We start from the raw sequence: 144179 nt of genomic DNA, 5'->3' as shown, positions 1-144179 counted from the left end.
AGAAATTGTCAATATGTTGTCCATCATACTCAATATTAGAATGTATATTTCCTATATATAGGGAACTTCTCCTATGTTGGGCTTCCTTGGAGGCTCTGATGGTAAAGAATCTACTTGCAATTCAGGAGACCTGGATTTGATCCCTGGTTCAGGAAGATACCTTGGAAAAGGGAATGGCAACTCACTCAGATATTCTTGACTGGAGAATTCCATGGACAGAGGAGCCTGACAGGCTACATTCCTCGGGGTCACAAAGAGTCGGACACGACTGAGCAACTATCAATATTCACTTTTTTTTTTCTCCTACATAATCGCAATAAGACCAACAAACATAAGAAATAAAAATGGCTACATTTCCACAGTATCATCCTCAGATACCATTCAAGTTCTGTCAGTTTTCCCAACAGCATTTTGTAACAAAATGACCCAGATCAAAACCATGCTTTAAAATTGGTTATGTCTTCTCAACCTTTCCCTGGCTTCATAACTTTGACACTTTTGAAGATTACAAGCCAGATGTTTTCTAGAATGTGCTTTCATTTAGGTTTTTCTGATGTTTTCATAGGATTTGATTCAGGTTACACATCTTTGAAGCAAATATCATGAAAGTGACAATGTGTTCTTTTCATTGCATCCTATCAAGTTTGATATGACTCGTTTCTCTGATGTTAACTTTGATTCCCTAATTAAAATAGCACCTGCCAGACTTTTCTGGAAAGTTACACATCCGTTTCACCAACATCACACTTGAGAATGAGACCGTCACTGTCGCCCTATTCTTTTTCTCGATTGTTGCTACCATGTTACCTAGAAACCAATCACCAGTTTTGTCTTCTCCCTTCTCCTGCTTCTTGCCATCCAATCATCAAACATTTAAATAAAGCAAGAACAGTTTCATTTGGGGGACATGATAGTCTCCTGTTCAGTTCTATTAGAGGCCCCAAATTGGAGCCATCAGGGTACAGGGTGATTATGGGGGGGCTGATGTTAGAAAATAGAGCTGGCCTGGGAGCCATTAGCATATAGATGGTAATAAAATGAAGAGAATGAGTGAAACCACTTGGGGGAAAATTATGGGATGAGGAGAGTGATGGGACAGGAGCAGAATCCTTAGAGACACTCGTATGGATGAGATTGTCAGATGACAGGCAATTCAAGAGCAAATAAAGACATTGCAAAGTTAATTGCAAAGTTTCAGAGAGAGCCACAGGAATGAGAAGGTAGGTGGAAGAAACAGTCTTTCAGAGCTTGATCAACAGCAGATGTAGCAGATGTACCCACAAAGCATTTAGTGGTGACTAGTCTTTGAAAGGAGTAAAAATAGAGATTTGACACATTTTTCTGGTTTTTTGGATTAAAATGTATATGTTTGCTTTGATAGAGAGGAACACACATTGGATACCTGATGTACATCAGTCATTAATGTCCTAGATGATCTGATCTTAAAATGGTCTTATTTAATAAACTCTCATGAGAAAAAAATATAAATAGGTATTATTATCCCATAATTTATAGTTCAAGCAATACTCAGTTGGGAAATGGTTTATTCAGACTGGAACTCAGGTACATATGAACCTCAGATCTATACTAGATCATGTATGCCAAGGAGATTTTAAAATAAATTGATTTATATATATACATGAGAAAACTGATATTAGATCAAGACAAGTGTTTCCGTTACCTTCTCTTCAGATGTTTACACAGCAAATTAAAATTTTATTTTCATGAGTTACAGTTGTTTTGCAAGACTTTCTGAAGGACAGGACCTTTCTGTACCTTATGTGCATGCATGGGTGCTCAGCTGCTCAGTCCTGTTCAACTCCTTTCCACCCCATGGACTGTAGGCCACCAGGTTCCTCTGTTAATGGAATTTTTCCAGGCAACAACACAGGAGCATGTTGCCATTTCCTACTCCAGGGGATCTTCCTGAGCCAGGGATCAAACCCACATCTGTTGTATCTCCTGCATTGGCAGGTGGATTTTTTTTACCACTTCTCCACCTAGTAAGCCCTTTATGTTGCTTATTAATGTAAAAATCTAACACAGACCACAGCAATGATTACTGGAAACAGCCACTTAAGAAAATGGATGTATCCAGCAGAAATACCACATTTAGTCAGCATATATTCAGTGAATGTCCAAATTGTTCCAAGCCCGCTTTTGGTGCTGCAAAGAGGACAATGAGCCCCATGTATACATTCTCTGATCTCACAGTTTTCCTTTACAGAGTGGATGATAGATAACACACAAGCAAACACAATGTGCTGAGGGATCCTGATCACTCAGGAGAAATACAGCAGGACAAAGAGATAAAGAGCACCCATGTGGGCAGAAGAGGATGGAGCGCAGCTCTTTTAGATAGAGAGGTGGTGGACGTCAACTCTCAGGTGACAGCTGAGCAGAGACCTGAAGTCTGTGAGCTAACCATGCGGCTGTAACAAGGAAGAGGTGATTAGGAAGGACAAAAGTGTTTCGTCAGATGAATAATAGCTGGCGGCTTATTCCAAGATAGATTGTTAGGAATCTGGAGAAAGATTGAGTAGGAACTAGTAATAATGATGGCAAAACACACACAAACAATATTCAAGAGTAAATGGTCTGTTTTGGACCAATTAGCCCATTTTCTCTGGGTACTATGTTTCTTTCTGCTTGATTTCCACCAGAAAGCATGGGCTCGTGCAGGTGTGCAAATTCCGTAAAGATCGTGTACTTAGAATGGAAGCAAACAGACTCATTAGCTCATGCCCTCCGTCCCTCTGGCAGAGCAGAGCAGAGGTTAAAGGGATCCTCAGTAATAATCTATGACTTCAATAAGCTAAACGCATATGGTTAATCATTCACAACCTCCCACTACGGTATGTCTACATTACATACCTATGTATGTCTGTGTTATAATTTCTGTTTTCAGGATGGAGAACTGGAGTTGGTAATGAAGCAGAAGTCTCCTGAGAAAGTTATTTTCAAGCCTAGTTTAAATTTTTGGCTCACTAATTTTGTGATGTATTATTAGACTGGAAAATCCCAAATCATCACTTGGAATAAATATGAAACCCACATGGCTTCTTCCACACAACAACGCTTCACAGCTTCTAAGTCCATGGAAGAGAGTTACTACCAGGACCCCTCTCCTGAGACTTTTCTATTCAACCAGACACACCTGGTTTTAAAGCAGAAAGGTCAGCCTCGTCACCTCACAAAGGCTGCAGTGGCGTTTCTACAAAACATGTCACTTTGAACACAAAGTCAGTGAGGTGCCTCTATTGGGATTACATTATTGGAATCAAGGAGAAGTATTTTCAAATGTCATGCTCCTATCATATAAATTTCTGCACCTGTTTTAAACATCATAAAGAAGAGTATTAGCCAGAAGCACTTAGATAAAAGTTCTTCTGTGACAAAAGAAATAAGGAAATAAAACCCTGGCAGGGTTTTGTCTGAGAGCAGCCATATTGTTAAGAATCTGAGCTGTTGTTCACAGATAAACGGCTGTGACTCTAATCCCAGCCTAGCAACCTGTGGCAAGAGTCTTCATCTTTCTAGGTTTAGGGACTTTTATTTTTAAAATGGGCAAAGTAATAATACTTATTTCATTGGGTTGCTGTGGGTGTTAGAGAAGATAATGCCTATAAATTATTAAGCACAATTCCTGGCATATAGTAAGCAGTTAATAAATAATAGCTATTGGAAAAATATTTAAATAATTATATTATTTTGTACATATAAGTATCACATTTATTAAATGTAATATGTTTTATTAATATTTAGTAAAATGCATAAAATTATTAGATTTATAATAGATTGGAAATTATTAGATTTATAATAAATTAGAAATTATTAGATTTATAATTAATTAGATTGCAATGAAATAAAATCTAATACTGTAAAATTTAATACATTTTATTAAATGTATTAGACTCAATTTCAAACTTATTTAAAACTCTAAGATCTATAAAGATTTCACACTTAATCTTTTAAAAAGATCAATAAAATCATTCAGTGTATTTTTTATGGTAAAAAATATATAGTGTCAGTTTTATACACACTAAAAGTATTTTTAGTGAAACTTCTTCCAAGGGGAATTCCTGGTTCTAAAAGTTGTCGATTATATCTGCACAATGCTGAATTATTTGCTTTCATCTAATGTTCAACCATAAAATATGCTTTTAAGAAATCTGATTAAGTAGTAAATGATTTTAACATTTAAAGCGATTTTTTTTTCTGTATGTCGTTTCAGCATTTTTCACCAGGAGGAGAAAAAGACATTCTGCCTAGTGAGAGAACATTGATATAACCACAGAAATATGTGTTATTAATATTTATGTAAGGTTATTTTGAACTGTGGTGTTGGAGAAGACTCTTGAGAGTCCCTTGGACTGCACCAACCAGTCCATTCTAAAGGAGATCAGCCCTGGGATTTCTTTGGAAGGAATGATGCTAAAGCTGAAACTCCAGTACTTTGGCCACCTCATGCGAAGAGTTAACTCATTGGAAAAGACTCTGATGCTGGGAGGGATTGGGGGCAGGAGGAGAAGGGACAGAGGATGAGATGGCTGGATGGCATCACTGACTCGATGGACGTGAATCTGAGTGAACTCCGGGAGTTGGTGATGGACAGGGAGGCCTGGCATGCTGCGATTCATGGGGTCGCAAAGAGTCGGACATGACTGAACGACTGAACTGAACTGAACTGAAGGTTATTTTAAATTCAAAATGGTTTCCTAAAAGATATACACCCTTCAAATAAAGGTAATTCTGTATTTCAAGCCAAAATAATCAGGTAGTAAATGAAAAAAGGGAACTTACCTAATCAGAAGAAAATATAAGAATTTCAGGATGAATTTGGCATTTCCTTTTTTGCAAAAATTAGAAGTTATGAGAAACACTTATGTGTGTATGTGTTAGTCACTCAGTTGTGTCTGATTCTTTGTGACCCCATGGACTGTAGCCAAGCAGGCTCCTCTACCCATAGAATTTTCCAGGCAAAAATACTGGAGTGGGTAGCCATTCCTTTTTCCAGGGAATCTTCCTGACCCAGGGATCAAACCCAGGTCTCCTGAGTCTCCTGGTTGGCAGGTGGATTCTTTTACTGCTGAGCTGTCAGGGAAGCCCTTCTCTCACTTTATCTACAGACAATTTCACTTGCCAAAAAATAAGGCGAGGGGCGTGTTTTAAAATGAGTCACCCTGAAGCCATGCTCTAGTCAGGGTGCTAGTGGTCGTGAATTAGTTGAGGGATTTCCCACATAAAAAAATTCTATTTGAGTCTGTTTGAGAGTCTGTCTTACTTTTTGCTTTATACTTTAGCTATAATCATCTTATAGAAACATGCTACTGAAAGGTGAAATGATCATTACCTGGGATAACAAGCTCATCTCCTGAATTAATTCTCAATAGATTATATACTGAGAGGTGAAATTTTAAGGCAAACCACAACTATCAAGATTCAGAACTCATTTGATTTTAAAAAACATATAGACTTGACCTAAAAACTAAGATCCATCATCTTTCTCAGAAGAAACCGTAGGATTTCCCTGCTAATGCAGGGGTTGGGACACTTTGCTTCCACTGCAGGGTCATGGGTTCGATCTCTAGGGATCTATGATCCCTCATGCCATGCAGCGAAGCCAAAACAGAGGAAAAAAATAAGGAAAATCAACTCTAGCCTTTTACAGCATTTCCTTGTGGTCTCAGGCGGGCTATGATGGAATCTATAGAATGAGTGCAGTGTTACTACTTGTGTTTAACACAGAAAATGTCAGAGAGATGCAAAGACGTCAACAGTAACAGAACTAACAGCAAGCAAGCGTGGTCTGAGGTCCCACTTGCTGCTTTTTCACAGTCTTCTGCGATCCTGTAGATATTTTAGGAGCCATTTATAAAGACTATTCTGCCCTTGGAAGTAGAAATGTAACTACTAAGGTCAACACAAATTGACATTTTTAGAAATATAAAACTAGACATAAATCCATACTAATGTGTATACATAAACTGCTCCTTTACTTGTGAAACAATCGTTATGTTTTCACAACAGATATTGATATTCTACTTAGCAAAAGAATGAGATTTTTTTATAAGAAATGTAAGCAAGTAATATTTTAAGACAGTTTCAGTAGAAAGCCAGGCTTTCTGTTGGTATAATGACTTCAAAAAAGAAGTCAAAGTATTGCTCATGAGGTAAAGAGCAGGATTTGCTTTCAGGCTTTCAAAGAAAAGATAGATAGTTATAAAGAAACATCAAAGTGAAAACAGGGATGCAGAGAAGATCCCAGGGAAAAGAGGACCCTGGTCATTCTCAAGAAAATCTCCATTTTGTGGCATCCCAAAAGACAAAACCACTGCTATGAATTTTTGAATGTGTATTGAGGTTCAACAATTTGAAACACTTCCTGGGATCTTTAATTGAAATGTACTTCATTATTTAGTAAATTCTTCCTTATTCACAATTGCTTTGTGTGAGTTGATCTTGGATGGGCTTCTCAGGTGGCTCAATGGTAAAGAATCTGCCTGCCAAGGCAGGAGGTTCAAGAGATGCAACTTCAACCCTTGGATTGGGAAGGTCCCTGGAGAAGGAAATGGTTCAGTTCAGTTCTGTACAGTCGCTCAGTCGTGTCCAACTCTTTGCGACCCCATGAATCGCAGCATTTCAGGCCTCCCTGTCCATCACCAACTTCGGGAGTTCACTCAGACTCATTTCCTTCGGGTCCGTGTTGCCATCCAGCTATCTCATCCTCGGTCGTCCCCTTCTCCTCCTGCCCCCAGTCCTTCCCAGCATGAGTCTTTTCCAATGAGTCAACTCTTCGCATGCCAAAGTACTGGAGTTTCAGCTTTAGCATCATTGCTTCCAAAGAAATTCGAGGGCTGATCTCCTTCAGAATGGACTCGTTGGATCCCCTTGCAGTCCAAGGGACTCTCAAGAGTCTTCTCCAACACCACAGTTCAAAAGCATTAATTATTCCGTGCTCAGCCTTCTTCACAGTCCAACTCTCACATCCATACATGACCACAGGAAAAACCATACCCTTGACTAGACGGCCCATAGTCGGCAAAGTAATGTCTCTGCTTTTGAATATACTATCTAGGTTGGTCATCACTTTTCTTCCAAGGAGGAAGCATCTTTTAATTTCATGGCTGCACGCACATCTGCAGTGATTTTGGAGCCCCAAAAAATAAAGTCTGACGCTGTTTCTACTGTTTCCCCATCTATTTCCCATGAAGTGATGGGACCAGATGCCATGATCTTCGTTTTCTGAATGTTGAGCTTTAAGCCAACATTTTCGCTCTCCTCTTTCACTTTCATCAAGAGGCTTTTTAGTTCCTCTTCACTTTCTGCCATAAGGGTGGTGTCATCTGCATATCTGAGGTTATTGATACTTCTCCTGGCAATCTTGATTCGAGCTTGTGTTTCTTCCAGTCCAGCGTTTCTCACGATGTACTCTGCATAGAAGTTAAATAAGCAGGGTGACAATATACAGCCTTGACATACTCCTTTTCCTATTTGGAACCAGTCTGTTGTTCTAAGTCAAGTTCTAACCATTGCGTCCTGACCTGCATACAGATTTCTCAAGAGGCAGGTGAGGTGGTCTGGTATTGCCATCTCTTTCAGAATTTTCCACAGCTTATTGTGATCCACACAGTCAAAGGCTTTGGCATAGTCAATAAAGCAGAAATAGATGTTTTTCTGGAACTCTCTTGCTTTTTCAATGATCCAGCGAATGTTGGCAATTTGATCTCTGGTTCCTCTGCCTTTTCTAAAACCAGTTTGAACATCAAGAACTTCATGGTTCACATATTGCTGAAGCCTGGCTTGGAGAATTTTGAGCATTACTTTACTAGCATGTGACATGAGTGCAATTGTGTGGTAATTTGAGCATTCTTTGGCATTGCCTTTCCTTGGGATTGGAATGAAAACTGACCTTTCCCAGTCCTGTGGCCACTGCTGAGTTTTCCAAATTTGTTGGCATATTGAGTGCAGCACTTTCACAGTATCATCTTTCAGGATTTGAAACAGCTCAACTGGAATTCCATCACCTCCACTAGCTTTGTTCGTAGTGATGCTTTCTAAGGCCCACTTGTCTTCACATTCCAGGATGTCTGGCTCTAGATTAGTGATCACATTATCATGATTATCTGGGTCGTGAAGATCTTTTTTGTACAGTTCTTCTGTGTATTCTTGCCACCTCTCCTTAATATCTTCTGCTTCTGTTAGGTCCAGAACATTTCTATCCTTAATCAAGCCCATCTTTGCATGAAATGTTCCCTTGGTATCTCTAATTTTCTTGAAGAGATCTCTAGTCTTTCCCATTCTGTTGTTTTCCTCTATTTCTTTGCATTGATTGCTGAAGAAGGCTTTCTTATCTCTTCTTGCTATTCTTTGGAACTCTACATTCAGATGCTTATATCTTTCCTTCTCTCCTTTGCTTTTTGCCTCTCTTCTTTTCACAGCTCTTTGTAAGGCCTCCCCAGACAGCCATTTTGCTTTTTTGAATTTCTTTTCCATGGAGATGGTCTTGATCCCTGTCTCCTGTACAATGTCACGAACCTCAGACCATAGTTCATCAGGCACTCTATCTGTCAGATCTAGGCCCTTAAATCTATTTCTCACTTCCACTGTATAATCATAAGGGATTTGATTTAGATCATACCTGAATGGTCTAGTGGTTTTCCCTACTTTCTTCAATTAAATCTGAATTTGGCAATAAGGAGTTCATGATCTGAGCCACAGTCAGCTCCTGGTCTTGTTTTTGTTGACTGTATAGAGTTTCTCCATCTTTGGCTGCAAAGAATATAATCAATCTGATTTTGGTGTTGACTATCTGGTGATGTCCATGTGTAGCGTCTTCTCTTGTGTTGTTGGAAGAGGGTGTTTGCTATGACCAGTGCATTGTCTTGGCAAAACTCTATTAGTCTTTGCCCTGCTTCATTCCACATTCTAAGGCCAAATTTGCCTGTTACTCCAGGTGTTTCTTGACTTCCTCCTTTTGCATTCCAGTCCCCTACAATGAGAAGGACATCTTTTTTGGGTGTTAATTCTAAAAGGTCTTGTAGGTCTTCATAAAACCATTCAACTTCAGCTTCTTCAGCGTTACTGGTTGGGGCATAGACTTGGATAACTGTGATATTGAATGGTTTGCCTTGGAAACGAACAGAGATCATTCTGTCATTTTTGAGATTGCATCCAAGTACTGCATTTTGAACTCTTTTGTTGACCATGATGGCTACTTCATTTCTTCTAAGGGATTCCTGCCCACAGTAGTAGATATAATGGTCATCTGAGTTAAATTCACCCATTCCAGTCCATTTTAGTTCGCTGATTCCTAGAATGTCGACATTCACCCTTGCTATCTCTTGCTTGACCACTTCCAATTTGCCTTGATTCATGGACCTGACATTCCAGGTTCCTATGCAATATTGCCCTTTGCAGCATCGGATCTTGCTTCTATCACCAGTCATATCCACAACTGAGTATTGTTTTTGCTTTGGCTCCAACCCCTCATTCTTTCTGGAGTTATTTCTCCACTGATCTCCAGTAGCATATTGGACAGCTAATGACCTGGGGAGTTCCCCTTTTGATATCCTATCTTTGCCTTTTCATACTGTTCATGGGGTTCTCAAGGCAAGAATACTGAAGTGGCTTGCCATTCCCTTCTCCAGTGGACCACATTCTGTCAGACTTCTCAACCACGACCTGCCTGTCTTGGGTTGCCCCGCAAGCATGGCTTGGTTTCATTGAGTTAAACAAGGCTGTGGTCCTAGTGTGATTAGATTGACTAGTTTTCTGTGAGTATGGTTTCAGTGTGTCTGCCCTCTGATGCCCTCTTGCAACACCTACCATCTTACTTGGGTTTCTCTTACCTTGGGTATGGGGCATCTCTTCATGGCTGTTCCAGCAAAGCACAGCCGCTGCTGCTTACCTTGGATGAGGGGTATCTCCTTACCGCTGCAGTTTCTGACCTTCAATGTAGGATAGCTCCTCTAGGCCCTCCTGTGCCTGCACAGCCACTGCTCCTTGGGTTGCTCCTCCTGGCCGCCTACCCTCACCTCAGGCGTGGGTGGCTCAGGAGAAGCCACCTCTTACCCGAGGCCAGGGGTGGTGACCCTGAGGAGCCACCCAGAGCCCGAGGCCAGGGGCTGCAGCTGGGAGGAAATGGTAACCCACTCCAATATTCTTGCTGGGAAAATTCCATGGACAGAAGAGCCTGGCAGGCCATAGTTCATGAGGATCACAAAAAATCAAACATGACTGAACACAAAGTATTGTATTATACACAATATTATATTCTACTGTGCTAAGAGAAAGGTGAGAGGCTGATTTTTTCATCTGTATTTTCATGACAATGTGCAAACTCATGATCACATGCAAGGAAAAGTGATCCATAACATATAAGACTTCTTTCTATTTAATTCACAAGAATATTCTAGGGAGATCTTGGGCACCATGGGGTTCAGGGTATGGATGAGTAGCTAATTTGCCAAACGGGGATCTGGTCTTTAGTCACAGTTGCAGCCCAGAGAGGAGCCTGGATGCAGGAGGCCACCTGTCTTGGACTCTGTCCACTTTTCTGCTCTGCTAAAAGACCCTAATGCGGGGAGGGATTGGGGGCAGGAGGAGAAGGGAACGACAGAGGATGAGATGGCTGGATGGCATCACTGACTTGATGGATATGCGTTTGAGTAAACTCTGGGAGATGTTGATGGACAGGGAGGCCTGGCGTGCTGCGATTCATGGGGTTGCAAAGAGACGACTGAGTGACTGAGCGACTGAACTGAACTGAACTCTTTTCATAGGAACTTTGTTCTTATGAAGGGGCTTCCCTGGTGGCTCAGACAGTAAAGAATCTGCCTGCAATACGAGAGACCTGGGTTTGATCCCTGAGTCGGGAAGATCCCTTGGAGAAGGGCATGGCTACCCACGCCAGTATTCTTGCCTGGAGAATGCCATGGACAGAGGAACCTGGCCAGCTAGAATCCACAGGGTCGCAAATAGTCAGACATAACTGAACAGCCATCACTTTCACTTTGCCCTTATGAAACCAAATTCATGCACCATGTACAGAATCCAAGTGGGAAGAGAAGGTAAACATTATGGGTCACCTGAGTTCTATTATTTAGGGTCAGAAACAATCCATTTGCAGAATTGTCATGCAAAGACTTCTATTGACACATCACCACCTTGAACTTGTTCACGGGGCCATGTCTGGCCAGGAAGGTGGATGTGAAGCTGGGCACATCACTGGGTGAAACAGGCCACACTTCAAAGGCTGAGGAACTCTAGATGGTTTGGGGACATCATTCTTCTCTTAAAAACCAATTCTTCAAGAGCCAAAAGAGTCATAGAACTGTGAATCTGTCACTCTCCTTGCAATTTTAACAGCCCTCTAAATGCACCCCCATTCCTATCATAGAGTTAATTAATGCAAATGGTAGTTTCCTGGAATAGACTCATTAGGTAAATCCCAAATGGATCTCAGGCTGTCAGTTAGGAATAAAAGGAAGTAGGCTTGTGTACAGATCCTGCATTAATTAGAACCCATCTGGTTTCATGAATGGACTCCAAACCCTCCACGAGCCAAAAGGATGTGTTTCATCTGCTGTGACAATAGCAACACCTAAGGCTCCATGTCGCCCCATCTGATAATCAGGACGGGCACCGGCCTGGCTGCAGGGTGCATTTTTGGCAGGGTCTCCCCAGGGTCCCCTTCCCCAGCCTGTGTCAAGAAATCACTGAATTCCATACTGTGGTGACTACAGAGACCTAATAGGTCATTTTCCTTGTTTAAAGAGACAGCATTTTCCCCTCTGAGATTTTTTTAGTATCGAATGGACGATGGTCTTGGAAATTGGAGTCTACTTTCAGATATGTTGGGATCTAGCTTGTTTCCTCCTGACATGGTTCTCCTCCTAGAAGGTGTGGGCGTTGTGTTGGCAGCACTCAACTGGCAAAGAGAAGAGCAAGACCCTATTCTCCGATCTGTTGGGAGACCTCAGGGAAGTCACTCAACCTCTCTGGTCCTCAGTTTGTCAACTATGGAGCCCATGGTTCACCCTAGATGCGTCTGAAACCTTTCAGCTTGCACTCTCTTTTCTCCTCCCTCGACAAGGCGAGACCTTGATGATCCATTCTTCCATGCGTCTTTTAAAAAGCTCACATGTGCGGTAGGTAGATCATTCGGTATTGTTTCCTTTACTTAGAGGGCAAAACACTGCTTCCCCATCGTTTTCTATCCTCATCATTTTTAAAGAAGATTGAGAAGTTAGTGAGAATATACCTACTATGTCAAAGCGTCTGCCTGCAATGTGGGAGACCTGGGTTCCATCCCTGGGTGGGGAAGAGCCCCTAGAGAAGGAAATGGCAACCCGCTCCAGTATTCTTGCCTGGAGAATCCCATGGACAGAGGAGCTTGGTGGGCTACAGTCCACGGGTCGCAAAGAGTCCGACACGACTGAGCGACTTCACTTTCACTTTCACTTTCACAGTCACTATAATTAATATTGTTAACAATTTAGTTATTTAGGGAAACTTTTTCATGTAACATTTTCATTCTGCTATTCCTTCTGAGCGGTACAGCTTCAAACCCCAAATTCCAAAAGGGATTAAAATCCCACACCATCTACCTCACTGTTGGGGAATTAACTCTTAAGACTGACAAACAAATACTCTTGAACACCCCCTCCCACACAGTAGTGCAGTTCAGGTGGGTTAATTGACTCTTTAAAGTCTATTCATACAAAATGCACACTAATTATTAATAAATGCAGAGTAGTGTTTGAAGAATAATATAGGGAATCATGACTAGAATACTTAGTAAAATGTTTTTTAGGACTAAAGTGAAGCAAGATTTCTCCCTCTTAACAAGTAATCATTCGCTCATAAATTCTATAGACACTTGTTGGACATTCTCTATATCAGATGTTTTGCTGGATTATAGTAAAAGTGTGGGCTTCCCCAATCATTCAGCAGTAAAGAATCCCCCTGCAATGTAGGAGATGAAGGAGACATGGGTTCAACCCCTGTGTCAGGAAGATCCCCGAGAGGAGGGCATGGCAACCCACTCTAGTATTCTTGCCTGGATAATTCCATGGACAGAGGAGCCTGGTGGGCTACAGTCCATAGGGCTGCAAAGAGTCAGACACAACTGAGCACACACACACATAGAGTGATAAAAATGTGAATAGGACCATGTGTGCTAGTTGCTCAGTCATGTCCAGTCTTTGCAACCCAATGGACTGTAGCCCACCAGGCTGTCCATGAGATCCTCCAGGCAAGAATACTGGAGTAGGTAGCCATTCCCTTCTCCAAGGCTCTTCCTGACCCAGGGATTGAATCCGGGTCTCCTGCATGCAGACTCTTTACCACCTGAGCCACCAGGGAAGCCCCTGAAATCCCTTGTCTCAAATTCAAATACAATGAGGAGAAATAACCAAGAAAATCCATCATTGCAAGAACAGACTATTGTATCTGAATTCAAGTCTATGGGAGCAAGGACTAGAGGGGCCACCACGCCAGACTGAGAAAGTCAGGTGTGTCCTGGAATACAAGAAAGACACTGAATCTCTTACAGGGTTGCCAAGAGGCAATCTGGAAGGAAAAGAGATAAGATGCTGCTGAAGCCCTCAGGTGAAAACAGAAGTTATTGTAATGCAGACTGGTTCTCCAAAATGCCAACTTGGCACCAAAGAAATACTCAGACCAGTGAAAGTGAAAGTTGCTCAGTTGTGCCTCACTCATGGAATTCTCCAGGCCAGAATACTGGAGTGGGTAGCCGTTCCCTTCTGCAGGGATCTTCCCAACCCAGGGATCAAACCCAAGTCTTCTTCTTTGCAGGTGGACTTTTTACCAGTTGAGCCACAAGGGAAGCCACTCAGAATAGAATTTCTTCATCAAAAGGAAGGTGACTTCATCTAGGATGTCAGCTTAGAAAATTTAGGTGTCTGGATGTCCAATGGTGATGGATGAGAAGTAATATATGTGGTGACTGAAAGAAAAAAGACCAGAGAAATGTCAAAGATACTTAAAGCAGAGCTTATTTTGTTGAAAGTTGAACAACAGCAGTCTGAACTTATGGAAGCCAAAAGAAACATCAGAAAACCCTAAAAGGTATCAACAACAAAAGATGAGCTTTAACTTTAACATGAACAGCATATGGGCAACTTAAAAATGGATCCAGAAAGCCACTCTGCAGAAAAAAGTGACAGAAATTTAGGTAATTTCCTGATTCAGAAGCCAAGATATTTAACTGACTCAGACTACCTAGGCTTCCGCTTTCTGCTCTCATGGGCATTTCTCTTACACCAGATTCCAAGTATCTGATTCTGATCTCCCTATGATCTTGCAATGGCTAATGAGAACACTCAATGACTTTCTTCTCCTCTGCTAGTGACTAAGTCTTTAAGAGTTGGAGAATCACTCTTATTGTTCATAACTGTCTCTCTTGAGTTCCGTCAGAGAGCTCAGCAAAAGTTGAACACCAAGAGTGAATGGTGATTGGTTATATTAATTTGTGTGTGTGCAAAAGTAGGAAGTCAAGAAACACCTGGAATAACAGGGAAATTTGGCCTTGGAATGTGGAATGAAGCAGGGCAAAGACTAATAGAGTTTTGCCAAGAAAATGCACTGGTCATAGAAAACACCCTCTTCCAGCAACACAAGAGAAGACTCTACACATGGACATCACCAGATGGTCAACACCAAAATCAGATTGATTATATTCTCTGCAGCCAAAGATGGAGAAGCTCTATACAGTCAACAAAAACAAGACCAGGAGCTGATTGTGGCTCAGATCATGAACTCCTTATTACCAAATTCAGACTGAAATTGAAGAAAGCAGGGAAAACTGCTAGACCATTCAGGTATGACCTAAATAAAATTCCTTATGATTATACAGTGGAAGTGAGAAATAGATTTAAGGGCCTAGATCTGATAGATAGAGTGCCTGATGAACTATGGACGGAGGTTCCTGACATTGTACAGGAGACAGGGATCAAGACCATCCCCATGGAAAAGAAATGCACAAGAGCAAAATGGCTGTCTGGGGAGGCCTTACAAAGAGCTGTGAAAAGAAGAGAGGCAAAACACCAAGGAGAAAAGGAAAGATATAAGCATCTGAATGCAGAGTTCCAAAGAATAGCAAAAAGAGATAAGAAAGTCTTCTTCAGCGATCAATGCAAAGAAATAGAGGAAAACAACAGAATGGGAAAGACTAGAGATCTCTTCAAGAAAATTAGAGATACCAAGGGAACATTTCATGCAAAGATGGGCTCGATAAAGGACAGAAATGGTATGGACCTAACAGAAGCAGAAGATATTAAGGAGAGGTGGCAAGAATACACAGAAGAACTGTACAAAAACGATCTTCACGACCCAGATAATCACGATGGTGTGATCACTAATCTAGAGCCAGACATCTTGGAATGTGAAGTCAAGTGGGCCTTAGAAAGCATCACTATGAACAAAGCTAGTGGAGGAGATGGATTTCCAGTTGAGCTATTTCAAATCCTGAAAGATGATGCTGTGAAAGTGCTGCACTCAATATGCCAACAAATTTGGAAAACTCAGCAGTGGCCACAGGACTGGAAAAGGTCAGTTTTCATTCCAATCCCAAAGAAAGGCAATGCTAAAGAATGCTCAAACTACCGCACAATTGCACTCATGTCACATGCTAGTAAAGTAATGCTCAAAACTCTCCAAGCCAGGCTTCAGCAATATGTGAACCGTGAACTTCCTGATGTCCAAGCTGGTTTCAGAAAATGCAGAGGAACCAGAGATCAAATTGCCAACATCCACTGGATCACTGAAAAAGCAAGAGAGTTCCAGAAAAACATCTATTTCTGCTTTATTGACTATGCCAAAGCCTTTGACTGTGTGGATCACAAGAAACTGTGGGAAATTCTGAAAGAGATGGGGATACCAGACCACCTGACCTGCCTCTTGAGAAATCTGTATGCAGGTCAGGAAGCAACAGTTAGAACTGGACATAGAACAACAGACTGGTTCCAAATAGGAAAAGGAGTGTCAAGGCTGTATATTGTCACCCTGCTTATTTAACTTCTATGCAGAGTACATCATGAGAAACGCTGGGCTGGAAGAAACACAAGCTGGAATCAAGATTACTGGGAAAAATATCAATAACCTCAGATATGCAGGATGACACCACCCTTATGGCAGAAAGTGAAGAGGAACTAAAAAGCCTCTTGATGAAAGTGAAAGAGGAGAGTGAAAAAGTTGGCTTAAAGCTCAGCATTCAGAAAATGAAGATCATGGCATCTGGTCCCATCACTTCATGGGAAATAGATGGGGAAAGAGTGGAAACAGTGTCAGACTTTATTTTCTGGGGCTCCAAAATCACTTTAGATGGTGACTGCAGCCATGAAATTAAAAGACACTTACTCCTTGGAAAAAAAGTGATGACCAACCTAGATAGTATATTCAAAAGCAGAGACATTAATTTGCCAACTAAGGTCCGTCTAGTCAAGGCTATGGTTTTTCCAGTAGTCATGTATGGATGTGAGAGTTGGACTGGGAAGAAGGCTGAGCACCGAAGAATTGATGCTTTTGAACTGTGGTGTTGGAGAAGACTCTTGAGAGTCCCTTGGACTGCAAGGAGATGCAACCAGTCCATTCTGAAGGAGATCAACCCTGGGATTTCTTTGGAAGGAATGATGCTGAAGCTGAAACTCCAGTACTTTGGCCACCTCATGCGAAGTGTTGACTCGTTGGAAAATACTTTGATGCTGGGAGGGATTAAGGGCAGGAGAAGAAGGGGACAACAGAGGATGAGATGGCTGGATGGCATCACTGACTTGATGGATGCAAGTCTGAGTGAACTCCAGGAGTTGGTGATGGACAGGGAGGCCTGGTGTGCTGCGATTCATGGGGTTGCAAAGAGTCGGACACGACTGAGCGACTGAACTGAACTGATGAGCGCTCAGTCATGTCTGACTCTTGGCGAACCTTTGGAATGAAGCTTGCCAGGCTTCTCCGTCCATGGGATTCTCAAGGCAAGAACTCTGGAGTGGTTAGCCATTCTCTTCTTCAGGAGATCTTCCCAACCTTGGGATTGAACCTGCGTCTCTTTGGTCTCTTGCATTGGCAGGTGGATTATTTACACTGCACCATCTGGGATTTACAAGAAGGTAAACTAGTAGTTCAGATGGTAAAAACTCTGCCTGAAATGCTGGAGACCTGGGTTCGATCCCTGGGTCAGGAAGATCCCCTGGAGAAGGGAATGGCTACCCACACCTGTCCATTCTTCCACGGACAGTGGAGCCTGCTGGGTTATAGTCCATGGATCACAAAGAGTTGGACACAACTGAGCGAATATCTCTTTTTTCAAACTGAGCAAGAAGCAATGTGGAAAATAGACAACCTGACCTCTAGTCACTGACTGGTCACGGCTCTTGGGCACAGCATCTGAAACACTTCCATTTTTCAGCCACTAACAGCAGCCCTCCTTCTTGAAAAAACCCTTGACCAGCCTCCTCCCCTGGAAAACTCCCAATTTTCCTTTGATGCCCAGCTTAAGAGTTATTTGAGTGGCTTCATGACCAGAAAAACTGCATTTGGTCCCTGCTTTGGCTGGAGAACAAGGTTGTCTCTGTGAGTTTGTAAGAAGGCAATATAACAACCAGAACCATATCAAAGATGTAGGAAATATCTTTCTAATTTTTTCAGGGCATTACCTGTTTTTGAGATACCCAATCTCCATTCATATTATACAAATATAAATATACCTTATATCTCTACATAGCTAAGTCTATGTCACTGCAATTATCTATTTACTTACCATCTTCACAAGAACATGGATGTTCATGTTTAAATTTCTAGGTCACAAATAGGTATCTGGCACAGAGCATGTACTTTACAAATATTAATTTAATGTATGAAGCCATGATTAAAATATTAAATGAACATGCAAATATTTTTTTTTAATTTAAAAATAGTAAAACTCACATAAGAACAATCAAATTACTTTATTGCATTATATATGTATAATATGTATATATATAATTGTACATACACTATAATTTTATAAGCTTTACCATGCATGTATAATATGTGCATATATAATTGCACATACCCTATGATACTTCAAATATTTATCGTATTTATTTTTTGTTGCTGCTAGTCAGAAGTCAAACTAATAAACACTTTCTTTTTACCAAGAATGTGAGAAGCAGTATAGCTGAGTCAAACTGTCATGAAACTATGAAATCTATGAGTATGGCATTACTTCAATTTGTTAACTAAAGTTTTATATTTTGTTTAAGTTTAGATTCACTTTAGAAGCAATCTGTCAAATTATTTCAGGTTGGCAGACAGTACAAACAGTCACTTTATTCTGCAACGTTTTGAAAGAATGTGGGCGAGAGATTTTTCTTCAAGAATGAAATTGGAAAGTTGATTTTCTTGCTGCCAGTAACTATGGTCTCATATGTTTCTAAATACCTTTCTTAAGAAGAAGGATCCAGGAAAAGACTGAAGGAATGACAGTGACCCATCAGATCTCTAGAGCTAAAAGAGGAAAAGCAAAGTCACTTCTTGATTTATATCAAATAGTGTAGGTTGAAAGAATATGCTGCCAGCGGGAAGATATGAAAATAGACTGAAACCCCAGGACCAGAAGTGGCAAACAAACCCCCAGCTTTCAATGCCAAAGGTAGTTGGTGAGAAGTAGGTGAGATATTAAAAATGCTAAAAGAAGATAGATTTCAGGAAACCAAAGTTACTGAGCAAAGCAATGAAACTGCTTGTTGTTGTTCAGTGACAAAATTGTGTCCAACTCTTTGCCAGCCCGTGGACTGCAGCCCAGTATGCTCCTGTGTCCTCCACTATCTCCCAGAGTTTTCTCAAATTCACATCCACTGAGTCGATGATGCTACCTAACCATCTCATCCTTTGCCATCCCCTTCCCCTTTTGTCTTCAATATTTCGCAGCACCAGGGTCTTTTTCAATGAGTCAACTCTTCGCATCAGGTGACCAAAGTATTGGAGTTTCAGCTTCAGCGCATGTCCTTCCAATGAATATTCAGAATTGATTTCCTTTAGGACTAGCTGGTTGGATCTCCTTGCAGTCCAAGGGACTCTCAAGAGTCTTCTCCAGCACTATAATTTGAAAGCATCAATTCTTTGATGTTCAGCCATTTTTTTGGTCCAACACTTTATTTATATCTATATTTTTCTGTATCATTTATGAATAATATAATATATATATTGAATAATATAATTCAGTATACATATATTGAATATATATATTGAATACATATTGAATATATATATAATATAATATATATTATATTAAATGTAATTATTCTATATATATAATTGAATAATATAATGAATATATATATATATATATATATATATACACACACACACACACACACATTGGTAGCCTGCTGTGTCCCTGAGGCAATGTTAGATACTATATGTATACAGAGAGGTAACAAAACACACAATAAATAGTGCTTGCCCTCAGTGGAATTTTCAGTCTACAGGGATGACTGTTTTCTAATTGTTGGCATATTGGAGTAACATTTTCTCAGTAGAGAAGTGGATCGAGGGACATGGGGGTGAGCACCACCCAACAGAAACACAAAGAATGTGCATACTGAGGACCAAAGACAAGTAACAGTGTTTTAGCCAAAATCCAGGTTAAAAAACAAGGGTAAACAGGAAGTATGGATCTTATAGAAGTTGCAAACACCGCCATGTAGGTTTCCTCTTGGACATTCATGTAGTTCATCACAGTCATGGTGATGATTGCAAAGGATTGAGCATTTCAAGTAAAAGAGGCAGAAGCTAGGTGTTTTTGCTATCATCTTAAGGGATATTCTTAATTGTAAATGTGCCATAGATACACTCTCCATAACACATTATTTGCCATATTATAGACCCAGTTCTTTTTCATGCTGTCTTTGGAAATACTATACTCAATTATGTTGCATTTTGAACACAAATCAGTATTCACTCATGTCTTCAAGACATTGTCTATAATCTGTTTCAGTCACAGGTAAGCAGCAAGGTATGTAACTGTTTGATTAGATTATTGAGTCAAATTACATATTTGTGTATACATTGATAGTAACTCCATTCAATAATAAATTTGCAACAGTATTATGGATAAAGATTACTTTATTCCTCAGAGACAGATAGAATAGGAATAAGTAACACCTGTAAAACAGAAAAGGCTGTTAATCTTTATTTAGTGGGTCCTGATAGATGGGCCTGAATCTCTTGATGGTAATTGCACTGAACATTTAATAGCAGGTTTTGTTTTCGAAGGCCTTCCTCTGCATGAATCTTTATGACAGCATTGGTGACAGTCCTATCATTTTGTATGTTTAGGTTTGTAGACTGCACAAAAGAAGGTGTTTTTTTTTTTTTTGGCATCATGTATAATTCAATATGCTGCCACTTGGTATATAGCAAGACCTCATCTTTTACCATTTATGATTTTTAAAAATCTAGGCTTTTTAAAGATATGCTTACCTGGAAGCGTTATTTTCGTTTTATGGCACTACATTACCTATTTAAAAATACATGAAATTTCTTATAAACTCAAGGGGTTCAAATGTTGTATATTCTCTATAAATGGTAGCCATTGTTGTTCAGTTGCCCAGTCATGTCCACCTCTTTGCGACCTCATGGACTGCACTACTCCAGGCCCCCCTGTCTGTCACCATCTCCCGGAGTTTGCCCAAGGTCATGTCCATGGCATCAGTGATGCCATTCAGCCATCACATTCCCTGATGCCCTCTTCTCCTTCTACCCTCACTCCTTCCCAGCATCAGGGTCTTTTCCAATGAGTAGGCTGTTTGCATCAGGTGACCAAAATAATGATAGCCATATTAATAATAAAAAATGAAATACATTCTCTAGAGAATAAACTTTAAAAACATAGTCAATATGTAATATGCCAATATCTTGTCAGCATACTCAAACCCTTGGTCTCATTCCTAGATGTCGATAAGAATATTGTTACTACTTCTATGAGGTCAAAATCCTTTTTGTAAAATCCTTTCACAATTTCCAAAATAATCTCCTGCCAAAGCCAGAACCAGTAGCTGATCACAAAAAGCAATTAGGGAAATTGTCTATTTTAGATACACAGGTTTCTTTGTATATGCTGACTACTTCTATGATGCTTTCTATTTTGTTCCTGCAGAGTTAACTGGGTTGAATTAAGCAAACTGGTTGGAATATATGGGGCTTTCCAGGTAGCGCTAGTGGTAAAGATCCTACCTGAAAATGTAGGAGAGGTAAGAGACACAGGTTCAATCCCTGGATCAGGAAGATCCCCTGGAGGAGGGCATGGCAACCCCAACCCACTCCAGCATTCTTGCCTGGAGAATCCCATGGACAGAAGAGCCTGATGGGCTACAGTCCATAGGGTTGCACAGAATTGGACATGGCTGAAGTAACTTAGCACAGATGCACAGTGAAATATATATATATATATAATTCGAAAAATTTCAAGAGTGTTCTTCCCAATGACCATTTCTATTCCATTCAGAAAAGAATCACTGCACCCCTACTATTGGCAGTACCACCATTGGAATTAAGCCGTAGGACAAATCTTCCACCTGTAATTAGTCTAGGTCAGGTCAGGAAAGCAGAATTTCCATGGTATTATAAGGCTCAGACAATAAAGAATCTGCTTGCAATGCAGGAGACCTGGGTCAGGGTTCGATCCCTGGGTCAGGAAGATCCCCTGGAGAAGAGAATGGCACCCCGCTCCAGTATTCTTGCCTGGAGAACCCCATGGACAGAGGAGCCTGGCGGGCTAGTCCATGGGGTCGCAGAATCGGACAGGACTGAGTGACTATCACCGTCACACACACCATAAGAATAAGGAGTTTAATACGAGAACTGGGGACTCCACGGATGTAAGAGGAGAAGGTTAACGCAGGGCTGAGAACTGCGGACACGTTCCGTGAAGACTTATGAGCGAAGCACAGGGGACAGAGAAGACAGAGCTCCGGAGCCGCCAGAGCCGCCATTTCTGGTCACCACAGCGGGGAACCGGAAGCTTGGAGACGTGGCCCCGGAGGTGCTGCGTCTGCCTCCCCGTGACTTCCTGAAAACGGCGTCCACCCCGTACCCCCTTCCAAGAGCTGTGTGAGGGCCTCTCTCACCAACACTACCCCTGAGTCAGAGAGGGAGGGAATACCGTGGAACCTAGTTTCCCATCCTACTACGTAGTGTTGGTGGTGCGTCATGAAAAACAGACAATCCAACTGAATTCCTGTAAAGAGAAACCAAACAAACAACTCACCATTGATGGGAAAATTAGTTTTCATAGAGATGAAGATGCATGCATATTGTTATTTTTTGTTTTGTTTTTCTTTCTAACCAGCCAAATAGTTTTAAATCCTTTCTTTGGTGTTAGTCATATAATGTCACTGAGCATCAATTCCCCAAGGAAAAGCATGGGGCTACTTACACCCATCTTATAATTGAGTTCCTGAGGATTGAGTTAGATAGTGCATATCAAACAACAGTACATCTCAGGAGCCTGATAAATGCAGTCATCATTTAGAATACGTTCACCAATGAGAAACCTAGATTAATCTCTGGGAGTCCCTGTATTTATTGGCTCTGTGAACTGGATAAATCAGTTGACATCTTTAAGACTCATCTTACTCACCTGTAAAATGGAGAACATAATAATATCTTCCTTCAGAATTAAAGGCAGGATACAATTAAACAAAATAATGTATGTTCAAGAATCACTTTATAATTAACCTTTAATGATTTCCCAGTAACTTGTCATTTTCAGTACAAATCTTCATGCTGACAGGAGAAAACTCATATCTATTGCTGAGAAGCCGAACCCTACTAATAGATGCATAAGTTGTTTGTCTTTGCTGAGACCAAGCTCTAGCTTCTGCCATAATCTGACTTGTGCGTGACCATCAGGTAAATCGAGAATACTCTAGGGAAAGCAATGAATTGAGTCTGATTACAAAATGGTTTTGTTTTTTTTTTTTTTGGTGTGTGATTGCATTTTTGCTTTTTGACAAGCACAATTTCCAAAATAATTTCTTGGATAGTCTTTAGATATATCCTTTCAGAGCTTTACAGGATTAAGCTGTCAATTTACAAAGAATTGCACCAAGAAATGTAATGGTATCTGAAAAAAAATGTAAGCATATCAAAGTAATCATTCTTGGTAAAACTTGAGGAGAATGTAAACCTCTAATCTTTTTTTTTTTTTTTGATCAAGTCCATCATGAATAGTTGAAAGATTTTTGTGATTAAAAAAAAGCTAATAGAAAAAAAAATTGTAAAATGTTTGCAGTTCTGCTAAGCCTGGCTTATGCCCAGCACACATTTTTTGAAAAATTTTACTTATGTATTTTTCTGCTCTTCACACTATGCTCTTTTGGCCCAATACGTTCTTCACACACTCACTCAAATTCAAATCAGAGGGACTTCCCTGGTGGTTAAGAGTTGGCCTTCCAGGGCAAGGGATGCAGGTTCGATCCCTGGTTGAGGAGGTAAGATCCCACATGCCTTGTGGCCAAAAAACCCAAAACATAAAACAGAAGCGACATTGTAGCAAATTCAATACAGACTTTAAAAATAGTACATAGCAGAAAAGTCTTTAAAAATTTGAATCTAATTTCATGTAGATACTTCTCTCAGCATAGATCACCCTAATATATACCCTCTTCTTGCTCATCTTGTTTCTCTTACCCTACTGGCATTAGCTTGCCCTGTGATTATTCCTCTTATTATGGAAAAGTTTTCCATTCAACCAGAAAGTGTTTATGGTGTGTCCAGCATATCTTCTGGGGTTACAAAAAAAAAAAACAACAAAAAACGAAAAGGATTTCTTCTTTCCCTCAGAAAGCTGGCACCCTGGTGGGAAGAAAAGATACAAACATAAGCAATTCAATTATTTATTTAACGAAATATGCTGGGCATCAACTTCTCCTCCCAGAGACCAAATATTGGTCTTCCCTCTCTACCAACCCACTGAATAGTGAATGACACAGGAAAAGATGATGACACCAAAACAAAATGACAAGCAGGGAATAATTCTGTCTGAAGAATTTAGAAAGTATCAATTAAGGAGAGGCTTTGTCAGTGATCAGCGCTCATGCAAGATCTGCGGCATGGAAGAGACTCCTCCAGGGCAAGGCACACACAGCTGGAGGCGGCTCCCCGACGTGCAGGCATGTTCTTGAGAGCTTGCCGCCTCACTCCGTTCTGTGGACTCCAACAGTTGTGCGTGGTTGTCCAGAGAATCTCGAGAATGACAGAATCCTGTAGGCATCAGAGCTCCTTTGGTGCTTTCAGCTGAGACCTTTGGTGCAACGTCTCTGAACCCTGCTCCTTCAGGCTTTCCCAAAACTTACTTAAAAGCCCTTTCTTCCTAGATGTGTCTCCCATGCCTTGACTATCGCAGGCGGTTTTGATTTTCCTGGTGGGTCCATGTCAGGAACTTCTATCCTCTTTCACCTGCACTGTTGATGCCCCAGTGGTTCCCAGTGGTTCTCAGGGACCTGGGTCCTTGCTCTTGCATGGGCTCTTCTCCAGGCAGCAACAGAAAGCACCAGGGAGAGCTGAGCCACATTCAGCCACTGCTCTGCTAAGACTCTGCAACGGCTTCCCAGCTCAGTCAGAATACAACCTGATTTTTACAGCGTGGCTTGACCATCCTTATCTGATGCCATCCCCAGCTGCTCCTCCCTTTATCTCTTGATGCTCACTCCCTCCCCATCCCTCCCACACTGTCTTCTCATTCCAAACTCCAGGTAATCTCTTCCCGCAGATATTCACATCTCCCTATTTTACTTGACTAAGACTTTGGTCAAGCATGACACTATCAGAAGTGCTCTTGTCTTTTCCTCATAGAGTAACAATTCTGCATCTCAACTCTCTCTATTCCTCCAGTATGCCTAATTGTTTGGTCAAGACACATTCATAAGATGACATGTGATTGTTATTGCTGCTGTTTATTCCCTTTTGTATGTTTCCTTTAACTAGATTGCATGACACAAAAGAGGGAATATTTTCATCTGCTTTATGACTAAAAAAGTCTGTGTACCTTTGCTATTTGGTGGCTCAGTTGAGTCCGACTCTTTGCGACCCTATGGACTGTAGCCCACCAGGCTCCTCTGTTCATGGGATTTTCCAGGCAAGAATACTGGAGTGGGTTGCCATTTCCTTCTCCAGGGGATCTTCCTGACACAGGGATCAAACCCTAGTTTCCTGCATACGCAGGCAGGTTCTTCACCAATTGCTTGCAATAAATATTTACTGATGAATTGCTATTGCTTGTGTTATATTTGTTGAATAAATTGGCAATGGCCCTGATAACCACCACCACAAGCCAAAGGAGCATACATTTGTAGCATTGAACTTTTTGGAATGTCAAAATGTCTAACTGTAGGAAATTCATGGATATAGAAAGAAGAGTCAGACTCTCAATTCAGACACACAAGAATCACATGTTACACAGGATCAAAATTCACCAATATGTTAAAGGATACAGGTCACCATGAATCTAAGTTAAAGCATGTGAAGTACAGTGGTGCAAACTCAACACTCTCAGTCCTTTATAGCTGCTGTGGGACCACCAGACACAATTTCAGCATAGGGTCCCTCTAAGTGGACTGTGTATGACTTCCCTTACTGAGAGAGACATTTCAGTGATGAAATATTGTCATTTACTACTTAGATAGCTGCATGCTGATTTGGACAGTTTTTAGCAGATTTTGTGCCATAAATCCATGAATTGTAATTTCATTTATCACAAGCAGTTTAGACAGGCCAGTGCATCACGCTATAACGAATCCACAGATGAAGATTCTCTACTATCTTGCTCCAGTGATTCCCATCAGGAATTCCTAAAGCATTCTTTCAAGGAGAATTGACTGTTATATCTGTCTTTTGTTCCTTGTCTCCATTGGCACTCATTAGATCAGAAAGAGTGGTTTTAAGTTAATGGCTAACATTTTCTTCCCCATTTTTTTTTTAAATTAAGAAACGGGTTATCAAAAGGCAGCAAAATTGTGCATGGTTAAGACTATAGATTCCATACCTAGACTTCCAAAATTAAGTCCAGGCCATACAATGTATTAGTTACAAGAGGTTGGGTATGTTATGGAACTTCTTTGAACTGCATTTTCAAGTCTGTAAAATACGCTAACAATAACTACCTTCTATGGTTGTTATGAGGATTGACTGGGAAATACCTGTAAAATATTTAGAACAGTGCTTCACAGAAGTTGAACCTTCAATCATGGTTCCTGACTAAATACTTTAATGCAGAGCTATTGTTTAGGGAGTCATCACACTTTTGAGATAAAACTCCTTTTTGTACCTTCAGAAATGGCTAAGTGGGCTACACTTACTAGGAAAACAGGAATACGTACAGGTGGGTGTTCTGGTAAAAATTCAAATTGAAGTACTATCAGGAATGTTTTTTGGGTGAAATGAATTTATCATAACAATCTATAGTTTCATCCAATTAAGCCAGGAAAATGGATATTCCCCTCTGTGTAATCACAAACTACAGGGAATCACAATTGAATAGACCCCAGACTGAGTCAAATTACTCAGTGCTTCTATCAGTCACATTTTGTTGTCTCCCTGTTCCCTTGAGATAAAAGTTTGATGGTGGTGGACTTTAGAAAGATTAAAATTCTTATCACTGGGTGATTAGATTTGAAGTCATTCCTTGTGAAAAATTGAAGTGATAAAATTTTAACTTTCTATGTTCCGTGGCTGATTAGTTAGAATTTAAGTTATTAACCCTCCTAGGAAATGCTCTAAAATGTCTAAGAGACCCGGGTAGAGTCTCCATGCTCTCCTGAAGACATTGACCAACCATTTTTAAAAAGGGAGTTTATTCCCTGAGAATAAAGGAAAAATTTAGAGATCCATAAGAACTGATTCTGGTCCTCATGAATGAATTAAGGAGAGCTGACTAGAGCTGTTTGTGTGCATGCTCAGTCATTTCAGTCATGTCCAAGTCTTTTGCGACCCCATGGACTGCAGTCCACTAGGCTTATTTGTCCATGATATGAACCAGGCAAAAACACTGGAGCGGGTTCCCATTTCCTCCTCCAGGGGATCTTCCCAACCCAGGAATCAAACCTCTATCTCCTGCATTGGCAGGCAGATTCTTTACCACTAGCACCACCCGGGAAGCCCCAGAGCTGTTTAGGTCAGGAATATAAATCAGAAAGAGAGCACGTGATGCTTTTTCATTTCAATGCCATTTTAATATAGACGATAGTCTCCTTTTTAAATCCCCATGAGAAGTGAGAGATATCCATGAAAGGGAGGGCTTCTCTGATGGCTCAGTGGTAAAGAATCTGCCTGCAATACAGGAGACACCAGTTCAATCCCTGGGTTGGGAAGATCCTCTGGAGAAGGAAATGCGACCCCATCCAGTATTCTTGCCTGGAGAATCCCACGGACAGAGGAGCCTGGTGGGCTACAGTCCATGGGGTGGCAAAGAGTCGGACATGCCTGAGGCACCAAACAAAACAACAGCACAAAAGGGAACACCCGCTCATTAGAAACATGCATTGTTCTCATATCTAATTTAATGTCTCAGGATTAAAGAACTAATAGCTCAGAAACAACTGAGTCAAATGCTTCATTCTTGTGTGAAATTTAATTAGGCAACATTGTCATAAGTTAAGCAAAACAATCTCAGGGAAGGATTTCGAAAATGCCCTTAGCAAGGGAAAACATTTCAGTTAAAATCCATCAACATCTTTGGGTCAGGAAAACAGAAAACATAGCAGATACATCAACAGAGAGACTGTGCTCAAGGCAATTCTGTTACTCAGGTTGGAAGGCAGGAAAAATGAAAAGGGGGTGGGGGGTCACAGGTATTAAGCCACACAAAGCCTGGCCAGCTCTGGGACTGAGGAAACAAGGAAATGAACCGAGGTTTTCAGAATATAGAATCCAGGAGTCCTTCAGAGGCAGGGCTGAGCGCTTTGAGGGAGACGCGTAGGCTGGTTCATCTGTCTCTGAGGGAGCGGTGAGCCTTGGTCCCCAGGTGCTGAAGGAGGCTGGGGGCTGCGCTGAGTCCAAGTGAATGCCAGACGGAATTCAATCCCTCGAAGGCCGACAGAAACAGAACAAAACCTAGACGTCCTCTGGGGCCTCATGTGCCACTCCACCTTCCTCTCCTCACCTCTGTGAGGAAGTCTGAGCAGGGATCAGCTGGCAAAGGAGATGGTTCATTTGCAGCGTGTCAGCCCTACCCATCTAGAGCAGAGTCGATTTGCAGGTGATACATAACACCTTACCAACAAGAACAGTCCTTCAAAAAATGATGCCTGCTTACAGATGGCTGAAGGACAACATAGGGCCAGAAAATATCTGTGTATCATAGAAAAATTTCAACAAAACTGGGAGAAGAAACTTGGCCTTAGAAAAGGGGTAAGGAGGGTGTGTGTTCTCACAAGAATATTTATAAAATCATAATTCTTTAACATTATCAATTAATAAGAGTTTGTTCATCTTTTCTTTTGACACATAAAGAATGTCCTTTCAGACAGTTGGGCAAGTGTATTATATGAAACTGTTTTGTAGTAGTATACATCCTTAACAATAATGATCTACTAGGAAGAGCTGCCTTTCAAAGAGTGGTTTTTTAAAAAGATACTTTTATTCATAAAGTTAGCATATGTAAGAATATAAAAATCTACAGAGACTTCTATTAAAAGCTAATAAGTAGTACTCCCTCAGGCTTACTTTGAATCTGGCTTAATTCTATAGTGTTTAGAAAAGTGAAAGTGTTATCGCTCAGTTGTGTCTGACTCTTTGTGACCCCATGGACTGTAGCCCACCAGGCTCCTCTGTTCATGGGTCTCCAGGCAAGAATTCTGGAGTGGGTAGCCATTCCCTTCTTCAGGGGATCTTTCCAACCCAGGAATCAAAACCAGGTCTCCCATATTCCAGGCAGATTCTTTCCCATCTGAGCCACCAGGGAAGGACCAGAGTTTCTAGAAGGAAGGGCTAATAAATAGAAGCCAAGTGACAAGCCAGGACAGTGCTTCTGTGCCAAGTAAAGAGATGATTAGTTTAAATGTAACTTTTGTACTCATCTGCTTATTCAAACAGAGTCATACTGACTGTGCACTTAACAGCTATTTTGAGGGATACCCAAATTGCCCATTTCCGATACCTACATTCAAATCCTTATGTTATAGAAATAACAATTCTCAATTACACATCATTAGGAGCACACCTGCTCCCCCAGCTACTCACCCCTACAGTCCTTCCATTTGGTCCTGTCCTAAGAAGCCCTCCCAAACTGATGAAAGGTGAGGTCTACTCCTGAGCTGTCTAAATCCCAGGTTGATCACAGTGCCGGAGAGCTCCTTCTTTGTCAGCAATGCCTGGTTCACAGGTGGATAAACATGGGCCTCAGAGTTGACATTTTCCCCACTCTGTGGGACAAACTGGTTAGACACACATGTGAAAACTAGAGCTCCCATACTGGTACCACCATTTTCACATTGTTTATTTATAGACAGTGTCATCTCTAATTTTTGTAGCAAATTTCTTCATTAGGTACAGACTTTGTATTTTACAGATAAAGAAGGTGAAGCTCAGAGAATTCCAACAACATAAGAGCTCATGAAAAATACGAAGTGAAGCTAATATTTGAATTTGAATTCATTCTGTTGAAAAGCTATTTTCATTGCATCATACCACATTTTTATACCATAATTTGGCCACCTGATGCAATAAGCCAACTCAGTGGAAAAGACCCTGGTGCTGGGAAAGATTGAAGGCAAGAGGAGAAGGGGGTGACAGAGGATGAGTTAATTGGATGGCATCACCGACTCAATGGACATGAGTTTGAGCAAACCCTGGGAGATGGTGGACAGGGAAGCCTGGTGTGCTGCAGTTCGTGGAGCTGCAAAGAGCTGGACATGACTTAGCGATTGAACAACAACAATAATGATTACGAGACCGCAGTTACCTATCTAGTTGGCTATATGCTTGCTTATCCTGCTCTCAAGCTATCAGGCAAATGTATACCAAACTATTGTCTGGGACTGAAAACCAGAGTTTTCTGTCAAGTGTTGGTGTTTCTGATTGTACTTGTTAAGCTCTGGAGCTCAATGTTGTTCAGTAAGATGATGCAATAATATAAACACTGGAGAAAATCTCATTTGGGTGAAATGAAAATTGGTGGGTTCCAGAAGTCATACATTTCACTGTGGACAAGAAGAGGCTGGGAGTTATTTTTCATACCTGCTCCATATAGATGATGCATTTGTTCCATGACTAGGAAATGAAGTTTACACATAATTTAGGAAAAGTGATTTATTTATAATGTATTATAGGGTATAAAAAGTATTTTCCAATGCATTGTCATTTGGTCCTCAAGAGCAATAGGATGGAGAAAAGTTACTATAATACATATTTTTACAGCTGAGAAAACACAAAAGCATGGGATTTTGTGATTAAGCATCAACTAATTTCAGTGAAACATACTATATTGAATATTAAAGGGTTGCATTCACATCAGTGAGGACTGATGGCTGATTCTGGAGTTAATCAGCTTGAGTTCAGACCTGGATATTTCATTCCTTATTGTATAATCCTAAAAAAGCCACCAAAACTCTCTGCAGTTTCTTCATATGTACAGTGGAATTTATGACAACAACAAGAACAACCATAACAAGTATTGTTAGTAGTAATCATAGAATTGCTAAAACAACTAAAGGAATAAACACATGGAAAGCTTTCAGAATGGGGCTTAGCATGTAACACTCAGTATCTTGACTAGTTACCCAACCATAATCTTAAAATAATAAAAAATGGCAGAAAACAAACCGAAAGTAAGACAGGTATTTCTAGGTATCTAACAATCCACCAGTTGTTCTTTTCAATATCTTGTTTCTGTACTCTTCTGATTTCCTCTATTTATTTCATTTTCATTCAGTTTCGGTAACACAGTGCTGTCAGAGGATTCTACTTCAAGGACAATTTTTCAGCCAAACTTTGCTGAGATATTGAAATCCTGAGAATGAAATGTGAAATCCCTTGGATGGCATTAGCTGCACTCAGAAATCAAGATGTAAATGCAATTTTGCTCTTCCAACTGTATTGACTATTATTCCTTTACTCTAATCCTCTGTTCCAGCCAACTCAAATCCATGACGTTGGGAGACTGTTCTCTTCTCTGATTTCTCTAGGTGGATATCTCCCTGATATACTGCTTGGCCACAGTCCTCAATCTTCAAGATCTGCTTAGAAAAGCAACTATTCATTAAACCTCTCTTCTCTCCTTGAGAATATATCCTACCTCCACATCTGTGCTAATAATGTCTTTATTATAAAACACTCTTTATATTGTATACTCCTGACAGTTGAATATATTTCATCTTCCATGCCAGATTAGCAGGAAGTAACTAATTAGCTTTTCTAATGGAAAGCTTAGCAAATAATTTTGAATTTCATTTTCCTTACTGACCTCCTCTAAAAACACTTTCCTCTATAAGCCTCCATAATTATGTTCCTTGTCAGCTCGCCACCTTTTATTGTCATCCCCAAAGCACTTAGGAAGAGTCCTGGCACACAGTTTAGACAGGCTCAAAAAACACTGGCTATGTTAAACTTAGCCCATGAGAAAATGAATGGAAAGCACAAATTTTATAATGTGATATAATAAGGAAATTTTTATTTTAAGTAATTTATATGTTGTGTTTTCTGGCCACTTTTACATTTTGTGTCTTGATCTGTGTCTATTAAGAGGAGGGCAATTTTTTTTTTAATTTTTCCAAAGAATGAGCCAATGTAAAATGACAATGCTTTAGAGTATGGAGAGGTGGTAGAAGCTGGGGATAAACAAGAACACTTGGCTGCACAACTGCGGATAAAAATAAATGGTTTAACTTAACAATCACGCTGGTGCAGTAATAAGAGCCTTCTGGGAACCAGCTCTCATAAGTTTGAAGTCTGAAGCAGGTTGAGTTTATTATTCTTACCGCTCTGATTAGGTTTATAGCCACACTTTAATTCTCTAATCAAATGGAATTTAATCATGACAAATCAAACATTACATATGATTATTCTCTAATATGATATGTAAAAATGGCATATGTATAAAATCAAGTGCAAAAACTTATATTTCCAAATCAGCACACTAGACTTGAATTAGGCAAGTAAAATGCATTTGGACGGAAGTAAAAAAACCTTCATTCAGGGTTTCAGAAAGTGAAAGTCAAGTCGCTCAGTCGTGTCCGACTCTTCGTGACCCCATGGACTTCAGCCTACGAGGCTCCTCCGTCCATGGGATTTTCCAGGCAAGAGTACTGGAGTGGGTTGCCATTGCCTTCTCCAAGGGTTTCAGAGGTGTTGCACATAACCATGATATGCCTTCCAGATTTTGAAAGTAAATTCAAACATAGAGAATTGAACCCAAAACAGCTATTTTCAAATGAGTGAATGTGGTGTGTAACTACGCTGTCAGAAAACATCTTATGGGATTAATAAAGCAGTCATGCAAGTAATATTTGAATTCACTTTATCAAAAATGTATCTTTATTAAAATAACTTGATTTGAAACATCTTGAAAGTCTCAAAATATCCCTTTCCTTATCTACATATGTCTCCCCATTTGAATTTAAATCAAAGGTTGATCTTCAGATGACATGGTCTGATATAGCCTATACGTATGCTGGTAAATTTTAATACTGACTTTTAAAGATCTTCCCTCAGGGGACTCTCAGGCATTGTGGAGCTGCCACACTCTCAGGATCCAGCATCTAGATTTACAGCAGGGACAACAGATGCCTCCAGCTCCCTTCCTCAGACTCATTACTACCTTCTCGAATGATCAGGCAATGCCCATACTTAGACATTTTTAGTGTTACCACTGGAGAGGCCTATCTTCATCTGAAATATTTTTGTTTTCCATAGAGCTGTTGTGTGTTAAATATACGTAAGCCATCTATCTTCATCATTATACCTAATGCAGTTGGATTTGTTTTTTAAGTTCTTGATTTATGGTGTAAATCTCCTTTCATCAGTGAACCAGCAGATTGGAAGCATCCTGCTCCTTTAGGAAGAACTAGAGAGAAAAGTCCTGTGGATATTTCAAGGGACAGTGAAAAGTAAGTGGTTCACATGTACATCATTCTTTTTGAGATTATTCATTCAACGTGTATAGGATCTTATGACAACTTCTAAATAGAGATTTTTAAATAGACTCAATGGGCATGAGTTTAAGCAAACTCCAGGAGATGGTGACGGACAGGGAGGCCTAGCATGCTGCGGTCCATGGGGTTGCAAAGAAGTCAGATATGACTTAGTGACTGAACAGCAACAGAGAGAATAATATAAAATATAGCCAATCACTTAAAAACAGATCTCTAGATGCATTAACTCTGAAATAAAAAGGTCATGAAAATAAGCATGACAATAAAAGAATTAGTCAAATCAAATTAAAAAAGACTAAATTTTAACATAATGTGGATAAAATCTGTAGCAAAACAATAAAAATAATCTTTCTTTATAATGTTCTACACAGCTTTTCTATTCACCAGTTTATCAAATTCATGAAGTGATTATTTCTGTGGACTGATATTTTTTAAAATACAGACTACTCAGAATTGCTATCATAATCAATTTTCTTTTTATAATTTTTTCTTTCCCATTTATTTGTTTCTCTAACACAGAATTCCCAACAGGGATGTATGTGAGTAAATTCATCTATTGAGTTTGTAGAGCTTGCTTGTGTTACCAGGTTGGAATTGTGATAGATTAGACAGCTTTGCCATTTGAAGGACAAAATTCTATAGAATTCAGCAGTTTTGGAAATGCTATTAAGCAGATTTATAGCAATCTGGTTTTTATAAATTATTTTCTAAGAATACACATTCAATATTTAAAATTACCCACTCACTAAATCAAACTTTATAGAATGTGTATATAATTCAAAAGCAATTAAATATATTATAATATTATTTTAATTTATATTAAAATCATAATTAGTAAGCTTTCAGGATTTATATATGTGACTGAGTATAAGGACAACTTAGAACTGTGTAATTTGGGTCATACAGGGCTTGTGATTTTAAAGTATTAAGGAAAAAAAAAAGTTTCTTTTCTAAAAGGGGACCATATTCCATAAAGTTTTCAAAGTCAAATTTGGAAGAAGTACGCCTTAATTCTTAAGGACTTCCTGTAGTCTAAAAGGTGGGAAGAATTGATATAAAGTGTGTACTTACGTAAGTCAGTTTTTATCACTCTAATAGAAGAAAGCATTTCTCTTAACTCAAGTTAGGAAATTATTATACATTTTTATATATCTTTATATAAAAAGTTATAAGAGCAAGCATGTGACACAGGAAATGGAAGAGTAACAGCAGTATTAGAGAATGCATGCTTTTTACAGTGTGTCTAATAAAAAGAACATTTTTCCAACTCAAATATCCAGTACTGACATGCAGGGTATTTTCTTAAACTGCCAATCAATCATATTGCTAAATGCTTAATCAAAAATCATTTCTATTAAAGGGTATGAATGGTAAAATACCTGACTTCAAAACTATTTCTGAAACTTGGAATCTTCCTTTGATTAAAAAAAAAAAGGAAATGGGAGTATATAGGAAAGACAAAAAAAAATTGAGATTTTTCTTATTGCAATCTAGTAATTTTACTTAGTACTTTTGGCTGCATTTAATGATATTACAACAACAGATGTTTATAGTCCATAAAACCTCTAGCTGGTGTTTCCATGGTCCATATTTTCACTTTTCACTGTAGCATGTTCAAAATCACTCAGGAACGCACTATTCTCAAGCAGTCTATATAATGAAAACAATGTACATGTAACACAAAGTTCATCCAAAATTGTGGGTTGTTGTTTTTTTTTTCACATATCACGCAATGTACAATTATCTAACAAAGACATAAAGCAACATAGAAACAAAGTGAAACTGACAGGAAAAATAAAGTTGGGATAGTCTCAATCAGGAACTAATTTCTTCTTCAAGTTTCCAGTAAATCTCAAAATGTATTTAAAAACTAAGGAGCACTTGGTGGCCTGCAACCAAATTATGAAATGAACATATCATTGTGCAGCGGGGAGGTCTTGCCGAAGTAATAACAAATGTCTGTAATTCTTAAGTTTGGATAAAGGCAGTGGAATGAATTTAGAAATATGTCCACTTTTCATAATTCACTATAGAATTTCCTTTTCACAGTCCCCATGTTTGTATAAATAGTTCTTCTCTGAAAATAAAACACAGTTAAAACATTTTCTCCCAATGAAATATGCACACAAATCCACCAATTTATCAAGGTAACATAGAGCATAGGAAAGCATTCACCTAATTCAAGAATAGTTGATAGGTTTGAAGAGCTTTAAAGAGATTAATTATAAGTAAATGTAATTGGAGACAAATTAGTCTAATAGAGACATAGACTCTTAAGTGCTAAAAATAAAGCCATTATGTTACCTGATAACAAAAATAGATGTACACATAGACAACTGATATTCATGGAAAGTTTTACATTATCAAGCATTCAAATTTTATATTATAAAATTTGACATAACATGCTGCATTTAATTTGGATGAAGTAAGCTACATATTCATGCAAAAATAAGAGTGCGCAAATTGTATCAGTACCACCAAATAGTGTATGCGTTTTGAGTAGATATTGCCAAATTAATACAATTATCGCCAGTTTTATATGTTGACTTCAGTTATATTGAGACAGTATTCAATTCTTTAACTATGAGAACCTTGGATTTCTTTTGGTATTCAAGAGTTCACCAATTTTTGTATCTTTACCTTAAAGCATAGAAAGCTTAATTTATTAACTTAACATCCTTTTAAATTACATTGTATTATAATGCTTGATGGTAAGAATATTAACATGTAAAGTTACGTCTAAGAATCATCCATCCATCAGCATTGAATCCAGTATGTTTCTAATCATGAAATGTTATGAAACACGTATCTCTGGAAATAATGAGTAGATAGCACATTCCCTTAAAAAACTGCAAGACGATTGCAACAGAACAAAACAGAATACAACAAGGTGGGAGAGGGAACCGAGGGCACTGGCTTACCTTGAATTTTCTTTTTAGACCCTAGTTGTGTTGTATTCAGATTCATGTTTGCTTAGAGACCCAATGAGGCAGAACCTGGAATGTTACGGCTATTTCATTCAACAAAGTAATATTTTCACACAAAAACAAATATGCACACAAGTATTTACTTAGAAGCATTCCTAAAAATTCATAAAAGTGTGGAAATAGATTTTTTTTTCCATCAGCATGCAAAAATAGCTAATCAACTAAAAATAGGTTTCTGAGGTTATATAATGAATTGAGGAAGTATGAACTTTTATACAACAAACTAAATGCTAGTAAACATGCAAAGCAAAACAAAATTAGATTGGATTTGGGGATTTAAAATCACTTCTTTTTTTCTAAGTTTAAATTTTCTTTCCTCAAGACTTTTATTAGTTTGGAGGATCATAATACAATATAGATAATTTTGTCTTCATATCAAAAGGAAAATGTTTTTACTAATTCTTGCCACAATTAAATATAAATGTTTAAGGTTTTGGCATACCATGCTATCAAACACAATTTATAATATAAGTATTATGTGGTATGTGGGAAAAAGTATTTTAATGTTCATACCAAAAATATAATGCATTATATTGCAAAATATGTTATTTTACATTAAAATTGTTCAGCAAGATGGGTTAACCACCTTGGTAAGGCAATGAATTCCAAATATCATCTCACATCTTAAAATATAGAAATATTGATGAGAGCAAACTTTATCACCACGTGGAAGAAAATTAGCTATATAAATCTGCAATATAAGTTAACATCAGATCTTTCATAGAAATAAATATTATATATGTATAGAAATAAACAAAATCTCTTTGGTCTGTGTAAGCACACCTATATGTACCTAAATGGGATTTAGGAAAAATATAGAAAGCAGGGCAACAAGGAAAAGAAGAGGCAAACTCTGAAATACTACGGTTTGTCATTAACGAAGGAGAGACTGAAATGGGAAGGCAAACTAGAACAGGGTATGCTGGAAGCATCTCAGTCTTCAGGTTATACTTGTCATCAAAAAATCTATAGATACTGACCGCTGGACGGCTTTCTCGTGGCGGGACAGCCTGTGACTCGTGGTGGGCACCTCCTCGATCTCGTCGATGTCACAGGCGTCGGCAGCCTCCTGGGAGTAGTTGTGTTTCATGACGAGGATGTTCCTTCTGTTCATGGGCGGGATGAGGGGTTTGACAGGCTGTGGGGGCATCTCGGTCAAGACAGAAGCATCTCTCGTGCTGAGGTTGCTGCGGCTGCCTTTCGCACTGGACAGTTGTGAACCACAGTGATGGTCGTGAATGCATTTGGAAGAGGACCTCCTCAGTTTATGGTAGTTTTCAAAGTCGTCGGCCACATCGGCAAAGTCAGCTGTGGTTCCTGTCCCTCTGAGGGTACACAGCTCATAGTGAGGAGGCTCAAACACCTCCTGGAAAACTGTCTGGTCAAAGTCCGATTTCCTTTGGACATATTTTTTACGAGGCTGTTTGATCTGCACAATGACAGAAATGATAATAAGGATGATCACAATGCAGGAAGTCACGCCAATGACCGTCCCACTGGTGTTGGTCAGCTGGTCCAGCAGCCCGGCCTTCCTCTTTTCTACAGGTCCAGGGAGCAAAAACAACAAACAAACAAAACAAGAAACAACCCACCACGCATTAATATGGCAGTCAAAGCGTACATCGAGAACTTCAAGATGAAGTAGGCTGAGCATAAAAATTTTCACTGTCTTAAATGTAAAACGAGTCTTTAAAAGACACAAAGAATTTCACAAAAGCCCTCTCTGCTAGCCTCAGAAACAGCCACCACCACCAACCCCGCCATTGCACAGCATCACTCACTTAAACGTAATATACTTTTTGGAGAAGGTCTCATAAAACCTTTAGGATGACATCTGCAAATCAGCTGGTCATGTTAAAAATAGTACCTTCTTCTTCTCGTTGGTGTAAGAAAATTCACACATGCCAGCAATGGGAACACGAACATACCTATATTGTTTTGTATTTATTCTTGATGTGGATAACTGAACTCACAGTTTTCTGATATCAAAAGATTATGATTACACTTTGAAGACAGACACTTCTGGAATGCTGGCATGAGGATTTCTGTGAGTCTTTTTCCCAATGCAACAGTTTTGGCAAAAATTTTAAAAGTAACATTTAAAGTTCCTGGAAATTGAGTGGCATACAGCAAACAGAGGTACATACGTTCAAGAAAATCTACTAAATTTGTTTAAGAACAGGGATAGCTTGTGGCCTTTGAGCTGCTCCACCCTCAGTTCGTCCTGATGGTTTCTCTCCCTATTGGCCCCAGTTTGGAGGTACAGCACCCCCCACCCTACCAGCAAGGGCAAGCCGCCAGCATTTCTCTACTCTCTTTCCACCCCTCAGATCCATCCTGCAGATTCTCCATTCCAGGGAGGAGACGGCGGCCAATGCTGGCCCCTCCTCTCCTCCCTCCAGGCCCCACTGGTAGGATAGAAGGTCTATACCTGGACAGCAGGTTGAGCACACTGGGCTCCAATCACATGTGTCCCAGCTCACTCATAGCGTGAAACTATCTGAAAGGGGTAAGCTGAGAAGACCAGAGGTCCTCATCCTCAGCCAGGGCCTGATTCATAAAGCGGGAGTGTTCCTCCCAGAGAAGTGGGCCGCTGTCCCTGCCTCCATCCCACTTCCCCCATCAACGCACAGAGAGTGGTGGTGCCCATGGAGAGAGGTGGGCCACAAGAACCATGGCCACAAATCCGCTTTAACTAAGTAAAGCCAATCTCTAACAGTGCTGTACGAGCTCCTTCACAAAACATTTAATTCCCCTTCCATTCCAAGGAGGTTCCTTGGACACAACACGGATCATTGCTCACAGTCTCTAAATAACTGTTGCCAGTTCTGCTTCTCTTGTTGATTCTGTGAGCAATAGGTACTGTGGTAATGCCTCTCTGCTTCAATATTTTAATAGAAGATATTGGACTTTAGGGCTGCTCTGGTGGCATAGTAGTAAAGAATCTGCCTCCCATTGCAGAAGATGCAAGAGATGCAGGTTCGATCCCTGGGTTGGGAAAATCCCTTGTGGAGGAAATGGCAACCTGTTCCAGTATTCTTGCCTGGGAAATGCCAAGGACAGAGGAGCTTGGTGGGCTACAGTCCCCGGGGTTGAAAAAGAGTCAGCCACAACAGCATACACACACACACACTGGACTTTAAGTATGGACAGTTATTTGCCCGTTTTTTTTTTTCCTTTGCAGATTGGTGAATATAAGATCTGAACAGAAGAGGGTATGTGGTACTTTGAACTTAACCAAAACCTGCATCATTCATAATCAAGTGAAGAGTTTTGTTATTCAGTTGCTAAGTTGTGTCTGACTCCAAGACTCCATGGACTGCAGCATCCCAGACTTCCCTGTCCTTCACCATCTCCCAGAGTTTGCTCAAATTCATGGCTATTGAGTCAGTGATGCCATCCAAACATCTCTTCCTCTGTCACCCCCTTCTCCTGCCTTCAGTTTTTCCCAGTATCAGGGTCTTTTCCAGTGAGTCAGCTCCTCACATCAGGTGGTGTACAGGCCAGAGAAGGAGGCTGGATCAAGGGAAGATATTCTCATTGGAAAGGAAACAAAGCATTTCAGTAGGAAAACTGAAGTCGAGGTAAGCAGCTTTAGGCACCTGAGGGCCCTAAGGTTCCTTGGATACAGTTGCACCTCTAGAGCATGTGCACAATGGCCCATGAAGACAGCCTGGGGTTGATGGAGAGGTGTAGCCACTGATGAGGGAGCTTCTGATAGGAAACCCAACTTGGCTTGAGAAGCTCCAGTGGCCAGTCCATGGTGCTGCAGCTCCAGAAGGGAGATGAGCCAATAAGCATCTCTGTCCATGGAAGTCTCCAGGCAAGAATACTGGAGAGGGTAGCCATTTCCTTCTCCAGGGGATCTTCCCTTCCCAGGGATCGAACCTGGGTCTCCCACATTGAAGGCAGATTCTTTATCATCTGCACCACCAGGGAAGCCCATTCAAGTGTAAAAGGCAGTTCATTGCGTGTTAAGGAATGCAAAAACAACAAGAATAAAAGCCAAGAAAAAGGCCTACAAATCAATTCTAAAACACATAGGAAGTTGGTAAAGCCAATATACAATCTATATTTAAGATCGTCTGATGCATAAAAACATTGGATAAGCTTCTTCCCACACTACAGATAGGTTTTGCCAAGTCCAGGGACTCATGATTACCTTTACAATGATTTTCATCCCAAGGGTACACACAGTTCTGGAGTCCATTGCATACCAACGTATTGTTAATACACATGTTACTGTGGCAGAAGAAAGTATTGCCTTCACAGGGAGCTAAAAGAGAAGAAAAAAATGAAGGAAACAGTTTTAACTGATGCTCAGTTGTAAATCACTCACATCACAAACCTAGAAACAAAAAAGATTAGTATGATAATTCACAGTCAGGTTGAGATAAATGATAAGACCGACATTCCATTCGCAGAAGTGTTGCCATAGCAGTAATTATTTCTTGTGCTACTAACCGAGCTGGCATTCTTCTAGATGTGTTCAGCTTATAAAACTGGCACAGGAGGTTTTCCATCATAAAAATGAAGCACTTTATCAATGCGAGTTCTTTTTTTTTCACTTTGTGCATTCATTTAGAGAAACTTCACTGATGACCACATGCATAACATTATGCTTTACACTGAAATTCTGTATGTATAAATTTAACTGTCCTGTTCAAAAAAGTTTTAGTTTAATGGAACCATTGAAATACTTTGGAAAGTGTATGCTTACAAAATACTAATGAAGAAACTATATACTAAACCAAACCCTATGATATTATTTAAGCATACGAAAGAAGCAAAGAATATCATGGAAATTCAGAACAAAGGAAAATTAATCTTGAACAACATAAGAAAAATACATATCATTCTCATTGACATTTAGCATGTAATATGGTAACGAAATTAGCCTCAGTTCAGTTCAGTTCAGTTCAGTCGCTCAGTCGTGTCCGACTCTTTGCGACCCCATGAATCGCAGCACGCCAGGTCTCCCTGTCCATCACCATCTCCAGGAGTTCACTCAGATTCATGTTCATCGAGTCAGTGATGCCATCCAGCCAACTCATCCTCTGTTGTCACCTCCTCCTGCCCCCAATCCCTCCCAGCATCAGAGTCTTTTCCAATGAGTCAACTCTTTGCATGAGGTGGCCAAAGTACTGGAGTTTCAGCTTTAGCATCAGTCCTTCCAAAGAAATCTCAGGGCTGATCTCCTTGCAGTCCAAGGGACTCTCAAGAGTCTTCTCCCTACTTGGCCTATATTTCACACAGTCTACTAACTTTAGGTACAATGGCCAATGATCTCTATATTATAATTCATGTTGGATAAGGTAAGAACTCTAAGAATTATGTAACTTGGTAATAAAAATATAAGAACTAGCGATGCGTCTAATTGAACAAATTCTAATGTTAGATATGACTTCAATATTACAAAAATACATTTCTTTCATTATAGAATAATTGGTTATTTATAACAAATCTCTAGAGTAATACTACACTATGAATTACAGACAGGGCTTTAAAGTAATTTTTGTTTTTGCCTTTTTAATCATCCACATCTCATAAAATGTAATTTTAGTGTTTATTTTTGTCAATAGTAGTTCCATAACCATTTTCAGGACAGGTATCCCCAGAAAAACCCATTAGATACCAAACACAAAATTTACAGTGGTTCATCAGTAAAGTTTTTATCAGTGATCAGTATTATCTAAACAGTGCAGTCATGTGATAATTTTCACCTTCAAAACCACATATTGTGGGGTGTTTTTTCTTTAAGGAAAGTTATCTTCTTTAAATGTATGTTCTATATTAATCAAAGTTGTTAGGAAAATGCTTTACATAAGGTAAGTTAAAATATTTTAATGTTCCCAGAGGAATACTTTCTTTAAATGATCAAGTCTTGAAAATCAAAAGCAACATAACTTGAACCAGGCATTCCTCTGACTCTCCAAGCCCTTCTCCCTGCTGTCCCCCTCATCCCAAACCCCAGGAGTTTCTTCTTCCTTCTGCTTGGTTTGCCTCTAAATCCCTTGTTAGATAATAAAAAAGATGTAATTGTCATTTCGAAAAACAGTATTAAAGAGTAGAAAAGATGCAGATGCAGTAGTCATTTTGAAAAGTATCAGACTTAACATTTTATTTGACCCCTGCTTTCAACATGGTGTAAAGCTTTTATAATGCAAAATGTAATGATGTAATCTATTACTGCAAAAGTCTGCTTTTCAGTATGGAACTAACTTTGAATTTCTGTAGTCAACCATTTTGCAGAACCAATATGGTCTGTTTAGCAGATAATGAATGTTGTCAAAATGTGTCCACAGAACGAAAAAGGAGTTTTCTGCAAATAGATTAGAACAGCTGCAAAATGGAAAAAACACTTACTACCTGATAAACTGCAGTGGTTTTGAAAGTACAACTAATCCATCAAGTAAAGAATACCTTTAAAAGATCATAAATATGCTTTGAAAGAGGAGGAAAAATTATTAGAATTACTATTAAATAGGATGAGTTTGCTTTTAAAATTTTAAATCTATAGGTAAAATGGCATCGCATTCTGTACCAGTGAGGTAGAACAGTAGCTTAGTAAAGGCACTAAAGATTTGGATTCCAAATTCTCCAAAAGTGATTTTGTTTCTGTTTCTGCTACTCAATAAGTCTCAAAAATGTCTTACAAAACACCAATGTGTCAGTCAGTTATCATTAAATATTGGTGGTTTGACTGGGAATGGAACAGGGCATCTAGGACTGTCAATAAATCATATTCCTGACACATTACATGAGATAATTATGCAAATATGCCAGTTAATTGAAACCATCCTCACTTGCAAAAAGATTACTATTCCACTCCTGTTTCATTTTTCCTTCCTCACCTTCGCTAACATTTATAGAACTGCCAGGCAAACAACAAACACAAGCAAATAAGCACACTGTGCAGTGGCTAAGAAACAAATGATCACAGCTCCTACTCCTTGAACAAAACTAAAGATTGTCTCATAGACACCAAAAACAAAATAGGATCAGATTCTGAACTGTCTTTATATTGTACGTCTGAACATTTCTCTGTTCTAAAATGTGAATGCACAGGAGTTCATTAAAGATTCTAATTTTTACCTCCTGCTAAAAAAAACTAAATGGCAGCTTCCTGCCTCCCAAATCAAGGTATGTTCTCACTGTTCCTTCAAGGATGTCTGAGGACATACACACATTCAGCCCATAAGCGCTTCCCATTGCTCCCCACACGCTCCTGAGACCTTGGGTTCATTGGCCACACTGTTCCCTCCCTTTCTCTGTGTCCTAGAAAAACTCCAGCTCTACTCTGCTATCCAAATCCTATCAGAATGAAATTATCTATAGAGTCTTGAAATATCATTCCAATCTATCAGAAAGTTATCTTTGCCTTAAATCCTATTCTACTTTTAATTTTTAAAAGGGTTTAACACTTAGTATAAGTTTTCCATCTTTCCCCATGAGTTCTTTAAGGCTATGAACATGCTTTTTTTTTCTTTAACAAAAAAAAGTATTTTTAATTTCTTAGTGGGTTAATATTTCTAGGGTTGTAGTAAAGAGTCAACAGATATTTTAATTAATTTAATATCAGCTAAACTTTTGAAAGTTTAGCTGGCCAATTTAGCTCTGAATATCCCAGAGAGAGATGATTCTTGCAAGTGTGTTTATTGGTGGAGAATTAACCCTCCAGGTCAACTCTTCAAATGCAATAGAAATTGTGATATTCTTAGCAACTAAATCTCATTCATTCATTTGGTTCTCTGACTACTGCTGAAAAAGCACATATTCTATCAATTTTTAGAGGACTTATTCTACTTGGAAATTCAATATACATTGTCAAAAGCGATTGTCTCTTTAAAAAACCAACCCCCTTATTTCCTAAAATTATCTTGAAGAAATCAAGGTTTACTTATGTTAGGTAGTTAGAATAGGAAAAGGGGGTCCAAAATGGTGGTGGCTAAAATACAAAGGAGGGAAAAGCCCGGGAAAATAGAACAAAGGAAGGTCCAGGGACCCGAGTGAGGACCTGGAGTAAAACAAACAGCCCTCCTGGCTAGCCCAGTTTACATACAGCAGGCTCAGGGGGAGGAGAAAAAATATTTAAAAAGAGGAGCCAAAATTGAGCCAGGGGCTTCTCATCGTATCTTTTGGGTCGGCCCACCCTCAAGGCCTGAGGATGTATTTTCAGTTGCTTTCTAAATAAAACTGAGCTGTAACACTGATCCATCCATTGCTTCAAATTTTTGCTGCAGTGAAACAGAACCAAGGAAATTACACACTCCCCTGACACCAGAAAGTGGCAGCTAATAAAGTAACCCTCAAAATTCAAAGTATTTCACACAGTTAGTGTCTACGATCAGAAATCTACTTATTTCCAAGGATCAAGCCAATGAAAACTGTGAGCACAGGTCAGGTATTCAGCAGATTTTCTGTCAGGTTATGAAGAGGATTCCTTGGCACGTTTTTCCCCACTGCTTTCTCCTCCTGTCCTTCAGCTCCTCTCTCCACCTATGCCACTGCTTACAAAGTATTGGGCAGGCCATCATCTTTCCATTTCTGAAAGTTGTGCCTGAAATCATTTAGCTAAGATTGGGACTCAAACCCTCGTGGCAGGGACTCTGTGCTATGCTTCGTCACTTAGTCATGTCTTACTGGGACTTCAGACTGGCCAAAAATCCATGGTGCCTGGCTTCAGGACCTAATGAAGCTCAGGCCCTTGATGCCTTATTGAAAAAAACTCAGTGAGAGACACAGCGATAGGTAAGATGTGGATTTGTTTGTATTCAGAGAGAAGCACATTCAGAGTGTGGGCCATCACAGAGGGGAGCGGCTGTGGAATGTGATGTGGTTAGTTTTTGTGGGCTGGGTGATTTCATATGCTAATGAGTGGGAGGATCATTCCAACAATTGGGGAACCACCCACTCCTCAGTCTTTTGATAGTGCCTTGGAACTGTGCTGGCGCCTCTGGGTGTGTCATTTAACTTGCAGATTGAGGATCAAGGTTTAGTTGAATTTGACTAGTCATCTTGGACCCATCTGATTTTAATCAGTTTATGTTATGCCCTTGGGCTTTGTCATTTTTTCGAAAGTTGGGCCCTGACCCCTTCCCTCCTGTTTCATGCTCTTTTCCTGAGCCCCTTCTGGGCTCACAATGTTGCCTTTCCTGTCCCTTTCTGCAGGGACAACCAGAAAATAGCTGGCCCTTGGGAGAGAAATACCATATAATATCCAATCTTTCTAGATATTCAGGCCTTTGTCCTCCATGCTTCTTACAACATGTGCATCAACAGCATTTCTCAGTGAACCCACTAGGGCAGATGACAGGCACACAATGCCTGCTAAAAGTCCATCTATTGGTGGTATCTCTTCAAGGGCAATTGGGCTTATAGGGATAATGTTTGCCATTTTGGGAGTTAGCCCTGCAGGTTGTTTGGACCCAAATCCTTACCACACTTCTCCTAAAGTTACATAGGAGACACACCCCTGGATCAAATCTCCACTCTACTTTTATGGAACATCTAGTTTGTTGCCTCTTATCAGTTTGTTCTTAAGCCACTTCCTAACTCCTACAACCAGGACTCTGCCCCCTTGTAGGCAACATTGCTCCACTCAGCCTATTATTAAAATACACTTAAGGCCCCTAACAGGACCAGATAACCCACTCCTTTGTCATTACTTCTGTTATTACCAAAAGTGGATCTATGGCAATAAAATGTTTACCATTGGAAACACCCTAAACTGCTCTTATGGAGGACTAGGGGAAGAAATCAGTGACTTACATTTCCTCAAAGCAATAAGAGGATAAGGCTTATGGCTGTTTTACCAGATTCCCAGTCTCGGCACAGGCTTGGATTGCTTTACATCATGGTATCTATTCCCATCCGCAGTGGACAAACCAGCATAGAGTTAAGATTACAACCCCTTACTCCTTCCCAGCACTGGTAGTACTAGAGACCTTCAAGATGCCCAACTCTAGCCTGGGGATCCCAGGAGGTCAACCTGCCTCGACCTGCCTAGGGATCTGACCCCTGGGAGGTTGACATGCCTCAGCCTGCTTGGGAATGCACCAGCCTGGGGTCCCAGAAGATCAACATGCCTCAACCTGCCCAGGGAATCAATTCTCTGGAGGCGAACATGCCTAAACCTGCTTGGGGATCTGCACCTTGACTTAGGATGCCCAGCTCTCAGGCTGCAGCAATACTGGGTAGGATAAGTGCCGGGAGCCAGCGTGAGGAATCCCGCCCGTGGCAATGGTCATGAGGAAGGAAGCCAGACAAAACGCAAAGGTGTGATCTAGCTTCAGGGGTTCCCCTGAGTTTTCCTGAACATCTACCCCCAAAAAACCAGAGTCTGCCTGCACACCACCACTATTCTCTGGCAAAAAGTTAATTCAGGGCTTCAGTCTCCTGCATCAGCTCAAACCCTTGATGGCTCTCTAACTTGCCTAACAGGTTTCCCCAGACATTTTACAATTTGTGAATTGCATACAGCCCCCCAACCTCGAGAGGCACAAAGCTTAAAGCATCTTAAAGATACAGAGCCTTTTCTAAAGAGCTAAAAATCATATTGGTGACAGGTTTTCACTGTTGACTCAATGACTGCTGCCAGGCCTCCATATTCTTTATCTTTTAGGCACCTGAAAGATATTAATCAATGTAATTGGGGTATAGAAACAGGAATATAGTAGTTTTGATATTAGCAACACTAGACTTTTGAGTTACTTACTTTTCTCTGTTATATATCACTGCACTCCTCTTGTGTCCTTGCTATGTAAGAATGTAACTTTATTTAGTGCTTTCTGAGAGTGGCACCAGACTTTGGGAAGAACAACATAAATAAGTCTTCTGGTTGACAAATCCTTATCAGAAAAGGGCCGTAAAATGTCAGTTGGCCCTCTGGCCAGAAGATGATGTAAATCACCTAAGACTTGTGTATACAACTAGGTCTACAGAAAGAAAGCCTGGTTTTGATAAGAGTCAGGGCTGCTGATGCTGCATAATTTTGTATTACCCATTGATCTCTATGTACAATCAAAAAGGTATAAAAGGCCTAAAAGACAATAAAGGCCGTGCCAGTCACTGGACTGGTTTCCCCCGTGTCTTCTCTTTACTCTAATTTCTGGCTGAGTTCCCATCTGGGGCGTGGAGGCTCGCCATGTCTACTTATTTGCCCTGGCTTCTAAGATCCGTAAGAGAAGGAGCCCAAGGCGGGGCACCCTCCGATATTCAAACAGACGCCGATGGCCTAACGTAGATGGTGCAAACTTCTTGTCTCGAAGTTTTATTGGCTTTCCACGTAAACCAAGTTATTCAGCCTCTTTTCTCCACTTAATTTTCCTACTACACTATTTCTTCCTAATCTAATCTTATATTTCTAATTAAATATATAAATAAGTTTTTCCTTGCCTACGCTGTTCACCCTTCAAATTACCCTGGATCCACCGGGGCTGGACCCCGGCAGATAAGCTTCAGAAAGACTCACCGCTAAGGAAGTCCACTTATGGAAATAGAAGAAGGCCTATTAGTTGGGACCATGCCTGGTCTCAGCGATAACTGAGGAGTCCAATGAGAACCCCATTGCTTTTCTGGAAAGTCTAGAAGAGGCCCTCCAAAAGTTTACCCATCTGGACTTAGACTCTTACAAGGGACAGGTGATTTTAAAGGACATATTCCTGTCCCTATGTGCATCAGGTATCAGGATAAAGTTACAACAGCTCCAGTAGCAGGACCCTGCTGCCTCTTCAGATGAGATGGTCCAGATAGCCACCAATACTTTTTATAACAGAGAACAGGAGAGAGAGGCCAAGCCCCAGAAGAGAGAGAGAAGGAAAGAGACAAGGCATGCCTAGATGCTGGCCACCCTCCAGGGAAGCCCTATGGCAAACCCGAGTCCTTGAAGGACAAGGCACAGGGCAAACACCTAATCTGTAGACAGGTGAGACATTGGGCCAAAGAGTATCAAAACCATGACAAGTCTCATAAAACGGCTTGCTACAAATGCCATTAATTGGGACACTGGGCGGCACTCTGGCCTCAGGACTCAAGACTCTCAAGGTCAAATGCCAAGCCTTCCCTCATGATGGTTCAAGAGGACTGAAGCAGCCCATTCCAGCCAGCCCACCTGTCACAGATAATCATCAACAGGGCTGGAACCAAAAGTGCAACTGGATGTGGCAGGTAGATCCAAGAATTTCTTGGTTGACACAGGGGCTACCTACTCTGTCCTGACCTCCATCTTCACAGCCTTCTCAGTGCAAACCTGTACCATTTTGAGTGCTACAGGAAAAAACAATTACAGAAAGATTTACCTGAGCACTTCTTTGTTGCTGGGATGGACAACTATTTTCCCATCAGTTTCTTGGTCCTTGAGTGTCTTACTCCCTTATTGGGAAGAGAGATTTCCTTGCCTTTGAAATCTTGCAGCAATTGCAGTCCTGATAGAAGATACTTTAAAATTCTCTTCTGGGGGCAAACTAACTATTTTTACCAGCCACCAAGTGAAACAACTCCTGAATGGCAGAGGCCATTTATGGATGTCTGATCAAAGGAGCCTCAGATATCAAGTACAGCTGATGGAAAATCCAGGTCTCACTATATCCACTTGTGAGGTTTTTAACCCAGCCACCCTCCTGCCTACTGCTGAGGGCTCTTTCCCCTTTCACTGTTGCCTAGAAACCTTGGGCCACTGGACAAAACCCCGAGAGGGATTGTCAGAAGATCCTCTGACCAATCCTGAGGAAATCTGGTACACTGATGGAAGCAGCTTTGTCTTAGATGGAAAAAGAAGAGCCAGGTATGCAGTAGTCTCTAATTTTGAGACCACAGAGGCTAAGCCTTTGCCCCAGGTACTTCAGCCCAATTAGCTGAGCTCATGGCCCTGACTTGAGCTTTAGAGCTGGGAAAAGGAAAAAGAGTAGCCATTTATACTGACTCCATGCATGCCTTTCTGGTGCTACATGCACATGAAGCTATTTGGAAAGAAAGAGGCCACTTGACCACCTAATTATCCCCAATCAAATATGGTGATCAAATCCTCAGGCTCTTAGAGGCAGTTCATCCACCCACTTAGGTTTCAGTCTCCCACTGTAAAGGACACCAAAAAGGGAGCATGGAAATGGCACGAGGGAACCAAGCAGCTGATCAGGCAGCTAGGAGAGCAGTATTACAGAACAATGACCTAATAGGGGTTGTCACCTTAGTTCCATAGACTAATTTACCAGAAACTCCATCATATACTGAAGGTGAGACTCTTAAAGCTAAGAGTGAGGGCCTTCAAGAGGATCATATGGGGTGGTTCCAAAAGGAAGGACTCCTTTTTCTGCCTGGACCCTCCAATAGAAGTTGGCTAACTCCTTACATGCCACCACTCATTTAGGGGAGAAGGCACTCCAAAGATTACCACAAAGGTCCTTCAGAGGAACAGGCCTCCAAACAACTATAAGGCAAGTGGTTTCTTCTTGTCCCACTTGCCAATGAAACAACCCCTGAGGAGCTCAAAAACCCCAGCTAGCCCAGCCCATCCAATGATGTGAGGCCTACCTAGGAGAGGGCTGGCTGATGGACTTCACCCAGATGCCAGTTTCTTAAGGGTATAAATACCTATTAGTCATGATAGATACATTCACAGGATGGATTGAAGGTTTTCCCACCTGGACTGAGAAGCCTGAGGAGGTGGTAAAGAAAAAAAAAATGCTCCATGAAATGATTACAAGATTTGGTCTGCCTGGGTCATTACAAAGTGACAATGGGACATCATTTAGTTCTAAGATCACCCAAGGGGTCTGTAAAGCATTGCTGCTGCTACTGCTGCTAAGTCGCTTCAGTCGTGTCCAACTCTGTGCGACCCCATAGACAACAGCCCACCAGGCTCCCTCGTCCCTAGGGTTCTCCAGGCAAGAGCACTGGAGTGGGTTGCCATTTCCTTCTCCAATGCATGAAAGTGAAAAGTGAAAGTGAAGTTGCTCAGTCATGTCCGACCCTCAGCGACCCCATGGACTGCAGCCTTCCAGGCTCCTCCATCCATAGGATTTTCCAGGCAAGAGTACTGGAGTGGGGTGCCATTGCTTTCTCCACTCTAAAGCATTGGGCATTACTTATTATTTCCATTTTGCCTGGAAGCCTCAGTATTCAGGAAAAGTAGAAAGAGCCAACCAGTTCTTAAAATAAGGGATAAAAAAGATAACTGGGGAGACCTCCCTGGGATGGAAGGAGGCTTTACTGATAGCTCTCTTCCACACCTGGATTGCCCCTAAGGAACAAGTTGGTCTTAGTCCTTATGAGATGCTACATGGGAGACCTTTTTTTATGCCAATGACTTCTTCTTAGATCCAGAGGCTCAGATCCTCTGGTCTTATACCATGGCCGTTGGACAATTCCAACAATTTATATGCTTGTGGGATGTCAACCAGCACCCTAAAGATTCTAAAGAGCCACCATTATATGCTCCAGGGACTCAAGTCCTAATTAAAATCTGGAAAGATGGGTCCCCAAAGGCTCCACTCCAGCCCACATGGAAGGGCCCCTACCCTATAATACTTTCTACCCTCACAGCAGTCAAGGTTCCAGGACACAACTCCTGGATTCACTACTCATGAGTCAAGCCATGGAGAAAAATGGAAGAGAGCTCTCAGTTTACCTGTGAGCCACTGGGAGATCTCAGATACCTATTCAGAATGACAAATGAGTGCCATTATAATGAACACCCCCAAAATTAAGCTTCTGGGGGTAAGATTTCTCAGGACAGCTCTAAAGGGCCAACACAGCTTGGCAGGGGTTGTACTCCATAATAGACAGGAGACAGATCTCCTGATCCCTGAAGAAGGAGGGACTTGAGCCATCTTGAATGAGATGTGTTGTTTCTGGGTAAATACCTCCAGTTAAGTTAAAGACAGTCTCACAGTCCTCAAGAAAAACATTCTAGATCCTACAGGACCTCAGAGAACAAGCTGGAGAGTTCTTGGGGGTGGCCACAGTCTCTTTTTTGGGGATCCTTCTCCTGGTGTGGAGGGAATTTGGAGTTGGTTAATGCCCCTACTAATCCTTGTTATCACCATATTGATGCTGCTTATGATTGCTCCATATATCATCAATTGTCTAACCCATTTTGTCTCTGTCCAGGCCAAAAGGCTACAACGCGCAGCACCAGTTTAACAAGGACATATAAAACTACAGCTGACCACAGAAAATATCACTCACCCTTAGATGGACACCACTATAAGGACTCTGGGGATTGAGACTAGCAAGAGGGAGAGGTCCAATGATGTTTGCCATCCAGTTCAGCAGGAAGTAGCCAGAGAGACCTTGATGCACCTATTCCCAAAGAATTGGGCCTCCTATCTCTTGAGGGGGGAATGTTAAGTAGTTAGAATAGGAAAAAGGAGTCCAAAATGGAACACAAATAAGGGAAAAGCCTGCAAAATAGAACAAAGGAAGGTCTGAGGACCAGAGTGAGGACCTCAGGTAGAACAAACAGCCCTCCTGGCTAGCCCAGTTTATACAGGTCAGGCTCAGAGGGAAGAGAAAAAGAGGAGCCAAAATTGAGCCAGGGGCTTTTCTTCGCATCTTTTGGGTCGGCCTGCCCTCATGGCCCGAGGATGTATTTTCCTTTGCTTTCTAAATAAAACTGAGCTGTAACACTGATTCACCTGTTGCTTCAAGTTTTTGCTGCAGTGAGACAGAATCGAGGAAATTACATACTCCCTCGACACATAATAATGCAGCTAATAAAGTAACCCTCAAAATTCAAAGTATTTCACAAAGGCAGTTCCTATGATCAGAAATATACTATTTCTGGGACTAGGTCTTCTGTCACTTTCAGAATAGCAAACATAGCCTCAAATTGGTGTTAAAACCCAAGTACCTAGAAGAAAGGATTTGCATTGCATCTGGTGTCTGAATTATTTAAAAGCATATTTAGACATAATGAGTGTAGCGATTGTGCTTCATCAGAAGGATTTATCAACATCACCATTTTATCATCCAATCTAACCCTAAGTATTTCTTTTGAGAAAAAACAGAAACTGAATATACTGAAATATTCCATGAGCCAAAAGATGCCTTCTGTGTAAGCACAGCAGTGCTCTGGATTTAATCACTCATAGAATGATATTTCTAGATATAGAAAGTGGATATTTTAATGCTGAGTCTTTCCAAACTGTTTTCTCTTCTCTCCTGCATGGACAGATAAAGACGTTTGTGTAAAGCACCCTTTTTGGACCAGGTTAATTGTCCATGAACTTGAAGCTTAGAGAGTGCTTCTTCGGGCACTTGGTCCTGGGATTGTAGAGTACTAAACACTACAGAGGAGAAGGCAATGGCACCCCGCTCCAGTACTCTTGCCTGGAAAATCCCATGGATGGAGGAGCCTGGTAGGCTGCAGTCCATGGGGTCGCCACGAGTTGGACACGACTGAGAGACTTCACTTTCCCTTTTCCCTTTCATGCATTGGAGAAGGAAATGGCAACCCACTCTGGTGTTCTTGCCTAGAGAATCCCAGGGACGGGGGAGCCTGGTGGGCTGCTGTCTATCGGGTCGCACAGAGTCGTCGGACACGATTGAAGCAACTCAGCAGCAGCAGCAAACACTACAGAGGGTAGAGCAGCAACTCAGACTTAAGGAGTGATAATCCCTAAGGAGAGATCGCTTTTTTCAACAATACTCACTCAGTTACCACATCTACAGAACAGGGAGGCAGGTGGTTGTTGTTTGGTCACTAAATTGTGTCTGACTCTTTTGCGATCTCATGGACTCTAGCCTGCCAGGCTCCTCTGTCCATGAGATTTCCCAGGCAAGAATATTGGAGTGGGTTGCCATTTCCTTCTCCAGGGGATCTTCTTGATCCAGGGGTCAAACAGCAGTCTCCTGCATTGGCAGGAGGATTTTCTACCACTGAGCTACCAAGGAAGCCCCATATATTCTGTTACCTGCAGACAACATGCTCCTTCTTGACGTTCAAGGCAAATGAAGCTATGTGACTGACTTACGGCCAGCTGCATGCTAGCTGCTGCTAGCTGCTGGTGGTGGCTGCATGTGAGACCCTGGTTTCGCTGGTTTTAAGATCCACCACAGCCCCATATGCCAAGATGACCTCCTAGCGTTACCCTGCTGAAAAAGTGTATGTTTAACTGTGTTTAATCCAACTATCTCCAATTTTATTTGTATACCTCTTAAGAGACAACACACACACACACAAACTCAAAAACAAAAGTTTGGCAAGTGTTGCTCCAATGTTCAAAAATCATTATAGTGGTAGGATTGTTAATTCTTAAGATGTCATGGAGTAGTAGGGAAACTACTGAGGTATAAAGTTGGGTGGAAAATAAGGATACAAATTGTTTTAAATTATAGTCTCACATGCAAATATATATATATATGAAAACCTTTACTGGAAATATTAAGCTAAAATGCTAGCAATGACTACCTCTAAGATATTTATAAATTATATTTGGATTTTGCTGGGAAACTTTTTCATATATACATATACACACAAATAATTACTTTTATGATTGAAAATCTGATGATTTTTCATGAAAAAAAGTCAAATGTTAATCCAAACAAGTCTATTTTATCTTTCAAATTTTAAGAAGTAAAAGAGTAGCTTTCAAATAATGTTAATATTTTATTATATTCAAAGATAATGAACTACATATTTCACTGAATTCGTTTCTTTCTTTTGGAAATTATTTTTTGTTGATATTTTAAAATCCTCTCATGTTCCCATTCTTACCATTAGGTGGCAAGCATTTACCATTTTTTGGTGAAATAGTGATTCAATCCTTCCAGATGCTTATATTATGAATGCATCTGAGACAAATAACCTTTACATCTATATACATGGCTGATTGTTAAGGAATAAAAACTTGATCAGGAGACAACAAAATGAATTTTTTGGCATATTTGAATTAGGTAAAAGAGGACAAGAGGAAGAAGGGTAGTCAAACACCCAAAATTAAACTTATTTAAAAATATGATAATCACAAAACATATATTTTATAGTGTTAATCATAGATCTATCATCATTTTTCAGTATCATGTCACATGCTTTGAGTACTGTTCCAATTCTGTAATTAGGTGCATGCTAAGTCACTTCAGTTGTTTCCAATTCTTTGAGACCCCATGGACTGTAGCCCACCAGACTCCTCTGTCCATGAGATTCTCCAGGCAAGAACACTGGAGTGGGTTGCCATTTGCTTCTCCAGGGCATCTTCCCAGATGCAGGGACTGAGCCCACATCTTTTATGCCTCCTGCATTGGCAGGCAGGTTCTTTACCACTAGCACAACCTGAAGATATTTAATTCATAACTGTTGGTTAATGCACCAACACTAAAGTTCAATCTATTCAGGTTATTTCTTTCTTCACCCACTACATTTCTTTTCAAGCCCAGAAATCCACTAAATACGACTCAGAGAATATTAAAACAAAATGGAAATAAAAACTGTCAGATACCTCTCTGAAACATTGATATTTCAAATACCTGTGCTTTCTGGTTAATAAACCTATCATTTGGTAGATCAGTTCAAAATCAAAATTACATTGTATTTCATCAAGAAAATTTGGAAATATAAGTGATGCTTGATCCTATTTTTCTTTAAAAATTATTTTTATCATCTGGGGTTTCCCTGGTGGCTCAGTGGTAAAGAATCCACCTGCCAGTGCAGGAGGTTCGGTCCCTGATCCAGGAAGATCCCACATGCAAGGAGCAATTAAGCTCACACGCCACAATTATCAAGCCTGTGCTGTTAGGCCTGTGCTTGCAGAAAGAGAAGTCACCGCAATGAGAAGCATGCAGACAAATGGTTTTGTTTTTTTTTTTTTGGTGGGGTGGATTTCCTCTAGTGGGAATATCTCTTCCCCTTTTTCCTGGTGGGAAAAACTGAAGTCGCCTCCCCCCACCAAAAAAAAATTTCCTATTCAGTGTGCCCTTTGCTACAACCTCCACGTTTCATTCCAGTGTCTCTGAGCTAAGTCATGGAATGCCGCTGGTAATGTAAATGACTATGAGAATGCAAATTGTGTCCTTAGAGGATGCAGAGAACCCACTCCAGTATTCTTGCCAGGAGAACCTCATGGACAGAGGATCCTAGAGGGTCTTTTGGGTCACAAAGAGTTGGACACGACTTGCGACTGAACAACCAGCCACAACTAGAGAAAAGCCACAGAGGTAACAAAGATCCTGCATAGCCAAAAATAAATAAATAACTTAAAAAAAAAAACTAACAAAAAAATCATTTTATCATCTAAAAACTGATTGGGGTTTATAGTCCCCCATTTTTGGATTATAGGAAACAGGTTCCATTCAGCCTCCAGGACCTTCCCTGAGTTCCCAGGAGCAGGTTTAAACAGATGCTAATTAGGGAAGAAAGGAACAGTCAGAAGAAACAATGGGGCAACCTAGGGGCAGAGTCCAGGTTCCCCCTCCTGGGATATACTTAGCAGTATCTCTGAGCTGTTTCCCAGATACTAAAACCCCCACCAGGTGGGAGAAATTAACAGCAGGATGCCCTGATGCCTACCAGCATGTCTACTCCAGACTGATTGGAACTGAAGGTTGATGATGCTGATATTCACTTAACTCCTCACCAGCCCATTAGAACAATGTTCATGAGCTAATCACACCCTTTTTGAATCAAACTCCTCATTTCCCTCTCCAGGTCAGGACACATTTTGAAGGCAGTAGCCTGCTGTGGCCCCCTTGCCTGGCAGAGCAGTAAAACTGCTCACCTACTTCACCCAAAGCTCTCTGTCTCCAAGACTTAAATGAGTATCTGGGTTTGGGTGTGTGTTAGTCACTCAGTCGTGTCTGACTCTTTGCGATCCCATGAACTATAGCCCACCAGGCTCCTCTGTCCATGAAATTTTCCAGGCAAGAATACTGCAGTGGGCTGCAATTTTCTTCTCCAAAGAGCCTGAATTTGCCTTCATTCTCAGGGGCTCATTCTTCTGACTTGTATTATTTTGTGCATCCAGACTCCAGGTAACTTCCCCACTTTGCATCTTAATTACCTTCTCAAATTGTACACGGCTGGATGAGCTCACAGAACACATTACCACCCCACTCCTGTTAATCACTCCCTGCCTCAATTCTGCCTTCACACACCCTGCTGACGTGAATAACGGCACCTCCTCAGCTCCAGGCTAAAGTTTTAGGGTCATATTTGGATCCTCTCTGCCCTGATGCCCTCAACAAACTGTCCTGTAGGTCTGCCAGCTCTCTCTCAGCTCCAGTAATGTCTCCACTGGTATGACGGAATCATCTTTCACTGATGGTCTCCTACATGGATCCATGGAGACAGCGAACAGAGAAGCCTTGGACATTTAAGTGTAAATCAGGTGGAGGTTCACTCCTTTTTCAGTTCAGTTCAGTTCAGTTGCTCAGTCATGTCCGACTATTTGAGACCCCATGGACTGCAGCACGCCAGGCTTCCCTGTCCATTACCAAATCCCAGAGCTTACTCAAACTCTTGTCCATAGAGTCAGTGATGCCATCCATCCTTCTCATCCTCTGTTGTCTCCTTCTCCTCCTGCTTTCAATCTTTCCCAGCATCAGAGTCTTTTCCAAGGAGTTGGTTCTTCCATGAGGTAGCAGTTTCAGCTTAAGCATCAGTCCTTCCAATGAATATTCAGGACTGATTTCCTTTAGGATGAACTGGATTATCTCTCTGCAGTCCAAGGAACTCTCAAGAGTCTTCTCCAACACCACAGTTCAAAAGCATCAGTTCTTCAGTGCTCAGCCTTCTTCACAGTCCAACTCTCACATCCATACATGACTACTGGAAAAACCATAGCTTTGACTAGACAGACCTTTGTTGGCAAAGTAATGTCTCTGCTTTTGAATATGCTGTCTAGGTAGGTTATAGTTTTTCTTCCAAGGATAAGTGTCTTTTAATTTCATGGCTGCAGTCACCATCTCCAGTGATTTTGGAACCCAAAACAATGAAGTCTGTTTCCATTGTTTTCCCATCTATTTGCCATGAAGTGATGGGACCAGATGCCATGATCTTTGTTTTGTGAATGTTGAGTTTAAAGCCAACTTGTTCACTCTCCTCTTTCATGTTCATTAAGAGGCTCTTTAGTTCTTCACTTTCTGCCATAAGGGTGGAGTCATCTGCATATCTGAGGTTATTGATATTTCTCCTGGCAATCTTGATTCCAGCCTGTGCTTCATCCAGCCTGGCATTTCTCATGATGTACTCTGCATATAAGTTAAATAAGCAGGGTGACAATATACAGCCTTGACGTACTCCTTTCCCAATTTGGAACCAGTCTGTTGTTCCATGTCCAGTTCTAACTGTTGCTTCTTGACCTGCATACAAATTTCTCAGGAGGCAGGTCAGGTGGCCTGGTATTCCCATCTCCTTCAGAATTTTCCACAGTTCGTTGTGATCCAGACAGTCAAAGGATTTGGCATAATCAATAAAGCAGAAGTAGATGTTTTTCTGGAACTCTCTGGCTTTTCTGATGATCCAGTGGATATCGGGAATTTGATTTCTGGTTCCTCTTCCTTTTCTAAATCCAGCTTGAACATCTGGAAGTTCATGGTTCACATACTGTTGAAGCCTGGCTTGGAGAATTTTCAGCATTACTTGGCTAGCGTGTGAGATGAGTGCAATTGTGCGGTAGTTTGAGCATTCTTTGGCATTACCTTTCTTTGGGATTGGAATGAAAACTGACCTTTTCCAGTCCTGTGGCCACTGCTGAGTTTTCCAGATTTGCTGGCATATTGAGTGCAGCATGTTCACAGCATCATTTTTTTAGGAGTTGAAATATCTCAACTTGAATTCTATCACCTCCACTAGCCACAGCATGAAAAAGCACAAAGGTTGACACTGAAAGATGAACTCCCCCAGTTCAGTAGGTGCCCAATATGATACTGGAGATCAGTGGAGAAATAACTCCAGAAAGAATGAAGAGATGGAGCCAAAGCAAAACAACACCCAGTTATGGATGTGATGTGTGATAGAAGTAAAGTCTGATGCTATAAAGAGCAATATTGCATAGGAACCTAGAATGTTATGTCCATGAATCAAGGCAAATTGGAGGTGGTCAAACAGGAGATGGCAAGAATGGACAATGACATTTCAGAAATCAGTGAACTAAAATGGACTGGAATGGGTGCATTTAACTCAGATGACCATTACATCTACTACTGTGGGCAAGAATCCCTTAGAAGAAATGGTGTAGCCATCATAGTAAACAAAAGAGTCCAAAATGTAATACTTGGATGCAATCTCAAAAATGACAGAATGATCTCTGTTTGTTTCCAAAGCTAACCATTTGATATCACAGTAATCTAAGTCTATGCCCCGATCAGTAATGCTGAAGAAGCTGAAGTTGAATGGTTTTATGAAAACCTACAAGACCTTCTAGAACTAACACCCCAAAAGATTACCTTCTCATCATAGGGGACTAGAATACAAAAGTAGGAAGTCAAGAGCTCCCTGGAGTAACAGGCAAATTTGGCCTTGGAATACAGAATGAAGCAGGGCAAAGGCTAACAGAGTTTTGCCAAGAGAACACACTGGTCAGAGCAAACACCCTCTTCCAACAACACAAGAGAAGACTCTACACATGGACATCACCAGATGGTCAATACCGAAATCAGACTGATTATATTCTTTGCAGCTAAAGATGGAGAAGCTCTATACAGTCAACAAAAACAAGACCAGAGCTGACTGTGGCTCAGATCATGAACTCCTGATTTCCAAATTCAGACTTAAATTGAAGAAAGTAAGGAAAACCACTAGACCATTCAGGTATGACGTAAATCAAATCCCTTATGATGATACAGTGGAAGTGAGAAATAGATTTAAGGGCCTAGATCTGATAGAGTGCCTGAAGAACTATGGACAGAGGTTCATGACACTGTACAGAAGGCAATGATCAAGACCATTCCCAAGAAAAGAAATGCAAAAAGGCAAAGTGGTTGTCTGACAAGACCTTAGAAACAGCTGAGTAAAAAAAGCTAAAGGCAAAGGAGAAAAGGAAAGATATAACCCTTTGAATGTAGAGTTTCAAAGACTAGCAAGGAGGATAAAGCCTTCCTCAGGGTTCAATGCAAAGAAATAGAGGAAAACAATAGAATGTGAAAGACTAGAGATCTCTTCAAGAAAATTAGAGATATCAAGGGAACATTTCTTACAAAGATGGGCACAATAAAGGACAGAAATGTTTTGGACCTAACAGAAGCAGAAGATATTAAGAAGAGGGGGCAAGAATACACAGAACTATACAAAAATGATCTTCATGACCCAGATAATCACGACGGTGTGATCACTCACCTAGAACCAGACATTCTGGAATGTGAAGTCAAGTGGGCCTTAGGAAGCATCACTCCCTTTTAAAACACTCCAAAACCTTCCCAGTAAAGTGAGATAAAATCCCAAACTCCTTAGCACCAACTGTGTGTTTTGGGGTTTCTTCCAGCACGCGGATGTGTGCTTAGTCTCTAAACTGTCTCTGACTCTTTGGTACCCCATGGATGGTAGCCCGCCAGGCTCCTCTGTCCATAGGATTTCTAGGCAAGAATACTGGAGTGGGTTGACACTTGCTCCTCTAGGGGATCTTCCCAACTGATGGACTGAACCTGTGTCTCCTGCATTGCCGGCAGATTCTTTCCTACCGAGCCAACGGGAAACTCCTTTTCCTTACCCCAGGTCTTACCCAGCTTCTTCCTAAGCTCCAGGGTTGCCCAAACCACCCAGGGCACTCATGTCCACATCATTCACAGGCACGTTACCTCATATTGTGTTTTTCCACAATTCTTAACAGGGTTTATCTTTTTAAATTAACTCACTCCACATCATTAGCTTCCTTTTATAAGAATGAGAAGCAAGGGACTTGTTCTCCTCACTGCCTTATCACTGGGGCTCAGAACAACAGGTTCTATATTGTAGGTCCTTAAATACTTGCTAACTAGATATCAGAGCAAAACTCCTTTAAGTAGTAAAATGGATATGAAGTGCCGTCTTCTCATTAAATTCTAACAATGCTTTTAATTTCTAAGGAATAGCTAAATTTTTCTTATGCATTTGATGGAAGAAAATGTCTAAAACATCAGAGATCCCAATTATGAGTAAGCAGCTGAGTCAGCGTTCAGGACTCGAAAACTATATTAAAAAATGTGTAACTTGCTGCTAAGTATGATTTTTAATGGTGAGATCAGAATTATAGAAAAAGAACAGGAATGCAAGCATACATACATACACACACATATATATAGCCATTAGAATTGCCTCCTAAAACAAACGTTTTGTTTTGCCCAAAATGAATGGAATAATTTCCCTGCCACCATACTTTAAACATGAAATGTATCTTGGGCTATGCCATTAGAGGAAATGCCATTTTACTTGAAAAATGCAGACTAGATTTGAGGCCAGAAATAGATTTGTGCATCTTCTCTTCATCTCTTTTATCATCTTCATATTTTTTTTTGAAAAATCAATATCTGCTTCCAAAACTCTATGTTCCAATGTGACTTAGTTATCAGTCAAGATATCCAGTATTTTTATTAAGCTATAGCTTAATCTTTTCTTTTCTAATACAAGAAGTTCTATCCACAATCTAATACCACTCACATTTATTAGATCCCCAAATGTTTCCTCTAAAAGTGCATATGCTATTACAAAAAGAGAAGCATCTTCATGAGAATATTATAATGCATGGATAGAGACCACTTCCTTCCTCACAGAGGGCACTGACCACTTCATGATTTATCCATTCGATTTGATGCCAAGAAATCATTACACAGTTTTATATGCGATTATGTCTGCATTGGGTCAAGCACCTGATGATTTATGCACTGTGTGCAATTAGATATCACTCTAGTTACAATAACTAGGATATTTTATTTCTCTGGGGTCTGCACTCGGATTATTATTAGGACTTGGGCGTAGGGACCAGGGCTTGTTTTCATAGGTGATGAACACATGTCTACAACAAAAGACATTAATGCATATTTGTTTTCATTATTGAACATACCAACTCCCCAAAGGAGGACTTTCAGTATTGTTGTTTAGTCACTCAGTCACAACCAACTCTTTGCCAATCTTTGGATGGTAGCCTGCCAGGCTCCCCCTGTCCATGGGATTTCCCAGGCAAGAATTGGAGAAGGTTGCCATTTCCTTCTCCAGGAGATCTTCCTGACTCAGGGATAGAACCCAAGTCTCCTGTGTCTCCTACACTGGCAAGCAGGTTTTTACCACTGAGCATCCAGGGAAGGCCAGAACTTGGAGTAAATAAGAATTAAAGCCAAGCATCAATGGAGACCATAGCCTCAGGCTTGCAATTCTGTTAATTTAAAGACCAACAAATTACTGGGTTATGTGTCTTAATCTTTTAAAAATACACAAACTCACCACAGTGATGAATGAAGATCTGTATCAGGACAACGTCAATTTACACTTTAGTCTACCTTCTAATTGGTCATTTGCTCCCTCTAGCACTTATAATTTTCTTTCCTTGATGAAATACATATAGACTATAATGCCGACAAAGGTCTGTCTAGTCAAAGCTATGGTTTTTCCAGTAGTGAACCATAAAGAAAGCTGAGTGCCAAAGAAATGATATTTTTGAATTGTGCTGTTGGAGAAGACTATTGAGAGTCCCCCTCAAACCAGTCCATCCTAAAGGAAACCAGTCCTGAATATTTATTGGAAGGACTGATGCTTAAGCTGAAACTCCAATACTTTGACCACCCGATACGAAGAACTGACTCATTGGAAAAGATCCTGATGCTGGGAAAGATTGAAGGCAGGAAGAGAAGGGGACAACAGAGGATGAGATGGTTGGATGGCATCACTGACTCTATGGACATGAGTTTGAACAAGCCCTGGGATTTGGTGCAGGACAGGGAAGCCTGGTGTGCTGTATGTAGTCCGTGGGGTCGCAAAGAGTCAAGACATGACTGAATGACTGTACGGAACTGAACTGATAATGATTTTTGATCTCAGCACATGACCCAAACTTGTAAATGTGTTTGGCCTAGACTTTCCTAGAGGGAAAATTAAATATTACAGTTTTGATTTGATTGCTATCAAAATTTTTTGGTGTATTTTTCCAGAGTGTTACTGAGCTCTGTGCACTTTTATAGTAATAATCAAATTACAATCTACACACTTTTTTTTAAATTTTAGGATCCATTAAATTTAGCTTATTGAGGTGATATGGTAATTTCCTTGTGCATTATAAAATGGAGAATTTGTACTACCTAGGACAGAATGCAGACTGGGTACAAGATTAGCAGCTGGCAGGCCAAACCATGTTCCAGACAAGACAGGATAGGGTAATAAAACTGAACAGTGAAATAATCACCAATTACCATGACAGAAGAGAACGGATCCTACTAGTATAAACAAAAGCTGAAGGGGGAAAAAAAAAAAAAAACTATACAAGAAGAGAATTTGGTTTCTTAGAATGCAGGGTTTAAGTGGATGATATACTGAAGTATATGAGGAAGTGTGTGGTGGGAGGAACAGAGTTCCAGATACAAGGGAATGCTTGCTGAAATGAGTCACACGTTTGAATTCAGTTTGAATGAGTGAGGCTGCACCTTGAGAGGAGCAACCCTCTTATTCATCTTTGTGCCACCAGTGCCTGGTGCTTCTGTGTTTACTGAAGGAACAACAAAATAAATGGAGGATCACAAAGAAGTAGAAAACCGGACCCTTGTCAAGGACTAGAACTTTCAAACTTCTTTCAAAAGGGAAAAAAGATTATTATCAATATTTGTGGTGTATACTTAGACCAAACAGGATATCCAGTGCACTTCTATATATCAATAACAAACTATCTAAAAGGGACATTAAGAAAACAATCTCATCTACAATTACATCAAAATGAAGAAGATAACCTAGGAATGAATTTAACCAAGGAGATGAAAGACATGTACTTAACACATTGGTGAAGACGTCTCCCTTTTGATGATCAAAATCAACTGACTAAGGATCTTATTTATATCTCCAAAATAACTTCTACCATATAATGTATTAGAAAATCATATCTCAAGCTACTCAGGTTCTGCCTATCTCAAGAGGAGAAAGGTTGTAAGACTCCAATACTTTGGCCACCTGATGCAAAGAGTCAACTCATTGGAAAAGACCCTGATGCTGGGAAAGGCTGAAGGCAGGAGGAGAAGAGGATGACAGAAGATGAGACGGTTGGATGGCATCACTGACTCAATGGACATGAATTTGAGCAAACTCCATGAAATGGCTAAGGACAGGGAAGTCTGGTGTGCTGCAGTCCATGAGGTCACAAAGAGTCAGACACAACTTAGTGACTGCTGCTGCTGCTAAGTCACTTCAGCCATGTTTGACTCTGTGTGACCCCATAGACGGCAGCCCACCAGGCTCCCCCGTCCCTGGGATTCTCCAGGCAAGAACAATGGAATGGGTTGCCATTTCCTTCCAACAACAAACACTGAGAGGTGGAAATCTTTTGGATCATCTCAGAATTCTGCCTTCCACAGAACCTTTCAACTCAACGCCTCCAAGGTTATTAATAATATATTAAAATTTGAGATCTATTTTGGGTACCTATATGTGTTTTCATCTCCATTAGATGGACTGTTTGAGTGGACTGAGATTGTGAGTAATCTGAGTATAAAATGCCAGTATTAAAAAGACTATAATCAAGTAAGACAGTGCCTCTTTGGTGATAATACTGGTGTTTTTTTTTTTTCTCTAGTTGCTAGGTTTCAAAGTTGCTCTGTGGGGTAAAGTCTGGATACTATTCCTCTGAAGCCAATGTCTTTGAGCAGCAGCCAGCAGCAGTGTGATACTATTAATCAAGGCAGCCATCTCAGGTAGAGCTGAGAAAAGGCTGAGTTGAACAGTCAGCAAGACAGTGCGGGCAGCAGTATGCTATTTATGGGAGCGATCCAGTGAAGACATCCCATTATTCCTCATGACACAGTTGAAGGTAAATACTTCTCCATTCAGTGATCTTATAGTCCCCCCATTATACTAGACGATATTTGTTGTTGCTACAAATGCTGGCATTTAACCCAGACTTTTAAAATGCCTCTAATGTGCATGGGAAACCTCAACGTCTGATGACTCACAGTAAGAATTTCTGTACCTCTCTTACACACTCATCCTTTGTCTTTTCTGTGGTTTATTCGGACACAATGGACATGAGTTTGAGTAGACCCTGAGAGACAGTGAAGGACAGGGAAGCCCAGTGTGCTGCAGTCCATGAGGTTGCAAAGAGTTGGACACAATTTAGCAACTGAACAAAAACAACGAACAACAACAGATTCAAATGCAAAAATAAAAATGATTTGAAAATATATTCCCACTGGCATCCATTAATTCCTGGGTTCATATTTTGAGAACAGAAGCCCCTTGTCATGATTCTACATTAGTCTGATGTTTATGGTAATGTACGATGCTGTACAATGTATGATTACAGAATGTAACCATGAAACATAAATGTAAGATGCATTAGGTAAGACAGAAGAATGAAAATTCAGTTTGTAAAGCATGTAAAACTATGCTGACAAATGTTTCACGAGTGATGCATAAGTGTGATCTGCTTTTAACATCATCATCTTTAGAAAGTGGAAGCTCTGCTCATTCCTTAAAGATGACAAAGGTATCCATGGAGCCCTGCCAATATCAGGGTTCAGGTCTTACATTCTTGCCTCAGTACTGTTAACAAATCATTGAGCATGGGGTTGAGGGTATTCAGGGGAAGTCAGTTAACCTTCCCTGGGTCTTTTCTTTTTCTGTTTGAATTCATAAAGTGTTTGGGATTGAAATACATGACTTCTAAGCTCTTATCTAACCTCTAAAATATCTTATGGCCCTAATATAAGATATTTTGACAGACATTAGAATATTATTGAATATGCCCTAAAGCACCTCTCAACACTGAACTGGGGATACCATCTAAGAAATGTGGGAACTAAGAAAAATATCAAGGTGCTTTCTCACTATTAGAGTAAGAAAGGGCTGGTCACCGATTCACATCTCTAATCTTTATTGCATATGTGTGTGCTGTGCTCACTCGTGTCCTATTCTTTGCAGCCCTGTGGACTATAGGCCCCCAGGCTTCTCTGTCCATGGGATTCTCCAGGCAAGAATACTGGAGTGGGTTGCCACTTCCTTCTCCAGGGGATCTTCCTGACCCAGGGATTGAACCCACGTCTCTTACATCTCCAGCACTGGCAGGTGGGTTGTTCCCCATCTGGGAAGCACGACACATACACAGTACGATACAACCCCATCATTCTTTAAAGAAGAAGAACTTTAAAGACTCACGGATCTCCACCTTTGAATTGAAAGGCGCTTCGTCTTCCCTCCCCGCTGTCCAGCCTAGAGACTTGCCCTATACCATTCACACTTGATGAGAACCCATTTCTCATATATTCTCCGTGGAAGTTCATCCAATGTTGTAATATCACACTTTCTATGAGCTAGACACTTTTCCCTGAATCACAGTCAAACCGCTTCATATAATTAATTTAACATTAATCTTACTTCTCAGACATTAATCCATACCACCGCTCCCCCAAGTTTAAGGTAACTGTCACATTTTGGACAAAAGAATCTCTAGGATAGGGATACCTTCTCCTTTAGCCTTTTCCCCTGACTCTAAATACTTCTGCATCCTGATCAGCCACTCCTAGCTAATTACTCTGCTCTCATGAATAACACTCAGAAAAGAACAGGCTGCGCAATTTGCATTTTGACCACTGGAGCTTCCTGTGAGCGTATCTCCTCTGAGCTGCTTACTGCACATTTGTTAACACAAGCTAAGACTACATTAGATATTGTTGTCAATTATTTAAAAGTATTGGCTTCTATTGAGTTTAAATGAAATAAAATCTTAAAGAAGTCCTGGAGTCTGGGTTCCTTTGCTTGACATATGAAACGTAAGAAGACATTTTGTAATTTATCCTTACTAAATTATGGTGCAGTTTTGATAAAAATTGCATTTTGTAATATTTTAGTAACTTTATTACTTAATGCATTAACTAGACCTCCCATTTATGTTAAACTAGAAAGAAGTTCTTAGTCTATGATTATCCAAGGCTGATAAAAATATTGAATAAGGTATAATCTGACCCTCACCAAAGGCACAATCGACTAGATTTAGAAGAGTACTCATTGATGAAAACACCACATGTGCTATCTTCTAGCCTGAATTGATTTAAATTCTAAGTAAAAAAATAACGAGGTTTTTTTCTCCAGATACCTTGCTGAAATAAAGATGCACTAGCTCTAACATTTTGATCAATTCCTGAAAGGAAGACCAAGATAACAACTTGCTGCTTAAATTTGCAATAATCCAGGATGGGAGACTTAACATACTCTGTGATGGTATCAAGATTCAAAAGACTGAGGGACATTCCCTACTTCTGGTGCCATAGAATTCTCCAACTGGGTAAGTAGAGAGCAATTTAAAGCCAAAACCATTCATTCATGGTGCAAAATAATCATCTAGGACATTTAACATTTTTGGATTTAAAAAAAAGATGGTGGCTGCTGCAGCTAACTTTGAGAAATCCTTGACATTTCAAAACCATTTTGTCTTTTTCTTTTTTTAACGTACAGTTTCAAATGACAAGGTACTGATTCCTTAAAGCTGAATTTCTTGGGTTATTTTTCATTTGCATAAATTTATCAAGCATAAATTACTCAGGGTTTCTGAAGAACATTCCAAATATATGTCTATTCATCTGACTCATTATTTGTAAGAACATGATTTTCTAAAATTGCTGTGCTTTTGCCCATAACTCTGGGTATCATCCATTGTGCCATTTAAACTATTTTCTGGAACTTTTTCTGTTTACGCTGTTCCCAATCAATTCTTCCTCTTTGTCTAGCTTACCTGGAACTCTGCAGTCAAGGACCTATTTAAAATCAATGGGACTGCAAGAGAAGCTTACTAAAGAGAACCTATCAAATATTTTTATGACAGTTTTTAAGATTTAAACTCAAACATCATTGGAAACTGCTGCCTCCGTTCCCTGGCTTCCTAAGATCTAACCCACAGACAAATGGAATTCATCATACCCCAGTTTAGTAGTGCGAAATGTCTTAAGTATGGCTACAGCGCATATGTTGATACTGCGTTGCTCTGTTAGTCCCTAAGTCCTGTCTGACTCTGCGACCCCATGGATTTTAGCCCACCAGGCTCCTTTGTCCATGGGATACTCCAGGCAAGAATACTGGAGTGGGTTGCCATTTCCTACTCCAGGGGATCTACCCAACCCAGGGATCCAACCCGGGTTTCCTGCATTGCAAGCAGAGTCTTTACCGTCTGAGTCGCCAGGGAAGCCCTGCATTTGCTGATGTAAGTAATCAAAAGGTCATATGTAACTCTCCTGTTTCTGGATCAAAGAGAAGGAAAGGGAATCTAAGCGGTTTGAACAACTTATTAAGGCTCAAGCTGCATGAAGGAAACACCATTCACAGTGCATGAGATCTGCACCCTCCGACCCACTGGACCCACTGGAAGGCGGAGCAGCGAAGAGCGGAGACGCTTACGTTCTTGGAAGGACGTGAAGAGCATCTGGAAGCGGCTGTTGCGGCTGCCCTCGTCGGCCCACATGCGGATGACCCCGAGCCCCGTGCGGAGCATCACGTCGTTGGCCACCGTGCTGCAGAACTTGGCTTTCAGGTCCTCCACCGAGCTGCTTCCGTCATACACCGCCACGAAGTTCCTCTTGCATTCGTTGGAATTCTGCATCTCATAGTCCAAGAACCGTAAGTAGATCTGTAAAACAACGAAGATGCGATCATTTCCCTGCAAAGAGGGAAGCAGTTCAGTAAGCACCAGCGCTTCCCTTCTCTTTCTCAGTCTCACAAGACAAGCTTGATTGCAATCAATCTTATTCTTTTGTCCCTGTGGGTGGTAGAAAGTAAAGACGTGTATCACTCAGATCAACTTCTGCTTAATACTTTTTTCAAATGTTATTATCCCTTCTTTTGGGTATTTTTACCCAGATAATTCTTATGTCTTCTCTTTTCTGGAATCAGTTATTAGTTTTCATACTTACTATTTTATTTTAATCAGCACAAATGTGTTTTAGATATTGCTGATATGTTCTTGTTAGAGTTCCATGACTTCAATTTATTTCCAAAAATGTGTGGAAATGCAACCTTTGTACTAATATCAAACAAAACCAGAAATGGCATCAAAAGATAGTCTCTGCTTTTACTTTGCTTAAATTATTTCACATAACTACACTGCTTCATTTTAAAGATAGAGTATATATATTTTAAAATACAGCTAAATCTGTGGTCATTCTAACCATAACATAGAATCAAACCATTTAGTTAAATCCATGTAAATAAAAATTAGATTGACACTTAATAGGTAAAATGGACTGTACAAGCTACTTTAGAGATTATTGTTAAATACTCCCCCAAACTCTATAAAGTGGTGCATTTATTATTATATTCAGGAAATGCAGACTTGGATGATATAAATTACAAATTAGACACAAGGTCCCTCAAGCCAGTCTGTAGTCCTTTCACCATATTACACTGCTTCAGACATACTGTTTTAAGAGCAACAGATATTATTTGACTCTCTATGAATTTGCATTAAAAACTGAAAGCAATTAATTCAACCAATGATAGATATATATAATGGACTACTACTCAGCCACAAAAAAGAATGAGATCCTGCCATTTGAAGCAACATGGATGGACCCCAAAGGTACCATGCTGTATGAAGCTAGGTGGAGAAAGACAAACATGATTTCACACATATGTGGCATCTAAAAACCAAACCAAACACAGTTTAAAAAAATCAATCTGTTAGATAGAAAACAACAAAACCAAACCAGAATAGTTGTTACCAAAGGGGAAGTGAGTTGAGGGTGGGCAAAATAGGTAAACGGGGTCAACCTTATGCTGATGGATAGTAACTGGTCTTGAGGCGGTGACGGCCTTGCAGAGTACGTAGGTGGCGAATTAGAGTGCCGTATGCCTGTACCTCATGTAACAGTCATATTAAAAAATGACTTCTTCCATTCTCCAACCACAGTGGCATTATTCTCCCTCTGTACGACAATATTACTTTGGACATATTTTGAGCTTTAGTTACAGGTCATATGTAACTTTTGTTGAACTGTGTGCTCCTAAAAAGCTGGGACACTGCTGTACTTATTTTATTTTCAGTGTTTGACCATGTGTCATGTATGTTAAGCACTCACCAGAAAATTTAATGGATGTACATTTAATGACTGACTATAATTTTGTTTTCTTTATTGACTTCATTTTTTTCAGCATCCATCACATATCTATTGGGCACCTACACACCAGACTTTGAGTGCTATAAATCATGATAATTATATACATATATGTATAATAAATGACAATTTATTATTTGCAGAGGAAATGGTATGCAATAATTCTCAAGACAAGTTATTTATAATATTACTCTAAATTATGACATAAAAGCATATGTGTAGTATGATGCAGACTTATAAGGAACTGACTGAGTAAAATGTGGATCTTAAGTCAGGAAATCTTCATATAGTTCTCAGGAGTAAGAACAAAACAGAAAATAGGGAGAAATAGACAAAATTGAGAAGTAATGGCAAACACCATAGTTTTATTATGCTTTGTATGGTGAGAAGGTTTTCATGTATATATGATCTGTAAAATCTCAGTTGGAAGCTATGCCAAAACTCCCAAATACTTTGATACTGATTTTAAATTAACTGACATTGTTGTCGCTGTTGTTTAGTTGCTCAGTTATGTCCAGTTTTCTGCAAGCCCATGAACTGTAGCCCACCAGGCTCCTCTGTCTTTGGGATTTCCCAGGCAAGAATACTGGAGTCATTCCCTTCTCCAGGAGATCTTCCTGACCTAGGGATTGAGCCCGGGTCTCCTGCATTGGCAGGGGGATTCTTTACATTGAGCCCCGGTCTCCTGCATCGGCTGGGGGATTTATTCTCAGTGAGCTGCCATTACTACAGCCTTATAAAACCTACAGTCTAAGAAAACCTCCTGTTTATCATTCCCAGGTTATTGCTTTATTTTATTCTTTCAAAAGTTCAAATATTACTCATGTAGCCTATCTTAGATCTACTCTTCCCAACCAAATATTGCATTTCAAAAAATTATCTAGAAAATTTTACTGTCCATCTTAGGAAGGTATATGTGAAAATATCAAACAAGTTTATACTAACTAGTTTGTTTTTCAAATTTTCACATGGATTTGTATACAAAGGAATTGTATCTGTCATTCACATGATCTTTGCCAGGAAGCAAAGGAGACCAAATAGCTTACTTTTTTAAAGATCTTTTCATTTGGCCCATCCTGATTAAAAGTAAATAAAATGAAAACTGTATAAAAATATAAATAACTATAAAGTCTAAGTATTCTTGGAAGGTAGAAGAATTTAAATGCAACAAAAATCAAATATATATTTATATTCTCAAATAGTACACAATGATTCCAACATATAATTAGCCCTCAAAGTAATATGCAATTAGAATTGTAAACACACATAGTTCATAATAGGAGAAGACACTGAGCAGAGTGACTGAAAATCCCTCCCTCCAGTGTTCTTACAAAGTTATAAGAAACAAACACGATGCCCACAGAAAGAAAAATAAGGCGATTGTTCAACTAATTTAAGAAAGAAGGATTTTTGATTGTGTCATATTTTCAGGTTGATTCAGGGGTAATATGTCTGGACAGTTATTTCAGGGTTCTTTTTGACTCTGAATAAAGTCAACTTAAAATGCTAACTACTTGCATCGTACATTGACAATAACTCAAGACACTGTGCAAAGGCATTATCTCACTCAAATCTCTCCGACAGCAATGCGCACTATTATCACAACTATTTTAAAATAATATGATGTTTAAAAAAGCAAAGTGATGCTCTTAAAGCAACACAGGACCTTAAGTAATATATCAGTATTCAACTCAGTTCTGCTTGACACTTTTCTCCTTGGTATCAGACTTTGCAGACTCAGATAAATTTTTTTGAAAATTTTCAGATGGATAGTCCAGAAAGTTATTGTCCTAAATGAAAACAAACTACAACAAAATTGACAAGTAAGCAAGCAAAACAAACCATTTCTATTTTTCTAAAGGGACTAAGAAACATACTGATGATTGACATATGAACGAAATTCACAGAAAACAAATGTGTCCCTCTGAAATAAATGGCTGTTTTAAATTTTCTTTAAAAATAAGATTATCTTATAGAAGAACATTGATATAGGGAAAAAGGTGATTTGCATAGTTGACCCTTGTTTACTCATTTGACATTTTCCATGGGAGGTGAATGGTGTACACTCTTACAAGAACCTGCATGGCTGAAGTGGAAGAACCTTCTATATTTAAAGACCATTCTTATTAGAGCTATTTCAAATCCTAAAAGATGATATTGTGAAAATGCTGCACTCAACATGCCAGCAACTTTGAAAAACTCAGCTGTGACCACAGAACTGGAAAAGTTCAGTTTTCATTCCAATCCCAAAGAAAGGAAATGCCAAAGAATTCTCAGACTACTGCACAATTGCACTCATCTCACACGCTAGTAAAATAATGCTCAAAATTCTCCAAGCCAGGCTTCAACAGTATGTGAACCATGAACTTCCAGATGTTCAAGCTGGATTTTAAAAAGGCAGAGGAACCAGAGATCAAACTGCCAACATCCACTGGATCACCAAAAAGGAAGAGAGTAAGAGAGTTCCAGAAAAACATCTACTTCTGCTTTATTGACTATGCCAAAGCCTTTGACTCTGTGGATCACAGTAAACTGTGGAAAACTCTTCAAGAGATGGGAATACCAGCAACCTGACCTGCCTTCTGAAAAATCTGTATTCAGGTCAAGAAGCACAATTAGAACTGGACATGGAACAACAGACTGGTTCCAAATAGGGAAAGGAGTACGTCAAGGCTGTATATTGTCACCCTGCTTATTTAACTTATATACAGAATTGCTGCTGCTAAGTCGCTTCAGTCGTTTCCGACTCTGTGCAACCCCATAGATGGCAGCCCACCAGGCTCCCCCGTCCCTGGGATTCTCCAGGCAAGAACACTGAAGTGGGTTGCCATTTCCTTTTCCAATGCATAAAAGTGAAAAGTGAAAGGGAAGTCGCTCAGTCGTGTCTGACTCTTAGCGACCCCATGGACTGCAGCCTACCAGGCTCCTCCATCCATGGGATTTTCCAGGCAAGAGTACCAGAGTGGGGTGCCATTGCCACCTCATGAGAAATGCCAGGCTGGATGAAACACAAGTTGGAATCAAGATTGCTGGGAGAAATACCAATAACCTCAGATATGCAGATGATACCACCCTTATGGAAAATTCTGAAAGAAATGGGAATACCAGACCACCTAACCTGCCTCTTGAGAAATCTGTATGCAGCCCAGGAAGCAACAGTTAGAACTGGACATGGAACAACAGACTGGTTCTAAATAAGAAAAGGAGTATGTCAAGGCTGCATATTGTCACCCTGCTTATTTAACTTATATGCAACGTATATAATGCCCAGAGAAATGCTGGGCTGGAAGAAACACAAGCTGGAATCAAGATTGCTGGGAGAAATATCAATAACCTTAGATATGCAGATGACATCACCCTTACGGCAGAAAGTGAAGAGGAACTAAAAAGCCTCTTGATGAAAGTAAAAGAGGAGAGTGAAAAAGTTGGCTTAAAGCTCAGCATTCAGAAAACGAAGATCATGGCATCCGGTCCCATCACTTCATGGGAAAGAGATGGAGAAAGAGTGGAAACAGCGTCAGACTTTATTTTTGGGGGCTCCAAAATCACTGCAGATGGTGATTGCAGCCATGAAATCAAAAGACGCTTACTTCTTGGAAGAAAATTTATGACCAACCTAGATAGCATATTCAAAAGCAGAGACATTACTTTGTCAACTAAAGTCCATCTAGTCAAGGCTATGGTTTTTCCAGTAGTCATGTATGGATGTGAGAGTTGGACTGGGAAGAAGGCTGAGCACCAAAGAATTGATGCTTTTGAACTGTGGTGTTGGAGAAGACTTGAGAGTCCCTTGGACTACAAGGAGATCCAACCAGTCCATTCTGAAGGAGATCAACCCTGGGATTTCTTTGGAAGGACTGATGCTAAAGCTGACACTCCAGTACTTTGGCCACCTCAGGCGAAGAGTTGACTCATTGGAAAAGACTCTGATGCTGGGAGGGATTAGGGGCAGGAGAAGAAGGGGACGACCGAGGATGTGATGGCTGGATGGCATCACTGACTCAATGGACGCGAGTCTGAGTGAACTCCGGGAGTTGGTGATGGACAGGGAGGTCTGGCGTGCTGTGATTCATGGGGTTGCAAAGAGTCAAACACGACTGAGCAACTGGACTGAACTGAACTTTTGGCAGAAAACAAAGAACTAAAGAGTGTCTTGATGAAAGTCACAGAGGAGAGTGAAAAAGTTAAAACTCAACATTCAGAAAACTAAGATCATGGCATCTGGTTCCATCACTTCATGGCAAATAGATGGAGAAACAATGGAAACAGTGAGAAACTTTATATTTTGGGGCTCCAAAATCACTGCAGATGGTGACTGCAGCCATGAAATTAAAAGACATTTGCACCTTGGATGAAACGTTATGACCAACCTAGACAACATATTAAAATGCAGACATTACTTTGCCAACAAAGGTCTGTCTAGTCAAAGCTTTGGTTTTTCCAGTAGTCATGTATGGATGTGAGAGTTGGACTATAAGGAAAGCTGAGTGCCAAAGAATTGATGGTTTTGAATTGTGGTGTTGGAGAAGACTCTTGAGAGTCCCTTGGACAGCAAGGAGATGAAACCAGTCCTGAATATTCATTGTAGCGACTGACGCTGAAGCTGAAACCCCAGGACTTTGGCCACCTGATGTGAAGAACTGACTCATTGGAAAAGACCCTAATGCTGGGAAAGATTGAAGGCGGGAAGAGAAGTGGGCGACAGAGGATGAGATGGTTGGATGGCATGATCCATTCAATGGACGTGAGTTTGAGTAAACTCCGGGAGTTGGTGATGGACAAAGAAGCCTGGTGTGCTGCAATCCATGGGGTTCAAAGAGTCAGACACGACTGAGCAACTGAACTAAACTTATTAGAATACTATCCGTAGAGGAGTTGAACAATTACAGTCACTGGATATTATATATTCACTTCTGAAGCATTCAATCATTTTAAAACTTTTAAAAATAATTTTTAAAAATAAATAAAATATTCCAGTGATAACTTTACTAAGTACAGAGTTGGTACTGCACAAACCAAATCCATCAACCAGACCAGTGATCAAGTTTTCCCACTGTAGCTATAGTATATACCATATTTAAAAACCGTCCCACATTAGGATTTAAATGATATTTTGTCAGCTTAAAGCTCATGCCATAATATCACTAAGGGGTAAAATGCCATGTGACAGTGTTTTTACTTAAGGTCGAAAACAATAGAAAGCTTTTTAGTGTGTCTGCTGAAGAAAAGAGAAAGTGATAAACAGAATCATATATAACTTCAGTAAAATAGTCAGATTACAATCTCGTCTCAGTGCATCAATTTGATGCATTCTTCTTTCTAATCAGTCACAAAGAGTTTGAGCTGACAAAATGATTTATGGAATAGGACGTGGGAGGCTTCAGAACATATAAGCAATTTCTAGTAATGTCTGTCTTCCAAGTCACACTAATAGGAGAGTAGAATCCCTTTTGCATATTTAAACCAAGGATATCTGGCTAACAATTTACTAAGTTAATATACTTGCAAACATTTAATATCAACCATTCAACCTGCTTCCATTGTCTGTCTCCCAATGATGTGCAAAAAACAAACACTGTTTGGGGGTCATTTTTTAAGACTTGCCAGAACAGTTTTCTCCACGATAAATATAAATTAAATACACCACAGTCTGAGAAACACTGACCACAGTTTCAATATTACTTTACATTTTGATAGATAAAGCTACATTCTAAAAAGCGTGTTGCCCAGGACTACTGTGGTTGCTGTTGGTTTGTGGCTGGACTTGCAGGGCCTTCTAATTTTAAGTAGTATATCCCACGAATTTGGAGGAGAGCAGCATGCACTTTGTTCAGAGGAGAAAACCAGAACATCATATTGTGTTCTGAAGTGCTGAAAAACACACACTCCACACAACAAACCCAGATAAAACAACATTAACGTGATTTTCTGGCCTGCACAGACAAGCATCTCAGTAACTTTTCAAAATCTGACGCTACAAACTGAGATTCATTTAAAAACAAAGTTGAAGCATAACACTGTCATAGGTAGTTCTCTAGTCAGTTAAGATTTTCAGGTTGTTCATCCAATTGAGATAATAAGGGCAGGCTCAGTCTTTACAGCCCCTAATCTTATCATTGTCATCAGTTTTTGCTGCTGCCCTTTGCTGATGCATTCATTTTCTCCTTGCTCCCGTAACAAATCACCGCAAACTGAGCAGCTTTAAACAATGTTGTTGGGTGGTTGTGCTCAGTCGTTCCGTCTTGTCCGACTCTTTGTGACCCCAGGGATTATAACCTGCCAGGCTCCTCTGTCTGTAGGATTCTCCAGGCAAGAATACTGGAGTGGGTTACCATTTCATCCTCCAGGGGATCTTCCCAACCCAGGGATCGAACCCACGTGTCTTGCAATTCCTGCATTGGCTGGTGGATTCTTTACCACTACCCACCCCCACCCCGCCCCCCGCCCTGGAATTCTGCTTTAAATAACGTGCATGTATTATCTCTAAGTTCTGTAGGTCAGAAGTATTGGTGAGCTGCACTGTGGTCTTTGCTAAGGTCACATGAGTCTGAAAATTCAACTTCACTGTAAAATATTAATTTATTGTATTTGTAAATTTGTTCTTTTTTGTCTTAATATTATTCACAACATTTTGAATTAAGTAACATTTAAAAAATTATTTTGAAGCTTTAAATGATGGATAGTTAATAAAATTTATAGTTTTATTCTCCCCAAACCTTAATTATTAAATAAATAATCTTAAATTTATATACTTTTGTAAGTCTTTTGACTTATTTGTGACATCACACTGGACTGGGGATCAAGAGAGAGACTTGCTTCAATCCTTCTACTAACTAATCAAATATTTGAGTAGTTACTTATCATAGATTCATCAGGTTTTGGTCTTAAAAGGAGTTTAGTATTATCTATGCCAAAAAATAACTTGACTTTTTAATTATTATACAAAATCCCAGCCAAATTTTATTGGATTCCTTCCATGAATTCTCATTTGATCTTTGGACATCTCCATTATTAAAATAAAAAAAAAACAAAAACCTTCTTTATATTGAATGTTTCTCTAGATCTAAGCATTCAAATAAATTCCAGTACTTTAAAAATATGCAAATTAAGTCTTATCTTCTTAATTCTATTTCCTGACAGTTCTTCAGATGTAAATAGATTGTCACTATGTCCAGTTATATATATATATCAGTTTATTTCTTCCATGAGTGTTAACTGAATGACAGATTTTTCCTGGCACTGGGTACCTGCAGAGAAGGGCCTTCCCAGATGGCACTAGTGGTCAAGAACCCTCCTGCTAATGCAGGTAGACCTAAGAGACACAGGTTCCATCCCTGGGGCAGAAAGATGCCCTGGAGGAGGGCACAGCAACCTCCTCCAGTATTCTTGCCTGGAGAATCCCATGGACAGAGAAGCCTGGTAGGCTGCAGTCCATAGGATTGCAGAGTTGGACATGACTGAAGTGACTTCACACACACACACACACACACACACACGCACGCACCTAGAGAGAAATAAGCTCCAACCTTCACAAAATTAACATTGTTACCATCATTGGCTCATCTAATATCCTTCTCTAGTGGTTCTTCCTGATCCAGAACTAGACACAATTAATATGCTCCCATCTCACTTGCTCTAGAATCTATATGAAAGCCAAAGGTTGCTTGCTGCTCCTGCTGCTAAGTCACTTCAGTCGTGTCCGACTCTGTGTGACCCCATAGATGGCAGCCCACCAGGCTCCCCCGTCCCTGGGATTCTTCAGGCAAGAACACTGGAGGGGGTTGTCATTTCCTTCTCCAATGCATGAAAGTGAAAAGTGAAAGTGAAGTCGCTCAGTCGTGTCTGACTCGTAGCGACCGCATGGACTGCAGCCTTCCAGGCTCCTCCACCCATGGGATTTTCCAGGCAAGAGTACTGGTGTGGCCTGCCATTACCTTCTCTGAAAGAGTTGCTCACAGAGACATATTTCAACATCTCATTGTTAACCAACTTCACTATCCTGACTCTGCTTATTCATCTGCTAAACGCACTTATCAGTAATGGATTTCCAACTTTCTTTCTGGCTCTGGTATTCCAATTTCTAAGAAATCTGGGTTAATCACATTCTAATTAAAGGCAATCATCTGTATTACAATTCTCAAACAAAGGCGCTATCAGATAGTGTATTTTCTGTTTATGAAAGGGCTGAGAAGTGACATACACTTGATGTAAATTTTAATGGAACCCCAGTAAGCTATTTAGCACGTTCATTGTGTAATACGTTGCAATCACCAGTTATCATTCACATATTCACAGGAGCCATTTCAAGCTTAACTTGGGCTTTGATAGTCTGTTCTCCTAGGCTGCTAGGACCTCCATATAAATAGAAACCCCAAGTAAAGTGTCATCTCCATTGCTTTTTTCAACAGTTATTCAAAGCCACTTCCTATCCCTTAACCTTCAATTTAACAGAGAAGGCCTGTCACAATAGAGCCATCTTTGTTCAGCTCTGCAGGCGGCTTCCCCTTTGGGTCACAGAATGCCAGATTCTGTAACAGGCAGGTACACCTGGCTGTGTTCTGGGATTGTACAAAAGATGGTCTGTTTACCAGCTGGAAGGAAACGGTGTGTGTTCACACTTTCATTGACAGCCTCTCTTTGACACTGCGGTGACAAAGATGCCAGTTATGACCATGAGGTGGGGCTCAGATACTTCCTGTTGAAAAAAAAAATCTAAAATAGTGTTCACTCATAGAGTTGAAGGAAAATGAATAGCACATGTGAATCCACAAATTATGTAAGAACCTAATAAGCTGCAATTGAACTCTCACATAATCCTTGTAGTAGGTTGGGTTTTACGTCCCTAGTAGCCTTGGATTTTTTTAATGGAAGTATTACTATGTCTTTCATCATAAATAATAATTTTAACAAAGTTAATTAACCTTTTAAAAGATTTGTTTTGATGCAGAGAGACCTGTAGTGGTAAAGCTGGATAGTGGACCATAGTCTGAATCTCCATCACCAGAAGTTTGGGAAAAATATGCCACACTTCCAGATTATATGCAAATCCCAAAGACATATGCATAGGAAATCAAGAGAACAAAGATAAAAGTATTTCCTGAAATACCAACTCACATGGAGATGAGTCTTATTTTTCCCTCATTTGGAATATCCAGCCACCAAATTCTTTCATATCTAGCCTCGGGTGACAACTCTGTCCTTTCTAGACATGGAAAATCTGTTTTTTTGAACATACACGTTGGACCATATCACTTTGCTGTTTCACAGTCTTGTATGTATCACTAAGAGGAGGGCATGGCAAGCCACTCCAGTCTTCTTGCCTGGAGAATCCCGTGGATGGAGGAGCCTGGTGGGCTACGGTCCATGAGGTCTTAGAGTTGGACACGACTGAAGGGACTCAGCACACACACACGCACATGCATCACTAACGCACTCAGGATGAATCTGGGCTCTTGAAGGGAACTAACAGAATCCTTCCGCTTAACAATTCACCTCTGGAATTCTGCTTTCATGTGGTTACACGTAATTAATCCCCGAGAGAGGGGGGATCACTTATGATCCCATGACCGTAGGGAAGCTATTTACTCCACCTATCAAGGCAAGTCCCACCCTGTCTACCTGAGAGCATCATTTCTCATCAAAACTCAGAAGATGCCTTGCAATGCAACTTGATCCTACCTTTGATTCCCCTCACCAGGGGCAAGTGGTCTTCTTCACTCTACTACACCTTATAAATACCTCAATGATCTTGTCTTATTTCATGGATTATTTTGATACATAGTTGTCTAAAAATTAAATATAATAGCATAATTTTTCATTTGTTCACCATAGTGCTTGAGAGTTTATAGACACACTAGGCCAATTAATTAAATAACAAACTGTTCAACCTCAATAAACTGGCAATTCTAAATCTAACACAAATCAATAAAGCTTTATTGTAACTATATTCTACTTCTAAAGGATGACAATAAAGGGAGAATAAGCAAATAATCAACACACTAAACCAGTGATTGCTACTGGTACAAAATTCTCATCCCTGTATTTCTTAAGAGACATCCATAATAGCACGAATAGAGTTGTTCTAAACAACTGTTTCCAAAACAGAGATTTGAGTCTGAATCTGGACCACAGTGTTACACACCAGAAATGCATGACTTTGTGAGCCCTGGACAATTTCTTTCACAGATTTTAAGTTAAAAAGCAAGCAAACTGCAGACACTGACAATAAGGGCATAAGTTAGTTAAACCATAGCTAGCTTACAACATTTCAATACATTTTTTTAGAGGTAGATTTACCCTAGAGTCTCTTGTCCAGATTATCCAAGGATCTCTTCAGCATTCTTTCCATATTATTGTGACCTTGAATGTTACATTAAACAGAGGAAGACATGCTACATTTCTAAACAAAAATAAAATGATCGCTTATGATTGCACTCTGAAATATACTGAGCATGTCTGGTTGGTTCAAAGCAATGCAATGCTGGAGACACTTTTCAAGTTGTCAAACCTGCGTTTCACCTTGAGACTGACCTTGGATCGTGGGGGTGCTCGGATGTACCACTTGCAATCAACAGCCTCGCTAGCAGAAGCTTTGCCTTCCTTCATAATCTGTATAGACTCCACAATGCCTTCAGGGCCGCCCATCTCAAACTCACACACTAAATAACGAGATGCCAGACAAACATACAAAAATGGAACTTGAGTAATAAACCAAAAGTATATATCACAGCAGAAAACAAAGGTCTCTGAACAGTATTAAATATCTGTTTTACCAACCTGGTAATGGTTTCAAAACTCCAAGGTCCTTAAAGTCAGGATCTTAAAAATTGAGAAAAAGACAATTAGTCTTATTCTGTATTTATGACTTAAAATGATACTGAGTAAGATATCATTGAATCACTCAGGAATCTCCCTTATAAACCTATTAAGGGAAATTAAATGGTTAAATAAAAACTGTATAATAATGTTAAGACTGTAATGTTAATTTATATAATATTATTACTAAAGGATTTTTATCAAAGAGCCACTTTAAAAAACCTTCCAATATCATTCCTTCATCTAATAATCAAGTAAAAATCTTACTCATTGTCTTTATAATCAGACAACATTTTTTTTTTTTTTGGTAAAATGAATCCGTAGTTAGGGCTTCCCGGGTGGTGCAGTGGTAAAGAATTCGCCTGCCAGTGCAGGAGATGCAGGAGACATGGGTTTGAGCCCTAGGGTGGGATGATGCCCTGGAGGAGGAAATGAAAACCCGCTCCAGTATTCTTGCCTGGAGAATCCCCATGGACAGAGGAGCCTGGCGGGCTACAGTCCATGGGGGTCACAAAAGAGTCTGCCACCGCTGAGCGACTAACCAACAAAAAAATCTATAGGTAAGTCAAGGTATGGATAAATGTTCACCTATTCTAGATACAATTATTTTGTGTGATTTCAAAGAGTCTTTAAATTGAAGCAGAATTGGAAGTGAAACACCGTAAACCATAAAGTCCCTCTCCTCTGGCCAACTGTACTACATTGCTCCTTTGGTGGTGGTGTATTGGCTGGGCTGTGCACCCTGTGGGATCTTACTTCTCTGACCGGGGATTGAACCCAGACCCTCGGGAGTAAAAGTGAGGAGTCCTAACCTCTGGACCACCAGGGAATTCCCAATCCTGTTTTCCTCAAATCTTCTTCCCCAAATCTTCACCCCATGCTAGTTTTCAAAGTGCTCCCCAGGATTCTGTCTACTCAACAAGCAGTCTCCTCCCAGTCTTCTCAGTCTCCTCCAGGCCAGGGGTCTGTCCTTCTCTGATCACTTAGGTGTTTTCCTGCTCAGTTACCCAGTTGTATTTGACTCTTTGTGACCCCATGGACTGCAGCCCACCAGGCTCCTTTTTCCATGGGATTCTCCAGGTAAGAATACTGAAGTGGGTTACCATTGCCTTCTCCAGGGGATTATCCTGACCCAGGTTTTGAACTTGAGTCTCCTGCCTTGGCAGGTGGATTTTTTACCACCTGCCCCACATGTGCTTTCAGGGAAGCCTGATTTGTCATGAGCCTCTGCAGCATCTTAATTGTTATCAACCATCTTAATTGTTATAAACCAAAAGTGGTAGTCTCGCTTCCATTTCCTGGAATTGATTCTGAAGTGACTAGGCAGCCAGGATAACATATCACTGAACCTACTGGAGGGCTTCTGAGAATGTTTCACTTGATAATATATAGAGACAAGGCGTATATTTTTCCCAGCTCAGGTTGTCGGCATGTTGGTGTTGGCCCCTTTGGGATCATGTGCGATGGGCAACTTATGATGTTGGCAGAGGCTAAAGAAAGAAAATGCTGACTCTTATGATGAGCAGAGACTTCCCAGGTGTCTTGGTGGTAAAAAAAATAATCTGCCTGCAGTGCAAGAGATGAGGGTTAGATCCCTAGGTCAGGAAGATCCTCTGGAGAAGGAAACAGCAACCCACTCCAGTATTATTGACTGGGGAATTCCATGGACAGAGGAGTGTGGCGGGCTATAGTCTATGGAGTCACAAAAGAGTCGGAAACAACATAGTGACTAAACAGCCACAACAAATGATGAGCAGAATGGAACAATGGAGAACTGTGAGTCCTTAAGGATATCACTGGGCATTGTATTCACCTTGTCTGGATTTGCAACTCTCTGAGCTTCTTGCTTTTTGAAACAATACACGTCCCTATAGTCTCAGTTACTTTGAATTGATTTTCTCTTATTTATGAGCAAAGGCATCAAAGGCTATGATTTATCTTGGAGACACAGGGTATTCAATTTAAAAGATGATTGTGAAATTTAATTTGTCTTTGCCACTATGGTATTAGTGACAAAAGTCGTACAAAGTTAGAAATGTTTTGTAAGACACCACTTGATAATGGTCTGGGGTTGAAATATTGAAGGCTAGCACTCTTTCTGGATAGAATTAGGTCTGGATATTAATACCACGTGTGTGTGTGTGTGTCTGTGTGTATCTGAGGATGCTTCTCAGTGCATCTCTGTATGTGAACGCACAAGCCCATAAGTGCAAACTGGTGTCACTAGTTCTACAAAGTAAAGGAAAGATTTAATTTCTTGTGGGTTTTTTAACTAGTAAATTGCACTGATCTGTTGAAGCTGAAAGGATTGTGGGATTGTTCCTCCTACAATTTAGATGCGTCCTCTGTCTTCTTCTTAGACTCACTTTATTGCAGGACACTGTTAGAATAACCATGCATTTAAAATCAACAAAGAAATCCTTTTGCATAAGTATTTTGAAAACAGTTCTTTTGCCTTTTTGGAAAAGAAAAACAGAAATACCTGCATGGAATTTCCATTAAAGAAACAGAAATGAAGACAAAGAGTTTATTTGGATAGGTCTCCTCCTAGCAGAGACTTTTTCCCCTTCATCTAAGTCAACGGGTATTTGATCATTTTTTCAAGAAATGTGTATGTTAATACCTACTGTATACAAGAAAAGAATTATTTTGTAGAGAATTATGCAAACTGCCTGTCATCATTTAGCAGTTTTATTGGTATTGAAAAGATCCAGCCATTAAGTTTGCCTACTTCAGTTATTTTTGTTGTTCAGTTGTGTCTGATTCTTTGGGATGCCATGGACTGCAGCGTGCCAGGTTCCCCTGTCCTTGACTATCTCCCACAGCTTGCTCAAACTCATGTCCGTTGAGTTGGTGATGCGCTCTAACCATCTCATCCTCAGTTAGCTAGAATATTTATTATTCATTACATTCGTTTTTACTATTTTGCATAATACTTAACAATGGTCATTAGTGCTACTCACTATCTTCTTTTTGATGAGAATGTTTCAGCCTTGCAGAGCTGTTCCTGTGATTCCTGTGAGAATGCAGTTGGTATTCTATTCTCTAGTTTGAAGGCTAACATTTGTCATTTTTATAACTCATGCCAGACAACGTTGAGAGAAATTCCAGTTCTGAGAATTGAAAAAATGTATTTTTGTCATTGTATTAATGGTGAAGCACTGATTGCTTAAAAAAATTCTTTGGGGAAAATAATCATTTGTGAATTAGACACCAGGAATATGACGAGCACATTAATACATGGCCCCTGTGAGCTGCAGAAACAAACAAAAAATAAACAACACAGTGACTTGTAAAAACAGCCAACACTGAATTTAAGGATATTGAGATTGATTTATTGCTTCAGGTTGTCCAGGGCAATGACATAAATTATTATGCAGAAGCACAGTGACCTTGGACTTAGAGCTCCCTAAGTCTATGCTCCACTAAACAATCTGAATCAACTTTTAGAAACAAATCAAATCATGATACACACCTGGCTTCCCATTGCCCTGAGGTTAAAGCCACAACTCTCTGTAATGGAACACAGCATCCTGGGTGTTCATTTCCCAGACCACCTGCCCAGCACAACCCAGGCTGCTAACCTCACTCTCTCCTCTCAAAACACGTAGACGCCTTCTGTTTCTCCAGCACCCTAGGCTGTTCTCATGCTCAGCACTTTGAACTTGCTCTTTTCTAGGTCTGCAGTCTCTCTCCCCCAGGGCTCTGCACCCATGAATCTTTCTTATTCTTCAGTTCTTGGCTCAAATATCTTTGAGGAAAGACCTTTCTGAATGACCCACTCTAAGGCAGCATTGACTCCCACTTTCTTTTGTTCATTTTTTTAAATATAAAAACTCATTATTATTTCATACTTATTATCTTTTTATTGACCACCTACTCCCACTAGACTATAAAGAAGTTCACAAGGGCCTTTTAATCTCTTCTTCCTCCCTTTATCCATGAACCTAGACACTGCTTGGACATAATAGGTGCACAATAAATGTTACTGAATATAACATATGTCTTCGTCTTTGCATATAAAAATAATTGCAAATCAGTCAACAGTACAAGATAATCAAGTTATATGTATAACTTGTATGAGTTATATGAACTGATATAACTTGATTATTTTGTATTGTTGACTGATTTGCAATGCTTTATATCAACACTTTTCCAATCCAGAGGCACTTACAGGAAATCATTAATGTTGTATTTAAGTGTACTTAGGTGTTGTATTTAAGACTGACTTCCTATTTACTGAACCACATCTTTTTTTCTTCTTGGGCACACAGCTGACTATGTTTCCAGGCTTCCTTGCAACTCTGGGTACCGTGTCCAGTGAAATGTGGGCAAAACAGTAATGTTCACTTGAAGGTTGAGCTCACAAGTATTTCTTGAAAAAATCATCCACTCCCTTTCTCTCTCCCGGGGTCAACACCAGGAGGCAGACCTTGAAGATGTAGAACTCCAGCTCCAATTCTGAAATGGAAGTGGAGCACAGCCTTTTCCTGATGAGGCTACATGAGCAAGAAGTAAATTTCAATCACCTGAACTTACTGAGGTTTTAGGATTTTGTTGTTTTTATCATAAATTATTCTCCTAACCCAACACTGTTCAAGTTATGGTCAGGGGCCTCTAGGGAGCAGGAGACACTTTCATGATAGCCAACGGCTAACCTGTCTCACAATCCTACTAAAATGTTGTCTTTTGCTATCCTCATTTCTTGGGAATATAGGGCAGAGTTTTTCAGATCCTATATGACATGTGATGACATCACAAGTGTGGTTAAAGGAGGATTCGCTTATGTTTTCAAGAGCAGTCTCAGGCAGCGAGTTTAGGGTAGAGATGACATACCGTTTCAGAGATGAGCCCACTTTATTCTCAACGATTTAATAGGGCACTGACCTGTTATCTTTAATTTCCCCTGCTATAATCTCTGTAACTCCATTCTTGTCTAATACATTCTAATTTAGAAATCTTGAACTTTGTCTTGAGTCCACACAGAAGCACAGCTAGAATTAGTACGTTTTTCCTGTCCTATTTTATAAATACACACACACAAACACACACACACATACATATACAGATAGACAGATATGGAGCGATAAATAAAGTATAAGCATTATGAAATTTAACAGTATTTCCTCTGAAATGAAATAAATGTATTTATAATATATTTTTCTTACTGTGAAGGATGGACATTTTGTCAGAGATGGAGGAGACTAAAACACTTTCTCCATCACCATTACAATGTCTGTATCTAAAGTTTGAGAAAAGAATGAAATTCATATTTCAAAGAGGTTTCTTATTTATGGAAAGGAGAAATGTACTCCAAATAAAATGAAAAAGCTTTACATAAGAAATGAAAAGATGGGGAAAAAAACTATTTTTCCTTCAGCTTTATTGATGTTAATAATTTGCCCTATTGTGATTTAGGAAGAAATATATTTTATAGTAGTTTTATTGTGACAGTTTGCAGCATTATTTTGAGACAGTTAATAGTCTGGGAAATCTTGAATATTTTAAACATGAACATAATACGCTCTTTAAAAGCTAAAATTCTCTTTCAGAGAGAGTATTGTATGTGATTCTCCAACCAGTGTGAGAACTTACCTTTTAAGATGCTTTGCTGTCTTTTGCATTTCTAGTTTGAAAGCTGTAACAGCTAATTTTTCAATTTTAAAGAGTTCATCACATTTACAGTAGAAAAATTCAGTTCTTTTTCTTTAATGATTGACCTCAAAATTATGCCACAACTGAACTAATGCAGTAATACCATTCAAGAATGTCCTGTTGCATAACACACAGTCAGTTAAATTTTAACATCTATGAAGCCTGGGGAAGTACAGATTTCATTATACTTTCATTTCTTATTTAGAGTTTAGTTCATTTTCTTTGAAGGAGATCTTTCACTTCCATGAGTCAGAGAACTCTGTTATTTCAATTTCTTTTTCAGCATCGTTAGGTGTTAAAACATGCACTTAGGTTAAGAAAGCAAGTTGTCTAATTTTACAAAAGTCTACAATGCCTCTTTAAATATAGTAAAATACACATATTTTAATTTTATGGTGAAATAATGCTTGTTAATAATTGTATAAGTATATGAGATAATGTTATATAATTGCATAGTTATTACTTATTACTTTTTATTTGGGAAAATTTTGAATAAACAAAAAATAATATTTCAAAACCAAAAAAAGCGAAAATTCATATTTCACTTTTGAAACTAAAAATAACAGTCACTGAAATATCTTACAAAGCAAGTTATTGTGTTGACTAGAGAAGCAAACACAAGACCAGAAAAACTAATCAAGCAATGCTTTCGTCAGCTGACACTGTTGAATGTCTACTGGCTGAAAAGTATTCTTTTAAAAAGCAACAAAATCCAAGACACTGCCGCTTTCTAACTATATAGTAACTTGCAGATGTAAATTTTTAGCTTTAAACAAGAAGACAGTTAACATTTTGTCTACGGAACCTTACTTTTTTCTAACAGATAGACAGATGTACAGACATGGCTGAGCTTGCTTATTTTTCTCAAAGTCATCACAGATCTTCGTTTATACGAATGCTTGGCAACAAACACAAGAAGTATTGAAATATTCAAATTGTTGGATAACTTTTAAATCTTAGGACTTACACTGAAACATCTGTGTTGACAGTTGCATTGATGGTGCAAAAGTAATAAGGGAATAAAACTGCTGAATCAGGACCATGGCACCAAACCTTAGCTGTTAGGTTCTGTTACATAATTCACCCCCGTGCATTCTTGACAGTACAAAAGCCTTTTACTTTAGAATCTCCTTGATGAAGCATTCAAAATTACTAATTTTAAAAAATGTAAACTTTTGATTACATATCTTTTCTGCAGAAAGAACAGAGTAAATCTGCTGACTTTTCAAGGAAAACAAACTGAAAACATTTGCTGCCAAAGAAGAAATTCAAGCGAACTGAAACGTATCCATCAGTGTGTATTTGACAGATCCTCAATACCGAAGTAATTTTTCAATGTGACTGTTGTTTATGTGAACAAGTATGATTTTTGATATTGAGTAATGAAATATGTTCATATTTGGAATATCTGCTTAACAGTGATCCAATAACTGTTATCTAGTGATTTTGGTGTTGAATAATTACGCATGGGTAAAAGAGGCATTTGAAGAGGAAAATACGTTAACAGATGTTAATGTAACAGAATATGAACACTGACGCGGTTTCACATTCCCCATTGCAACTAAGCTTTGAGAAACTCACTTTATGAAGTTTGGGCTAGTATTCAAGTGAAAAGGCTATGAAACATTTTTCCCTTTTCCCTCTATATTTCTCTGTAAGGCTGAATTTTCTTCATAGACTTCCATCATAAAAGCACATTACAATTTTGTAATACAGAAGCAGATCTGAGCATCTAGCTATGTCCTATTAAGCCAGACATTAGATTGACAAAATTGTGAAACAATGTAATCCCCCTAAGTATTATTATTTTAATATTCATTAATGGATATGTTAACATTAATCAATGTTTTAAAATATGTTTTTATGTTACCACATAATTGGTTTCCAGTGTGATTTTTCTATGAATTAATAGTTATTTAAAATTTTATGAGTTTAAATGTCTAATATGACGAATACTGCATGATATAGCTTATAAGCTGAAGCACTTTAAAGTCTTCAGTATTTGTTAAGAGAAGATAAGGCTTTTGAGACCAAAATATTTCAGAACTTCTGCCTTAACCAACTCCATCTTTGAATTATGGGGAAATGTCTAATCCAAACAAAACTTCTTATGGCAAGTTATTAAATTCAGGACTGTGCAATTCATTTATTTTACATTCCAAGGAAATTTCCACCATGTTAGCAACATTACTGCATTGTTGTTAGAGATTCTTTACCATCTAAGCCACCAGGGAAGCCCCAGCTTGTAGATAGACTTTCAGTAAATTATTGTTTATCTGACTAAATTATGACTAAATCAAAATCAGAAGCATCTTCATTTTACAAATGAAAAAAATAGAGCTTTGACACCTTTAGAAAAAATAAACTAGTTCTGACCCAAAGGCTAAACCTAAAACTTTGCACAAATCACTGAATAGTTCGGAAGCATATTTTTCTTAACTAACATCAAGATGTTGTTGGTTTAGGCTTTTAAATGTACATGTGAGCCATTATACCATAGAGCACAGCAGTGTTTCTAGAAGAACATTTATGGGAAAATGTAATTGCTTGACATGGCCTTGTAAAACCCCCTGATTATAGAAATCAACTTTGATACTGTCATATGTTTGCAGTGCACAGCTCAACCAGAGAAAGCTAATTGGTATTTTTGTCAAATTTTCACCATCTCACACAGCCTGAATTATGTCATGAGCTCCATAATGTTTCCACTTCTCATCTATACTTACTTTTGAAAATCTCTAATGTTTGTATCTTTATTAAATCAGCCTTTGCCTTGAAACTAACTGCCCACGTCAATAAGCACTCTCCTGTCTTTTCACCTGCCTGAAGCCCATCAGCGTTCAGCCTTGTTTCCTACTCAAGATTGAAAAGCACTGTTTGTGGTTTTTGAAATTGGCTAACTGAATGTAGGATGCCATTTTAAAAACTGACTGCAAAACCACTTGACAGCACAGTACTAAGATAGCTTGCATCACCATGGTATTCTAATAATCTGATTTATCTCTTCCGCAGAAGCAGCATTGCTCCAGTGTAAAATGCACAGTGTAATATGCATTTAAGCCTCTTCTAAAGGTTTACTGTTATCTAAGACCTTTTAGAACTAAAACCCAAAAAAAGATGTCCTTTTCATTATAGGGGACTGGAATGCAAAAGTAGGATGTCAAGAAACACCTGGAGTAACAGGCAAATTTGGCCTTGGAATACGGAATGAGGCAGGGCAAAGACTAACAGAGTTTTGCAAGAAAATGCACTGGTCATAGCAAACACCCTCTTCCAAAAACACAAAAGAAGACTACACATGGACATCACCAGATAGTCAACACTGAAATCAGATTGATTATATTCTTTGCAGCTAAAGATGGAGAACCTCTATACAGTCAGCAAAAACAAGACTGGGAGCTGACTGTGGCTCAGATTCATGGGGTTGCAAAGAGTCAGACACGACTGAGCCACTAAACTGAACTGAACTGAACTGAATGACAACAGTGGCTTCAGTATGTTTTTTCCTTCATAAAGGAAATGTGAATATGAACGTCAAAGTGTTAGTCACTCAGTTGTGTCCCGCTATTTGTGACTCCATGGATTGTAGCCCACAGTGCAGAGTTTACATATCATGATTTCTTCTTTCTAGATTAACATAAAATTTATGCATATATGAATTTTAGAAATAAAAACATATAAGAGTTTTTGGAAGGAAGTTTGCAAGTCCTGTAAAATATTATTGATATTTGCATGGTTTTTATAAACGTATTGCTTCCTTATTTATTCAGCTGTAATATATTCTGTGTCCTCATGATGCTCATATTCTTAATTTTAAATATACTGAGAGAATATATTCTTTCTTATAAAATGAATGCACAGATGCTGGATTTTGCTTGTGTTCACATGAAGTAGGCTTTTGCAATGTTTGTTTTTGATAGTCACAAGGCAATAATAATATTCCCAGGAGAAAATATTCATTTCTCTGTAGAATAGAGACAAACCTTGAGGAAAGAAGAGAAGAAGAAATCATCAGAAGATTAAAAGAATAACAAAAACAATTAAAAAGAAAAACTAGATTGTCCAAAACCAAAGTTTGGTATTGGAATCAGATATTATAGAACGTATTAAATTTTCTATCCAAGGGAAACCAGGAAAACTCTTGATTGATTATTGGCAAACCACTCCCCTGTCAAGTTTCTCTCAGAATTCCCTCATTCACTCATCCAGTAAGTGGATGATCATTGTGTCAAGCCAGACCTTGTGGGGCTCCTGGGCACAAAAGGCTTCCTGTGTCCCCCATTTCTGGATTACCGGAAACAGTCTTCATTCAGCCTCCAGGACCCTCCCTGAGTTGTAACGGCCAGGTCCAAATAATGGCTAAGCAGGGAACGGGGGAGATGCAGAGATAAAGAGGAGCAGTCAAGAAACAATAGTGCAGGCCTGGCCCAGAGTCCTGGTTTCCCCTCAAGGGATACACATCATGGTGCTGTTAGTCGGTCAATAGCTCTTTGCCATCCCATGGACTGTAGCCCACCAGGCCCCTCTGTCCATAGGATTCTCCAGCGAGAATAATGAAGTGGGCTGCCATTTCCTTCTCCAGGGGATCTTACTGACCCAGGGGTCGAACCTGAGTCTCCTGCAGGTAGATTCCTTACTGCTAAGCCACCGGGGAAGCCCATACAGCACAGTATCTTTGAACTGTTTTGCAGACACCGAAACCCCCACCAGGTGAGAGAGGTTAAGAGTATGCTGCCCACAAACACACAGACCCCAGACCCACTGGAACCACAAGGCCGATGACTGACTCCAGATTAGTTCACCACCAACCAATCAGGAGAATGTCCACGAGCTGATCAAGCCCTCTTTGGACCACTAATACAAAACAACTCAGTACCACCTCCAGGTTGGGACACACAGTTTTGAGGACATCAGCCCACTGCAGCCCCCTTCGCCCAGCAAAGCAACAAAGATTAGCTTTAATCTTTTCTATGTGATCCAGAACTCTGCCTCCTAGAATTAATTCAGTGTTGGGGCACAGAGGCTGGATTTGGCTTCCTAAGTAGGTCCCAAATCACATGAAACCACAAATAACTGAATCCATCTTCCGAACCATCTTTTTCCACTAGAACTGGTTTAGTAGGACATTTCTTGCTGGCACAACTGTGGTGTCAGCACTGTCAGTGATTACAATTCCTCCAGTGCCCTCCTCTCTTGATCCATTACTTCTCATCACTCCCTTCCCAATACCTATTCATGTCTTTTGACATACACTGCGAGTATTGTTTAGAAATCAGGAGGAAGACTGGAAGGTTGACCACAGGAGAGTTTAGAGTAAATATTTTGGCAGGTAGTGTGGAGGTCTATTTCAAGGTCCCTGGTGTAGAGCCTTGTACCAAGGTCAGAGGGTAAAAATTTCCAGGATTAACCAAGCCCAAAAGGCTTCTCAGGTGGTGCCAGTGGTAAAGAACCCACCTGCCAATGCAGGAGACTAAGAGACAAAGGTTCAATCCCTGGGCTAGAAACATCCCCTGGAGAAGGGCATGGCAACTTGCCCCAGTGTTCTTGCCTGGAGAATCCTATGCACAGAGGAGCCTGGCGGGCTACAGTCCAAGGGGTTGCACAGAGTTAGACATAACTGAAGCGACTTAGCACACACACATAGCAACTGTTGCCATGAGTCTCCTAATCTTAACCAGCCAGTTCCCAGGCCCCAAAAATTTTATTACAGGGCCCTGCTCTATAGCACCCTAACCAGTCACCTAAAGCCACCCTTCCAGTAGAGATTTTCTCTGTCTTCAGGCTATAAATATTGGCTGTGCTTAGTCGGTCAGTCATGTCTGACTCTTTGTGACCCTGTGGACTGTAGCCTGCCAGGCTCCTCTGTCCATGGGATTCTCCAGGCAAGAATAATGGAGTGGGTTGCCATGCCCTCCTCCAGGGGAATCTTCCCAACCCAGGGACTGAACCCAGGTCTTCCGCATTGCAGGCAGATTCTTTACCGTCTGAGTCACCAGGTAAGCCCAAGAATACTGGAGTGGGTAGCTTATCCCTTCTCCAGGGGATCTTTCTGACCCAGGAATGGAACGGAGGTCTCCTGCATTGCAGGTGGATTCTTACCAGCTGGGCCACCAGCGAAGCCCAGAACCATTGGCTACTAGTCCACAAAAGGGGTTGACTCTCTCTTGAGCCAACCCACTGTTCTAACGGCATCTCTGATTCTAATAAACTCTATACTGCTCTCATTCAGCCTCATGTCTGGAAATTCTTTTACAGCCAGTGCGTAGACCATGGCAAGTAGTAGAGACTGGATCTGAGGTTTTATGCCTAGACGAGTCAGAACAGGAAATGACTTCTTGATAGCAAGTGAGAGTTGGGGAATAACTAATTGCTTTGGAATCTGCCCAGCACGTGTGCACATGGCTGCTGAGGAATAGAATCCTCCTGGCTCTGAACATGGCAGGAACCGAAAGCAGGGGTGGCTCCACAAGGTATGTGTATGGGGGGTGGTGAGGAATGGCTCATCCTCACATCAGCATCTTTCATCCCATTTAGGTCACTTCACGCTAAAGAAATCACATCACTGACAACTAAGAAAATGACATATTTTACTAAAAGGCTATGTTTTTCATTTCACTTAAAAATATAAATGCAAGTATCCTGAAGAAGCCTTATAAGTTACAGCTGATGCGAAAAGCTGATTCATTGGAAAAGACCCTAATGATTGAGGACAGGAGGTGAAGGGGGTGATGGAGGATGAGATGGTTGGATGGCATCATCAACTCAATGCACATGAGTTTTCAGCAAACTCCAGGAGATAGTGAAGGACAGGGAAGGCTGGTGTGCTGCAGTCTGTGGGGTCACAAAGAGTCAGACACGACTTAGTGATTGAACAACAACAATAATAGCAAAGTTGTACAAGCCAAGCAAATTTAGCTTCAATGCAAGATTTTTTTTTTTTAAGGCAAGATTTTTTTGAACTCCCTGTCAATTTGATGAGCTTAGCCCCTTCTAAATAGAACTGGAACAGCCTCTAATTGGAAACATGGGGAATGTTCTCTGTTGGTACCCTTGGCTAGGATACTAGAATGTGTATGCCAGGCACTAGCAGTGCACATGGGCAAAGACAGCCACAATGGGACCAGAAAAAAGAGCAAATTCAACAAGCCAAGCTCTGGCACTAGCAATTGATTTCTGTGGAAGCACGCAGGATGCTCTGGCTGAAAAATCCTCCTGAAGTCCATGGAGTGGCTTCCCAGGCTAGACAAGACTTTGTTCTGTCTATATATGTAAATGTGATCTTACTTTTAAGACACAATTTCTACCTCCTTTCACCAAGAACAGGATCTTTGAGTTCTAGCTAGTCTTCCGCTCTGCAAATCCCCAGACTTGGCCATGAGCAGCCCTTTATCACAGCCACAAGCACTGCATGGAGATGTGGAAGGATTGAGATTAGAAAGGCAAAATGATATGCCAGTTAAATAGTGTTAATAACAATAATAAATGAAAAAATGGCAATGTATTCTATTAAACAAAATGGACCTGAAAGAAAAGCCAAAATATATCATTAAAAAGTGAATTAAAATTAATTTCATCAAGAAGAATCCACCAGAAAGCTTTAATGATGTTGAACTTGTATTATGTAACAACAATAAGGCTTCTTTCTAAAAGATTAGGATTAAAAATATCAGCTGGGCTTGGTACAAAGCAGAAGACTTGCCGATATCAACTACTGATAGATCATAGATAGGATACATATTTCCTGATGTATAAAGTGACACCTAAAAACAAATTATATCCATGTAAAATTTAGAATTTTCACTCTTGGGTGAAAAATGGATGAAAAATACCTGAAATATTATTTTACATACCTAAAATATTATTTGTGGTTTTAAAATTACAAATTAAACACAACTGCTGTAGCCTCATTATCTTCTTCACACTGCAATTATTTCTATTAGAAAGCCTTCAGTTTGGGGAAGTGCATCTCACTTCCTCAAATGCCTGAGATGAGTTGGAGAATTCCTGCATAAAAGTCATAACATAATTCTTACTGAATGTTTATAAATATCCAAATGTAAGCTAGAAACCTGGTAAATTCCCAGATATCCGTTTTTCCCTTAGTGTTTAACAACATAGACTAGGTACAAAAGGACCTTTTATGTCATTTAGCTCAAAAATTATATCCAAATTTTATAGTAAAACAGAGCTAATCTAAATATGTATGAAGCCATGTAAGAAAGCACTGTGTCTAACATCGCAGTTGGCAGTTTCAGAGGTCTTCTCCTAGGTTACCAAACTATCTGAAAACTGAAAAGATCATCACTTTTTTGTATTCTCCACTAGCAAGTAATCTTGATCCATTTTAAAACTAGGGGAATTAAATAATTACAAAAAAAAATTATCATCTTTCCATTTCCACTTTTCATAGCGATTTCCATCCCCCTCTCCTCAGGTCCCCCAGATCACAGTGATTCTGCAGGTTTGAATGAGTGTATAAAACAGTATTTTTCATGAGTGTTTCACTTGAGAATACAAGTGATCGAAATCGGGAACCTAGTTTTGAATCACATATTAGCCATATCAGACTAACGCTCCCAAAACCCATCCAACTCTGAAAAAGAGTTAACTCTCAAAAGTGGAACCTCCATCTTGGGGAGAATGATTGATGCCAGAGCATCCATTTGACCTCCAAATCTATCATTTCCTAAAGATGTAAAGAATCAAGCTCATTTTCAACCTACATCAAAAACAATTTGAAATGTTCACTGGAATATGTCTTAGAATTTTAAATAGCACTGTAACTGACACTTCTTTCCACTGGTCTGTAAAAAATAATTGTGTAACTCTGAAAACACTATTGCATCACAAACACTCTGAAATTGTTCATTTGCCCTTAGACAGCACTAGCTTAAGACCCAGTTATTTATTGAGACATTTGTTAAATCTGCATTCCCGTTGCTTATTTTTCTGTCTTTCAAATATAACTGCACTTCAGGTTATTGCATTGAGAGGTGTAAAAATAATCCATAGTTTCCCCCAAGTAATGGTCTATAGCAGTATAAATCAACATCATAAATTTTAGGTTGGAAGGAGAAAATGAGGTCCCTCCTGTTTAGTCAGAGAGTAAGATTGATGAGATCCCATTAATTTTATTCCCTTAGACTTTTCATTTTATCAATCATTAGCCTTCTCGTGACTCCCTGAGCTGAAAACTTCAAAAACAAAATTAACTTTGCACGGTTCTTTCATCAGCAAGATGCCAAAAGCTTTCAATTATTTTTGTAAAACCTCTCACTACCAACCTCCTTTTCCAGTCTGCTAAGATCTTAGTCCCACCTTCTCACCTTAGGGCATCAGAATTCTAACCAATCTCTTTGCCTTAGTCCCCCTGTTCTTCAGTACTTTGTATATAATGTTTTAGCTGAATAGACATAAAAAGCAAAAGTTGTCCACCCATATGTGGTCAAATGATTTTTGAAAAGGATTCCAAAACATTCAATGGCAAAAGGACCTTCTTTTCAACAAATGATGCTGGGAAAATTGTGACACTTTTCATTCCAACAGTGTATATATTCTTCTAACAAATCTTAGCTTATTGATATATTTGATACTGTTTTCTTTACAGAAAATTATAAACTTCTAAAAAACTGTATAATTGCTGAAATTTTGAGAATTGATTAACACTTCACAATTAAGTAATGCTATGATTACAAACATATTTAACATCAATATAGGGTTTATTTCAAAATGAGATATTTTCATAACATTCCTAAGTTCTGTTCTGACAATAAAGCCTTTAATTAATCTTAAGTCTGCCAACACTAAAATATATAAATCTGAATTTTAAAAGACTTTAAATATTAAAAACATTAAAACATTTGATATAAGTTTAGTTTCACTTCTTAATTTGCCTACCTTAAAATTTATTTTCTCAAATATTGAAATTTCTTATTGTCAACTATCATGAAACTTTCCTCACAAGGAAACAAATAATAATGATATTAAGAATAAAAAACAATGTTAAATGTAGAGAAATTTCAAAATAAAATGTTAGAAATAAAAAGTTTATTTTTTAATTGGTGTATTTGTACAATGTAATGATTTGACATTTTTATAGATTATACTCTATTTAAAGTTATTACAAGATAATGGCTATATTCCCCTGTACTGTACAATATATCTTTGTTGCTAATTTATTTTATCTCTTAATCTTATACCCTTATCTTGCCCCCCCTACTTTTTCTTTAAAAACATAAAATTAATTTTGAATTATACTTGATATGAAAAGACTGTCATTTCAGGATATTAAATTTATATATTATTAATATATCAGGACTTAATTTTTTCAGCTAATTATATTTAATGAAACCATTTCCAGAATCTATTTCAAAATGTACTTATTGGCATGAGATACATACTATAAAAACTAAAACATATAGACAGCATTATTCTGGCATGAGAAAAAATAAAATGGTTCTGTTTCTGCTTTTGTACTAGAAGAAAGTGAAGAATATGTTTCACATTAAAGCTACATAAGTGAGAAAATTCAAATTTCTAAACTACTCTAAAAAATTCAGAAAAGTCTTTGATATATGGACAGTCCCTTGACGTTCATTTAATCTATATATAGATAATGAGAGATGGATAAATGATTTTTTACTTTTTATGTTTCAGGAAAGACTGACAAAAAATGTGTGAGAAATAGATTTTATAAGCTCCTATTTCTAAAGTTTCAACTCGTCACAATTTACCTCCATGTAGAGCAGTTAAACATCAAGATTAATGTGTTGGAACCATCCACACTGGAAGGCAGAATCAAGGGCAGATTATGCTGGTTGCAGTATCCTTTGCCATCTTTACCTAACCAGGCAACAGAACTCTGTCCCTCTTCCCACCAGCCCACTTGCTTGTATTGGTGGTACCATTTGTTCAGCAGACATCTGCTCTCCTTGGGAAACACACAGGATGATGCAACAATTAAGTGTAAACTTGACTGGGCCCTGGGGTGCCCAGACATTTGGCCAAACATTGTTCTTGTGTGTCTGTATGGGTGTTTCTGAATGAGATTAACCTTTTAATTGGTAGAGAGTAAAGAAGGTTGCCCTCCTTAGCATAAGGTAGGCAATGAGAGCCTATTCATGTCCAGTTCTTTGTGACTCTATGGACCATATAGCCTGCTAGGCTCCTCTGTCCATAGGATTTCCCAGGCAAGAATCCTGGAATGGGTTGTCATTCCCTTCTCTAGGGGATCTTTCCCACCTAGGGATCACACCCATGTCTTCTGTGTCTCCTGAGTTGGCAGGCAGTCTGCCGCTGAGCCAGCCTGGAAGCCCGTTCCTTAATGTGGATGGACCTCATCCATGGAATAGTTGAAGACTGGAATAGAACAACAATGGAGCTGGAGTAAGAGGAAAGACCTCCTGCCTGCCCGCTTGAATAAGACATCAGTTTTTTCTGCCTTGGGACTCAAACTGAAATCTGGATCTGGAGCTTTTCCACTGATACTGTTCAGTTCAGTTCAGTCGCTCAGTCGGGTCTGACTCTTTGCGACACCATGAACCGCAGCACACCAGGCCTCCCTGTTCATCACCAACTTCCGGACTTTACCCAAACTCATGTCCATTGAGTCGGTGATGCCATCTAACCATCCCATCCTCCGTCGTGCCCTTCTCCTCCTGTCTTCAATCTTTCCCAGCATCAGGGTCTGTTCCAGAGAGTTAGCTCTTTGCATCAGGTGGCCAAAATACTGGAGTTTCAGCTTTAACATCAGTCCTTCCAATGAACACTCAGGACTGATCTCCTTTAGGATGAAGTGAAGTGAAGTCGCTCAGTCGTGTCCGACTCTTTGCGACCCCATGGACTGTAGCCTACCAGGCTCCTCCATACATGGGATTTTCCAGGCAAGAGTACTGGAGTGCGTTGCCATTTCCTTCTCCAGAGGATCTTCCCGACCCAGGGATCGAGCCCGGGTCTCCCACATGGTAGACGGACGCTTTACCGTCTGAGCCACAAGGGTTGGATCTGCTTGCAGTCCAAGGGACTCTCAAGAGTCTTCCCCAACACCACAGTTCAAAAGCATCAATTCTTCGGTTCTCAGCTTTCTTTATAGTCCAACTCTCACATCCATACATGACCACTGGAAAAACCATAGTCTTGACTAGATGGACCTTTGTTGGCAAAGTAATGTCTCTGCTTTTTAATATGCCGTCTAGGTTGGTCATAACTTTCCTTCCAAGGAGTAAGCGTCTTTTAATTTCATGTCTGCAGTCACCATCTACAGTGATTTTGGAGCCCCCCCAAAATAAAGTCAGCCACAGTTTCCCCATCTATTTGCCATGAAGTGATGGGACTGGATGCCATGATCTTAGTTTTCTGAATGTTGAGCTTTAAGCCAACTTTTTCTCTCTTTTCACTTTCATCAAGAGCCTCTTTAGTTCTTCTTCACTTTCTGCCATAAGGGTGGTGTCATCTGCATATCTGAGGTTATTAATATTTCTCCCAGCAATCTTGATTCCAGCTTGTGCTTCTTCTAGCCCAGCATTTCTCATGATGTCCTCTGAATATAAGTTAAACAGTATTGGCTGTCCTAGTTCTCAGACTTTTGGATTTGAACTGGAAGTAAACCATCTGCTTTCTTTGGCCCCCACCTATTGATGTTTGTATTTCTAAGCCTTCATAATCATGGAGCCAATTCCACTTAATAAATTTCATATTTATGATTGATATAATTGATTCCCTACATAGTCGATTCCATTTCTCTGAAGAAGCCTGACCAATACAGATGACACACAGGCCCCCATTTCTCTCCTGCCCATCTCTTGCCTAGAAACATCCCTAAAACTGGCTAGCACCCTACTTATTATCAATGTCTTAGTGCCTATATTTTGATTCTTGGAGCTGAGCTTTCTTGCCCTTTCTGACCTCTACTTTATATAAATAAATAAAATTATGGGAATATCTCATAAGAATCGTGAAACATTTAGCAAACCCTCACAATTTGTAGCCACTTTAACGCTGGTGACTTCATTAATCCTCAAACTTAATTGTACAGGGGACAGTGATCAAGACCATCCCCAAGAAAAAGAAATGCAAAAAGGCAAAATGGTTGTCTGAGGATGCCTTACAAACGCTCAGAAAAGAGGAGAAGCTAAAGGCAAAGGAGAAAAGATATACCCATCTGAATGCAGAGTTCCAAGGAATAGCAAGGTAAGATAAGAAAGCCTTCCTCAGGGTTCAAAGCAAAGAAATAGAGGAAAACAATAGAATGGGAAAGACTAGAGATCTCTTCAAGAAAATTAGAGATATCAAGGGAACATTTCACACAAAGATGGGCACAATAAAGAACAGAATTGGTATGGATCTAAAAGAAGCAGAAGATATTAAGAAGAGGTGGCAAGAATGCACAGAAGAACTACACAAAAAAGGTCTTCATGACCCAGATAACCAGGATGGTGTGATAACTCACCTAGAGCCAGACATCATGGAATGTGAAGTAAAAGTGGGACTTAGGAAGCACCCCTACGAACAAAGCTAGTGGAGATGACGAAATTCCAGTTGAGCTATTTCAAATCCTAAAAGATGATGCTGTGAAAGTGCTGTACTCAATATGCCAGCATATTTGGAAAACTCAGCAGTGGTCACAGGACTGGAAAAGTGGCTACAGGATTGGAAAAGACTCTGATGCTCTGCAGCTTTATTCCAAACCCAAACAAAGGCAATGCCAAAGAACTAATGCACAATTTCACTCAACTCACACACTAACAGAGTAAAGCTCAAAATTCTCCAAGCCAGGCTTTAACAGTATGTGAACCATGAACTTACAGATGTTCAAGATGTATTTTAAAAAGGCAGAAGAACCAGAGATCAAGTTGCCAACACCCGTTGGATCATTGAAAAATCAAGAGAATTCCAGAAAAGCATCTACTTCTGCTTATTGACTAAGCCAAAGACTTTGACTATGTGGATAACAAAAAACTGGAAAATTCTTAAAGCGATGAGAATACCAGACCACCTTACCTGCCTCCTGAGAAATCTGTATGCACGTCAAGAAGCAACAGTTAGAACCAGACATGGAACAACAGACTGGTTCTAAATCAGGAAAGGAGTACATCAAGGCTGTATATTGTCACCCTGCTTATTTAATGTCTATGCAGAGTACATCATGTGAAATGTCAGGCTGGATAAAGCACAAGCTGGAATCAAGATTGCCGGGAAAAATATCAATAACCTCAGATACGCAGATGACACCACCCTTATGACAGAAAGTGAAGAACTAAATAGCCTCTTGATGAAAGTGAAAGAGGAGAGTGAAAAAGCTGGCTTAATACTCAACATTCAAAAAACAAAGATCACAGCATCCAATCCTATCACCTCGTGGCAAATAGATGGGGAAACAATGGAAACAGTGAGAAACTTTATTGTGGGGTGGGGGCTCCAAAATCACTGCAGATGGTGACTGCAGCCATGAAATCAAAAGATGCTTGCTCCTTGGAAGAAAACTTATGACCAACCCAAGCAGCATATTAAAAAGCAGAGACATTACTTTGCTGACAAATCTAGTCAAACTATGGTTTGCTGTCTAGTAAAACTATGCCATCTAGTCAAAGCTATGGTTTTTCCAGTAGTCATGTATGGATGTGAGATTTGGACTATAAAGAACGTTGAGTGCAGAAAAATTGATACTTTTCAACTGTGGTGTTGCAGAAGACTCTTGAGAGTCCCTTGGAGTACAAGGAGATCAAACAAGTCAATCCTAAAGGAAATCAGTCCTTTGAATATTCATTGGAAGGACTGATGCTGAAGATGAATCTTCAATACTCTGCCCATCTGATGTGAAGAACTGACTCATTGAAAAATATCCTGATGCCGGGAAAGACTGAAGGCAGGAGAAGGGGATGACAGAGGATGAGATGGTTGGATGGCATCACCGACTCAATGAACATGAGTTTGAGCAAGCTCCGGGACTTGGTGATGGACAGGGAAGCCTGGCGTGCTACAGTCCACGGGGTCACAAAGAGTCGTACACACCTGAGTGACTGAACTGACCTGAATGAATTCTCACAGTAACATCTATCTCTCAAGATGGTTATCATCCCAATTTTTAAAGCTGAAGGAAGTACGACTTCAGGGGACTGAGAAAAATGGTGAAGATCGTGCTTCAAACAAGTGGAAAACGTGGAATTTAAAGGCAGGTAATCTTGCTCGAGAGCCCATACTCTTACCTGCTACGTGACCAAAGTGTCATTCTATGATTTAAAGGAGCTGCAAGGGGAAAGGTGTGAGGCTGCCGTGACACATTGTGCTCACGGTCACCCAGGTTACCTGCTGACCTTCACCTGCTGGTTTCCTGTTCGTCTTCTAGGTTGTCCCAGTGTCCTCTCAACAGAAGAGGAGAGAAGCTGAAGACCTCCCGGGCTCTGATGAGCGAAGGGTGTTCCCTAGACACCTCTGTGCCCATGTGTGTGCTCAGTCATGTCTAACTCTTTGCAACCCTGTGGACTGTAGCCCACTAAGCTCCTCTGTCTTTGGAATTTCCAGGCAAGAGTGAGTTGCTATTTCCTCTTCCAAGTGATCTTCCTGACCCAGGGATCAAACCTGTCTGTGACCACAGTTTTCCTAATACCAGATTCAGCGGGAAAGAGCCTGTGAGAACAGCAGAGGTCTTGTAGTATCTCTGACTCCTCACAGATAGAGGGGGATCTGTGTGTGACTCATAGGTACAGAGAGGATGTTAGAAGTCATGTGGGAGCTTGACTGGGATTCCAGTCTCCTGAGGCTGGAGGAGGTGGGGAGAGGTGGCTCCAGAGAGACAACTGATGGCCAAACAGGCAAGTGGACCATTCAAGAGAGTCAGCTCACATGGGCTCATGATACCAGGAAGCTACTGACGGACCAATGGCCCCGTGGACAGTGGGCACTGGGCACAGCCCAAGCCACAGATCAGACTGCAAGTGTAGTAGCTACCGTTTCCTGACACCACCAACGAAAGATAGTGAGGAACGCTGCCCTGCTCTTGTGTCCCATGGCAGGACTTGGGAAGTAGAGCAGAGAATAGAGCCATTTGCAGAGGAGGCGTCAAAAGAATTGAGGGGAATTTTGACTATGACTAAAAAGAAAAAGAAAAAACTGCATAAGACGAAGTTGTTTACTGCCAAGCAAATCTGCGAGCTCAGAGTCAAGAACATAATTTTGGTGATGAAACAGAGTGACACTTTTCTAAGCCCGAGTTTCATGCATCTTATAACTACAGAATAGATAATAATTGTGCTACTATTATCAAAACAGCATGAGTTGTCATAGGGATAAAAGCTGAAGACTTAACTCCTGGCAGACATTGTCCTCTAAGCTTTTTTAAAAAAGTAAATTATTAAACCTGCATATACAATCCAACTTCTGGGAACACAAGAACAAAAGAAGCTTCTGCGATAAATTCTCCAACCTCCTTCCCTCTAAAAAAAAAAAAAAAGATACTCAAAAATTCTTATTGTTCACCCACAAGATTGATTGGAACACATCCACGCCCACTGTTTTATGCATTGTCTGGGGGCTGCTCTCCCCCCACAATGGCAGAACTGAGTGAATTTCACAGAGGTTGTGTGGCCCCAAAATATTTACTTTCTGGTCCTTTCCTGAAGGCGATCTTGGCAATGGAAGGATCCGGATGGAAAAGAAAAATAGTAGGCGGTGGCATAGAGGGATGATTTTGTGGCTGTATTTTTAAAAGAACACTTTGACTGCCATGTGGAAAATATTCTGTTGGGAATAGAACTTGACTTTATTATACAATTTTATGTCTGTATTATACCATTTTGTTCTATGGCAATAATGTTTACTCATCCAAAACTTTTAATGGAGTAGACAAGTACTTTAGAGAGTGGGCAGAGGTTTTTGGTTTGTTTTCATCTCAGTAAACACAGTTCTCAAAATTCCTAACACTTAGTGGCTACTCATGAAATAACTGTTGAAGAAGTAATGGGACTCGGTCCTATTGTGACTCAAGTCACATACAGGACTTGCCTGAAGGGAACTTTGTTTCTAATTATATTTCCATGGCATTCTACCATGCGTATGTTTCTCTTCTCATAAAGTTTTTGGAGCCTCAGTTTTAGAGTTATGATATCAAATTGAAGTTACAGTTATCTGACTCTGAGTACTTGGTATAGATGAATTAAGAGTCTTCTTTGGACAATAGAAAAGGTCTGGGAAGTATTCATTAACTATTTTTCTTTTCCATCCGGATCCTTCCATTGCCAAGATCGCCTTCAGGAAAGGACCAGAAAGTAAATATTTTGGGGCCACACAACCTCTGTGAAATGAACTACTACTACTAGTATTCATTCTACTACTGGGAAGTATTCATTAACTATGATCGGATGAGAACAGTTTCCAAATATTCATTTCTCAAGACTAGAAAAGTTACTTAAATTACAATAAAAGAGATTTGGACCAAATATAAAATTACATATTGCTTTTAGAATGATAGAACAAGAAGGGTTGCCACATATTCTTGTGAAAGTTCTAATACAATAAGAAATGTCCAGTCATGGATGGTTCAGGTAACCATACTAAACATGGAAAGAGAAATGGTGGTTTTCTTTCAATTAATACCTCTCTATCTTTTTATATTCCTTAATTTTCTATATTCCTATATGTGTATATGTATACTTTAATTAATTTCAGATGTGTTTCTTGTGAGTATTATATAGCTGATTCTTTTCCTTAATCTAATCCACTTTTCAGGTTTTTTTTAAATTGGTAAATTTACTTTGTTTATATTTTATATTGATCAGTGTAAAATAGGAGAAGGCAATGGCAACCCACTCCAGTACTCCAGGACGGAGGAGCCTGGTGGGCTGCAGCTCATGGGGTTGCAAAGAGTTGGACACAACTGAGCGAATTCCCTTTCATTTTTCACTTTCCTGCATTGGAGAAGGAAATAGCAACCCACTCCAGTGTTCTTGCCTGGAGAATCCCAGGGACGGCAGAGCCTGGTGGGCTGCCGTCTACGGGGTTGCACAGAGTCGGACACGACTGAAGTGACTTAGCAGCAGCAGCAGCAATATTAAATATAATCAAAGATGTTTTTGCCACCCAATTTTGAATTTTCTTAAACCTCTTTTTTCTTCACATTTCCTTTTTCCTGTCTTTCTGCCTTCTATTTGATTTATAAGCTTTCTGAATTCCCTTCTAACTCTTTGGTGGCTTGGAAACTACAGACACAGGCAGTTAGACAGTATTTCTATACACGTAGTAGTTTTTCTCAAATTTGTAAGTTATTTGTTTAATATGGTAACCTTCCAATATTTTAAAGGCTCAGAAGTGGGTTTGCAGAATTTTATATTTAGTCTATTTTTTCTTGATGTTTAATATATTCATAGCAAATTGTTTGGAAATGACTCTGAGGACTTCGATTTCTTGTCATATTAATTGACTAGAACTTCTAAGAAGCACTACACTTAAACACACACACACACCCATGCACACACATGTACACACCCTTCCTCAAGGACAGTCCCATGACAAGCACACTCACAGAGACCTCACTGGTTCACCAACCACAAAATGACTCTCAGACTCAAACAGTCTTACAAGTCTGAACTGAGCTCGCTGCACCAACAGAGGCTGGGCTTGAGTGACCTGGTCCAGAGGAGGAGAAAATGTGGGGAAAAGAAATGCAAACATAAATTGGTCTGAATGTTTGAACATACATCAAGGAGGGTATTGAGCTTCTCCAATAGTGGCTCAGTGGTAAGGAATCTGCCTGCAGTGCAGCAGATGTGAGTTCGATCCCTGGGTTGGGAAGATCCCCCGGAGGATGTAATGGCAACCCATTCCATTATTCTTGCCTGGGAAACCCCATGGACAGAGGAGTCTGGCAGGCTACAGTCTATGGCATCTTAAAAGAGTCAGACACAACTGAGCAACTAGACAACAAGACAACAAAGGAGGGTACTGCTGATATGTGATTTCTATACGGACATTTCTACGGGGGTTTTGAAATTTGAAAACCACTTTCAAGGGTGCTGAAGTGGCACTGGTCAGGCAGAAACAAAGCAGAAGCAGAACAAGCCATCTTAAGAGGGAAGTTTCCCCAGATTAGTCCACATTTGGCAAGAGATTAAAAGAGAATATAAAAAGTTCACAAAAAGACATCCAGCATAAATAACATACAGTAGATTTTAGAGTGAAATCATCAAATACAGAATATACTTTTTGTAGATATACATATAATGATTTGAAAGAGGCATTTGCAAAAAGAAGTATACAAAAAGAAATTATTTTTTAAAAAAGACTGAAAATGGAATTTCCATATATAAATTTGTTAAAGAACACAATTGAAATTGGCAATATTTTAAAATATAATAGCTAAACATTTTGGAGAGCTGATGGAAATATGAAGCCACCAATCTAGAGGGTACAGTATCTTCCAACAAAGTAAATAAATAAAAGGAAATCCATGTAGACACGCGGCAGGAGAATCACTAAACAGAAGATGAAGATAAAACCTTGAAGGAGCAGAAAGAAAGGCCATGTCAATTAAGGGCAATGACAGAGTGATGGCAGACATTTCAATAGCAAAAACACAAGCCTAGAGACAGTCAAATAATATCTACTGAGAGCTGGGAGAAAATACCTGTCAACCCAGAAATTGTCAGCCAGCCAAAGGATCTTTCAAGGATGAAGGGGAAATAAAGACATTTAGACAGTAAGTAAACAAGGGAAGATTTTTATCTCCAAGAGACTGGTTCTAAAGGAAAATTTGAGGCTGTAATTCTCAAAGAAATATGATCTCCAAACAGTTTCAAATGTAGGAAAGATCAGAAAATAAAGAAAAAAATGGTGATAAGGAACATCCTACATTTTCTAATCACAATACAACTTAAATTAGAAGTTAGCAACAAAAATAAATTAACTTCATACAGAAATTGAAAACCACAATTGCTGCAGCAAAAGAACGGGTCAAAGAAGATATTTTGAAAGACACAGGGCTGAATGACACCGAAAGGGATTTGATAAGACCTAAATAAGACAAGGGTTATAGTGTGCACTGTGATCATGAAGTTTTACAAGACTCAACATATTAAAAATGCTGGCTTTCCTCACGTTGATCTACAGACCAACCAAAACCCCAACAGTGGTCTTCTTTAGTGGGTCATGACAGATGATTCCGCTTCTTTGATGGAAGAATAAAGATCCAGAAATACCCAAGACCCTATGACTAGTTATTAAATCTTATTATAATACAACTTATTGTCATTATTTTTAAATTTTCACAGTTAGTCTCAGCACATTCCTGACACACCTCACATGATTCAAACCTGAGAAATTTAAATGTGTATTTCAACATCCAGTATCTACTTTAGCTGTTAAAATAGATCTGTGTTTGTTTTACCCTAACATATGTTTACTTTTTGGAACCCAAGCAAATTATTTTCTCCTTTGCCAAAAAGTAAATTGAAAAAAAATAAATGGAATAATAAGAGCAGAATAGAAACCCTTGGGAACAAAACAATCTTTGCCCAGCTTCTGTGAAACCGATGCAGCACACACACTGTTCTTTAGTCAGGATCGTAAGCTAGTCCTGCTAGGACTCCTAGTGACAGTATAATTCTGCCACATCAGTGGAGCTATAAAGACAACATGCATGTGTGTAGGGCTGAGCACTGCCGCAGAGTTAGAGGATAAAATGCAGTATCCCAGGACTGACCCAGGCAGGTTAAGATACATCTGAATATATAGGGAGTGTATCCACAGGGGTGGGAGTGGAATTAAACTCAGCCCAAGAAAAGAGAAACTCTCGGCTGTGCAAATAAAGAAGGGCACTTTGGAAGAACTCATAGTGTGTGTTTCTGAGCTTGCCTCAGTCCAGTCCCCAGGGCTACACGTGTGGATGAAATCAAAGAGGAAGTACTAAAATATCTATTGCTTTGTCATCCTCTCGTATGGCATATATGTCATCTGCAGAATTACGGAAACAGGGAGCAGCCCCCACATGAGAGAGGAACAGCAGTGCTGTATTGGCTCGGGCTTGAGAGTGGGAACCGTGCTGCTGGAATTGGCAAAAGCTGTGGCATGTGCGTCCACATGTTCAGCACCATGGACAGTATCCAGACACCGGAAACTGAGGCTGGCATCGAAGTGTGAACTTCAGCAACGTAGGTAACACCACATATGTCTTCAGAAAACCACTGTCGTATCACTTATATTGGGCACTGGAAGGGACTGGAATATTTAAACAAGGACCCCAAGAAAGAAGTAGAAAAATGGCAAAAATAACAAAGGTCTAGGGGCTGTGACTTGGTTAGTGATTCCTCACTAAGCAGATGTAAATAAAGAAGCTTGCCAGAATTTGGCAGTGCAGACTTCATTTGGGGGATAGCACAGGCAGGAAGGAGATGGATTTCACCAGGTAGAAACAAGGCATAAGAAAAACCTGTGTTAAAGTGAATTCTTAGTGAAGCCAAGTCTTGCATAAAGAAGTGACAAGAGATGGACTTTAACCATGCCCCTCCCTTGACTCTGCATTGCCCCTCAGATTCAATCACCAACCTATTCTTCATCCTCCCATCCCATTATTTCTTTCACTGACTAGGTCCTTGAAAGGTTATTCTTTACTTATTTGGTTGCCCAAATTTATTCACTGCTTATTTATCTGCAGTTTGAATTCTACCTTAACCACTCAGGAAAACTGTATTTGATAAATAAAAAAAAATCAGATTGATAATTATAGTTCAGCTTATACAAACTGGAAACCAACTTACTTGAAACAGTTTCTTCCGCTTGGTTTCTGACATCCTCACTCCAGCATTCGAAGTTCTGATACTAGTTAGCCACCCATCAGAGCATTTATTTTAGGTGTCAAACAGCACCCTCTCTGTTTTCTTGCCAATACACCTACTCAAATGTTGTCTTTATCTTTCTTGGTATTTCTTTGCTGAGCAATACAATCTACACCCATGATTTCTACTACCACCCCCAAGCCAATGACTAACACAATTGATTTCACTGATCAGATCTCTCCTATAATTTAAAATTCTATTCAACAACTGGAGCTACAACAATGAATTAAAAATGATCTACTTCACAGAATTACAGTCTGGCGCATCAGATAATAAAAAACACTATGTTGCTTTATTCCTGTATTTCACCTCAAACCAAAGATGTTTCAGTGTAACTCACTGTCTTTTCCCCTCACATATAATCAGAGAACATATGCTATAAATTTTAACATCTCCATAACTCTTGGTGCTATATCTTCCTGTTCATCTCTAGTGCTACCACTGGAACTCATATTAATTCACCTGGACATATTTTACAGGTTCCCAATTCATAAACAAGTATACCTTCTCCCAAATTACTTTCTGTCTTGTGATCCAGTGATATTTCTGTTTCAACAATGATCATCTCCATACATGAAATCTTTTGGTAGTGGTTTCCATTGTTTAAAGACTGAACAAATACACCGGCATAACAAATACTGACTTTGATCTCAGATACCTTTTCCAAACACATCATTTATTATATTTTTGTGCATAGCCTTTATTCCAACCAAGCCAAGTCACTTGCTGCATATTTTTTTAAATGGAAAAGCAATAGCAATATTTCTGTTTTGGGGCATTGTGGTGCAAGGTCTGTTCATACCTTCCTCCTTCTAAGTACTTTGAGGGCAGATTTAGATTTACCCCTTGAGAATGCTTTTCTGTTGCTTAGTCTTGTGTGAGTTATAGGCATCCTCTTCCTTAAAACCACATGTTACCTTTATTATGACATGTAACATACTGTACCCTTTGTCTCCTAAAGTAGAAGATGAACAATATAAGCTTTATTTATTTATCTCCAATTCTTATCACATGAATAAATAACTAACAGGAAAACTTGGTGATAATCTTTAAAATTCCTGTTAAGTCTACCATGTGCTTAGTCTTAAATTCTGCTGCAATGTAAAATGTTTTATAATTCTTAGAAAATATAATACAAAGATGTTGGCCCTGAACTTTATTTACAGAAATATTTCATAACATCCTAGACATTTCAGTAAGACTCAAAACAGTTTTAGGACAATGATTATTTTTTGCAAGAGTTGATAAGTCTCAGGTCTGAAATTTGGGTAGTATGCATCACTCTCTTAAAGATCAAATTTCTTTCAGGGAAAAATAAACACTTCAGGTTTTATTTGGTCACATTTACTCTTCAGGAAGAGCCACTTCTGAATTATATTGCATAAGAATTAAGAAATAGCCAAGTCATCTCCTTTAGGCTTTTATTAACCCATACACTGCAAGGCTTATAATTCTGTCTCCTGAGCTCACAGGTAGCATTGGGCAATTGATGTTTATCATCCCTGTTGCAACATCTTCTGGTTTATTAGTATGATCCATGGGACTGATCTGTGACTGGACTAGCCTAATATACTCTGCTGGCTGCCCTGATGTTTAGACAAACAGGGATGAACAGACCAATATATCATTTATTATAATTCAGCTTTCTGTTTAAAATTTTACAGTTTTTGGTGTTTAGGTGTATTTTCCTTATATAGGAGTGTAATAAAACACTGTTCATAATTAGGATCTATTTTTATTAGTAAGTGATATTGACATGGAGCAGGACCCTATGGTCCTTGCCCCTCCACATCCTCAGCCTGCCTTCTGTCGGGGGAACACTTCAGTCAAAGAACAAGTGTAATCAGAGAAGTAAGAAATGCTGAGACAAAGGAAAACAGTCAAAGGAGACCAAATAATAATAATGTAGTCACTAAGCACAGTCAAGGACTTTTAGTTCCTTCTCAAGGACTACAGATGATATTCTGAGCCTTATCCTGTGAGCTGTCTCACAGATACTGAAAACCCAGGTGGAAGAAGTTAACTACACGATGACCAGACTGTACCCAGGACATTAGCCGCCACAATTCCGAGAACCAGCCTCAAAGAAATGGGAACAAATGGACCCTGGAACTGAAACAACTGTACCTAAAACAATCAAGATGACACTGGTCAGACCACTGATGACCAATCTGAAGGTTGTCAGAGCTGACTGTGCTGTTTCTGCCTGGAGCCTGCCCTGCCCCACTCTGTCTATAAAAGGTCTCACTCCCTGCTTATCGGGGGAGGGGGAGTAGGGGTGAAGGGAGTAGACCTTTGAATAGATGTTGGCCACCCTCCTTTTCACCCATCTGGCCTGTTTATAGACTTTTGAATGGCAAGCAGCGAGACGACCCCCCACCCCTCCACACACACACTCTTTCATACTACCTTGTTCAGTTTTTCAATATGTGGTTCATTATATGGATAACTTGAAAAATATGCTGAGCAAAAGTTAGGAATACTTTTGGGTAGTCTGAACACTGTTCAGTGGAAATGCCTTATTAATTTAAAGGTTTTTAAAGTATTTATCTTACTTTATTTTCTCTGGTCATCAATCTATACTCATTACTTATATACTGATTTTAAAAGAACCTCAGTAGATACTGAGTAATATACAGAATCAGGCCAAGGAAAGTAAAACCTACCTAGGAAAATTTAACATATTAACATGAAACCTACAGAATAACACAGAGCCGTAAAAAATAACTACTGCCAAATCTGGGGATATAGTCTAGAAAGGGCATGCTATAGGAATTCAAAGAAAAGTCACCAAGGTAGGAATATTCAAGGGAAAAACATTTTATGAAAGAAGAATATTTTTTTTCTCAACAAGGTAAAATGCCCAGAGAGTTCTACTTAAAACAATTAGTGGTGAGGAATCTAACAAGAGCACACCAAAAGGTGGTAAAAACAACTTTTCAGAGAAAACAAAAAGTGGCAATCATTACTTCCCTTCCCTAGTTTTGTCTCTTCAATGACTCTGACCAACATTAGATAGATTTTGACATAAAAAATTTAAAAAAAAATTAAAAGAGGGGAACAAAGCATGAAAACTATTTACTTAAATAACTCATACAATCAAGACAGAGAATCTACAGGTTGCATTTAGCTTATGACTAAAAGTACCCACTAGAAATATTTTTTTCCTACCCTGGAGACAGATTTAACCATGTTTCTTGCTCAAATAGTCGCTGAAGATTCTAGTGTGTATGTGTAATCTAGAGAAAAGTGATAAATGCAATAAATGCTTGTTAAGCAATATATTCTGAGAAATGGAATATTTCCTGCCATATCAACAAGGGAGGTAACAGTCATCTGAGACTGCCAGCACCACCAATGGTGAGCTGATGAGCCTTGAGAGTCTCAGGAAGGAAAGAATACCTGCCACCCGGCAGCCACCAGACTGCAGCCCCTCCCCCACGGGGCTGGGAGGACTTGGGAAGTGAAAACACAGGATGCTGGCCCCAGATGGCTGAGATGCACATCAAAGGACGGATTTCAGTGAGCCCAGACTCTTGCATCTTTCCATACATATTAATAGAAAAGCGCTAAATTCCTTGACTCGAGGTACCTGCTTTCCCTTTAACAATAATCAATTGACGTTCAGACTACCGGCCCTTTGTTGCATGACTTCCATATAACCTGGCTCCCCTACCAACCTCCTGAGAGCAGTTCTCTCCGGGTTACTTGAGATGCTGCCTCCCAGGCTTGAAGTTCTAACATAACTCTCAACTTTTAGGCTGTGAATTTTTCTAAGTCAATAATTCCATACAACGTACCAAAACCTTTGCATGCCTTATATTTTAAACGTCTCAGTAACCCAATGAATTTGGTGCTGTTGTTCCCACTTTCTAGGTGAGAGATTTGAAGGGTATCAAAGGCCACATGACTACAAAGTGGATGGAGCAGGATTTAACTGAACTCCTTTAAAGTGAGCTACTTCCCTTTGAACCACAGGTTCTATTTTGCTGTAGCAAAATCTTTAGAACACCAGTTAAAAGGATCTGAATATGTGTAACTTTATGCTAGATTGCTGATATTTAATGCAAACCATTTCCATAGAAATAGAGTCTATACCAGACAATATAACACAGAAAAAACTATCTGTGCCCCAGCTCCAATTCCACTTTTAAGTTACATGATATTTTAAAAAGTTAATCAAATATTCTAAACAATATTAATTTCTTTTTGAGTAACAGAAGTAATGAAAATAATTTAGTTGTCAACTTCATAATTTTTTTTCAGATCATAATGAGCTGAGCCAAATAAAATTCATGTTTTGTTATTCATTCATTTATGCATTTATTTTTGGCCCTGAAGTCATCTCCAAATCTCTCACTGTTTAGAGAAATAAACTACCATCTTGAGTTTTTATTGACAACATTGTTTGGGCTAAAATATGTTAAAAATATAGTAGTTTCCAGGAATATGTCACTGGTGATTTTTAAAGTCCTAGGGCATAATATCTGAGCTGAAAAACTCACAATATTCTAGTGGGAGAGGGTAAAGTCACAACTAAGATTGCAATAGGAATCCCATGAATGCCAGTAGGCATATGCAGGAAAGGGACCTCACAGAGCAGAATGGTCTTCATCTGAGATTAATATGCAACTTGGAATTTGCTAAGTGGAAGAGGCAACTAGCTGGACAGCATTTCCAGTGGCACAAACAGTGATGCCTTGGGTGCTCTGAGTGTGGTTCAAGACGTTTAAATCAGAGTTCTGAGCACTAGAGCATCCAGGCATCAGAATGGAGAAGCAAGAAGATCACAAAATGCCCTGTGCGCCCTGCTGAAGAGTTTAGATCTTATCCTGGGGCAAAGAATCACCAATAAAGGAGTTCAATTAGGGCAGTGTCATGACCTGCTGTGAATTTTAGAAAATCACTTCAGTAGATGTTTGGGTATTATAGGAGGGACAATCCTGAAGCAGGAACATGTATTAAAACTCCTTTCTGGCAACTCAGTGAAGAAATAAGGAGGGTGCAAAATCAGTGCCAAGGCAGGAAGGTACGGCAGAGATTCAACAAATAATTAGAAAGCATTTCTGAACGACGTGATGTTTAAATGAGATGGAAGAGTGAAGGATAATGCCCAGCTTGTTTGAAGGCCAAGGACTTGGTGGTGCCACTACTCAAAACATGAAATATGGGAGGAAAACATAATTTTCTGGGAAGGAAGTATTGATACTCTTGAATTTGAAGCGGACATGCAAGTAAAAATAGGAGTTGGTTGAGAAACAGATGAGAAGGAGGAAATACTTGGAGCGTATTCTTCTATATGTTAATACTATGGCTAATGTTTGAAACACAAATATGACTCACAGTTACTTCCTTATGAATCTCAAGGTTTAGTGGGAGGAAAATGATGTAAACAGTTAATTACAATACCATGCGGAAGAGCAATAAGAGAGGGATATAATACAGTCATCCTAAGGATCCATGAGGGATTGGTTCCAGGACTTAGTGTAACTCATTAATCATTTAAAATATGTTATTTAATATCTGTAACCAGATATTTAAGATCTTTAAGACGAAGATACATATTTGTCAGGATCATCAGTAGATCCCAATGCCCACAACGCTCAGAACAAGTACACAATATAGTCTTGATTAATAAGTGCAGGAATAGAGATGCCAATACAGTGAATGGACACGCGGGCCTGGTGAGGCGGGTGGGGAAAGAGGGCGGAATGAACCGGGAGACTGGGGTTGACGTATACACACTATCACGTGTAAAACAGCTAGTGGGAAGCTGATGCATAGCGGGAGCAGCTCAGCTCGGCGCTCTGTGGCGACCTAGGTGGGTGGGAGGAGAGAGAGGAGGAGGGGGACATGTGTATACATATGGCTGAGCCTCTCCATTGTACAGCAGAAACTAGCACAACATTGTAAAGCAATTACACTCCAATTAAAAAAAAAAAAAGCCTACATAGATGAATGAGTAGAAGGACATTCTAGGCAGGAGAAACGTGCAGAAGCAGAGAAGAGTGGAATTGCAAATAGCTTTTTATAAATGGAAGACGTGAGTCAAAAGTAGAATGGTGGAGGAAGGCTAGACCGACGCCACATTCTTAAGGCCCACGACTATCCTCCTAAGAAATGGGATACTCAGCCACTGAATGGTTTTAACCAGGGGGTGAATACAATTAGATTTTTCTCTCATATAACTCTGGCAGGAGTGGGTTAGAGAGATGGGAAAATGCATCTGAAAAAAAGGACACAGGATATTACACTTGGCCAGATGAGGCATCCTGGGGGCCAGAATGAACATAATGTGAGTAGGAATGGGGGAGATTAAAAGCAGTGGAGAACTTTCAGGATGTAGAATCAGGAGAACTCAGTGAGTGATGAGGACTTAGGGTGTAGGAGAGAGAAAATTAAATATGGTTCTCTAATTAAATATGTTCATCTAATTTGGATTTGAATTTCTGGATGAACCATGGTGCTCTTGAATAACAACAAATAGAACACAGGAGAAGACTTAAGCCTGGGGCAATTTTTTAGTGTGTGGTATTCACTTGGCATGCAAAATTAATGAGCTCAAGTTTGAACATCATAAATATAACAGTGGACATCTAGGGGATCTCTATTAAGCAGCTTTCTGCAGAACTGACTCCCCAGTTGACTCCAGAGAAACTACAATAAGATAAATGTAGGAAGAGCAATGGCGTGGGTTGTAGGTTAAACAATCACTGCATTGGTCGGCAAAATAAAAATTGAGTTAAAACATTGTTCTTCCTTACTGTAAAGGCGTCTAGGACCACAGTTAGTTTATTAATTTAACTTTCTTAGGAAGTACTGCATAGGAGTTAAAAACGAGAGTTAGGGTCAAACATCAAGGGATTTTAATTTTTCTACTGTAACTTGTAAACTGGGTGAGGCTGGGTAAGTTTTTAAACATTTCTAAGTTTTTGTTTTTTCTTTCTAATATAGGAAAATAGTTTTAATAGATTTGTTTACTAGGATTTACTAGGTTTATTCCTATGGAGTTCAAAGAGGAATAATCTTACTTTATTTTACTTCCAACTATAGCCTTTGACTGATATAGAAATTTCTTTCCCTGTCAGTGAATGAAAGCTTGAGAGGATTCTATGATTCTTTAATTTCTAAGAAAGTTCTTCTTATGATCATTAAGACTCACTTTCTGATATTTCAGCTTCTCAAAATCCAATAGTTGCGGGTCATCCAAGCATTCTCCCTTGGGACTTCTGCCCTGGTGGTCCAGCAGCTATGACTCTGCACTTTCAGTGCAGGGGGGCCTGGGTTCAATTCCTAGTCAGAGAACTAGATACCTCATGCCTCAACTAAAGATCCCACATACCGCAACTACGACCGAGCACAGCCAAAAAATTAATATTAACATTTAAAAATAAATGAATAATTAATTTAAAATACTTAAAAAATAAAATGCAGATTTTCGTGGCTGGGGTGAATAAAATTCCACAGCAGGTAATATTTCTCATCAGTAGAGACTGGCTTATAGGATCATTCTCCATCCAATAATAAAAGTAATTTCTTATAATTAAGGTTTTAAAAATCCAGGGGAATTTATTTATTTGCTTAATTATGACATAGAGACAGAACTTGCTGTTATCTGAAAGATGGCAAAATACACAGAAAGGATAAACTCTAGGATGAATGAAAACATCTCAATGCTCTACAATAAAAATCACAAAGGGTGAAAAAAAGTCAAGTTTAGCCCTGAAGGAAACAGATGTCTGTTAACAGCAGGACATAATACCTAAATATAAACATTTCTTACGTTCAAATCTCAGCTTTGGTAGGGAGATGACCTTAAGCACAATATGCAAAATTTTAAATATTTGTTTTTTTCAAGAATTTAAAATGAGAATGGCAATGATACAATACCTCACAGGTGGGCTATAAAAATCAAATGAAATAGAGTATGCAACGTGCTTAGAACAACCTCTGGCATAAAATAAGAACTCAATAATTCTTTAGCTTTATTAAGATGAATATCTTATAATCAGACAGTGGAAGGCAAGAATCACTGCCTACATTAATTTTGAATGACTACATTTATCACATACTGTTCTGCTGGACAATAACATGGAGAAATTTGAGGAGGAGATATTTTATCTAACAAATCCAAATACTTTTGATAAGAAAGCAGCTTTTTATAAATATGTAGGATATGTGTATCAAAATATTTTCCAAACTAACTTCCCTTTTCTTATCCCTACCATCTAAATTGTAGCCAATTGTGAACACCCATTGCTCTTTTACAATGTTACAACTTGCAACAGCAATCAGTGTAAATTCAATAGAGACAATCAAGCAACAGATAAAGTAATAAAGTAAATATTGTCTGAATTACAGGGAAATAATGAATACAGAAAAGGAACTCTTCTTTTCTCCCTCCCCTGATTTCTTCATTAAATTAGACCAAATGTGTTTCTTCAAATCTTGAAAGACACCTGAAATCATCCTGATAATTGAGATATTATATATTTAAAAGCAAGCATAAATAAATGATATCATTACTAAAAGGAAGTATGGCAATCCATACAGAAAGAAAATGAAAATATTACTAAATGATCTGTCATTCAATATGCAGTACTGCTCATGTCTACCCTTGAACCTTTCAAAACCATCCCAGAGAAGCTCATCTTTTGTAACCTGTCTCATGGAAGTAGTTCTCTCCATAACTCAAGAAAAGGCCCTTAAGCATTAGAACCCTCCAAGCATGGGACTATGTCCCAGCGTGTGAGCTCAGTCGTGTCTGACTCCGCAACCCCATGGACTATAGCCTGCCAGGCTCCTCTGTTCATGGAATTTTTCAAGCAAAAATACTGAAGTGGGTTGGTACTTCCTCCTCCAGAGGACCTTCCTGACCCAGGGATCAAATCCATGTCAAATCCTTGTGTCCTGCCTCTCCAGCATTGGCAGGTGGATTCTTTACCACTGAGCCACCTGGAAAGCCCCTAAAGTTCACCTACACTCGAAGAAAAACTGATGCCAATTGATTACCAACTAAGACTGTCCAATAAGAAGACGCCAAGACCAAATAACATGTAAAATTCCGAAATCTACAATTTTGTGTTCTAATTTACTTAGAAGAGTATTGGCTCAAACTCATACAATATTCTATTCTAATTTGTGGATGTCATAATTAGTTGTGCTCAGCCCTCTAATTTGCTTACTTCTTCACCTTCCGTAGCTGCTCTTCCTGCTTCAGCTCTGAACTGCTAACAGGCTTGCAATGTGCCCCCAGAGTTATCACACTTTAAAAGCTATCACCCTTTGGACATCTTTAAAAACAAACATAGCACTTGCTATTCTTGTATTCTCCAACATAAGTTATGACATAATCACCAAATCATTAAGGATGGAAACTTCAGTCGTTTCTACTCTTCTTTCTTGACATGCACACCTAATGTGTCACTAAATCTTACTGATGTCAAATTTGTTCTTTCAGTACATTGCCGCACACACTATGCTCATTTTGGCTCTTACAATTTTTTACCTGCATGATTTTAATTGTTTATCTTTGTTTCCTGCATTTTTATTCTTTCTCTACTCAATCCATCCTCCACATTCTAATAAATCACAGGCAGGACTACAATAAATGTCTCAAATATTGCAATTCAGTTTAAAATACTAGTCTATTTCCCACTTCTCCTAAAATTATATATCATTACCATGGCTTAGTCTAAAGGAGATCAGACCTGGGAGTTCTTTGGAAGGAATGATGCTAAAGCTGAAACTCCAGTACTTTGGCCACCTCATGCAAAGAGCTGACTCATTGGAAAAGACTCGGAAGCTGGGAGGGATTGGGGGCAGAGGAAAAGGGGATGACAGAGGACGAGATGGGTAGATGGCATCACTGACTCCATGGACGTGAGTCTGAGTGAACTCCGGGAGTTGGTGATGGACAGGGAGGCCTGGAGTGCTGTAATTCATGGGGTCGCAAAGAGTCAGACACGACTGAGCGACTGAACTGAACTGAACTGAACTGAACCATGGCTTAGAGAAGGAAATGGCAACCCATTCCAGTATTCTTGCCTGGAGAATCCTATGGACAGAGGTACCTTGCAGGCTACAGTCCATGGGATCGCAAGAGTTAGACACGACTGACTGACTTTCACTACCATGGCTTTTGAAACATTATTTATCTGAATCAGTCTCATCTCAACTTTTTTCAAAGTCACAAATCTGCTTTCCAAATGGTCTTGACTGGAACTTCCTTGGTGGCCCAATGACTAAGACTCCATGCTCCCAAAGCAGGGACCTCAAGTTCGATCCCTGGTCAGGGAACAAGATCCCACATGCTGCAACTAAAGCTCCCACATGCCAAATGGTCTTGACTTCCTGCTATACATTTTACCAACTTTTGCATGGCTGCTATCTCACTCTTTCTACCTTCTTTTGGTACTTAACTCCATTCATTTCTCTTTTAACTCATGTAGGTGTGCATTCATGTAAATTTCAGTAACTATCAGCTCATGCCAAACACTGAAGAGGCTCTAGAAACTTAAAGATATAAACCGATGTTCCTTCCTTTCGAGAAGTCTGGTGTCAATGGAGAGAAAGAAAGTTTTTGTCATGCATGTCACTAGGGCATGATGGAGCTGGCCGGGGGAGCCCGGGAGGACACAGGGTCCATCCTGAGGCTGCAGGGAGGGCTGTGCCGGGAAATGCCACCGAGTGACGTGTCTCTCGCCATCAGGCGATGCCCCCACTTACCCTTTAGGGGCCAGCGCTCTGTGCACTTGCCGTGGCACTCACTACATTAGGCATAAATATTCTGTCCTCAAACACACCCTCAGCTCCACAAGAGGAGATCCTGCATCTTAGTCACTTTCACATCTCAGCATTTACTGCGCAGTTTGGACCAGCTATGGGTCAAAACTCTTCTAGTGTTGCTGAATGACTCTAAGAAATAATCAGAGGTTTAGATGTGATCTCAGGGAATATCACGTCACATCCAACAATATATGTTCATATTTTGGCTGTATCGTTAGTAGCAAAATCTATAATGATAATGGGGCTAGTACTGGTCTCATGAGGAAACTGAAACTCTTAGAGATTGAGTAAACTGCTGTTGCCAAAAGTCACATAATAAGAAAGGTTCTAAGTCAACACTTCAACAGTCTAGCACTATGGCCCATATTTAACCACATTTCACAAAATATTATATATATATGTATACATGTGTATGTACACATACATGTAATATGAAATTATTAGAAAACCATGAAACTGAGAAAAATAGGTTTATGCAAAATGAAAAAATGAAGACTCATCCAAGTAGACTGCAACAAAGACCTAGCATAGCTCCGATATTCTCTGAGAGGAACGGAGCGTTCCCCTGCACATTTCGAAGGAAATGCCTAAACAGCTCTTTTAACTTAACTATGTACTAAAAGTTACGGCCTCAACTTATTTTTCCCTGATGAGGACAGAGATGTTACACTGAAAATAACTTGAAACTATTGAGGAACTTTCCTAAAACACGGGTGCCTCTTAGGCATCGAAGAACATGTCATCCATAGATAACGAGAAAGCACAACAAATCACATCCTTAGAAGCAATTTGCCTTAAGGTAACAAAAAGCTGGGCTTTGCCGTGGATTACCTTATGATCTAGAATGGATCATATAAGTTGTTAATGGAGGAAAAACTGATACGCAACTCAAGCTAGACATGAAAAGTGTAGTCCGAAGAACATACATGCCAACAACGACATTTGAACAGGAAACTAAACACTGCATTTATTCATAGAATCATTACGTTTTTCCTGTGCCAGGGCTCATAAACAAGAGGGACACAATATCTGAATTTTTTTCTAGAAAATGTGGGCTCAGACCAAACAATGGGGCTGGAACAGTGAGGAGGCATAATGAAGAGCCTAGGGGCCCAGCAACCTGTCAGTAGAAGGCGATAAAGAGTTAGTAGAAGCCAGTGGAAGACACACTGCCTATAGCTGTCAAGGAAAGAGGTATGTGGCCACTACTCGGGGAAATGAAAGAAGGAATGGAGAAGCAGAAGCAAGAGCAAGAACCAAGGGGATAATGAATGGAATGGACCGAAGAAATGATACAAATGATAAAAACAGTGGTCAACAAAACATAAGCATGGTTGTATTACTTTTTGATGATAATTTTCTTTGAATTTAAATTTGGGATAAACCTTATTTATCCCAAGTATTATTTGAAAATTTAAATGAAACAATAAAATTGTAAATATTATTTGAAAATACTTATTAAAGGAAAGTAATATGCCCATGCAAAAAAACCTAAGAATAATTTTCTCACCAGTTAACCAACTATCTACCACAGCAGATCTCTTCAAATCTGACTCATTTTCATGCTGTGGGAACTCTCTATGTCAGACTTCACCTATCATTGCCATGACAACCCTCATCTCTGCTTTCCTAGCTCATCAGCACCGCCACTGACCAGTCTACAAATTCGACTTTGTTTGCCCGCCAAATCTGCTAAAGGTAATATACTTTCAGACAGCACCAGCAAGCATAATAGAGTCTGGGAATGTTTTAAGGTAGCAATACGGATCTCTGTATCTCATTTCTCTTTGAATCACTTAGAGAAATTCCTTGGGGCTTTGAAGTGCAAATTTCAGAAGGAAAGTTCCAAGGGAATAGAACAGGTTTCTGATTTGGGTTATGATCAATAGACAACAGAATAGAAGTGACGTATGTACGACTAATATGTCCTTCTGCTTAAAAGGCAAGTTTAGCTCTTCTGTGGCACATGGCTTGCTGACTGAATAGTCCTTCTGGATCATAATCACTCTGTAATCCTTGTGGTCGTCTGGGTGAAGTGAGGTGTCTGAAATGAGTTGGAGAGGGAAAATGCCATCAGGATGTACTGAAGCAGAATTTCAAGCAAGTCAGCATAGCTGTGGAATGGTGGGAAGCTAGCCAAGTGAGCAAGCAACAACAGACAGCATAGCTCTTTTGAAGCAAAGGCATCAGGGAGATATGCCATAGAGAGGCAGAGGCTTAAAGAGTGCCAGGTTCTACAAATAGCTATTATTGCCACAAACAAAAATGCCACCATCCCATGCACATCTCTGGAAAGGATTGCAAGTTGCTATTTTGTTGGAGTTGCTGCCATATTTATGTATAAAGATGGCATTCACATAAAATCAAATGATATAGAGAGATAGGTACATATATACATACATATAGAAATAGAGTATCAACTTTTTGAAGGGTGAAGGGCATCACTCTACTACACAATATCTTACTCTTCTCATAGAATATGGACTCATTGTAGGGAACACAGGATGTTTTACACAGTGTATATTTACAATATTAGCACAGTAAATCAATAAATATTTGCGAAGAAGTGTAAGTGGCAAATACAAGTGGAGATTAAGTCGTTCTGTGAGTTCACTTTAAGTACAGTTACATGAGCTGTACTTAAATAGCTATAATGGAAGACAAATTATAAAATAGAAAAACATTTTTGGTCAACAAAATAATAGTGTGGGTGTTTTCCTGAAAACTATTTGATTGATTCTGCACATAAATAAATGATAAGAAGTATTAAACTATGGGCAAATTGTTGTAAAAATTTTTTGAAAATAAAAAAACTTAAGACTATAATGTGTTCTTAGTCAAAACATATAGATATAGATTGTTATAATTTGAAAAGCATACTTTTTGAATATGCTATAAGTCAAATGTTAGCGTTTGCTAGGAGATTTTACCAAAAAGCCTGGTAACTATGGACACTTAGGAAAAAACATAAGAATGCAAAATGGAGATAAAACAGATGCTTTTTTGTTGTTGTTGTTCTTTTATTGTATTTCTTGAATGCTTCTCTGACTCAAATGATACCATTTCTCTTTAGGACAATTTTAGTGGAGGGTGGATGGTGGTCTTTGGATGTTGGGACATCCAAAGGTGTGATTGGGTCCAGAGGTGATGGGTTCAGAGGTGATGTTGTGATTGATCAATGTATGATCCTAGATAGTCCATAAGACGCCTTTGGGGAAATTAGTGAACAGTACCCATTTCCGGATATGGGTCTGCTCGGGGCACCTGAATGGGAGCAGAATCAGCTCTCCTTCCCTCAGCCTGGTGTCCTGAACATCACAGCTGTACACAGAAGCCCTGGGGAGAGGGAAGCTGTTGGGGATTGGAAGCAACTGGTCTCTGAACAAAGTCAGAGATACATGTGCTAGGAAGAAGGAGTCATTGCAGGAGAAAGAAATTCAAGGTTTCTCCTTGAGTATTTAGCACATCAGTCATAGGTTCCAAGTCATGAGAGCACTTTACACACAGCTAACTGACCAGGTCAGTAACAGGAGACATTTGAGAAGAACAGGGAATGAGTCACACACTTCCGGCTGGGGGGTCGGGGCTGAAAAGGCAGATGTTTATAACAGAGGTAGTGGGAAGGAAGATAAATCATTGCCTTTTTCATCACTGTCAACTGAATGGCATTTCAGGCAATATGGGAAAGGTGAATTTTAAAATCTATAACCAGTAATGGTGAAATGTGGGTGATACAGTTTTGTCCCTTTATTAAATTTCTTAACGTAACTAAACTGAAAACACGTACAATATGTGATGTAATTAAAGTCATGATCTCTACCTTTGTGAAAGGTGGATCAGCACAGTGGTTGTATAACTGATAAACAAGCAGTCACTGAACTTCTACACAGAGCTCAGGAACCTGGGCAACGCCTTTTCTCTAGATCACTGCTTTCTTTATCTTTAAAATAAAAAGGCTGAATGAGATGAACTTCAAGGTCTCTTTCAGATCTAAAGAATACCCATGCCTACAATGTAAATATATCTGCGGCTCCACATGGACCAGTCTCAAACGTACCATATTAAAAAACATGCAGTCCAACAGTTAATCATTAAACAAACAAACAAAACACACACCTAAACACTTTTCTCTACCTTTCCAGGAAAAAGTAAGATGAGGAAAGGTATTCTGTCTGTACAGGAAACTTCGTTAAAAATCCTTCTTCTCTTCTGCTACAGCTTTCAATATTCTCTGTACAGATGGGAGCTAATCCTGGAAATTCTCTCCCACTCTCAACTTCTCTCCTGAACACCCACCTAGACCAAACAGCCTCTCTCCCTCTCTCTCTCTCTTTACTTATTCCTCAACCTTCCCCTTGAGCCCTCTTCTATACACATCAGATCAACCAAATCACAGGCTGGGGGGATGAGAGTTGAGGCATGGAGAAACTGCCCTTGCATGAATATCTTTGGTAATTATTACATGTCCCTATTGTGACTCTCAAGTTTTCAGTTTCATTTCTTGGAAAATAAAAGCCTCAAGAAGAAATGTAATTTTGTTTCATACATTTTCCATTTGACAGTATTTGCTGGGGTTAAAATTAGAATACTGGGAGTCTACAGTGTAAAGATAATAGAAAGACAACATAATGCTATCTGACCAAAACTTATTCAATCTTTTATTTCTAGGTGAAAAAAATAATCAGATAAAGTCCTTGTCCTTGTTTTAACATTAACCTATAAACTTTTATTCTTTCATCTTTTAGTATAAAATGCAAATTAAAGTTTAGTTACTGAAAAACTGGTCCAGATAGATGAAATACAGCTTTTCTTTCTTACCACCAAAGCATATATCTAAACTCTGATCATCTAGACAAGGAAAATTGGTAATTTTCAACATGTTTTAATATTCACACATTTCAAATAGAAAAAGCACTGCAATGGATAATTAAAGTAACATTGAGTTTACGACAGTATTTTACCTAATTAATATATATCATTTACTATACACAGAAATCTTTTGTAAACATTCAATTTAAATCACTGCACTGCAGTGTATCCCTTCCATTGCCTTTGGAGTGAATCAGTATGGAGTTTTCCAAGGAGTCTAGGAATTGTGCAGAATGTTCCTGAAACACTTTGCACTGCTCAGATGAAACGCGCTATTTAAGTACAAAGTATCCTGATAATTTCAATGTTGACAACACCATTCATCCCATGACAACACCTAACTCGACCTAACTTATCTGATACTTCAAGGCATAATCCTTAAACTAAACTTCTCCAATAGGATGTTTATAACTTTGATATATACAACAAGTTCAGGAAAATATCATCAAAAGAGGAAGATTTCAAAAACATTATATTTTATGTCTGTAAGGATGAGACTAAAAAGCTGGCTTAAGACTCAACATTCATAAAAGGAAGATCATGGCATCCGTTCCCATCACTTCATGGCAAATAAATGGGGAAACAGTGGAAACAGTGAAAGACTATGTTCCTGGGCTCCAAAATCACAGCAGGCGGTGACTGCAGCCATGAAATTAAGATGCTTGCTCCTTGGAAGAAAAGCTATGACCAACCTAGACAGCATATTAGAAAGCAGAGACATTACCAACAAAAGGTCCATCTAGTCAAAGCTATGGTTTTTCCAGTAGTCGTGTGTGGATGTGAGAGTTGAATCACAAAGAAGGCTAAATGGTGAAGAATTGATGCTTTTGAACTGTGGTGTTAGAGAAGCCTCTTGGGAGTCCCTTGGACAACAAGAAGATCAAACCAGTCAATCCTACAGGAAATCAGTCCTAAATATTCACTGGAAGGACTGATGGTGAAGCTGAAGCTCCAATATTTTAGCCACTTGATGCGAAGAACTGACTCATTGGAAAAGACCCTGATGCTGGAAAAGATTGAAGTCAGGGAGAGAAGGGGATGATAAAGGATGAGATGGTCAGTGGCATCACTGACTTGTTAAACATGAGTTTGAGCAAACTCCAGGAGTTGGTGATGGACAGGGAAGCCTGGCGTGCTGCAGTCCATGTGACTGCAAAGAGTCGGACATGACTGAGTGACTGAACTGAACTGAAAGAGGAGAAAGTCTCCCCATTAGGAAGGAAAGCACAAGGCTAACTGGACTTCCCTGGTGGCTCAACTGGTAAAGAATTTGCTTGCAATGCAGAAGATGGGGTTTGATCTCTGGGATGGGAAGATCCCCTGGAGAAGGGATTGACTTCCTATTCCAGTATTCTTTCCTGGAGAATTCCATGAACAGAGGAGCTCGGCTGGTCACATTCCATGAGGTCGCAAAAGATTTGGACGCCACTTTAGAGACTAAACAACAAGAAGAGATATTTGTTCCTAAAGAGATTGAAAGGGTTACATTGCCCAAGAGTAGAATATCTGGGATGTTCTTCTTTCCTAATATCACACAGAGTCCCTGATAATGCCTTTGAACTGGTGGAACAGCACATACGGTTATATATTTTCTCTTTAGTTTATATCTTCAAGTGGCAAAGAAAATTGAGACCTAGGGAAGCTGGCTGCGGGGGAGTTATTCTCTACTTAAATGGCATTTTCTGTTTAAGTAAAAAAAATGTGGATTGTGGAGAAGAGGTATTCACTCTTCCAAAAATTCATTTTTATTTAAAAATAAATTTTAAATTTGAATAAAGTTCATCTTAAAATGACCAACTATGGTATGTTCTCTTTTTGATTCATCTCAAGTTTTATTTACATAAGTGACATCAAAAATAATATACTATCCTTTTCAAAAATAAAAAATAACTGATAATGCTGATAAATTTTCACAATATGTCTATCTTGGTTTCTTCAATTCCTTCTCAACCATCTTACTCCCAAAATCATCTAAGGTAATCATTGTTACGAGTTTGGTGAATATTATTCCAGTAATATTAAAGTAATTTTATTATAAAATATTTTCTCACGTGAGAAAATATTTCCCAATAAATGTTATTAAGATGAGATAACCTTATTAAGATGAGAAAATAATGTCAGTCTATTGCAATTTTTATATGTTTTCTTTTTCAATTATCTGTGGGTTATCAAATTTTCCATTATGTAACTTGTAACATTCTCAGTAACTCTGAATTCATTTCTTGTCTCAGGAGTGGGAGAGTGTATGTCACAACACAACTGTGTTTACACCAGAAGCAGAGAGGTTTTCCCAAGAGGGATCATCCCGGAACCTTCCCCAGAGCTCTGGGGTCCTCAGCCCTTTTTTTCAGACCTCACTCTGTCCTTCATTTCTGCAGACCTCAGAGTCTGACTGGCTGAGTTTTCTCTGACTGTCGCTCAATCTCACAATCCTTCTCGTGCATGCTAGACTGTAATCCTAGGTGATTCATCATTGCACTGTGTAAAGGTAAAGCATCCAGAAATAGTCACAGTCTATAAAATAAAAACTGCAGAGTCATCAGAATGTGTCAGAAGATGGGAAATCCCTGTAAGAGTGAGTCGGTGGCATCTTCTCTAGCTCTGCTTCTCACCCTCCAAGTCCACACGAGACCTCCATCCACCACTGTCTACCACCAGATCACAAGTAGTTCCCAGGAACACAGGAGCCAGGGATTAAAGGCCTATGTTTAAAGGTGACTAGGAAAAGAAGTCGAAGATATTAAGAGACAAAAACAAATTTTGAGATAAGAGTTGACACAAACTAGTGTCCTGGTCAGGCAGGACCACAGCTCAAGACTGGACAGAGGAAATGACCCATGGCAGTTTGAAACCTATAGTCATGTGCAGATGTGAGAGTTGGACAATAAAGGAGGCTGAGTGCCAAAGAACTGATGCTTTCAAACTGTGGTGCTAGAGAAGACTCTTGGAGTCCCTTGGACTGCAAGGAGATCAAACCAGTCAGTCCTAAAGGAGATCAACCCTGAATATTCATTGGAAAGACTGATGCTAAAGCTAAAGCTCCAACACTTTGGCCACCTGATGCAGAGAGCCGATTCATTGGAAAAACCCTGATGCTGGGAAAGATTTAGGGCAGGAGGAGAAGGGGGCAACAGAGGATGAGATGGTTGGATGGCATCATCAACTCAATGGACACAATTCTGAGCAAACTCTGGGAGACGGTAGACACAGAGGAGCCTGGTGTGCTACAGTCCATGGGGTCGCAAAAAGCTAGACACGACTTAGTGACTAAACAGCAACAAAAAGCTTAAAACTAAATCATCACTGGGAAAAAATGATCCATGTTATAGAGGTGAATCATCATGTACCTTAGCTGGATGCAAGTTACAAAGCTAAGCTTCAATATCTGGATTTCACACTCACTGTATAATCTTCTGATTATAATCTGGATGTCTATGCATGGTTGCTTACAAGAAACACTGAGCTGTGTGAGTCTAAGAACACTTAACTGAAAATGTATGTATGTTTTTATATGTGTGCATATATGTATATGCATAGATGTTTACACATATATGTGTATATTCAGTCTTTTTAGCTTGGTTAATGGGACTTATTACTAAGAGCGGGTAAATTCTCACGTGCCCACCTCAAGCTTCCGAGACTATAAATTAAGATCCAGATTCCAGATTGTGATAAGTTTTCAAAAATAATGAAGACCACCTGGTCTGCTCTAACATATTTTATGACTGTTATCAGAAGTAACTGTAACCCTCCTGTGGAGACTTAGACCCACTCAAACAAACCTAATAAGGAAAAGTGACATCAGGAAGGTTAAGTTTTGCACATCCACCCCCCAAAGTCAGGGAAACAGCAGTTGTAATTTTTAAAACATGTGAGACGCTTGCTCTCCCAATAAAGTATGCCAAGCCCCCTTGACTTCTAAAGAACACAGGATCAAATTAATAAAATAAGAGCTATCAATAGTTGAGATCTTATAGGAAGTGAAAAATCCATAAATATGCATTGGTCAGTAATCAAACAATCTTCCAACAAATCTTTTGAGGTAATCAATATTATTTCTATTTTTATTTTACAAATTAAAATATTGAGGCATAAAACGTGAAGAATCATGTCCAAAATTTATAGCAAGCAAGAATAAGAAAGTCAGAACTGGAAGCCTAATCTGCTTCTAAAGCCAGTGTTCCTCACGGCCATGCTGAAGCCAAGTGGGGAAGATCCCCTTGCAGTGGGCATCCCACTTGGGGGCCCTCAGAATGTCATCACTGCTTTATAACTTAAATGATAAAGTGAACTTGAAGAACTCTGCTCAACTTCCACAAATCACTTGAAGCCTACTACCAAATAAAAATAAAGCCCAAATTAAAGTGAAGCCTCTGCGACTCCCTGTTCTCTATATGCCACGTGCTCCATGGTCGCTCCGTCATGGCTGACTCTGCAACCCCATGCACTGTAGCCTGCCAGGCTCCTCTGTCCACGGACAAATTACCACTAATCTCTGCCTCCTTCATCAAGTAAGTGGCCTCCTCAATACTATCTCTTTACAGAATGAGTTGTGGATTATGGTGCCACTCAGACAATGGCCTCGAGCCATGGAATGTCAACTTCCGCAGACAGGGGTTTTTACACATCTCTCATGGTCCCACATTCCCCTCAGATGCCAGGTGTAGGCTTCCTGGCACACTTTAGTTTGTCCACGTGACTAGAGAAGCTTAAGTCTATCCTTAATGTAGTCTTCATTTCGTGAACCACCTCCCTACATTCCCTTCTGATTCAGTAGCTCTAGGTGATAAAATCTTCTCCTTCTACAGATGAATTAGCATGGCTCTAAAGAAACAAGGAGCAAAGAACAGCACTTGAGAACCAAGAAGATTTTGAAACCCAAGGATAGCAGATTGAGCGTCACCATTTATTCATCTCAAGTAGAGCTAGAATCTGGATCACATTGCTGAAGTTGATGAAGTTGACTCTACATCTCTAACGAGACTATAATTTTATATCCTCACATTGTTTCCATGATTACTAATCTCAGGATGAAAATGGAACTTATGAAAGCCTAGATCATAACACAAGCCATCGTCTTTAGGTTCTGGCTATATTCTAAATTATCAGTCAAGAAGAAAATACGTATTTCCATTAAAAACTCTAGCACTAATTAAGTAATCACAATGTTTATACATTTTCAGAACACATCAAGCTTGATTGCCACATGTAAAATATCCATGACTTCTGTTAACAACCCAATATTAGAAAAGCATAATAAAAACCACAATCTAGTAATGTTTAAGGCTAACACATATGCTAGTTTATATCACTCATTTTAATTATTATATTATTAGTCTATAGTATCATAATAAAAGTCATCATTAGTCTCATATTAATTATTTAAAATATTTTAGTGTTTGAATGGAGCATCATAGCCCTGCTCTGATGTTACCTCTGTAATGTGGGACGGAAACTTGAACAAAGTCTACGTACACTTCAATTTAATCTACTGCCTGTTACAGCCTGAGTAAAACGATACACACAAACTTTAAAAAAATATGTAATTATAAGTAAATAATGTGCTTTATGTAAGTTGAGTCGTCTTTCCATTTTAAAAAATGACCTCATCAAATCTCAAATTGCTGCAGCCTGATGTTCACAAAGTTTAAAAATGTGATAGCAATTTTTATTATAACAAATGATAGCTCATCATAAAGTGAGCCAGTCAACATCACAGGCCTTTTTTAATATTACAGTTTAAAAGGAAAATTGACATAGAATGGATAATTATATAATAACAGATAATGTGTGCCAGGCCTTGCAAATGAATACTGGGCTGCTAGGGGGCTCACTTTTCCTTTCATCCCAACTCTTAGGGATTTGCATTTCTAAAAAAGAGATTAGTCGGCTTTATCCTAAGATCCATTTGCTTTAAAAATGATAATTTTCAGGACAAATGAATATTTTATTCAAGTTCTCCAAAGATCATTTTGATGGATACATTTTGCAATATTGCAACTGCCTTTTCAAGTTTATTGGGATTCAAAGTATAATTAGTTTCTCTATTACAGACTGCCTCTTGAATTACATGTTTCAGCATAATGGAAGTCCAACTAATTAACTGTGTTGCTGATGACCATGTAAACCCCTGAGTCACTTCACTTTACCTCTAAAGTAGGCTAAATTTTAAGGAAAAGTAATTTCCCTTCCAGAATTTACGAAATGAAAAGAGAGAGCACTGTAGATTTGCTTCCAAATAGAACTGGGAAACTCTTTGGAAATGATAAAGTTGTCTTACAGAAGTTCTTATACTATGATAGAAAGAGAACTAAGGAAGAAAACAGACGGAAAAAACAAGTCCCCACTTACCAGGTGTGAAATTGTACCGGGCTGAAAATCCCATAGATTCCAGCTCTCCATCAGCAAAAAATTTAATCCATAGAAATCTTCCACTGGATTTTATTACAGGTGGATTTTGTTGTCCACAAAAACGTCCAATTATTGGAGAAAATCCAAAAGGTCCATCTCGAACTTCAATATGATCAAATTTGCACTCCCAAGATGGTTCAATAGAGTACTTTTCATCAAAGTAAAGTTCAATGCACTGTCTTGGGGCAGCTAAAAAGAAAAAAAAGAAAAAAGAAAGAAAGATTATGTCTAGAAGGTCCTTTTTAAATTTGTAGTTTGACTTTTCTGATTCTATTTAAGATTTCATCTTGTATAATAACTTCTATCCAACTTTGACTGTGATATACATAGAAACACTAAGGAAGTTTGTTTCAGTTAGTATTCTAAGGGATAAAATTTCTGTAAGAATGTCTAAGGGATGATTCTTAAAACTGATGAGGTTGCCCAAAATATTATTCTGATATATAAAGACCATTTCAATGTGTGACACAATGAACAAGTCATGGTATTTTTGTGAAAGGCTCGTAACTCAGGTTTAAAGAGTGGAGAGGCATCTTTCTGTTGCTGCTGCTGCTGCTGCTGCTGCTGCTGCTGCTGCTGCTGCTGCTGCTGCTGCGTCGCTTCAGTCGTGTCCGACTCTGTGCGACCCCATAGATGGCAGCCCACCAGGCTCCCCCGTCCCTGGGATTCTCCAGGCAGGAACACTGGAGTGGGTTGCCATTTCCTTCTCCAGTGCATGAAAATAAAAAGTGAAAGTGAAGTCGCTTAGTCGTGTCTGACTCTTCGCGACCCCATAGATGGCAGCCCACCAGGCTCCCCCGTCCCTGGGATTCTCCAGGCAAGAACACTGGAGTGGGTTGCCATTTCCTTCTTAGCGACCCCATGGACTGCAGCCTACCAGGCTCCTCCGTCCATGGATTTTCCAGGCAAGAGTACTGGAGTGGGGTGCCATTGCCTTCTTCCAACCTTTCTGTTGCTTCTCCCGTATCTTCAGGAGAAGCCATTTTTACGGTCAGACACCACTTGAGATCTGCTTCGCATGGAGTTCTACAATCATTCAAGTAGTCCCAATCAGATGTCTTGGTTAGAGCGGAATGTGTGTAGAGGAATATGAAGAGTAACTCTTCCAGAACACAAGTGTTATCCTGCCATTCTCAGGCTTAAACTCAATCAGAAACTATCAGCTATAAGGGAACAATCAATACAATGGACACACAGGTCTCTTTGAAGCCTCCTGCAGCTCGTCCCAGCAGGATCTTTCCACCTCACAAACAGCCCACGCTCAGGCCATTCCAGGCCTTCGTGTTTTCTAAGACAGTATACCCTTCCAAGTTTTCATGTGTTTTCCCACTTTCTTGACTACCTGTACACTTCCAAACCAACTCCTGTTTACGTGAGGAAATCTTGCTTAAAAAACAAACACACGACAACAACAACAACAAAACAATACACGCACACACAAAGAAAACACCTCCTCTCTAAATCTAAATACACAAACTGTGTCTGTCTACCTTCTTTCTTCCGGCTTCCCTCGTAGCTCTGTCGGTAAAGAATCTGTCGGCAGTGCAGGAGACCCAGGTTTGATTCCTGGGTCGGTAGGATCCCCTGGAGAAGGAAATGGCAACCCACTCCAGTATTCTTGCCTGGAGAACCCCCATGGACAGCGGAGCCTGGCAGACTACACGCCATGGGGTCACAAGAGTCAGACCTGACTTAGTGATTAAACCACCACCAACCACCTTCTTCCTTCAGCACTCAAGCACAGTGCTTGTCCTTGAGGATTTGTCCAAAAAAACCAAAACAAACAAACAAACAAACAAAAGCACACACAACCACACTGTCGGGTGAATTGCAGTAAATGAGCTTATCTTTATAAGCGTGCTTACAGCGCTCATCACAGAAGAGTGAGATTAGGTGAGCAGCTCTGTAAACCTCTACATGGAGGCATTTGCTGAAGCCTTTCCATTCTTGCCTTGTCATGGCCAACAGTTCAAAATTCTGGCATTTTAGACTGATACTCAGTCAGGGTACCCCCAGTACAGCCATCACAGCTGTTGAGATATCCACACTTTTATCCTAGTTAGCAAACAGCCGTCTCGAATCCTTTGAGTGCTCTCCAACCTCCTGACCCTCTCCAAAGACCAACCCCTCCAGAAACTTGAAAGTTAAGACCCGGCACAGGAGGGCCCGCTTCCCATGTGATCAGCAATCATTCCGAATGGCTACTGTTCCCTCCACACAAGTTCTTAAATATATATTGAATATCACACACTTGAGTGGCTTTAAAACTAAAGCCTTTGGTATATGCTTGCGTTTAAAATGAAGGCATGGGTATCAAAACATATATAGAATTGAGATATGTAATCACCAGAAAATTAGAGACTCACTTTATAACCCAGAAACTCTCTGCCTTGTCCTTCACAGTCCACATTGCCTTTCTCTTTATTCTGCCCTCCCTTATGTATTAGTTTACAAAAATCTACTTTATGTATTTCTTATCTCCTCTCTTTCCAGACCAATGCACTGGATGCCATGGACATCCCAAAGGAGGGAGATTATAATATAATAGTATTTGCAGCTCCATCCAAGACCAATTAAATGAGAAAATCTGGAGGCTGACCCAGGCATCTATATTTTTTAAAAGAGTTAAAATGCTATAAATGCCCTTTGGATGATGGTACTCATACTAACAGTCTCAACAGCAATCTCTGTGTTTATCACCTGTAAACATATACTTTCATGCCAGGACTGTCCACTGAACTAAAGATCCACACGTGCAATTTCTTCATGAGACATCTCCATAAACATGAAATTGAACACGTGGCTTTCCCTTTAACCCCCTTCCCCACTCCTATTCCTTAGGTGGCATAACAATCGCATCTAACACTCAAGCCAGAACCTACAGAATAGTCCCAGGACAGCCTACTCTCCCCTCCCTACATCCAGTCACTCAAGGTTCAGTTTCGCAAATACCCTTCATTGTTTTCCCATCAACGTCACTTCTGTAGTTCAGGGTTTCCCTGTGGTTTACCTGGTCTTTCACAACAGTTTCCACTTCGGTTCTTTTCTTCCAGTTACTTCATCAAAATCTCAGCTTACTATTTCTCTCCTGCGATTATTTCAGTGGCACCCCACTGTCTACAATATCAAGTCCAAACTGGCCTGGGTGACAGACGGATACCAAATTCTCTCTTATCTGAGACCACGTGCACTCCAGCCTCCTCACTTGTCCCTCTCCTTACCCTCTGCAAAAGCCCTCTGAATCGACATGTGGTTAACTAACCACACTGTATCTCTGAACCTCTGCACATGCTATTTTACACAGAGAATGGCAGTGTCCTGAATGGTCTTTAAAACCGAATGCAAGCATCTCTTTCTCCTTATAGCCTTGTTTTTCTCCCTGTTTCAAACACTGCTCATCTCAGAGCTACTTTAGATTGTTTACTGGAAAAGAGCATAGTACCCAGGCCACATTGTAGGTTCCATAAGGCAAGTACCATGTCTATTTTGCTCAATACTCTCTAAACTGTACTAACAAGAGTGGTTCAGTAAATATTTGAGAAATGTTATGAATGACAAAGGGGCCAGAATGAAGTATTTCAAGAAGGGTTCACAGTGATAGGGGGTTCTCTTTATTTCCCAACTTTAAGTTTTGTCCTTGACATGAAAGAAAGATCTATCAAATTAACATGTGCCTTGTTTGTAAGTAAATAGTGAGCATAAATACCTTTTATGGTTAACTCTGGTAAGGTAACTCTGTGAGTGTGTGTGTGGTAGGGGGAGCACAGGTGTTTGGGAAGTTGCAAGTTTGGGGCCATTAGGTGCTAACACATAATATTGAAAACTTCAACCACTAGATGAAATGTTCATATATTTTAAAAAATTGTCCTTAATAAAGAGGTGTCTACAAGGGTAATGGAAATGGAAAATGTTCAAAGAGAAGCGAATCCCTTTTTCAGCACTTTTTATCCTTCAGGCTGGGAAAAAAACTGATGAGGAGAAACATCATCATTTGGAATGCTGACTTTGGCATGAAAGGATGAAAATGTCACTTTTTAGCACAGACTGAGGCTCAGAATAATATTCAGATTGATATCTGGAAAATATGATTATGAATTAAAAAAACTAAATTGGAGGATAATTGCTTTACAATGTTGTGTTCTGCCTTACAACAATGCAAATCGATCATAGGTATACATATATCTCCTCCTTCTTGAGCCTCCCTCCCACCCTCCATGATTACATTTCTTTCTACATGAATACGTTTTGGGTGCTTCATATTATTTAAGAGAGAAAACAACAAAGTATAGATTATTCTACTAATTATTTAACCAATAAAAGATGAGCTGCCAAAATTGTTACACATTCGGTAATATTATGCCAATCATACATCCATTCCATTAATTAAGAATTCCATATCAGTGAAATCAACTGCAAAATAAACTAAGTTGTTGAATTCTTTTTATTTTCCAGAATTTACCTGTTTATAAGTCTTTACTAATCACTTCACTCAGGGATTCCCTGGTGGCTCAGAGGGTTAAGCATCTGCCCTCAATGCGGGAGACTCAGGTTTGGGGAAGATACCTGGAAAAGGAAATGGCAACCCCCTCCAGTACTCTTGCCTAAAAAATTCCATGGATGGAGGAGCCTGGTGGGCTACAGCCCATGGGGTCGCAAAGAGTCGGACACGACTGAGCAACTTCATTCACTCACTAATCATTTCAATAATTAGCTCGATACCACATTTTATAGTTGCTGGATTCACTCAGAGATATTTTTTGTGTAGAGCGTCCAGAATCAATTTTTGTAATGTCTCTATGTATACTGGGCTTCCCCGGTGGCTAAGTGGTAAAGAATCCTGCCTGCCAATGCAGGAGACACATGTTAGATCCCGAGACGAAGGAAGATCCCCTGGAGAAGGAAATGGCAACCCACCCCAGGATTCTTGCCTGGGAAATCCCATGGACAGAGGGGCCTAGTGGGCTACAGTCCATGGGGTTGCAAAGAGTTGGACACGACTTAGCAACTAAACAACAACAACAAAGCCTTTACTAATCATTTCAATAATTAGCTCGGTTCCAGATTTTATGGCTACTGGCTTCACTCAGAGATATTTACGTGTACGGCCTCCAGAAGCAATCTCTGTAATGTCTATATGCACACTGCCCATTCCGAGTTCAGGGACAGCCAGGCCGGACTTGGCTCCCTCACCTTCTATGATGTAGATGCATTCCCGGTCAGGGGGGTACTTGCTTGGATAGTTTGGAGAAGTGAAGATACCTCCCTCTGCATGTTTTGTCCAAGTTCCACACTGCACAGACTTCTGTGTTTCTGAGGTGGTTTGCTTTTCTGCAAAATAAAAATTTTTAAAGCCCCATTATCCAATTTTCTATACAACTAAAAATAGAGAGGACATTCTTACAATATCCATTAGTAAATTAACTTCTAAATGCTGTCTTAGTCAAAACCAATCAATTATACACACTATAAAATGCTCAGATATTCTGGAATATTAAGAATATGGAGAATACAGGAAAATGCAAGTGAGGAGAGGCCTCCCACTTGAATTTTTCCAAAGAAACACACCTGTTCCTTTTTTGGCTGCTCCAGACAAATGGAGGATGATTAAACTTGCTACAACTGAAACAGAACAGAGAATTGGGAAGATTAATGTACACTGAAATGACCAAATTCTATTAACAACATAACGGTTTAAAGATAAAAAGATATCAAAGATTATTACTGGCAACCCTTCTCAGATAACTAAGAACTTGCACAAACTGATTCAAAATGTACAAATCAGGACAATTTAGGAATCTCCTCAGGAAGTAATGCCAGTTAAGAATGGTTGAGACTCAAGCTCCTAAGGCAAATTCAGACTTTGAGACTAAGAGTCAACACTGTCACCTACTACTGTCACATCACAGTGGGCTTTCAGGAGTGTGGCCTGGCTGCCCTTTGTAAATGACTTTGCCAGCTTCTTGCAAAGAAGACAGAGGGTCAGCAGGGCAAAGGATGAAAAGGAAAAGTGTTTTCATCAACAATGTTACTGTATTTTAGGAAACAAATATTTCACCAAATCCTATGGCAGGTGGGGGAGGGGAACAAGGGAAGAACAGCCTAATGTGGACTGAAGGCATTAAGTACCATAATAAAAATGTTTCTTTTACAAAACTGACCTACCAAGTAACCCCAGTCCTCAGCATGCTTAGGATAGGAAATGAATCTCTCCTAATCTTAACTTTGATGCAATCTTTTGTATTATCCAGGAATATTTTATAATTTTAAGAAAGGTTATTTCTATAAATATTTTATTAAGGCAGATTTTCAGTATCAGAAAAAGACGCTGATCTAAAACTTAACAGTAAATCTAGGAAGACCATTAAAACGCATCTTACTGTTTTACTTCCACATCCTTGACTTACTTAATATTTTCACAAAGTCTAAAACTGAGAGAAGTATTAAAGTAATCTAGTCTTCATAATTTCTGATTTTGCCTTCTGTATTTCTCTTTTATCATTTATTTTCTTGTCAATTATCTAAAAGCTCTCAGTTTCATTAGGTCTGTAATTATAAGTCCACTTAAAAATGATTTTGGATAAGGGCAGGTATAATTCACAATGATTTCCTAAAGGAAAGTTCAGGACAGGGTCTTAAAAATGCATCCATGAAGACTGTTCCAGGAAAAGTATATGTGAGCCCTGATATTAGTGTTTGAGAAGGGATGTCAATTATTTTACTTGTACTCTATGTAGCCTGTTCAGCTTTTAGATTAAAACAGGTTGTTATTGTCTGTGTTCAGGTAGAAAAAAAAAAAAAAGTCTTACTCTTAACTTTCCATGTCTACACACACACACACACACACACACACACACACACACACACACACAAGTTCACAGCCACCAATACCAAGCTGCTGGTTTGGGGTTTCTACTCGGATGGAACCGCACTGTGGATTGTGTCCTGTGATGAACACAGCAGCAACGCCGGTGGCACGGGCAGCCTTACCCTCCCTCTATCCTGTGAGATTCCCAAGACAGATCTTCTTAGCCTGCCTTTTACTCGATGACTTCTGACGCTATTTGCCTCCAGTCCCCGGCCCTCCCCTCAACCGCACGCGAACCGCACACTCGTGAAGCGACACTCGAGGTCTATCTACACTCTCCGGAAGAGTTGAGGCTGGCACTCGCGCTACCCTCGAGCGTGGCGTTCAGGTGGCTCACACACGACCCACCGGAGGGGCGACGCGGGCCCGCTGGGCTCCAGAAGCCCCTGAAACGACCGTTCCTTCTCCTCCCCGGAGCTGTCGAACCGGCTCTCTCCCCACCTTCCGCCTGAGACCTCCCTGGGACCCGCTCCCCGTCCCCTGCCGCACGTGCGCGTCCCCACCGGGCACTCGGCACCCTCCACCCCCCGACGCCCCGGCGCACGGCGAGGCTGTTTTCCTCGGCCGACACTCAGCTCCAGGGACCACCGCCGCGCGCCGCCCCCACGCCGGGTCGAGGATGCTGCAATACAGAAAGTTTACATCTGCCCCAGACTCGCGGGGACTGCGGGGTCCGGCGAGGGCGCGGCGGGGGCCAGGCTGTCCCCGCGCGCTCGGCCACGAGGGGAGGAAGGCGGGGAGGAGGGTCCCCCGGGCGGCCCGGCGTGGCGGGAAGAGGTACTCACTGTGAAACAAACTGCGTCCATAGATCATGTCTGTTCCTTACACCAGAGGCTCCAGGCTCCACTAATTCCATTTAGAGACGGGAAGACTTCCAGTGGTCAGGGAGAGGACGGAGTCGAGAGAGGGTTGAGAGGTGCAAACCGGGAACAGATGAAGAGCGGGGGGAGAGCGAGGCGGGGGGAAAGCCGGCGATCCGAGCCCACACAGCAGCAAGATCCGAGTCCGCGCGTCCTCCGCCCCGGGCTCGCGCTCGCACCCGCTCGCCCTCTCACCGCCGCGAAGCCGGCAGCATCCTGGCCGTGACGCTCGCCTCACGCCCGGGCGCCGGGCGCCTCCATCCGCGCCGCCGGCGGCTGCTCCCGCCCCCTCTGCATCACCGCCGCCGCTGCCGCGGCGGGCAGGAGGGCGCGCGGGCGGCGGCGGGCGCGGGGCGAGCCCTGGGGCGCTCCGGCCGGGGCCGGGCAGGGGCTGGGGCCGCGCGGCGCGGCGAGGCGGGGGCAGGTCCGGACCGACGGCAGCGACGGAGCGCGCGGCGGCGGCGGCGGCTGGAGGGGGGCTCGCTCAGTCCCCGGTTTCATACACCACGAGCAGCAGGTCGGAGCAGCCCTCCTCGGTCCAGCCCTTGGGGATCGTCCGCTGAGGCATTGAAGACAGGAGGAGGAAGGGGTCCGTCATCGGCTCGCCGGGCTCCGCGCCACCTCTGCGATCTTGCGGAGAGAGGAGCGGGTGGGTGGGCGTCTGGGAGGAGGGCTGCAGGGTGGTGGCGGAGAGACCGGGGTGGCGGGGGGCGGGCGGGAGGCGGGGACGGGAACGGGGCGGGGAGGGAGCGGGAAGATGGCAGAGTTACCAAGTGGGCGCCTGAGTCATAGCCCGGGGCGGCGTGACCCTCCGGGAAGCCCGCGGCCCGCGGGCAGCCGCGCAGCTCCTCTCGGCCGGCGCCCCCGGGGCTGGTGCGAGGCCGAAAGGGGCGGCGGCGGCGGCTGCAAGGACATCACACCCGCTCCGATCCTGGGGGTGGGGCGAGGGGGAGAGGGGCGAGGACCAGGCTGGGAGCCGTCACTCCGCCAGCCCGGGCAAAGGGGGCCAGAGGGCGCCGGGCAAATCCGGAGCTGGAGACTCGTGCCGGCTAAAAAGGCGAGGGAGGAGGAGGGGCCAGCACGTGAAAATCCCTCTCGGGGTTCACATGTTCACTTTTGAAAAACGCCTAGAAACTGCGATCGAGCTGTCCCCCGCGCCCCACAGTCCATCTGGCTAGAGGAAGCGGGTCCCGTCTCCCTTCAGGGGTGACGACTTAGCCATATACTCCGGGCTCAGGCTGGGAGACCAGGCAGGGGCGCGCCGGAGGCGAAGGCAACATTAAAAGTTTCGCATTTTATCGCCTGACCTGACTCGGAGGTCGCCCCAGACAAACCGCTCGGGTAGAGGCACGGGCTTCTACCGCATTTCTTTCGCCCTCCCCAAGATATTTTTTAAAACCCCAAGGCAAACACCGATCACCTCCCACCCTACCCCAAAATGGACAGGCGCACGCTCGCGCAGCGCGTTAAACTCGGAGAGGGGAGGGAAAAAAGAGTTGCTGGGGAAACAACCCCGAAAGAAAGAAAAAAAATCCAGCTTCTAAAATGAGAATAAATGAATATGGAGAACCGTAAACACAAGGCGGCCCGAGCAGGGCTGGAGCGCGTGGAGCGGGGTGTCCCTGCCTGGACGCTGCGGTAACCCCCCACCCCCGGGCTGCGTCCCGCCCTCGGGGCTCTGCGCACTCAGCCCGCGCCTACCCGCCGCCGGCCGCACCTCGCGGCCCCGAGGACGCCGTCGACCCCCAGTCCCCGCCTCGGCGGCCCCAGACCCCAGCGCGCCCAGCCGCAGCCCCCGACTCCACCGCTGGAACTGGGAGTTGGGCGGGGGTGGGGTGGGGATTACGGCGGAGAGGAGGCAGGCGTAGCAAGAATTCGAGGAGGTAGAAAGCTGAGGGGCGCTGCGCCGCCGAGACTAGGTCACCTTAAAAGGCAGAGAGGAAAGAGCCGGGCGCGCGGACCTGCGGCCGGGCCGCCCCCTCCTGGCACCTGCTGCTGCAGCGCCGGGCCGCCCACGGGCGTGCGCGCGCGCGGGGGACGCGGGATGCTCGCAGCCGCCCTGCCCTCAGGTTCCCAGCAAAGCAGCGGCGAGAGGGTGGAGGTCTTCCTGCCAGTAATCTGAGATGAGGGATAATGAGGTGACCCCGAGGCTCGAGAGGATCCCCCAGCTCCGGAAGCAACCGCCAAGACTCCTTCCTCCCAGCTTTTGGCTCTTTGATACCGGGCAGCTGCAAGTCCTCGACCGTGGTGGGGTAAAGTGATGACATAGAGAGGGCTGTATGTGTGTGTGTGTTTCGGTCCATTTAGTGAAAAGTGGGTAGATGGGGCAGGGTGGGAAGGAGAGCTAGAGCAATAGAAGGTGAACGCCAGACTGGGTGAAAAGGGAAGGGGGGAGGGAGAGAGAGAGACCTAGAGGCAGAGATAAGAGAACGCAGAGGCAGAGAGACCGCGCGCCCGCCGAGGGCCAACTCCATCCGAAGGCGTGCCTGCGAAAGGAGCTGTGAGCTGGAGAGATGAACCGAAGTGAGCCGATGGGTGGAGAGTCGGAGAAGTATCTCGGAAAACTGGTATGTATCTGCCCACGTTTCTGCTCCTAAAAGGAAAGGTTCAAAGTGGGAAATAGTTAGCAGGTCCGCATGCGGTTCTTGTGCCAGCGAGGGGTGTGTGCTTGCGTGTGTGTGTGTGTGTGTGTGTGTGTGTGCGCGCGCGCGCGTGCGCATGTGTGTATGTGTGTGTTGGGGTGGGGGCTGAGTGGATGGGAGTGAAGTCAAGGAAGACTTGAGCAGTTAGTAGATGGTGAATAGATGCCAAAGAGAACAGGTCATCTATGGGTGAAGGAGAGCCATTTAAAAACGGCCAAAGACGTATAAGTTGATAGTAGAATGTTGACACATTAAAGATTGGATGGTAATTATTTTTTGCATCCAAAAATATTATTTATGAAAGTGACTTTTGGGGGGAAAAATCGTTCAATGAAACAGTGGCAACATTAAAATTTTTCTTAAGGGAAATCTATTTCTCAACAGCAGTTTAAGGTAAGAAGAAGAAAAGTTGGTCTTTGCTAAATCCATCCACTCAAATATGTCTAACAATCCCCCACCCCCAGTTTGCTTTCCCAGGACACAGGTCTTTGTAACTTAGCTAAGGATGGGGGCACTGAAATACTGCTAGACCAGTGTGTGGGCCTTGCATTGGAAGCGGGTATCCAGGCCAGAGGGCAAAGAGGAGGGTCACCCAAGCCTTTTGTCCACGTGGTAATTCCTCCAGTCTCCTACTGGCCGGCGTGTCTGTCTTTGGGATTAGATTCTCAGAAATAGGGGCCTCTTTGATCTCTGACTACCCCTGCCTTCTGGGCTGTGCCTGGGGCTGAAGCATTGCTGTTCAGTCACTCAGTAGTGTTCAACTCTGCAAACCCATGGACTGTAGCAAACTAGGCTCCTCTGTCCTCCACTGTCTCGCAGTTTACTCAAATTCATGTCCATTGAGTCAGTGATGCTCCCTAAACACCTCATCCTCTGCTGCCCCCTTCTCCTCATGCCTTGGATCTTTCCCAGCATCAGGGTCTTTTCCAATGAGAAGGGTTGTACTTCTACTCACACCTCAGTGTCCAAGTTCTGAGCCTGCATATCTTGAACTGGAAGAGAAGCTCCATGAGAGAGGCGCTCAGGTCCTTTCTTCCTTCTTCACTCCCCAAGAGAGAGTTAGGCAGCTGCTAAGGCTTTTTGCTCCACCCCCTAAATTCTTCTAGGTTATGGCTGCAACTTTTCCCTTGAAGATTTCATTCATTTTTCTGCACACAGACATGCACAAGTCCTGTTAACCATCCATCACTTGCTTGCTTGGCAACCTGCCTTTTCCCTTTTGAGTCATGAACCACCACTTGCTGAGTAATGCTACCTCACTGATGGGGACCCATGATTTTTTTACTTTGTGAGAAAAAGCAGCATATGGGAAAAGTTAAGCTTCTCCAAGGGAAGGTTTTGCACACACATGGCCAGATTTCAAGATATGATTATTTTGAAAGAGAAAGCTTATAAACAGATAGCTTTGACAAGTTCAATGTGCTGTCCTAGAAAGAGGGAGTTTTGTCACAGTTCTCCAAAGTTAGCATTGAAATATAAACTACTTATAGGATAGAAGGTGGAATTAATGCCCTTTGAGCCCAATCAAAGTGTCATTGTTTTCCTTTGAACAGTACACCCTATAACAATGATTGATAAGAAGGAATTCTAAAACCCTAAAAAGAATTGGGGGTTTCCATGGTGGCTTAGTGGTAAAGAGTCCCTCTGCCAGTGCAGAAGACAATGGTTCAACCTGTGGGTCGGAAAGATGCCCTGGAGGAAGGCACAGCAACCCACCGCAGTATTCTTGCCTGGAGAATCCCATGGACAGAGGAGCCTGGCGGGCTACAGTCCGTGGGGCCACAGGTGGATTGGACACGACTTAGTGACTAAACAACAATAACAAAAAGAATGGATGTAGGACACTTGTTCTTCTGATTCAAAAGAAAGTATTTATCTACATACATGTGGTTCTCTATAGAAACTAATAAAGCTCCAGGTCTACTAGGGATCTTTTGTCAATTCATCTGAACTATTGACATCTTCTTCAAGGTTTTTTATTTAAATGGCTAAAATAGGTGGTGTTAAAAAAAATGACTATAATCAATAATGCTTCCAATACATTCTGTATTAGTCTCTTGAAAATCTCCTAACATATTTTAAAGTTCTGTTTCTTCCATTTATTAACTCAATATACAGGTCATAATGTCAGTTTATCATAAACATGTCATAAATAATTGCTGCCAGACAGTGGAATTTTTTAAAATGATCTGCAGTATTCTGGTATGAAACTGAGTTTAAGCAGTATTGATAAAGTCATTTCTTTTCAATCTATAAATGTATCCTGACAGGTAGAAAATCTGCATTAAACAGAAGACAGGTAAAACCTTTAAAATCTCACATTTAAGCCAGATAGGATATGTTATGAAAATAGATAAAATAAAATATTATTTTCTTCCTAGTATGAATATGTTGTATTATAGCATAAGAATATTAGCTTCTTGTGGGTAAGAGCTTACACAGGACTGTATTATTCAGCCAATTTTCACCTGTACTTAAAGATACGTAGTTATTATCCATCTTTCATGTTGAGAACTGGTTTTCCTTGTAGGACTATGTGCTAAGTCGCTCCAGTCATGTCCAACTCTTTGCAACCTGTCCATGGGATTTTCCAGGCAATAATACTGGAGTGGGTTGCCATGCCTTTCCTCATCTTGTTTCATATTTAATGGTAATTGTCCTCCAGCAAAAATGTATTATCATGTCTGGAGAAATGTGAGGGGAAAACAAAAGTCCATTACCTACCGAACTATACCAGGTACACTTTAGAAAAACTTTATTATTTTTCTGCTGGTTCATTTTTAATTGACAGTGGCTTAGAAACAAGAAGATTTGTTAGTAACCACTGGCCTAATGAAATTGCTAGTAGCCTGTAAACCAGCATAAACTAAGGGAACTTTTCTAAGTATATGGACTGAGATTGAGATGTTCATTGTTCTTTACCCACTCACTGTTATTTTAGGGGAGAAAACAACCCTCATCAGGGGTTTAAAAAGGATTTGGTCATATTTAGATAATGTACGTTAAGGTGAAGAATAAACCTACATATTCCATGTCAAAATATCTGTTAATGACTATAAGCAAGACTACTTAAAATTGCCAAGTTAGATATGTTAATGGTACTTATGGGTGCCAAAGATAATTTTTATCTTTAAGTATATAAAGTAATAGCATTACTTAAGTTTACTTCTTTCAGCTATTTTAAGGCATATCATGTTATTATTACCATAATTTATTGGATATTATGTGGATGATTTGGAAAATTGATAAAAGATAAAACTGTCTTGTTGAAAATAACTCTGAATGTTAAATTAGGACAATGCTTAGATCTGACTCATGACATAATTCAACTTCATGATTCTTAGGAAAGAAACAAGCTTTAGTGCATGGAAATAAATTAACAAATAGCGTAATAGCAAAGTCATCTATCTATGTATCTATTTGTTTCTTTGACTTTCCATTTTCTGTTATACTCAATATGTTGCAAGGAAATGTCCCACATGTTTTCATTTCCTTTTGCAAGACAAAAAGAGAAATTTAAAATAGCTCTTTCGCCCATTTTTAGGGCAGACAAGTTTGTAAAAAAGGACAGTTTCAGGAAGGAGCGATACTGCAGCAGAATTTGTGCCAAGCAGTTACACTTACTTTTTTGTTTTTAATCAAGAGATGATGTCATCAGTGCTTTTTAGTAAATGTATCATTTAAAATAATATTCTTCAAAATAGTTTTCTAATGACACACAGTTAATTTTTATAAATTTCTCTGGGAAAATAAAGGATTAATTACAGTTGTTACAAGCTTATATGACACAGTACTCTGAGCACAGTGGGTTTTTGTCAAAGAAACAAACAGATAAGTAAAGAGAAAATAGTTCTCATATATGCATAGAATAGAAATTTGAAGATTTATTTTAAAATGTGTGTCCTTTAGGTTTTTGTGTTTGATGACTGTAATGTGGGAGACCTGCCTTGGTATGATAGGAACTAGATGTTCTCATAAGGTCAGATCATGAGAACCAAGTTAATATGAGTTAAAATCACAGAGGACTAAGTTACAATTATTTTTATTTGTAACTAAAGCAGAGCATAGTTCTTTTGGTTCAAAAGTTTATAAGCTGATGCTTTCAAGTAATGTATTTTGTTA

At 40.2% G+C, this 144179-nt stretch overlaps 1 protein-coding gene across 1 annotated transcript; it reads right to left on the bottom strand.

Moving 5' to 3' along the window:
- Window positions 1-34623: 34623 nt before the first annotated feature.
- Window positions 34624-137935, bottom strand: NETO1 (neuropilin and tolloid like 1). Its single transcript, XM_069568423.1, has 11 exons — window positions 137341-137935; window positions 135256-135309; window positions 134881-135018; window positions 129631-129879; window positions 80108-80149; window positions 79862-79989; window positions 67620-67848; window positions 40299-40412; window positions 37117-37675; window positions 36071-36145; window positions 34624-35226 (listed from the first exon to the last, which is right to left on the bottom strand). Exons 1-10 carry the CDS (start codon window positions 137366-137368, stop codon window positions 36085-36087), a joined length of 1602 nt encoding a protein of 533 aa, XP_069424524.1. The 5' UTR covers window positions 137369-137935; the 3' UTR covers window positions 34624-35226; window positions 36071-36084.
- Window positions 137936-144179: the final 6244 nt, after the last annotated feature.

Source organism: Ovis canadensis, chromosome 23 (genome assembly GCF_042477335.2).
Source record: "Ovis canadensis isolate MfBH-ARS-UI-01 breed Bighorn chromosome 23, ARS-UI_OviCan_v2, whole genome shotgun sequence".
Classification (NCBI taxonomy): Eukaryota; Metazoa; Chordata; class Mammalia; order Artiodactyla; family Bovidae; genus Ovis; species Ovis canadensis.
The sequence above is the reverse complement of the archived record's forward strand: the minus strand, read 5'-3'. Positions and strand labels throughout refer to the sequence as shown.

Bases quoted from the DNA above. Each gene is read 5' to 3' on its own strand.
- NETO1 (XM_069568423.1), bottom strand. From the start codon at position 137,368: ATGATCTATGGACGCAGTTTGTTTCACA. The intron at 79,990-80,107 runs GTTGGTAAAACA...CTCGTTATTTAG, and splicing joins AGTTTTGAAACCATTACCAG to TGTGTGAGTTTGAGATGGGC. The intron at 37,676-40,298 runs GTAATCATGAGT...CTGGACCTGTAG, and splicing joins GGATGAAAATCATTGTAAAG to AAAAGAGGAAGGCCGGGCTG.